Source organism: Ixodes scapularis, unplaced genomic scaffold (genome assembly GCF_016920785.2).
Source record: "Ixodes scapularis isolate PalLabHiFi unplaced genomic scaffold, ASM1692078v2 PGA_scaffold7__128_contigs__length_106722199, whole genome shotgun sequence".
NCBI lineage: Eukaryota > Metazoa > Arthropoda > Arachnida > Ixodida > Ixodidae > Ixodes > Ixodes scapularis.
The window spans coordinates 16,257,785-16,401,963 of record NW_024609882.1 but is presented as its reverse complement, the minus strand read 5'-3'; the positions used below and the strand labels follow the sequence as shown (position 1 = coordinate 16,401,963).

The 144,179-nt window shown below is 47.1% G+C and overlaps 3 protein-coding genes and 1 non-coding gene across 5 annotated transcripts; 2 read left to right on the top strand and 2 right to left on the bottom strand.

Annotated features, from left to right (window-relative positions):
• The first annotated feature begins 28,813 nt into the window (after window positions 1–28,813).
• On the top strand, window positions 28,814–89,844 carry LOC8037056 (short-chain dehydrogenase/reductase family 16C member 6). Of its 2 annotated transcripts, none has more exons than XM_029982794.3 (3): window positions 28,814–29,544; window positions 64,864–65,225; window positions 73,118–77,509. In XM_029982794.3, the coding sequence occupies exons 1-3, from the start codon at window positions 29,074–29,076 to the stop codon at window positions 73,200–73,202; spliced, it is 918 nt and encodes a 305-aa protein (XP_029838654.1). In that variant the 5' UTR covers window positions 28,814–29,073; the 3' UTR covers window positions 73,203–77,509. The 2 variants fall into 2 exon arrangements, with proteins under 2 accessions (XP_029838654.1, XP_029838653.1); XM_029982793.4 differs by lacking the exon at window positions 73,118–77,509 and adding an exon at window positions 87,693–89,844 and having other exon boundaries at window positions 29,004–29,544.
• On the bottom strand, window positions 85,591–85,671 carry Trnas-aga. The gene has a single exon. It is a non-coding gene; the product is annotated as a tRNA-Ser (tRNA).
• A 22,612-nt stretch (window positions 89,845–112,456) lies between the features above and the next one.
• LOC115320057 (protein disulfide-isomerase A6 homolog) lies at window positions 112,457–125,016 on the top strand. The gene is made up of 6 exons (XM_029980141.4): window positions 112,457–112,801; window positions 113,653–113,800; window positions 114,346–114,403; window positions 116,800–117,033; window positions 122,508–123,284; window positions 124,771–125,016. The coding sequence occupies exons 1-6, from the start codon at window positions 112,792–112,794 to the stop codon at window positions 124,849–124,851; spliced, it is 1,308 nt and encodes a 435-aa protein (XP_029836001.2). The 5' UTR covers window positions 112,457–112,791; the 3' UTR covers window positions 124,852–125,016.
• Window positions 125,017–129,984: 4,968 nt separating this feature from the next.
• On the bottom strand, window positions 129,985–143,882 carry LOC115322427 (flavin-containing monooxygenase 5). The gene is made up of 6 exons (XM_029982795.4): window positions 143,592–143,882; window positions 140,808–141,152; window positions 139,499–139,808; window positions 136,925–137,296; window positions 131,836–132,126; window positions 129,985–130,841 (listed from the first exon to the last, which is right to left on the bottom strand). Exons 1-6 carry the CDS (start codon window positions 143,735–143,737, stop codon window positions 130,506–130,508), a joined length of 1,800 nt encoding a protein of 599 aa, XP_029838655.2. The 5' UTR covers window positions 143,738–143,882; the 3' UTR covers window positions 129,985–130,505.
• Between the last annotated feature and the right edge of the window lie 297 nt (window positions 143,883–144,179).

Below are 144,179 nucleotides of genomic sequence, written 5' to 3'. Positions count from 1 at the left end.
TTAATTTATTCTACTAGCCCAAAGGCCGGCTGGTAGAAAGTAACACTGTCATTTCTGCTGTTTTACTACCTCAGACATGTACGCAGTGAGTGACTTGTAAAAACGGCAATAAAGAAAAAAAAAGGAGTGTCGGGTTGTTAGTGCCTCCGTTCGTTATTTGTGTATGTAGTTGCTTGTATGTTGATCTTGTGGTATGTGCTGTGGTGTATGTGTCGGTATGCTGCCGTCCGTGTTCGAGCGTGTCACTTCCACAAATGCCGAAATGTCCTTCATTTTTGTAGTTTTCCGCATACTCACTAGGTGGCGCAAGCAGCCGCCCAATTTTATTTTAGCTTCGTTTGTACGTAGTCCATTTATGTGTAAGGAACCACACCACATAGCTAGGCGTTCAGTTCGTCTTCGTTCGCTGGCCGTTTCGGTAGCCGATTCGTACCCGGAAAGCCGCGAAATTTGCGTACACACGAGATATGAGTGGATACGTCGAAACGTCGCGTACAACTTTGCTCGCGGTAAAGAGGTGAGCGGGACGTCGGTAACGCCGGTCGGGTAGGGTCGGGTCGGGTCGGTGTCGGAGCTATTCGTCGTCGCTCGCGGCAAACGGGCTTTTTCAATAAAGTTCATGTCTGTGGTCGCGAAAAGATAACTGCTGTGGAAATTACCCGGCGTCGGTGACAATGCAACCGGCTTGAGGCCTCGGCGCTCGGCTGAACCGCCACGCGAACGAGACCTGCTCGATGGGGAAGCACGCTGCTGGATGCAGTCGATGGTCGCTCCCACCGTCGCGTAATCGCCGTAATGGATACGGCGTCGGCGCTTGGCGGTGAATGCTTGCGGTAGTTCAGCACGTATGGACGATTACGAACGAACACGTGCAAACTACGCTTTCGCTGCGGCGAAAAGCCGTGTAAAGCGCTGGGCCTCGCTCGTAGAACCCGTCTTGCGCCAAACGGCCGCCATTGTAAAAAAACACCCCTAGACGTGTGATCGCAGAACGAAGTACACGTTCAAAGATGTTCATTTTACACGAGACCTCGGGTGCAAACGAAATACACCGAGCCTCGCGTGTAAAACGAACACCGTTTGGGGAGTCCGCCCTGGGACAACGGTTTACACGTCCAGGGGTGTACTTTTTCGCTGTGTGTGCACACCAGCTCCGCTTCTTTGGCGGCTCGGTACTGGTGGTGGTCCCCGGGCGCTCGCCCATCTGCCTCCGTTGCCGGCGCACGGGTCACATTCGGCGGGACTGTAGGGCGCCGTGGTGCTCTGAATGCCGAGGTTTCGGGCACGAAAAAAGAGACTGTGTCAGGACGTACGCTCGCGTCACTGGCAGCGACACAGTGCCGGAAACGTCCGAGTTGATAATGGACGAAGACGAGACCGAGCGGGCCGCAGCATTGGTACCACCGCCAGTGCAGCTAGCGCTGCATTGACAGGCAGCTATTGACAACGGGATTTCAAGCAAGGCGTCACCGGAAGCGCCTACTGCACAACCGTCCCCGAAGACAACTCCCGAGCAGACCCAGGACACTATTCCCAAGACAGTAAAGAGTACTTCAAGCGACCCCGAGGGAACAAATAAGCACCGAGATCCTGCTGTCTCCAAGCAAGACGAGGTCCTCACGTCCATGGAAGTCGACGCTACGGCGATAAAGCGTCGGCTGGACGACACAGACTCTCTCGGCGTGGAGCATCTGCCGAGGCGCTTCGAACGGGAATGGCACGGTGAAAGGGGGAAAATAGGACGGTACAAGCTTCAGCCTGTGTCTCCAACTCGGCAACACGAGCCGACGCAGTGAGCTTTTTTTTCATCCCGACTTTCAACGCCCCTTTGTAAGTCCAGTAGCCTTCGTCTGGCCTCACTCTAATTTCTTATGATCATTGAAAGGTCCTTACGCGTGGGCACTCTGAACGTACGAGGTTTAAGTGCAAGGCGCAAACAATGTCAGCTGAACCGCCTTTTAGTTGAAAAAGATCTCAACATTGTTGCGGTACAAGAGTCAAAAATTGAGAGCGAGGACCAGACGGAGTGCATGGTCCGCCTATTCGAGTCGAGGTACAATGTGTGTGTCAGTCACGCTGTTGGTAATTCGGGGGGCTGCCTTTTGTTTCTTCGAAAATCTATCGGAAATGTCGAAAAAGTAATTAGCTGCGAGATCGGACGATTGATAGTGTGTGATTTCTTGTTTTCAAGTTACAAGTTTCGCGTATTGTGCATTTATGCTCCGAATAAGGTAGAAGATAGATTAGTTTTTTTCGAAAACATTAGCCAGTATGTTACGACTGACCGCCTTGTCATTTTGCTAGGCGATTTCAATTGTGTTTGTGCTCCAGGCGACCGATCTAACAGCGCAAGGTACTATCGGGGAAAAATGAAATAAGAACAGAGGAGCGCGTGGCTCGCGGTACAGGCTGCGCCGCCTGGAAGTGAATCTAGGGGCGAGGGTGCGTGGCCTACTTGGATGTGTTCTCGCCCCTCGATTGGCGCTCCCCCAGCTTCGGAAGTGCGCCTCTCAGTGCGCTGAAAGCTGTCACCGCTGCTTTGCCTGCTCGGCGAGTGCGGCGAGCTTCTTTGCACCGCACGCGCTGAGCCAGCAAAGATAGCGGTGATAGCTTTCAGCGCACTAAGAGGCGCACTGCCGAAGCTGGGGGAGCGCAGAGGGAGGGGCGTGAACACGACGGAGTAGGCCACGCACCCTCGCTCCTAGGCTCACTTCCAGGCGGCGCAGCCTGTACCGCGAGCCACGCGCTCCTCTGTTCGCATTTCATTTTTTCCCGATAGTACAGAGATGCTAGCGCAGTCTTCTTGAGAGAATAGACCCTTCCCGAAATTCAGTCTGGCCACTTTGATCACTATCATCATCATCGGAAGAATGGCATATGTGCCATACGAATGGCGGCTTTCTATTTACTGATGAAGGAACATGTTGAAGATACACATAAGCTGAGGATTCGAGGCCTATACATTCTAGACGTTAGCACGTTGCGAAACCGGAATTGAATGCAAGCGCTGCGTAAGAGTTCATTTCTCTAATTCGAGCCCAGTGAACCTGTTAGTGGCACAAAATCGACTTCGAAACCCCTTGACTTATAGAACTTTATCAAGGCGTCTGTCTGGGTTGGCGCTTCGTTCTGACTGGTTGCATCGTTGTGGGAATCGAGACTGGATGAGATGATCCAGAAAAACCTGCATAGCCAAAAAGTTTATTCTCGTTTGCCGTTGACATGAAAAAGTGACGGTGCCCGATAAAATACTGCAGGCTACGGGTTCATTGCCGCCATTCGTATGGCAAAAGTTAAACCGCCATTTCAGCCACCAGATGGCGCTGAATTTCGGAAAGGGTCTATTGGTCCAGCTAGGCGAATTAGAAGACGTCGCCCACTGTGCGTCAAGAGCGAGCTCCTTACAGTTCACGCACTTTCAGGGAGCGAGTCACGCGCGCCTGGACAGAGCGTACGTCTCTCTGGAAATCATCGGCGCCTGCAAGTTTTATTCAGTAGATCATGTTTCTTTCAGTGACCACTGCCTTGTTTCTTTTAGAGCGCAGCTCTTAGGGGCCCGTTCCCGGCTTGAGCGGCGTCGCCGTCGCCGTCGCCGTCGCCGTCGGCGTCGCCGTCGGCGTAACCAAGGTCATCCCAAGGTCACGTGACCCCAAGGTCACGTGACCCCTCCCAAGGTCATCTCAAGGTCACGTGACCCCACGTCGCCCAAGGTCACGTGACCCCTCGAGGTCACGTGACCCCTCCCAAGGTCATCTCAAGGTCACGTGACCCTTTGAAGGTCACGTGACCCCCAAGTCACGTGACCCCTCTGAGGTCACGTGACCCCCGAGGTCACGTGGTCTCCTCCCCAAGGTCACGTGACCCCCAAGGTCACGTGACCCCTCCCAAGGTCATCTCAAGGTCACGTGACCCCAAGGTGACCCCCACGTGACCCCCAGGTCACGTGACCCCTCTGAGGTCACGTGACCCCCCGAGGTCACGTGACCCCCCCTCCCCGAAGTCACGTGACACCCCCCCCCCCCCCCCCCGAGGTCACGTGACCGCCCCCCCGGAGCATATTAAAGAATGAGGGGAGGAGGAGTCTACCCTCCCCTCAGTACCCTTCACTCCTACTCCTCAAGAGCTGCGCTCCAATTCGGCGTTACAGGGATTTGTAAACGGCTTTCACTTTTTATGCTCTGTTCACCTAGAGAATCTCCTAAAAAGTTCAATTGGGATTTATAAAAATTTAATACAAAGCTTTTAGAAGATGATCCTTTTGTAAAGGGGGTGCGTGAAAGTCTCGACGATTTCGCCAGCAGAAAAGTGGGAGGCTTCGGAGAAAAATGGGAATTATTTAAACAAGACTTAAAAATGAGAGCACTTGAACGGTCCAGCATATTGAAACACGAAAAAGAAAAAGAAACAAAAGAGTTAAGCCAACTGCTACAAAGGTTGCTGCAGGAAGAATGTCGTATGCCCGGCTTTTTCTCTGATGACATAGTCAGTTTGAAAAAGAAACTTGAGGCTCTCGATACGGAACGGTACAAATGGGCCATGGTGCGCGCGCGATTAAAACGGTTATCACTTGGCGAGATACCAACAAAACGAGCCCTCGGGGTAGAAAAGACGTACGCCAGTAAAAATGAGATCAGCGAAATTTTGTACCATGGAACTGTAACCAGCGATAAAGAACTAATCGAATGCGCGTTCGTAGACTGCTATAAGGGGCTTTTTAGTCTTCGTGCCCCCAATAAAGACGGGTTCCAGACACAATTTTTGCCGTTAATGCCAAAACTAGAGGACGACGTGAGGGAGAGATTAGAGCAGCCAGTAATGTTAGGGGAAATCGAAAAGGCGATCGAAAATTTAAAAATCGGAAAATCGCCCGGTCCGGATGGTTTAGGAGCGGAGGTCTACAAGGCTTTCAAAGACCAAATTGCACCTTTTTTTGTATGGAGTGTTCAGGGAAGCGTACGATTTGAATTGTTTGCCTCCATCTTTTTTGTACACGCACACCATTTTTATTCCGAAAAGTGATGATCGCGAAAAGCTACGTCTCGTTGGTTCTTATCGCCCAATTACTTTGACGAATGTTGATTATAAGATTTTCATGAAAATTCTCGCTGACAGGCTACAAAGTGTTATAGATATGATTGTCGGCCCACACCAGACGTGTGGTATCGAGGGAAGAAGTATTGTTACAAACATTCATGTTGCACGTAGTATTTTAGAATGCTGTGATAGTTTGGACCGTAAGGTGGCACTACTGCAAGTTGATCTAGAAAAAGCTTTCGATCGCGTGTCTCACCAAATTCTTTTTTCTATCTTAAAGCACGTGAATCTGGGTTCCGTTTTATGCGATGGTGTGCAGATGGCGTATAAAAACTGCGCCACCAGCCTTGTTGTCAACAAGCGTGTCAGTGAGCGTATTAGGCTTTTTTCGTCAGTGAGACAGGGTTGTCCACTTTCGCCGTTACTTTTTTGTATTTTCATTGAACCTTTTTGCTTAAGTACTATCAATGATAGTCATCTGCGTGGGTTTAGGCTGCAAGCTACCGAAGTGCGCATTCTGTCTTACGCAGATGACGTAGCTATTTTTTGTGTCGACGAAGAAAGTGTTCGAAGATCAGTTGAGGTAACCAAAAGCTTTTGTGAGCACACGTGTAGCGCGGTAAACTGGCACAAGTGTACCGGTTTTTGGCACGGTAATTGGCCCTCCGTGCCGACTGTGTTTGAGGGCATTGTATGGTCCCCCACGCCGGTACGTTATCTCGGAGTGCCTTTGGAACATTATCGCACCAGCGACCAGTACTGGCACGATGAAACTGAATCTCTTCGTGCAAAGACTCTGAAATGGGGAGGGAAGTGCTTGTCCATTTTTTCGCGTGCAACTGTGTGCAACATTTTTTTCGCTGCCAAGCTGTGGTATGTTTTGCAAGTTTTGCATTGTTCACGGATCAATATTCAGCGCATGCATCGGGTGTTTGCTGTTTTTATTTGGTGTTCGGCGTGGGAAAGATCAAGTCGATCAAATCTCTTTCGTCGAGTCAAGTCCGGCGGTCTCGGCCTTTCGCATTTGTTTATTAGACAGCTGGTCAACAGGTTCCTTTTTCTTCGAGACCAAAGAGACCCATTTTTACGCACTGTAATTCAGGTAAGGCTGCGCAATCTGCTGCCCGAGTTTATCGTAGCGACGAACGATGAAGTCTGCTTTGGTGTTCAGGGTTATTTGAAGGAAGTTATCGGGGCCTATCGGTTTTTGGCAACACGTTTTTCCTTAGAATATTTGTCTGGCGTGTCACGCAAGCGGTTGTCGAAGGACTTGATCGAGTTGCTTTTTCCCACACCTTTGTATCGATCGCTGTACAGCGCAGGCACAGGGAAGGATGTTCTAAAAAGAGTCAAGAAAATGGTAATTCCCGCGTGCACGAAAACATTTTTTTTTAAGTTACATAGCGGATCGTTTCCTGTAAAAGCTTGGTTAGTTGAAAAGGGCATACCAGTAGCATGGTCAGAAAACGGCTTATTGTGCAAGAAGCCAGAGACCATTGAACATGTGTTCCTGGACTGCTGGGACGCAGTGTTTTTTTGGGACGTCCTTCAAAGGACTATAAAAAAAGACCTCCCTTTAACGTCCCACGGCATTCGGTTCCTGTCTGTAGAAGCTGCTTCTGTGCCTTATGATATGTTCATGCTCATGGGACTGCACAGTATATGGCGATGTCGTATGGCAGTACGTCATGCGGATATCGATGTGCGGCCAGTGTATAAGTATTTTGTAGAACACATGTGTTTCCTTAAAGAGCTGTACAGGGCGCAGCAGCCTCAACCTGAGTGGCTGCTACTTCTGGAGGATTTGTCCTCCATCAAAGACTTCTAGCTGTGACAATATGCCAGGAAGGCTGATGGTTTTACCTTTTTAGTCTATCTTGATAACTATGTATGCCACCAACGTTAAACAAAAAATAAAAAAAAAAAAAAAAAAAGATGGCATAGCATAGGGGTTAAGGTGTCCGATTTGTACGCAAGTGGACGCGGGTTCGATCCGCGGTGGTCCTGCTTTTTTTTTCTCGAACATTTTGTTTTGTCGAGGCATTTGGCGATATTTATGAGTGCGTATAGCTTTACTCTTATATAAATGCTGCCCTTGTTGATGAAATTCCCTTGGCAGTGGCAGTCAGACGTCATCTGATGGACCATCAGGGCACGGGTGGTTATCATTTGAGCCCGGTCTCGTTTCGACCTTCTCACTTGGCCCTTCTCAAAACAACCATTCTCAAAACGATCTTCTCCCTTGGACTTGTCGCGTTTGGTCCTTTCCCGTTTCGTCTTTCGCATTCCAACCCTCCTCATTTGGGAGCGTTCTCGGTTCACCCTTTTCACCTGGCCCTTTTCAAAACATCCATTCTCAAAAATATCTCGCCTTGACCCGTCGCACTTGAATCGCCTTTCTAGGGTAATATTAATATATTGATATAATGTGTGTGTGTGTGCCACACTGCAGGCACACTCTCTGCTAAGGATTTTAACAGTGCATCGAGGTCGTCGTGAAAAGCTACTAGCTGGCAATAAAACAGACCAACTATTTATCGCAGCCAGATCATATTCCGAAATGTCACGTTGTTTGAGGTCTCTCGACTGGGACAACGCCACCAGTTCTATAATACAGTGATTCTCAAAAGGGGGTCTGCGAAGCCCTGTCTCATCAGTCAGGCACGGCAATATTAGTAATCTTGCTACACTTTAAAAAGAAACGTTCGAATTTTCGGGAGAGTACTCTCGTGTGTATGTCAATGAGAGAAGTCTACTTCACACTAGCAATTAGTTATATCCATTTATCAAATCATTATCATAAGCTATACCTTTCTATTCCCCTCACCCCGAACGGAGTCCTCCATCATCTCCGCCTTTCTACAAGGGGTCCGCTTAACATACACCTTATGCGAGCAGGAACATACACAATACACCTTTTGCGACCAGGGAAAAAGACACCTTTGTTTTACCTAGATGTAGAACGAACTATGGCTTTACAATGTTGCGATATATCTTGCCTAAGTTTTTGAATACTCCTCTATGTGATCACTTGAATGATACGTCTTCTCCTGTCCTTAGGAACGCTTTTCTATAATTTGTCTGCACTTCTCATTTTGTCTGTACTGTTCATTTTGTATATATATTATTTTTTACCGCGTTTCCACTGCTGACTTGTAAGGGTGGCGAGGCCCTTCAAGCAATGGACGACACTGCTTTTTTCTTGCCACCCTCAGTTTGTATTTCAAGCTGAAATAAACGCTGATTGATTGATCGATGGTTGAGATCCACTGCTATTAGGTACGCTATTTATGTTCAATCAAAGTTTCCAAAATAAATGTTACTCGTTTTTTTTTTTCTCATTTGCGTAAAGGAAGAAAAGCAGGCGTCAATATACGATTTTTAGTGCGTACCTCTACACTTAACATAAATCTGATGGTATTTTGGGGGCCCAAGCAAGGTAAGGCTCATCAACAAAGCCGCGAAGGCATAACGACGTTAGAAGCATGCCGAACTAGTGCCATTCAGTCGTAGAGCGAACGGGCAAAACGAGAATGGGTCCAGTTGCGAAAAACACGATTCGGATCTTATGAGAAGGTTCAAACGAGAAGGACCAAATGAGAATGGGCCGAAATGCGCAAGGTTCAAATGCGAATGGGACGTTTTGAGATACACCCTCAGGGCACGTTCCACCAAGGCTGCTGACTGGCAGTCAGTGTCCCAAATTACGTATCTTGATGGAATTTTCAATAGGGCAGGCTCCCAAAACATTGCATTTCTGAACGTGCAAGGTTCGAAATTTCGAAAAGCGTCTAACTTCTTAGTTTAACAAGTTATATAAAGTTCGAAAATTCGAAATCTTTCGAACCGCTTGATTAGATAATCGAAACTTCGGTTCTAACAAAGTTCACGGCATTCCTAATTATCTTTGGTGGTTGTGTCTAATTTATACAAAACGTCACGTGATCACGGAGAAGAAAGTGAGCACGACTCAAGCGGCCAGTTCTCGATCGGTGGTTTTCGGGCAGAAAGAATACGAATTTCGAGCTGCAAATTGTGTTCCAGGTAGATTAGAGTGTTAGCCGCACAAGACTTGAGGGTTTAAGACTGCATCTTATAACTTCGCATTAATACCTGTAAGATGTTTTTTTACGCTGTTCGGGCGCAAAAAAAAAAATTATATAAAAAAGACACGCATAAATACTGTAAACGAATTTATTTTCGTGGACCTAAACTTTCCGGATTTCGTGACTTAAACAATATATATATATCACGCGAATATATTTTTTTTATGGTACCGAATACGTGGATATCACTTTGATTCGCGATATTTTGTGCCCGCGAAATATTCCGAAAACTACACCTCGTCGAATTCGCGAAATATTGAACCCACTAAAATAAGTCGTTTACAGTAAGCCGATAAACGAAGTACAATGGAACTACTAACAAAGGTGTCTTCAGGTGGTGCATTTATGATTCTCAAATTTCTTGAAGCAAATTTCTAGGAAAAAGGCTGAAAAAAAGAAGAAAAAGCTATCTCTTTTCTTATGCTAAAATTTCCTAAGCATCGTACCGGCATGCGGTCTTGCATCACTACTACGTAGTGCACGTTAAAGACCCCAGGCTAGCCGTTGTGTTGCACTGGCCCAATTTCTCATCTACAGCTGAGACACCATGACGCTCATTGAGCATGATTAACTTCCGGCTCTATAAACATACACACAACATATTATTTTCAGCACACCACCGGGTTGACGCTGCTACTCGCATATGGTACCACGTGGTAAAAGAAAAAAATTTGAAAGCTTCTTAGAGATGAACATCCTAGAGCAGATTCAGCAGATTCGAGTGTGTGCGGCATTACACATCCCCTCGATTCGCTCGGCGCCGTCGCATGGAGTGAATAGAGGGGCCGTGGCGGTACCATGCGGTTTGTTTCATTTTTCTTTCGCTGCATAGGAAATAACACGTTTTTCTCCTCTTGCATTTTTTTTCCCCAAAAACCTTGCACTCACGAAGTTTGAGCATGATGAATGCACCACCTAAAGATATCTTTGTGAAAAGTGTGACTACACACCGTTCATCGACTTATTCATACGATTATTTTTACACCCGTATAGCGTTCAGACACGCCCTATCGACCGCACCCCAGACGCAGTAAGCTGCATCTTATATAAAACATGATATAGGGTGTCCTAAACGAACCATCCGCTGTAAAACGAATTGGAAAGATAGGTGCCTGCACGGTGGAATGTTCAAACTGTCACCGAATGGTCACTGAGAAGGTCAGTTTTACAGTGCGAAATTTCAAGGCGTAGTTCTCTTCCTGTAAAAAAATGAGAGCAAAAACTTGCCAAACTCAAGGCTGGGTGCGTTCGCAGGCGACCGAATGAGCGACGCTATTTACTTGTGGCGCCATCTCTCGATGGGCGCAGCGAGCAGATGACGCACTCCGTTGTCTGCTCGCTGCGCCTATCGGGAGGTGACGCCACAAGTAAATAGCGTCGCTAATTCGGTCGCCAGCGAAATTAACGCGCCCAACCTTGACATTGGCAAGTGTTTTTTTATAATTTTTTTACAGTCAGAGAACTACGGCTTGAAATTTCACACGGTAAAACTGACCTGCTCAGGGCACATTCGGTGAAAGTTCAAATTTTCTATGTACAGGCGCCGATTCGTCAGGTTCGTTTTACAAAGGAAGGTCCGCTTGGGACAGTACTAATAGTAATAGATACAACATTTGTACATTACTAGGTATAATCTCAATGCAGTGGCGTACCAACTTGTTTCAAGGGGCGCTTATGGCCTGAATGTCCAACGAGACTGAATGTCCAACGAGCCTGAATGTCCAATCGGTCACGTGACAGGCGAGACGGAGTGTACAACGAGACGAAAGATCCAATCGAGACGGAATGTCCATCGAGTCTGAATGTCCAACGAGACGAAAGGTCCAATCGAGACGGAATGTCCAACGTGCCTGAATGTCCAACGAGACGAAAGATCCAACCGAGACGGAATGTCCAACGAGCCTGAATGCCCAACGAGTCTGAATATCCAAAGGATATAGAATGAACCTTGCAAAGAATTTAGAAGACATTTCTTTGTTGAATTGTAGGATTACTGATAGTTACGGCGGTGAAAAATGCGTTTGATGAAATGGGGAACCGGACATTTCGGTGCGGAGATGTCGGTACGCGATCATTTCGGTATGTGTTCGCTTCGGCACCGGGCTTTTCAGTACCGGGATTTTTAATGCACGGCTGTTTTGGTGTGCCGGTGAGCTTGTCCCTCTGACTTTGCCTCTGTGAAGTCCCCAAAATGAAATTAAAATTAGGCTCGTGTATTTTGCGCACATTACAAACCCCCCAAAACAATGTATTTATTGATCGTTTTATATACCTAAATATAAAGGTGATTTCTAAAGTTAAAAAATGACGTTTAAAAGGTCACACATGCTACAAGATAAAAGACCGAACTCGTTGACCATTGACAATTTGTCACGCGTTTTATTTTAGAAGGGTCGTTTCTCTGGAGCGGAAACAAACGTGAGACCCACGAGAGTTTTTAGAATCGTTAATCGTGCTTATCCTCAGCCACAGTTTTTCCGTATTGTACGAGTTGCTGTATTTTTCTTATTCGTGTCCCTAGTCCCGCAAAGATGATGTCCCTCGCATGGGAGAAAAACGCCTGATTGAATTTTTAGTATTATCTATATTGTTCTGTGAAGGAGGCGTAGTATGTGTAATTACACTAAATTGTAGTTTTTGTTTTCTTTTTTGCAAAACGAACGTGAGTTTTAGACATTTCTGATTGGACTTCTCGGTCCCCAGAAACAGAAATTCGATCCTTATATTAAAATTAGAGAGAGAATACAACGTTCCTTTCATTAAGCCTTTGTGCAGGTGATGTCCTGAATTGGTGAGCTTTTGTCCGGTGATTGTCCGGAGGATTCGGCACATTGACGCTTATCGCGGCGATTAGTTTCGCATGCTTCGGCCACCAAAGCGATTGCTGTCGCAGTGAACCATGTATTAAGCAACAAGTAGGCAACATTAATAATCAATACTTTTTAGGATTGGCTTCCGTCGTTTCTGCCTTTTCTGGTCACGTGGCATGCAGCAATCGCACCGATACGCGTCCAGGTAGCACACCAAGGCTGCGATCGGAATTCAACTGGTTCTAACTTTGTCATAGAGCCGCTGCGACAGTGCGACCGTGATTTATTCATTTGCGCACAATACAAGTGCACATGTGACCACGGTATCAGTAAGTCAGCCCCTCGCTCGGTCTTCCCAAATTTCATAATGCTAGAGTTGCGAGTGAACATATTCACGAAGAACCCGACTTTTATCATTTTGAATAACCCGGGTACGATTCACTATCGGACCCTTGCCAATTCTGAGAGCTGCATTTGTCATCCTCTCTTTTTTTGAAAGAAGGTCTCATTGTTGACCCCCACTGTCACCGAAAATCTACACACCCAACCCTAATAAATTCTTTTTAGACAGTTCGACAAACGAGCACTTTCGCCCCATTCTTCATTCTGCGAATCAGCCTAGGGCGAATTGCCCTATTCGACGAATTGTCCTTTTTTCCAGTTGTCCAGAGACCAATGGAATTTCGACGAAGTGACTGGATTTGTGGTGCAGTACGCTTCTTCTGCAAGAAGCCACGTGGAACGATCTATTGTTATATTCACACATGATGTCGGCTATTAGTACATCTGGCTGTGAACCTTCTGCTGCACGCCGAGACGCATGCGTAAGCGTCCTTTATCAGCAGTCAAGCTCCTACATACCAAGACGTCATGAACTACTTCGACAGCATGGCGAACTTTGGAGTGCTTCCAGAAGCCAGTTAAATTACATGGGCTTCTGAAAACCACTATGCATGTCACATGCAAAAAAAAAAAAAGTTGAGCACTGCTTGATACTACAGGTTTTCCCGCTCATTTTAATCCAAGCGACGACCAATTTAATCCCGGGGTCACTCAATTTAATCCAAGCGCCATTCAATTTAATCCAAGCGCCACACAATTTAATCCCAGGGTCAGTCAATTTAATCCACAATATAGATATGCACTTACTGTGTTCAGTGGTCGTGTTTTGCTTACACATTTGGTAACTTAGAATAATTGTTTATACAATTTGAATTTTTGGGGGAGCAATTGATAATTTGTTCACTAATGTGATTACTTTGAGTTACTAGTGCCACTAGTGACGAGGCTTAATTGATATGTTGGTTACTCTTTTTACAGCGCAGCTCTTAGGCACCCGTTTCCGGCTTAAAAGGCGTCGGCGTCGCCGACGCCGTCGGCGTAACCACGCGGTGCATGATGGGCGAATTCCCCCGCTAAATTTAGCGGAAAATTTCCCCGCTAAATCTAGAAGAAAATTTTCCCTGCTAAGTTTAGCGGAACATTTTTACTGCTAAATCTAGCGGAATATTTTCCCCGCAAAATTTAGCGGAAACTTTTCCCCGCTAAATCTAGCGGAAAAAGTTTCCCGCTATTTTTAACGGAATTTTCCCCCGCTAAATTTAGCGGAAAATCTTTCCAGCTGGATTTAGCGGAAAATTTGTCCCGCTAAGTCTAGCGGAAAATATTCCCCGCTAAATCTAGCGGAAAATGTTCACCGCTATATTCAGCGGAAAATTTTCCCCGCTAAATCTATCGGAAAATTTTCCCAGCTAGATTTATCGGAAAATTTGAACCGCAAAGTCTAGCGGAAAAGCTTCCCCGCTAAATCTAGCGAAAAAATTTTTCCCGCTAAGTTTAGCGGAAAATTTTTCCTGCTAAATTTAGCGGAAAATTTTCCCCGATTAATTTAGTGGAAACATTTTCCCCGCTCTATCTAGCGGAAAATATTCCCCGCTATATTTAGCGGAAAATTTCCCCCGCTAAATCTGGCGGAAAATTTTCCCAGCTAGATTTATCGGAAAATTTGCGCCGCAAAGTCTAGCGGAAAAGCTTCCCCGCTAAATCTAGCGGAATGTTTTCCCTGCTAAATCTAGCAGCATTTGTCCCGGTAAATTTAGCGGAAAATTTTCTCAGCTAAAACTAGCGGAAAATCCTCCGAGCTAGATTTAGTGAAATATTTTCCCCGCTAGGCTTAGCGGAAATTTTTTTTCGCGATATCTAGCGTAAAATTTTCCCCGCTAAATTTAGCGGAAAAATTTCACGGTAGATTTAGCGGAGAAAGTTTGTAGTGCCAAAGCGGCGACACTTATTAGGGAGTTTTCGTAGACCGCGTTGCCCCCTCCGCTAAGCGTTCCGCAACGAAGAAGTCGCTACTGCGCCTGCGCGCCGATAGCCTTGACTGTGGAGTTCCCGCTATCGTAGCGGATTGCGGAGGGCCTTGCGGGACGGCGAAAACGATCTACGAAAACTCCCTATTGTGGTGGCTCACGCAACGTCTGGAGCTAATAGGGTATTTTCGTAGATATTAGGGAGTTTTCGTACACCGCGCTGCCCCCTCCGCTATGCGTTCCGTAACGAAGAAGTTGCTACTGCGCCTGCGCGCCGATAGCCTTGACTGTGGAGTTCCCGCTATTATAGCGGGTTGCGGAGTGCCTTGCGGGACGGCGAAAACGATCTACGAAAACTCCCTATTGCTGTCCCGCAACGCTCTCCGCAACCAGCTACGCTAGCCGGAACTCTACAGTCAAGGCCATCGGCGCGCCGGCGCAGTAGCGGCTTCTCCTTTGTGGAGGGCTTAGCGGAGGGGGAAACGCGGCCTACGAAAACTCCCTATTGACGTATTAAGCGTGCGGAACGAGCAGCACCGACGGGACCGAGCTGCGGGCTCGAAGAGAACAGCACAAGACTGCAGCGTTCGACGGTGCAGCAGGGCGGTCTCAGCGGACCCCCTTTTGATGATCTTTTTCAGTTTTATTGCGGTTATAAAGATCAGTTTGTTAATTTGCATCGACGGACGTCTTTCCTAAACCCCAGAACTTTTCCGCTAAATTTAGCGGAGAAAATATTCCTCTAGATTGAGTGGGGAAAATTTTAAGCTATATTTAGTTGGGAAAATTTTCCGCTAAATTTAGCGGGGATAATTTTCCAATAGATTTAGCGGGGAAACTTTTCCACTAAACTTAGCGGGGTAACTTTTCCGGTAGATTTAGCGGGGAAAAAGTTTCCGGTAAATTTAGCGAGGAAAATTTCCAGCTAGATTTAGCGGGAAAATGTTCCACTAGACTTAACGGAAAAAAATTTCCGCTAGATTTAGCAGGGAAAATATTCCGCTAAATTTAGCGGTTAAAAATTTCCACTAGATCTAGCGGGGAAACTTTTCGCTAAATCTAGCTGAAAAGATTTTCCGCTAGATTTAGGGGGGAAAATTTTCCGCTAAATATAGGTGGAAAATTTTCCACTAGATTAAGTGGGGAAACTTTTCCGCTAGACTTTGCGGGGCAAATTTTCCGCTAAATCTAGCTGGAAAAATTTTCCGCTAGATTTAGCGGGGAAAATTTTCCGCTAGATTTAGCGGGAAAATTTTCCACTAAATTTAGCGGGGAAACTTTTCCGCTAGACTTTGCGGGGCAAATTTTTCGCTAAATCTAGCTGGGAAAATTTTCCGCTGGATGTATAGCGAGGAAAATTTTCCGCTAGATTGAGCGGGGAAAGCTTTCCGCTAGATATAGCGGGAAAAAGGTTTCCGCCAAATGTAGTGGAAAAAGTTTACACTAGATTTAGCGGGGAAAATTTTCCGCTAGACTTAGCGGGGAAAATCGTCCGCTAAATCTAGTTGGGAAATATTTCCGCTAGAATTTTTCCGCTAGGCCTAGCGGGAAATATTTGCCACCAGATGTAGCGGGAAACTTTTCCGCTAGACTTTGCGGGGCAAATTTTTCGCTAAATCTAGCTGGGAAAATTTTATGCTAGATTGAGCGGGGAAAACTTTACGCTAGATTTAGCGGGCAAACATTTTCCGCTAAATTTAGTGGGAAAACTTTTACACTAGATTTAGCGGGGGAAATTTTCCGCAAGACTTAGCGGGAAATATTTTCCGCTAAATCTAGCTAGTAAATTGTTCCGCTAGATATAGCGGGGAAAATTTTCCACTAGATTTAGCGGGGAAACTTTTCCGCTAGGCTTTGCGGGGCAAATTTTTCGCTAAATCTAGATGGGAAAATATTCCGCTAGATTTAGCGGGGAAAACTTTCCGCTAGGTTTAGCGGGAAAAAATTTCCGCTAAATTTAGCGGGAAAATTTTACACTAGATTTAGCGGGGAAAATATCCCGCTAGACTTAGCGGGGAAATGTTTTCACTAGACTCTGCGGGGCAAATTTTTCGCTAAATCTAGCTGGGAAATTTTTCGCTAGATTTAGCAGGGAAAGTTTTCCGCTAGATTTAGCTGGGAAATTTTTCCGATAAATTTAGCGGGGGAATTCGCCCATCATTCACCGCGTGGTTACGTCAACGGCGACGGCGACGCCGACGCCGCTTAAGCCGGAAACGGGTGCCTAAGAGCTGCGCTCTAAAAAGAGTAACCGACATATCAACTAAGCCTCGTCAATAGTGGGACTAGTAACTCAAAGTAATCACATTAGTGATCAAATTCTCAATTGCCCCCTAAAAATTTCAAATTGTATAAACAATTGTGCTAAGTTACCAAATGTGTGAGCGAAACACGACCACTGAACACCAATACGTGCATATATATATATATATATATTGTGGATTAAAGTGACTGACCCCGGGATTAAATTGTATGGCGCTTGGATTAAATTGTATGGCGCTTGGATTAAATTGAGTGACTCCGGGATTAAATTGGTCGTCGCTTGGATTAAAATGAGCGGGAAAACCTGTAGTATTATCGCTCTACTCACTGACTATTTGCAGGGAATGCATGCGTATGTAAACTACTGACGACTGCAGTGTACAGTGAGTAGTTGTCTGTTCCAGAGATAAACGAACAAAAATAAAAAATTTGTCAAATCCACACAATTTTTCTGAATTTACTCAGGAATTGTCGGTTCACACCCCCCCCCCCCCCCCCCCATGCATTTATAGACGCGTTAGATGTAGATTGTATTTTTAAAAAAAGATATCTATACTTTTTTTATTAGTAGGAAATTACGCTTGTGCAAACTCTTGATGCCTCGCACCCACAGCTCCCAAAGCTCTTTTAAAAAAAAAAAAATACTGACTCTGCGCATAGTCAGTGGCGCTGGCGGGCGGTCATGTGTTTGCAATGCGGATCTCCGTATGTAGCTCATCTATAGATCGAAACGGGCAGGGATGAGGACTGAACAAGAAATCCCTGGGATCTAAAGCGCGGCTTTCATAGACGTCCCCCAATTGCGACGCACTAGAATACCCGGACATTGCATCCCTATTATATATTTCAAACTGGCTGACCTATGTCATCGGAACATTCGAAACATTTGAAATCTTAATATCAAAGGAGTGTTTGGCGTCGTACAATCGACACCTTTAACCGATTGGTACATAGCTGCGCATCGGCACTCAGCTAAATAACCACCAAGCCTTCCCATAGATGAAATTATAATGTTTGTGTCTGCTCTGTTTCTTTGTCGGTCCGTCCACGTCGGCTTTGTGGCACGACATTTTAGTATGATGAAACTACAGCAATGCCTGCAGGAACGCGGACTAAATATGCACACAAGTTTGTACATTTAAGAAGGAAAATTATTCTAGCACGTGACAGGCGAGACAGAATGTCCAACGTGCCTGAATGTCCAACGAGACGAAAGATCCAACCGAGACGGAATGTCCAACGAGCCTGAATGTCCATCGAGACGAAAGATCCAACCGAGACGGAATGTCCAACGAGCCTGAATGTCCATCGAGACGAAAGAACCAACCGAGCCTGAATGTCCAACGAGTCTGAATGTCCAACGTGCCTGAATATCCATTATTGGATCTTCCGTCTCGTTGGACATTCAGGCTCGTTGGACATTCCGTCTCGTAATCTTCAAGGGGGGGGGGGGGGGGGGGGCAAAGCGCTTGCGGCCTGAATATCCATCGAGACGGAAGATCCAACGAGTCGAAAGATCCAATTGGTCACGTGACAGGCGAGACGGAATATCCATCGAGACGAAATGTCCGATTGAGACGGAATATCCAACGAGTCCGAATGTCTAACGAGACGGAAGATCCAACCAAACCTCAATGTCCACCGTGACTGAATATCCATCGAGATGGAAGATCCAACCAGGCCTGAATGTCCACTGAGGCTGGATATCCAATGTGTTACGTTTAATCCATTCCTGTAGTTTATCGAGCATACTGCTCCCAAATAAATTATGATAAGCCAGGACTTTTTTTTTCATTGCACATTCTTGTATCCTATGTGAAAGGGCTTGCTGGAGTGCTCCAAATTATATTTAACAACGTAAAGATTACATAAGATACGTGATCTCCGCGTCAGGAAGGGGTGGGAAAGAGCTAATATTATCATTATTTTGTTAGACCTCCAAGGGATGGAATGCGCTGCCGAGTGAAATTGTTTGTGCCGCAAATACGGAGAGGTGTTTTTTAACGTTTGCTCGCCCTCTGCGATAATGGCTGATACAGGCGCCACAGGCTCAAAATAAATAAATAATAAATAACCTCTCTTCCGCCACGTCATCACGCTCCTGCTGATACCCACGCAGAGAGCCGGGTCAGGTGATAAGAGGGAGGCGGCTGATTGGTCCGGCGGGCACTCTCCCACTGCAATCGCAGCCGCCGTCTCAGTCAAGCATCCAGCCAAGGTGCCTCGGCAAAGGCCGAAAGGGGTTGGTAGAGGAGGCACCAGGGAACAACGACACCCGAAATCCTCCGACAACCCCAAAAAGCAGACCCCGGCAGGAGGAAGCAATTTACTCCCCGAGACACGCGTAAGCCGGCGAAGGCCACACGCATCCCTCTCCAAAACGAACCATGGCCAGCGGTTTTTTCAAATAGGATGGTCTACTAAGAATAAACAAGTTAAATTCAAGCACAATTATTTATAAGCCGTTAGGCAATTTCAAAATTGTGTCAATCTTAACAGCTAAATTTAACCAAACTGAATCCGCCTGAGCAACCAGCATTTTTTTAAAAAGAAATTTGAAGATTTACCAGCTCGAAATACGTAAACAATTCGCAACTTTCAGCGATGGTGGTACCGCGGTGTGAGAATCGCGCTCCCTAGCTCTTGGATGATTGGCCTCATAATAAATGGGCTTGCCTACACCTTCCTGGCGTGAAAAAATAACGTAAGGCTCTAACACTGCGCGTATGTAGCCAAACTAGAATTTCTTACGCGTCGTAGACCCAGCCTTGTACCGCTGTTTTACGGCGATCATCCAGATGACAGCCATTTTGGTAGAAAATAAAGTGAAAGTTGCGAATACGAAACGCATTGCTCAAATCAGGTATCCACTTGGTTACGTGGCGGGAGATACGAATATCCATCCAAAAATAATGCTAAACTGAGACGGAATGTCCAACGAGGCTGAATGTCCAACGAGACGGAAGATCCAACCAGGTCGGAATGTCCAACGTGTCTGAATATCCAACGAGCCAGAATATCCACTAGTGGAGTTTTCGTCTCGTTGGATCTTTTGACTTTTGGATATTCAGGCTCTGAATGGGGGCAAAGCAACCCCCCCCCCCCCCCTCCCAGGGCCGGGGGGTGGTTCCCTTGGTATCCGTTGCCGCCGGCCAGTGCTTACCCTGCCCAGTGGCCGCTGTTTCAGGGGGGGGGGGGGGGGGGGGGGCAAAACAGATGCATTGCCCCCCCCCCCCCTCTGAGAACTGAAGGGGGCAAGCCCCCCCCTCCCCCCCCCCCCTTGGCCCCTTCCCCCCCGGGTTGGTACACCCATGTCTCTATGGTGACTCCACCGAATTGAGGCAAGGCTTGTAAATGTGCAGAAATGCAAATGAAGCAATCGTGCAAGGATATCGTACTCCAGACATTACCTATGACTAGGGTTCGGAGTTTTTGGTTTAAAGCGATAAAAACCGATAAAAGTATGCCGAATTCATTTTCGAAAATTTGGTTTTAACCGAAAAGGGTAAGTTTGGATTCGGTGTTTTCGGTTTAAACCAATAAGAACCGATAAAAGTACGCCGAAACCATTTTCTAAAATTCTGTTTTAGCCGAAAATGGTAAGTTTTTTTATGGCCGCGTCGAGATGGGCTGGGGGAGGTTGGGGTGGGGAGAGAAGGCGTTGCAAGGTTCGACATTGTGTGACCTCTTCGTGACTGCCCTCTTCTAAGGTTCAACATGCCACGAAAGAGGTCTTGGGTTGTCCTTCGCGGGACATCTGTGTCCTTTCTATTATCGGGCTTAGCGTGTCAAATTCCTGGTGCTAAAGAAAAAAAAAAGTTTGTGTGTGGGTAAGTATAAGGTTTTTCGCTGCATGCAAGATCTGCAGCCAGAGTTCAGTGAGTACACGAAATATGTGGTGCTTCAAAACGTCGCACCGCGTCTCTTTTTGTAGTCACATTTGGTTGATTGGCCGATTTTGGCTCAGTCAGCGCTTCACCTCCTCAGCCTGCGAGTGTCCAGTGTTAAAGTTGAGAGGGCATTCTCGAAGCCCAGGGTGAATAACTGGAAAGAATGAGTGTGGTTCAACGAGGAGGACTAGCTGAGAAAGTACCTGTGTGTTTACTATAATAAGATAACGTAACCCTGATGTACAGAAGGTGAAGTTTCATGTTGGGCACTGACTTGTTTGTACTTCTGTGTTTTTTTTTTGTTGTTTCTACAGTTGCACACATTTGCCAAATAATGTGTCGATGTTTTTTTCAATGTGTCTATGCCGTTATTCTTTGAGTGATCCCAAATATCGGAGCTATATTTCGTCTCACCCTACGATGGACTAAAGGCAAAAGCTACGGACCACCAGATCCAATCACGAGCCACTTAGAAATTGCCTGGTATTTGGTTTTAATACACGTGTCGGTGCCCGCATCTAATGGGGATGGGCCAAAAGTCATAAAGTCAAATTTGGGGGTTTTACGTGCCAAACCAACGACGGGCATCTGGCACGCCCCAGCGGAGGACTGAGGATTAATTTCGACTACCTTGGGACTTTTACGTGCAACCGAAAGCTCGGTTACACGGCGTCTCTCTGCAGTAAGCCTCCGTCAGATTGCGGGCAGCTCGGCCGGGATTCGAACCCGCCACCTGGGGATCTGTAGGCCGACGCTCTCGCCTCAGAGCCACCGAGGCGGCACCTGGGGATGGGCGGACAGGGGTTCGAATTGCATAGCAATGCGTGACTCACCAATTTTACATAGCAAAGGAAGCTCTTTGCAGGCTCTTTGCAGTGTTGAAGCTACAGAAATGTTGTAGCACTTTTTGATTCGGAGCATTATTCGTCCACCCTAATCAATGTTAATCATGTCATACTTTAACGTGCGACGTGATTAGACCTGGCTTCCTGTAGCTTTGACCTTTAGTCCATCGTAGGGTGAAACAAAGTATAGAAGGATCATCTGATCGGGTGTCCGATGGTGTTTCTTTAATATTCACCGAAAAACACCGGTAAACGTTTGTGGGCATTAATATACACACACACAAAAAAAATAACAACAACGAAAATTGAATTTTAAAATGAACACCAAAGAAAGTACGCCGAATTTAGAAAAAATAAAAACCGAAAACGCGGAACCCTACCTATGACTAGCCCTTCATCCCAGACATTCCGCTCGTACTGCCTCGGCCGAAGTGGCCTCGTACGATCACGATGCAAAACTGTTATGTTTGGGCGCTGCCACGTGACGCGCGCTCTATGCGTGCCGGCCAGCTCAGGTTACCCGATCTCACTAGCTCCGGATGTAGGTGTCGTGGTATCTCGGGAACGAGGCGACGGTACGTCGGCTATTCTAGACCTACCACGAACGCCGACACTGATAGCCGAGAATCGATCGTCGAGAACCAATCGCTTTGAAGACGATATATACGAGAAGAACCACTTTCTGGACGGCGTTCGAGTGTATACACTCTAATGGCGTGTCATTTCGCGCCATATTGCTCTAGATCTGAAGGAAACTGGGGACATTTCGTAGATCGTGCATATAAGGAGTATTCACCGGCGGCCATATCTGTGTGCGTGGTTGCTCAGCGCGTGCTGACGGCGAGCTTCCACAGTTCTTTTGCACCGTGCATTCCGCACCATCAAGATTGCCGGTCTTAGCAGCCTATTGATGTGAGCTCGTTCTGAGCATGCGCTCTAAACAGCACCCACAAATATGGCGTCCAGTGAATACTCCCTATAGACACTTAAAGGATGAGAACGGCAGGGCGTCCCTTTCGGTATGGTGCCTGGATCGCGTCTTTGACTGGTGTGTTTACCGCGGCCAAAAAAGTGGTCCCTCGATTTCCGCCTGATGACGTCATAAAAGTGTCATGCTGTCGCCGGTCGCGACCCTGGTGGCGTCCCAACAATTATGGTGAATGTAGCAGATGCCTGTTCTGCTGCAGGTCGCTTTCCACTGTGACAGTTCACGGAAGCTAATGCAGCCGGAAGTTGGGACGCCTAACGGGACGCCGTGACGACAGCGACACTCGCGTTCGCTCGTGCTTTTCGCCAGCATTTCTACGGCCAACCGCCAGGATCGCGACAGGCAACAGCATGACACTCGCGTCATTTGTTCCCACATCGGGACCACTTTTGATGTATGGGCGGGATAGGACGCTAAACACACCAGTCGAAGACGCGCTCCAGGCACCATACTTTCGGATACCCAGCTCTCAGCACGCGCCCGTTGCCGTCCGTCGCGCTTTGGTTGCACGTGCATGCTCGAGGATCACGTGTGCACCATAGCGTAATCGAAAGTAGGAAGCTTGCGGTGGAGGTGGGACAACTTATACCCGTGCCAGACGGGCAACTCGAATGCCATTTACAACGAATGAGATTTGTGTGATCGGCGAATCAGCTCGCAATCTGTCACGCGTGGAATGCGCCACGCCCGGAGTGTCGCGCGCTGATTGGCCGTCCGCTCAAGTGTCATTCGTTGTAAATGACATTCGAGTTGCCCATGTGGCGCGGCTATTACACTCCCCCCTGGTTCTCACCCTGTCGGGGATTATGGCCCGCCATGTTATCAATACTCTTGTGGGCCCTGCGGGCGTGCGAGGTCATGCTTGAAGTGAGGGAACGAGCCGCCCCCTATAGCAACGCAGAAGCTCCTGCGTACGATCAACGAAAATACCCTATGGTGTAATACGATAAACAATCCGAAGACCGTCTCGTACATTCTACGCCTTTGTCGACTTCGAAGATACATTTTATTGACCGAAGGCAAATGTATATATATATATATATATATATATATATATATATATATTACGGGAAACAAAAGAGGGCTTCAGAGATTAATCGTCGTACCATGAGAATGGAACGTAAACGTAAAATCCATTACAGTCACATCTGTGATTGTGTTACACGTTTAGACCACGTGATGTAAGAAGTCTGCCTCGAGGGCCGTCAGCTGTCTCCGCCTGCTGGTAAAAGACAGGTCTTGTTGCCCTTGCGTCGTTGGCGCACAGCCCAGGAGTAGCACCAAAGAGGGGCTTGAACAAGGATTAGTCCACCCCTCCTTGCGCTAAACTAAGTTATTAACGTTAGTTTAGAGCTCCATCTTACTGTGATTACGTCAACGTGCTAGAGTACGGATTTATTCTACGAGGTGGTGCGTTATTGCCCCACAGTTCGGTGCACATTGGAGCAAAAATTCGCGGTACAGGATACAATCATCATTTCTGGTTTCCGACTCTTTCCCTTCTCAATTTGGATGAGCATCGGCTTCAGGCCTTAGCGTGAACTAGGGTGCCTCAATGTCCTTCTGTTTAGGCTGATGCCACCCTTTGTGGCACTCGATGCCGACAGCACGCGCTCACAAGGAAAATACAAAGAAATCGACGAAAACAAAATGTCGGCATAGCACAGTCAGCACCACAGACGCGTGCAGAAACACGCTCTTTCACGCGCTTCTGAACAAAAAATAAAAATAAACGTGTGGGACAAAATGGCGAGATGTCACCACCCTAAGCAAAGCGCACATGAAGGCACCCTAGCGTGAACTATTGTTAGCCGCGCATGCTAAAAACGCGAGCTATTGGGAGTATTCACTGGCGGCCATAGCTGTGTGCGCGACTGCTGAGCGCATGCTGACGGCGAGCTTCCCCAGTTCTTTCGCCACGTGCATTCCGCATTACCAGGATTGCCGGTCTTAGCAGCCTATTAACGCGAGCTCGTTCCGAGCATGCGCTCTAAACATCGCCCTCAAATATGGCGTCCAGTGAATACTCCCTATATGAAGCCTCGGCGGCTGCACGATCGCTCGTGCGGCGAGTGCTCCAGTCAAGGCAGCCAATTCTACCCGCTGGCGCTTGCACAACCTTCGCAGTTAGCCAATGCTAAGGTGCAGAACCCAGGGATTCTGGGTTCGGTCCCCACTCCTGCCCGTTTCGATCTGGATGAGCATCGTATACCGGCGTGCGGTCGTGTATCACTACTGCGTGGTGCACGCGGACCCCAGGCTAGCAGTTGTACCGCACCGGCTGAATTGCTCATCTACAGTTGAGACACGTCTCCCGTTGAGGCAGACTCTTCTGGTTTCTAAAGTCGTCTACGGTCTAAATTACCTGCGCCTGACCAATACCCAAGAAGTAGCGCCGATCGTACTCAACAGAAAGGCAATGAGAGTCATTACAGGCTTACCCAAGTTTACACCGGTTGAACAGCTTGAAGCTGCCGCACAGATCAATACTCTGCGTGACATTGCCAAGGAGATGGTCGTTGGGCAGGAAAATCGCCTTTCCAGATCTCCATCGGGCAGAATCATTCTTACCAAACTCGAGAAACATGAGCTCCTCGTAAAAACAGCAGCAATGCCAACTCCATCTCCGCCATGGGAGAACGAGCTTGTCGTCCCGATCAAACCAGTACTCAAGAATCAAGGAAAAGAACGCAAAGGAAGGCGCAAGCACGCGGCTGACAAACACCTCGAAGAGATAAATTCACTGACCGGTGCCGAAGTCATGTATGCAGATGCTGCCAGAGACGACGCGGGCCGCTCAGCGATTGCATGGCACTCTGTCTCCAGGAACACCACATGGAGTGGCATCACGCACAAAACCAGCAGCCCGAAAACGGCAGAGTTATTAGCGCTGCTTCATGCCATCCAAGAAGCGGCTCATACGCTACCCCGAACAGTCACTGAAGCACGCATCTTCACTGATTCCCGTGAAGCTCTGCAAGAATGCGGCCGGGGCAACAGCACAAATCCGGTGGCAAAACAAATCAAGAGCATCATTGTTGAATCTCGTCCGCGAGTCAACATCGTGCTTGCGTGGGCCCCCGGACACGAAGGTGTCCCGGGGAACGAGGCGGCGGACGAGGCCGCGAGGGCGCAGCTACATGCAGGTTTTATGCCCTCACCTGATCCGCCCTGCATGCACTGCGGGATTCCAGCCACGTGCATCCATCTCGTCTGGACGTGCGAGGGGGTCGCAGAGCACCGTAACGACGCCACAAACTCACTCCCTGAAGAGGCAAGACCAGCTACGTACGAGGACTGGACCCGCCTCAGGCTCGAGGACCCACACCGCAAACACATTCTCGATTCCCTGATTAGTTTCGTCCGCTCATCGGGGATCGCCTGTTACCATTTAGCCTCCTCCCCCTACCCTTCCCATAATCGCCTTCCCCCGTCACGATTGGATGACTTTATCAAGAAATCGTGATGTATCCGATTCCTTTAATAAATACGTTTTCTCACTTACTGAGTTCTAGGCTGTATAAACATACACACAACCCATTTTTTTTCCCCTATACTAAGGTGAGACGAACTATTTGGGGCCAGAAGTTTGGGTCATGCCACCCGGTGGAATTTTTTCACAACCCAGAGTGAGGATACTTCCTCTGCTGGTACAAGCACGTGTAATGTCAAGCCTATACACTGTGAAAATTAAAACATAACCGCGCGCATGCACCACCCATAGCGAAGAAAACAGCAGCGCCCCTCGCGAGCTTCTCACCGTGAATATATAGTAACCTCTACTGCGTGAGGCACTTTAAAGACCCCAAGTTGACACTGCACTAATCAAATGTTTTCATTTTTTTTTTTTTTTTTTTAGTTTGGGAACGACGCATTTTGTCCGGCCCTCTTGTACTTTTGCTACCGCGCGAGCAAACAAGGATGCAGAGCAAAGCAGCATTTTCTACTTGAATGGAAGAAGTTAGGTGCCTCACATGGAGCTGCCCAGTCAGAGCTGTCTGAACCATCGGGAGTTTCCGAGAACAACTCTCTGCTGACGAGGACCTTGAGGCTTTCTCAAGGAATGGAAGGCGGCCGCTACGCGTTCAGCAATTTTTCGCCAAAGTTTCAGGAAATACAGAATCTCCTGGACAGCTTTGAACGTGTGCCTCCAAAAAGCGAAGAGACAGATTTCCTAGAATTTGGGCAGAACAAGCGATTGCGGCGTCCCGAGCTGCATTCGCTCGCTGTCATCGATTTTGCTGTACCTAATAATAATAATAGGTTTATTTTCCAACAAGAAAGGTACAGTGTTGGTGGGGACTTTGGAAAAAAGCTGTGTGTACAGCTTGACTAGTCTTAAGCCCCCAAGTCAGCGTGGAGCGGGTTGAAGTACATTTTGTCTTGTCAACGAACCCGCTTGAACGCAGACATCCTTGACGATGTTCTTTTTCGCGAAATGAGCTGAGTGCATGAACGCTTTCGGAGGTTCCAGAAGTCTTCGTGACGTAAATATCACACGTGGTTTCGGAAAATAAATTATGTCTAATCTGCTTCAAAATCAGGTTTCGCAATTTACGAAGTTATCACAGTAGAAAACACAATTTATTATAAGAAAGGGGAGAAATCTACGAAGTGGTTGTTAGATTGGCTACACTCTGGAAAGCCTTAAACGATGGGCTGTGAATTAGTTTGTATACACCTCCTATTCCGTACCTGCCAAAAAAGAAAAAGAAAAAAGGACAGGTTTACGGCAAGATAGAGTGCTGAGGTATAAGCGCTGCTTGAAGCTCGCGAATTTCCCTCCATTTTTAAGTGACCCGCAGTTGTTCTGATAGTTGATTCATTTAATTGCGGCTGTGGCAGAGACAATTCTTGTTAAACTGTTTCTGATGTCAGTAGAAGGGGGGGGGGGGGGGGATTTCGTAACGATTTTGTATTCGACCCTATTTTTCCGGAGCACTTCAAAGATGAAAAACTTAATCTACCTTAAGCATTTGGCATCTAGCTGAACCATTATAAACTGCGGTTCAAACCGCGGTTTGATCCATTATTATTATTTTTTTCTGTACCGGAACTGACCCCGAACCGAACCTAAATGTCTGAACCGTAACCTGAACCGTAACCGAAATGAGCAGCAGTTCAACACCCTGGACTGCAGCCCGAGCAAAAACTCCCCCATCCTTCTCGGCCCGGGGAGCAAAATGAGGGATTTCTTTCCCGTGTGAATCCCCCTTTAAAGCACATCTTAAAAGTACACGAAGTGAAGTACAAAGTCAATTAGAGGTTATGTACTTCAGGTAAAGTAGTAAATACACATCGGGTGCAATGTACTTCAAGTAAAGTAGTAAGTACATTGGGAGCGATGTACTTGTAGTAAAGAACTATAACTACTACTATACTTTCAAAGTAAGGTACAAGTAATTTCAACACAATATTTCATTGCGCCCTTTCATTCCGCTATCCAGTGATTTTTTTTAAATGCTTTTAACTGGTATGCATTGTACCGGTGGATTTCGGGTGTGCATCAGTTATTTTCGGAAACGGCGAATATTGAACGAAGTCAAGTCGCCACAGAGTAGTTTTACTCCCACTGACGGACGATTTAACACAATCAACTTATAAGCCACTTATTTGTTGACAAAGCATCCTTTTGTGATACAAATTTAAGCAGATCATATTTGAAGAACGTACTTCGAAGTCGGAAGGTGTACTTTCTTTAAAAAGTCCCCCCCCAAAAAAAAAAAAAAAACTATATTTAAAATTTGCGTATATATACTCAGAAAACTTACTTCAAGTAAAGTACAAGTATTTTAAACCTACTTGAAGTAGTACACAATGTGTATTAAAAGTACCTATTTCCCAACACTGCAAAAAACCTCCCCAAATAAAATTCTGAAGATGGTGGATGGTATCGTAAATATTGCAGTTAATGACACACACGCACAACACGAATAATCATATTAAAAATTTCCAGTCAAAGACAACGAATTACGATTAAAAATTGCTTCAATGTAAGTAAATTAGGGTGATTCAAATGAGCTGCCGTAGTCATTCACAGGATGGGGACGGCAGGGATGGAGGTCCCTCAGTATACACCGCATTCAGTGCGAGCTTCCTTACTTCCATAACGCTTTGACGTCTCGTGAACCTCGAGCGTGCACGCGCAGCCAGAGCACGGCGGAAGGCAAAGAGCGCGTCCTAGAGTCCAGACATTCGAAAGAGACGACCTAGCGTTCTCATTCTCTCTGCGCTGCGACTGCAAGTAAGTGTAGTAATACGCAAGAACGGATTTAGAGGGGGTGTCCGGATGTTTTGACCCCCCTCTTGATTTCTGCATGCGTAAAATTTAGGGCGTGACACGAGGGAGAGGGGGTTCCTAAACATATGGTACGCTGACCAACACCTGACACCCCTCCCCTCAGGAAATTCCTGCATGCGCCCCTGCCACCTGGTAATACGCGTTCAACACCAGCGGAACCGCCCGCGCGCGCGATGCTTCAGGAGCGCTACGTTGGCCGCGTGAACCAATAGATGTCGCTCGTTGAAGCCTCCGCGGGTGAAACGAAGCCCAGCCGCCGAACGACTTCAGCGTCCGGTCGCCTCGTGTTGATGAACTTGAGACCCGAGAAGGCCGCCAGGAAAGAGGGCAGCTGCCGTAGCCAATGGCGCCGCAGCCTCTCTCCTCCGTCGACACGTCGCAATCGAGAGAGAAGAGCAAAGGAGAAAGTTGGCGAGCTTCTAAATTCCGCGTCACCGACTTTCTCCAGCAGTCGCGGGACTGCGAAACGACGCGCCGTGCCAGAGCTTCTAGCCTGCGGACGTACACACACACAAACAAGGTGCCACCATGGATGGTCCGACAAACGGAGTGCTCGTGTTCGTCTACAACATTGCGCTGGTGCTGTACTACATCGCAGAAGCGATCGTGCTCAAGTTCGTGCCTCGCCGGTACAGGTCCCGGAAGAGCATCGACGGCGAGACGGTGCTGGTCACGGGCGCCGGCAGCGGGTTGGGTCGTCTGCTCGCCGTGCGGTTCGCCAAGCATGGCGCCCGCCTGGTACTCTGGGACATTGACCGCAACGGCAACGAGGAGACCGCTCGGCTCATCAAGGCGGCCGGCGGCGACGCCTGGGCCTTCACCTGCAATGTCGCGGACAGCAAGACCGTCTACGAGACCGCAGCGAGGGTGAAAGATACCGTGGGTCGTGTGGACATTGTGGTCAACAACGCCGGTGTGGTGTCCGGAAAGAAGCTGATGGACATCTCGGACGAGATGGTGGTCAAGACCTTCCAGATCAACGCTTTGTCTCATTACTGGGTGAGTAGATTGTTAATTAGTATTTATTTATGAGGAATTTCGGCTCAGGTCCTGCATACGTACTCAATTCATGCTAACTTGCGGTATCAAACTGACAATAAAAGTAAGTACACTGATGACCATGAACATCTCCCGAACACTTCCGACGTCCCTGCATGGGAACTTGGTTACAAGAAGCTTGGAAGACATTTGACGGGGGAGTGCTCACTTTCACCATAGATTCGGAACCAAGAAACGTCTATTTAAAAAAGCACGAGCGCACAACACTGGCTCACTATGGTCCCAGTATAACAGCCACATAGAGCTGCGCAAATTAGAATTCAATATATATATACTTTTAATTAAAAAAAAAAAAGAAACTTGCTAATTAACAGTTTTCATGAAAAAATGGAAAATACGGAGTCCCCTTAAAAATAATATCTCTACTAATTTTTTGAATATGGGTGGCATTCAAATGTTACCTACAGTGTGTGCAAACAATTTTAATAATTTTCACCGATGAGTCATTCCCATTACCTGATCGTTGCTTTGCCCAAAAACATTCTGTTTCGGCAAAGATTAAAATAGACCCTGATGGCATTGCTAACATCATTCAGAACCTGCCCAACCAGTCTTCTCCCGGTGCCGATAGCATCAGCACCAAGCTTCTTAAACTAACCCAACCTTATGTCGGACTTCTACTCCCACAGCTTTATCGACCATCTTTAGACCAAGGCGCTATGTTGTATGACTGGAGACAGAACATCGTCAGTATTGTTAACAATTCCGGTAGTACATCCCTGATTTGTAATAGGACAATTTCTCTCACTTGTGTTCCGTGTAAAATTTTAGAACATGTTTTGAGCACTCATATAATGAACTTCTTTGTAGATGACGATTTTATTTTTATTAACCAACGTAGCTTCAGAAAGAACAGATCTTGTGAAACTCAATTATTTGAATTATTTACTGATCTCCGCACAAGCATGCATTCACGAGTTCAGACAGACATATTTTTCTCCTGATGTAGAATACCCGAGACTGTGGTAAAAGCTGGGAAACTTGGTCAAAGAAAAGAAACAGGGGAAAAGAACGTTCTTTCCCCTGTCTTTTTTCTTCGACCAAGTTTCCGAGCTTTTACCACACTTTCGGGAACTCTACATCATGAATGATCAACCAGCTCGCCTGCGCACTCACTGTTTTTTTTTTCATATTTTTCTCGACTTCAAAGCGTTAGACCATGTACCACACCAACACTTACAAAAAAAAAAAAAAACAACAACAACAACAACAACAAAAAAAACTTATGTGTTTGAATATTGGTAGCTGTCTAGTTAATTGAATACAAGAATTGCTAATAAATATAACACAAGCAGTTACTCTTCAAAACCGCATCTCAAACAGTATTCACGTGAAATCTGGAGTTCCACAGGGATCAGTTTTGGGCCCACTATTATTCCTCATTTACATTAATGACATACCTACTGACATTTCCTCTTCACTAAGATTCTTTGCAGACGATTGTGCAATTTTAAAACAATTAGGAATGTGACGGACTGCGTTTCACTACGGCATGACCTGGACATCCTTCCATTATGGTGTGACTGTTGGCAAATGAACATCAATACATAGAAATCAAAATACTTGCCCTTCACAACAAAAACGTGCACAGTAATTTTCAATTACGCAATAAGTAATCAATCACTCGATAAAGTAACACCGTACTTAGGGGTTATTTTGAGCGAAAATCTAAACTGGAAGGATCATGTTCATCATGTCACTAGCGAATGGCGAGCTGCTCATAAGGTTTCACACAACTAAATTTATATCTTCCCTTCCTGATGTTAGATATCTTGCTTACACATAGATCATATGTTAGGTCCCAATGAAACTATGCATGCGTCATATTTGGAACACTTTCCAAAATTACTTAACTAATCAAATCAGCAAAAAACAGGGCGGGGAGATTTATTTTCAAAGACTACTCTAGTCACAGAGATGTCTCAAAACTTAAAAAAAAAAAACCAAGTTACCCCTACATTCTGCAGGAAAAAAAACTTTCGCGACTAACCTTCCTCCATAACATTTACTACAAAAAACCCACACCTAAAGGCCAATGTGCTGAAACCACCACATCGAATTTCCCCAAGGCTAGATCACGATGTTAATTCAACTAATACAAAGGTGCAGCGAGCTGGACAAGAACAACGATATTTAATAATCCTCGGAGAAGGTTAACAAGGGGGACCAAGGACAAACAGAAATCTCCGAACACAGCTATGACTGGTGCGCGACTGAAAATCACCACCATAAAATATGTCCAGAGCCAATATTACTGCACGTTTTAAGGTGTTTCCAATACAATTGTCTATATCCGAATGAAACAAGCTGCCAGCCGACATTCCATCTGTGGAAAATCCTGTAGATTTCAAACGTACGTATGTGTGTCATACACCTTGACGTAAGTCTTTTGCTTTTCTGGCACATGCCTCCGTTATATGTATATATTTTGTATTAATTCATTTGTATTTGCTTTGCTTTTAGTATACTATCATTACTAGTTGTCATTATATGTATTTGTTATTATTCTTTCTAAAACTCTAAACTGCCCCCTTCCCCCCCCCCCCAGGTATGCCTTTCAGGGCGCTAATGAGGTATCAATAAATGAACTAAATAAATCAATCAATGAAAGCGATCTCTTTGTGGCACACAATGCGTGACTTGTGGCAAAAGGAAAAAAAAAAGTAGCGTTAAGCATAGCTCATACTGACTCTACGAAAACTCCCTAATAGGCCCAATCAAGTGGCGTCAAAAGTACAAGTCGCTGGGCCTTTTTCTGTTTATGATTGATTCAGCGATCACAGAACACGCACAGAAACATGACGAACACTATGATGGGGCGCTTTTGACGCTGTCTGATTGGCTCCCATCCGCTGGTTACATCGGCTGCGTCTGGAAAGGAATGGAAATTGTTTCGTTTTTCAATTTTGTCAACAGGAAGCTCTAATTGTTGCACGAAAGATGTATACGCGACGCAACTCACCGACGGTGTACTAAACGAAAGTAACATGAAAGCCAAGCACGGGGAAAAACGATGACGAGGTAACTGCATAATTCGATCATCAAGCAAACAAACACAAGATGGCCGGCAGAGTTGCGAGCGTGAGTGTTTGTTTCTAATCGTAGCGACGGGTTCCTTCCATAAAAAGCGACGGTCAAGGAAGCGGGAAGGATACAATTCCTCTATATCCTTCCTGAACAGACAGGATAACGGAACCTGGTCCTAATAATAAAATAAAATGTCGCAAAAAAAAAAAAAAAAGCTACACACAATTTTTTTTAATACACGCACTTTACTCTTTCTGACGTGGAATTTATTCTCTCTAAATTTAATACAACTATTGAGAGAAAATCAAATGAAGGTGATGGCCAAAACCAACATCCAATTTTTCTCGCCCTCTCTAGTAACACGTTGTATAGCTTGAAAGTGAGCAAGGCAGTCTGAACAACACAATATTTTGCGCATTTTTTTCCCTTTTTTGTTGGCGTGAGTTTAACCAGCATTCGTTTCACACCATCATAGGTCTTGTAACCCACCGGGAATAAGCTGTGCTGCCCCCATATTGCCCCGTATTACATCCGACGTCACGTTAGCCCCTCAGACCCTCAGACCAAATTCGAAACTTGAATAACTTCGCGAAAGTGAACTATTCCGACTCGTAATTTAGGGGGGAGGGGGGAGGAAAGAGGGGGTGGGGGGGGGGGGGGGGGGAGATCGGTGGCTGAGTGTGTTGGCCCACCGGAGCTCGGAGCACATGTAGAGCGAAAGCTCGCGCTGCAGAACCCAGGAATAGCCAAGGGAGGAAGCTTATGGCCCGGGGTTTCAGCCTCCCTCCTCCTTCCATACACAGACAAAGCAAAAATTGTCTACGTCACTGTTTCTGCCCGTTTCGATCTGGATGAGCATCGTGCCTGCCTGCGCGCGTTCGTGTACCTGCTGGCTGAACTTCTCAAATACGGCTGAGAAACCAGACGTCATTGGGGCTGACGAACTTCCGGCTGTCTAGACTTACACTACACACACACACACGAACACGCACACCACACAATTTTTTTTACTCGTAACTTGGATTATTTTTTTTAGATGTGTCTAGTAAAGGGACCATGGAATACATTTTGGGCTGGGATAGTTTGAGATTTTAATAATCTCGTAGCGTTTAGGGGGTGTGCCAAAGGGAAGCTTTAGTACCTGAGGTTAGAACGCCGAAAGGTACGAACATTTGAAACTATAGCGGACTATTTCTTTCGTTCGAAAGTTCTCTGCCTTTTCACCGCGATGCATCCGCGGTGCCCGAGCACGTCAGCCGAACCCAGCTCACGCATTGGAATCTGAAGATGTGGGGTTCTGCCGGGCACTGGTTAGTATATTAGTAGGTATAGGAAGGGAAAAGGAGGCGTTCCATAGGAAAGGAGAGGAACGATGTATGCTTTCGTCAAGAATCGATCCGTGGACGAATATTTGAATTCGCGTTCCTGCAAAGAATAAAAGTAATTGTCTCGCTTGTTACGTTTACACAACCTTGACTCGTTGGTACGCCTCAACGGGTGACCTCTCTCTCAGCTGTCGACGAGAGATTTAGCCGGTGCGGTACGACCGCTAACCTGGTGTGTTGAACGTGCACCACGCAGTAGTGATTACACGAGTGCACTGTGTCCCCAGTGCTTCTGGCTACACGTCACCGAGCACGTGACTCGGGAGACGGTGTAAGAGTTGAGCACGGTTGGGAGGCGCCCAAAACTTCAATTGTTTGACAATTTTTTATTAAATAATTAGCGCGAGCAGGGCAAGATTGGGATTTCATTTCTTTACTCCAGACGTTGCAGAGAAGTACTCCCACAATTACTTGACCGATGTTCAAAAATTTCTTGCACGTCGAGCAGCTTTCAAAATGAGATCGGTGGCTTCGACTAAACTTCGCACGTGCGGTCGACAGTGTAACAAATTACGTAGTACGGTCACGACATATGAGTTGCCAGATACCAAGGACGCTTCAGACGCTGGTCCTGGATCGCTCAAGGCCGTCAGATATAGAAGGCAATCAGCATATTGGCCTTTGAGATCAAGCTTGTGATGAAGCCTTTCAACCGCTATATGTTAAAAAAAGAACAGATTTCCAAGCGCAATTTTGTTTTCGTTTTTTTTTTTCTTTTTGTTTTGTCACTAGATGCTTTCGGTGGCGCCCTCTTACGGTTTCCGTTCATGACGTCACGACCAGAATTTTCTTTGCCGTGACGTCACGAGCTGTAATTTTTGACTACTTATCACCAGTTGCGAACTACAAGGTCGATGATGGTATGTGTAAAAAAAACAGGTGCGCCTCCCGGGGTTTGGCTGATCCCACGCCACTGTTGGCACGTGACGCGGTATCGTGCCATGCTGGTGGTCCTTCCTGCTTGGTTTTGTCTATAAAAAAAATAAAAAAAAATTGGTGGTGCAAAACGCATTTTGAGAAAGGTATACGTGCTGAGCGGCAAGACTACCACAATGGCGTCTGGTATGATGTCAGCAGCGCCAGCCATGTATTCGGTCCAATATTTTCCGCTTGTCTCCGTGACTAGTATAAAGACGGAAAGACTCGGAGTATATAGGGCGCATGAATGAGAGAAAAGAGCCGGAATATTTCCTCCCAATGAATCGTGGGACCTGGGTCGCGAACTGGACTTTAACGAAACTTTTACTCACCAAGCTCAGTTGCAACTGTGTGTGTGTGTGTGTGTGGGGGGGGGGGGGGGGGGCATTTGTTTTTTAGAAGTCTATACTTTGTTTTATTTTAAGTCCAGACGCAACTGACGCTATACGAGCTAATGGAATCAATCAGACAGCGCCAAAAGCGTATCATCTAGGCGTTCGTCACCTTTTTGTGCGTGTTCTATCATCGGTGAACTAGTCACAAACATAAAATGCCTAGTGACTTGCGCTTTTGATGCTGCTTTCCCATTACCTGGTGATGCCATCACCACCAAGAGTGATCCCGGTTAATCGGCTAGTAATAGTTGCTGGACATCTAAACGGCACTGCCGGTTTAGTTTCTTTGTCCGTTCAAGGTTGTGTCCTTGGAGCCACCTGTGTCTTCCTGCGCTCCCTGTAAATAAACAAATAAATAACAAAGCTAAGAGTGAGTCATTCGTATTTTGAGCGCAGTAGGTTGTCGGAATATCCTCAAAGTTTGCGCGGTTCTCAATTTCAGCGTTTATTTTCTAAGGTTTTTTTTTAATCATTTCACGAACGCAGCTCGGTGGTTTCATTTGAAACCGAACAGACCATCTCGGTGTGGATATATAGATTTACCTCAAGTAACTATAAATAATAGCTCCATGCCCATCAAAAGGAAAACCGCGCTTCAAATATATATATATATATATATATATATATTTTTTTTTTTTTTGGTATGAAACATTATTAAGTGCAGTGGGATTAAGTGGAGTGACCAAGGAGAAATACTACATTTCGGCTGCCTATATTTGTACTTACTTCTGTCTGTTATTATGTAAATAGTTAAAAGCGAAAACATGCATAATCCTTTTTTCGTGTGCCGTAAATGTTTCCCTTTTTTATATGTACTTTTATCTTTATACTAAAAGCTCCTTCCGATATTTCTTCTTGTTATGTCAACCATCGTAAGAATACTCGATAAAATATGCAAACGTCAGCCATTGATAAAACTGGACACGAAGAACTACGAGAAACAATAGACGGTGAACGGTCGACGTGATTTCCGGTGCGCATTTTACCGACGCGTCCCAAATAATATTCGCGGTAAATGTGGTATCGGTGGTTTTCGGTGAACCAGAAACCGCACAGATAAAGTAATGAAGTAGTATATTTGCCATTAAAAATTATTACCGGCACGAAACAACAGAAGTGCGTTTCACCCTCGAGGCTATTCAATATATATTACGGGTCGAAAAACACTTCACAATAAACCTGCTTACAATGCAAAAAAAAAAAAAAAAAACTATGGAAAAGGGATACAACCTATTTGGTATTCTAAGCGTCTTCAATTGACCCATTCCATGCATTCCAGTCTGGACACAGTCAAAAAGAAATATACTGTTTCACGCTCGCCGAGTTACGCAATTAAGAATTATTTATGCTGGCCTTGGGAACTCCGCAGATTGCCAAGGGGACGCCGTTCACTAAAGGAAAGAAGAAATCTTTCGCATCTATAGAAATTAATCTTTATTATTTTCACTCTCTCTCTGCTTTTCTTATTTTGTTTATGGGAGTTCCTCAAAGCACTTGGCAGCAAGCGAAGTACTTCGCAAGCTGGGATAATGTGTGCCAATACTCTCTTGCTTATTTTGTAAATACTTCGCACTGTCTTGGAAAATTGCAGAGTACTTTCCCACGGTCTACAGTTGGACAACTTTAATTCGGAAATGTAATTTCGTTAAAATTACAACTCCATCGCTCAAAAACGGGTGTATTACAATTATAATTACGTGTGCAAAGAGAGTAATTCCTAGCAATTATACATTTCGTTCAGAAACTGTAATGCAATTACTTCGCGATTTCTTTTTTTTATATATATATATAGAGCTATCTGACCTTAGGGATGTTGCAGATGTGATAGCATTTCCGGGATGCATTTGTTCGTCTTTCATCGTCTGACCGTTGAGCCTACATATATACTATGCGTATAGTGTCTTTTCACCAAGTTGTGTGAAATATTGGATGGAACGTATTTTAAAGGCCTGGCAGTATGTTCCCAATAAAATAAATAAAGTATAGCTGATGTTATCCCGGGGCATTTAAAGGTATGCAAGAAACTCAATAAAAATAAATTTAACGCCTCCGTTAAAACGAACGGTTTATGCATCGCTAAAGTTAAGCGCATCCCAGCAACTGCGCTCAGGGAGACGACAACCCTTGGAGTTTTTTTTTAATTTTTTTTGCCAGGCAATTTATTATGGAGTCAGAATACTACCCAATCATTATCTTGCTAAAGCGTCACGTATATTTTTAATAAAATAAAAAAAAAAAAAAAAAAAACGCGACAGCTTGAAACCGAAGCCGAAACTGGACTGGGGAGGAACTTGAACATCTACAGGAGAGAGAGAGAGAAAGAGAGAGATAGAGAGCTGGTGGAAGTCACGTGGCTGTGCAACTATTTTTGTTTCTTCAAAACATATTTGCGGCTTTTTAGAAGTCACAAAAAAAATAGTATCATGTTTAATTTTTATTTCTAATACAGAGTGTGTTCCTTCGATGACCCACGACGTTGATTATATTTGGTGGTTGTGTCTAAATAACGGCACGTGACCCCAAAGAAGAGAGTGAGCGCGACTCAAACCGGCCAGTTCTCGATCGGCGATTTTCGGGCGCAAAAAAAAAAAAACGAATTTCGAGCCGCAGATTGTGTCCTGGGTAGTTGGGCTCTCATATGTCACGTACACGTGAAAACCCTGGCAAACATTACGCGCTTCACAAAAAAAAAAAAGGCTTCTGCCTGGTTTTGTTTTCAGTGTTCGTGCGTATGGAGCGTGATTTGCTCGCTTTGCGAAGCGGCGAACATGCGCGTGCTGGGCTGAGGAAATGACACGCTGGGCTAAGGACTTGAGAATCCAATATTTACAAGTCGAATGCGAGAGCCAGACGCTTCTCCGCTCCGCGTCTCAACATTCTGGACAAGTGCAGCGGAGACAGAGCTGCTAGCTTTCGCTCTACCCACTAATCGGTCCATTCAGAGCTCGGCGTTCTGACGTCCCTCATGTTGTCTCGTCTGCTCCTCACCCTCACTTTCTTGGCGCATGGCGAAAATGTGTGTAGTTTAGGTACGGCTCAGAAAGCCGATTGCGTAGAAAGTAATCGGCTTCCCGGTCTGTTCTTTCCTGACGCGCTTACAGGAGCGGGACGCCTTGAAGTTACTTTGCACCGGCAGCGGATGGCCCCGATCCCGGTAGCGATTAGGGTATCGTCGCACCCCGATTGGCCGTGACGTCACCGAGACTTCCCGCTCTGTCGAGGGTCGGGGCGCCTGTCGCGAGAAACGAACTTTAGCCGACGTCACCGAGTGCGTCCTTCGAAGGACGCTTCTGACGACTTGTCCTGCCTTGAACAGCAACCGCGGCGCAAAAAAAAACAAAAAACAAAAAAAAAAAAAAACGTGTCCTTGGGTCTCTGAGGCATAAACGTAGCCAGTAACTGACAACACCGGAAGTGTCTTTTATGCGGTAGGGGAGGGCGCTGAATAGTTGAAATGAACGTCTACGAAGATTTCAGAATTCGAACGGTACCCCCTCTAAACGTCAGAGTCCGTTTTTTCTGCAGCACACGGAAACAGCCCATCGCGACGAACAGCACAGCAACCGTTTAGATGACCGGGGGTTTCCGCGGTGCGACTGTACCAGCGCTGATAAAGCTCGACTCTTCTTTTTTTTGTTGCGAATGATTAAGCTTAGCGACTGACCAATCTCGAAATAGATTAGAAAAGGCGATGTGTGCATGGACAGTGGGAGAGATTCAAAACGCCGAAGATCAAAATGTCGAATTATCGGAATGCCAAAATTTACAACAAAAATTTAAAAAAAAGCCGGAAATTAAAAAAAAGCAAAAATTCATGTAGCCGGACATTAAAAGGAAAGAAAAAAGTAAAATTAAAGTAGCTGGAAATTCAAAACACCGGAATATCAGAATACTGGCATTACGTTAGTATCACCTAGCAACACAAGGAGCCAAAGTTTCTTGGCAATACAATCAGAGCTAGGGGAGAGGGAGGCGGACACCACGCTTTGCATGGTGTCCGCCAACTAACATCTCCCATCGTCGGAGCCATGCCTCAACGTAGTTGTTGCTCCATAGAAACCCGTTCTGAGCAATGGCAAGCACATATTCCAAAGTCATGACGGGAATGCTGGTAGACTTCATATGATCAGACTGGAGATACCTCTGGCGACACGGCCGACACGGCGGCGTGATTTCCCAGGCAGGTACTTGTCTTCCCACCCTCGCAGCAGATCAGACGCTTCTCGTGGGAAGAGTTGTTTCAAGGACGGATAGGCATCTCGTACTTCTTTGGTGGGCAAGAACGAAAGGGCTGCGAGCTGCCTCACTTTGATAGCGAATCAATCTACATAATTTTTGTAGAGCACAGCCAGTGCTCTACAAAGCTCCACAAGCCGCTGCACTCTCATCCATACTGACTGGCACAAGTATAACAAACAGACATGCACATTCGACGACGGGAGAAATGATTGAATAACGTTGATTGCTGGCTATCCGAAGTCTGTACTCATGGTTTTTGGATTTGCAAGTCGAAGATCTGCGGCAAGGTTTAGCACTTTTTCGAAGAGTACCTCGTCCGCCATCGGGGTTCGTGAAGTCACGAGGCAGTAAACAAAAGGGAGCACATGACCATGAAGATAACCGTGAATTGTGCATAAGCAGAGATTCGTTTAATTTTCTCAACTTTTCGTCCGCGAAAAAAAAAAAAAAATGAAGAGGCGAGCTTCATCTGCTCTGGTACAGTCGCACCGTGGAAACTCCCGACCATCTAAAGTTGCCCTGAACTCGCCCTCGAGGACGAGCGCCCACAGAGCAGACGGCTCGTGTGGGCAGTCCGCTTTCCTCTTTCTTCTCAAGATCTGGCGTAAGGCTTGGAAGATGTGGCCTTGAAGACTGTGCTACATCTGCCGTGACCTGCTGCACAATCTTCACAAGTGCTTCACCCGAAGGCGCCGCCACAGAGCTTGGATTCGTCCTTGAGTGTGAAGAACTGTAACCCTGCAGATATCCGGAGCATGACTTGCGTGGGTCACTGTCTTCGTTTTGATATTGTCCATACCTTTTACAGGAAGGTCGGTAATTAGTTTAGCGTTGAATTCGTCTCGCTTCTTGCACCTCCGATAGTGATCTAGAACACGCTTTCTTGCCAAGCACGTAAACATAACCGTTTTTGCAGCTAATTTTTGTTGTACCTTTCTGGGAACACACCATAAATACGTCTTGGTCCTTTTCCCTCCGAATCGGTGAAATGATTAGTGCCGCACATTCTTGTACTCTAACTGGGCAGCGCTGCTTTTTCTGCTGACCTATAAGAGCTTTCCTGTCCGACTGATATGCGTATAGCTTTACGACAGATAGCAACATACGGAATTTTACATCAGCTTAATCTACATTGATAGTGGTGCCGTTGTAACAATCTAAAAAAGACTCGTGTCCATGGAAAGTGGTTTGGCGGAAAATGAACAAAGTGGTAGTGACAAAGCGCGTTGCTTCTTTCTCGCCTTTTGTAGTGTTCGGCGTTACGGCTTAATCTTCGGCATTTCCATTTTTCATATTTTCAATTTTTCGGCGTCCTGCTACTTGTCTAAAGTCACAAAATGAGCCCCGTGCGACCGGTGCGTGTAAAAGGCTGTCTTCGGAGACAGGCCAGCCTTTTGTTATGCACGACTTGTTTTACCGAAAGGAAGTGTCGTCATTCATCCGCTTCCAATAGCTCAAAAGGGCGATCATTAGCGTTAAGATTTTAGGAAGGTTTGCGGTTGCGCTTCAAATTGACTTGTAACGAAGTCTGGCAAACTTTAGCCGCATCACGAGCAGGGTTGCAAGGTATTCGCTGATTAACCGGCAAAATATTTGTGGCATGTATATATATATAGTGTAAAAAAATAGCGAAGTAGCCCAAAATATAAAACGTCATACAACGTGCTCTAGAGAATTCTTCGGAATACCGACGTGTATTTACAAAAATAAAAAAAAAAAAGGTCAAAAGTTTTTAGAACTGATGGCGGAGCACCTGTATATTACTGAGGTGTTGAAACTCGCCAAGAACAATTTGGACGATAGTACTTAAGATAGAAACGATTGCGTCTCCTCGACCACCACCATTGAGAATTTTCTTATTCTATTTTCACGCTCCTAATTTGGTTAGTTTGCTTTTATACTCCCTTGAATCAATAGAAGAACAAGTGCTTTGAAATCGCTTGAATCGATCGGTTGTGAAATAATCCCCAAAATAACCAAACAGCCAACCACCAGATTTTCCCGCCAGCTACAAAAATGAGGAGCCCAATTGGGCTGTTTATGGCCCAGCAAAGTACCGGAATCGGCTGAAAGGCCTCACGGCTAAAAGCCGGAAGCGCGAGAGGATCGCTGCAATTGGCGCACCGCGTGCCCTGCAAACAAATAAACGGGCAATTGTATTTTTAGATTGTTTTGTTACGGTCATCTTAAGAAACGTATAGGTGTGGCAAATACCAAGCATCTCATGATTGTTCCTCATCCAATTAGATTGTGGCGTTCGCAGACACGAGCTCTCGACAAACGAGGCAAACCACAGCTGCAACGTCAATCGTCAAACTCCCTCTAAAAAAAGAAAAAGAAAGAAAACTGTTTTGAGCATGCACGTAAAGAAAACACCACTTCGAGCATCCTGCATTATTTACCAGCACTGCATTTTGTACAAAAGCGTGCGCGTAAAAAAAAAAAAAAAAAAAAGGAACACTCTTCGAGCATCGTGCATTCTTTACCAGCACATGCGTTCCGTACAAGAGCAATGCCAGCCTTGGGTTGGTCTTGTACGATACCCCAACGACGAAGGAGGGTATCGCGAAACCGCCCACGTGATCAGACGCGGGAAGAAAAACAGTTCCGACAATTCCCCGATAAGTCGCTCGCCGACGCACCGATCTCGCGTTCAAGGTTACGCGGGCATCAGCTGTGCGGTTACTTCGTGCATACGACGACTGCCGAGGACTGCAAGCGCGTCGCTCGAGGACGATTAGGACACTTTCGGCTTCTTTTCCTCGTACTTCATGATTGGCCTCAACCCCTCTTAGGTAACATTGGCCGTATGCGAAGTTCCGGATTAATTGTGTCGCGTGTTTTGTTCAGGCGGCGGAAAGTTCGTCATCCTTCAATGGGCGGCGCCCGGTGTCTTCGCTGTATGAGAAATTTAGTTGTTGCATTACCGCTGCTTGCCTGGGTGCTCTTAACGCGCGTCACTGAGTAGCCAGACACGACAGCACGCCGGAGCGATGCTCAACCAGATCGAAACGAGCAGGGTTGGGAATCGAATAGACTATTTTTAATAAGTGCGCGCCACCTATACTCCTTTTTACCTCACGAACCGTTGTAAAAAGGAGTCCGCCTCTTCGCGGAACAATACTAAATTCCCCCCTTTATGTAGAGAATCAAGATATATGTAGCTGCATTTTAGATGAGAAGGGTGTATTTATCAAGACGTACTACACGTTTCAAACGCCAAAATCATCGCTCCACCTCCGACAACCGAAGCTCGTAAAAAGTACTTCGCGCGGCGTTATGATCAATGCGCAAAACTTCCTTTTTGCGCCAATAGACCTCTTACAGCCTCTTAGAAAGTAAGGCTCCTGCCTCTTAGAAAATCGAAGCGATCCTAGCGATAAAGTGCCCCGCAAAGCATCTTGGGTACCTTTTGGCCAGCGTTTCGGTTCCGTTTTACCAAATACAACGCGTGCATTTTTGAATAGGTGACCTTCCTTAAATTTGCGATGTTGCCTGCCAGTAAGAATAAATATGCTGAAGCACTTTTTTTTTTTTTTTTTGGGGGGGGGGGGGGGGGGGGTGGCGACGTAGAAGAGTTTGTGTGGAGGTAAACAAAGACAGAATAAGTATATCGGCCGGTCATCCTGTTCCATCGTCGCCCCATTGTCCTAGGTTTTTTTAAATGATCCGTGACTCGGGAGGTTCATGCTGCATTCTGGAGTGGTAGCACGAAAGGTGTACCCGGGACGTGGCCGGCCGTATTCCTACTCCTCCCTAAGTAGGTCCTTCGGCCGTTGGAGGTCCGTTGTTCAAAGGGAGCTCTCACGAAGATGAATGGGCGCAATTCAAGCGAGCGCCGTGTTCGTGCAGTGCTGAGTTGCGCTACTTCGTCAACGGGGACAATGAAAATAAATCGCGCCACTCCTCTCCATCACCAAAGAGGTTCCATAATGCAACGCGCGCAATGCTGCATGCAGGGAGTTTTGGAAGTAGTCTATTGTCCGCGTCCGCCATTGTTCGGGCACGCAATCTGAGCATGCATTGGCCACGCGGGCTGCGTGAGCCTTCGGCGTGAACTCGATTCAGCTTGTATGGAGAACGAGCGCTCCGTCAGCGTTCGGTGAGGACTCGGCTTCAATCACACCGCTTCGTGCCTCCGATGGATGGATGGATGTTAATGGCTATACCCTTTATAGCGGGTGGTAGCTTGCGCCACCTAGTCTAAGTCTAAGAAGACAAAAACATAGGATTCCTCGCGCCCTTCTGAGAAAAAAATTCTCCCCCCCCCCCCCCCCCCCCCCCCCCCCCTATAACCAGGCAGTGTGGGCTATCAGTCACAAGGATGACCTTCGGGGGATCGGGCAAAAAAACTAAAAGCATCACCCCACCGCCTCTTCCCCCCGGGGGAGGGAGTCGCCAATTTTCCTCTGGTCAAACCTTGTCGGCGTTACCCCAGCACCGGACCCACTTGAGACTTTGGGCCGGAGCCACGCGGGAGTGAGTCCCAATTTTCCTTCGTCCCGCCTGTCCACAGCTGTGCTAACAGCTGGTTGTCCATCATTCCGTTTTTCCTAGATAATTTCCACCAATCTTCTAATCGCCTCTTTGTGAAATCCTTTTCTCTTCCGTCCTTCCATCGTCGCCAGTAAAACCCAGGGCCGCGGCCACATCCGTTAGTCCTTCAGGGAGGGCAGGGCGAAGCCCCTTCAAAACCAAGCCATTATGGCAGGCGGCACATAATGTGTCTTGCCTCCTGAAATTTAGCTCTATACGTCCTCCAAACTCCCCCTCTCGCATCGAACAACGAAGAGCTTCCCAGTGAATTGTCAAACAGATTTTCCTTTATTACGTTCTGCTTTCGTGACCGCTGTTAGGGCTGATTTCTCCTGTATTCTTCCCTCCAACATTTTCCTCTGCCTCTTTCACCCCCTTTTCCACTGAAGTAGTCTGCTCAGCCCCATCACCATGTAGGTATTTAAATGTAAGCTTTCGGGTTCGGTTTGTCGATTTTGTGTTCAAGCTTTTCATGTATGAATACTTGACTAACTTCTGTGCCCACCGCGTATCATCGATTTTGGTCAACCTTTGCTCAGATTTCAACTTGCTAATTGCCTCTTTGCTCTCAAAAGACGACCATCCCATGTCCCCTTGTACTCCCTCATTTTGTGTTTTTCTATGTGCTCTCAGTGCCAATTTGCCTACGCTTCTTTGTCGAATTTCTGATCCCGATTGAACCTCTGATTTCATGTGCAGTACTGCATTGCCAAAAGACAGTCCTGGTACCATCACTCCCTTCCATATACCTCTGACCACTTCATATCTATTATAGTTCCATAGCGCCTTGAGCTTCATAATATATAAATTTCTTTTTCATTTTCTATACTTATATTCTCCTCATGTTCCTCTACATATTTCCTTCCCTCATTGAGCCAGACTCCCAGATATTTCGTATTTTCCTACATGGTGGGAAACGGCGACCACCATTGTTGCTTGATGGAGTTTTGCAAAAGGGCCTATTGAACCCGGAATGCCTGGGTTTCTGCAGCACGAGTTTTGTGTCCGCGAGCTGCGGTTCGCTAACTCAGAGGCAGTGTGTGGACTTTCAGAAACCGAATTTCATAATAGTTGCTCAAATATCAGTCGACATTTCTACATGCCAATGGCGGTACGAAAGTGACGGTGTTCTTTGCCGCACGGTTCTTTCTCTATTCGTTTCAGCTTCGATGGTGACAAAAACTACCCTCCTGTACGAGGCGCTTACATGAGTTACCGCTCATTCACACTGGACGCGGATCTGCGTTCGCAAAGCGGTTGCGAACGCGGTTGTATGAAGACCCAGTACAATTGCACGCGCACTTGATGTGATCGAGTGCGCTTGCAATTGTACTGGATCTTTATACAACCGCGTTCGCAACCACTTTTCGAACGCGGATCCGCTTCCAGCGTGAATGAGCGGTAAGGAAGCGTAGAGCGCACGTTCGTGTGCTTCTTGAGCAAAGGTTGCGGCGACGTCAGAACGCCTATCTCCGATTGGTTCCGGTTGGAAGGATAACGGGTAGACCTCAAGGTTCAAGGTATAAATAGCATTGAGGTCTACCCACTCTCCCTCCATCACAGCCAATCAGAGGTCGACGTTCTGCCGTCAGGGCAACCTCTGCACAAGATTATTAGCAGACAAAATTGCGCTCCGCGCAGCGGATAACGCAAACGGGCTCACTTTATCGTTCGAAACGGTTACGCCATACTGCTCCTGCGGTGTACACGTGTGGGTCCTTCTCTCGGAATCGTTATGCTGGAACACACGCCCACCAAGCTAAACCCTTCACTTACGAAACCAGTTTTTCGTGCGCTAGCGAACCCGCATACATATATAACAATTATTGGGTCACCTTCGTTTAGTAATTCCGTCCTTTATGCGCTACAGGTGCCGTGAATATCTGATTCACCGCAGAAGGCTAGCAAGCGAACCTGCCGCCACAGCTTTCTGTTCTGTCCGATAGGTGCCTTCGATTTCGCTTGAGACGCCAGTAGGTATTTGTAGGTGTTTATTGTGACTGAGGGCTGGTTCATACACTGGCGTTTGACTGATTGACTGAGTTGCAGCTGCTTGTGACCACTCAGAGAACAGCCTGGCGCCATCTATCGGATGGCCCTGCAGCACATTCGATCTGAGTACATTTCACGCATAATTCTGTCACCGTGTGCTTAAAATAATTTTGTAAATGCTTTAACTTGTGAGCGACTATTAAAAAAAAATGTGTGTGGGTTTTGTATCGCAAATGCTGCGTCTAGTTATACAGATCGGAATTGTTCCGGGACTACCTGCCGATAGATGGCGCCAGTGCGCTAGCGTGTTCTCTCGTTGTGAGCGGGTAGAAACCGTTGTAACGGAGTCGATCTCAATCAAACGCAAATGTGCGAACCAGCCTCAAAGGGGCGATGCAACGATTCTTTTTACTGTGCGCAAAAACCGCATGGAACGCATCCCCGCCATTAATGATTTCTGAAACACGCGTTTGTTACTCGACACACGCAATAGAAGTCGCAGAAGAAAAAGTTATAAAGGAAAACGAGCAGCGTTCACCCCGTCAACTCGCAGCCAAAACAAGCGGCCACGTGATCTGGAACCGATTATATGCTGCCAATGTTGATCACTGCAGCCACGCGCTAGGGTTAACAAAGCACAGGACACGCGCTGAGTTCCCGCCATTTGGGGGACATCGGTGGTCGAGTGGCCACCGATCCCCCAAATAGCGTTGATATGATTTTTATCAGATCTACGTAATTTAAATCTTCAGCTAGAAAAAGAAGTAACTTTTTGTCACTAGATGTGTTTTTAAATATGGCTGCCTGATATAAATATTTCTTGTTTGATCCTTCTTTTCTTTAAATACAAAACAATCGTCCACGGAAAGCATAAAATGATAGACAAACGGTAGATGGAACATATCTTAGGTATTGTTTTTTGGGGGAAATGTTTTATTTAAATCAGCATAGTCTAATCGGTGCGATTTAAATCATCTTGATTTCTATTCTCCACCCTACCGTCCACCGCCGCCCCCTCCCCCTCGAGAGCACGCCCACCTGTCAGAATCCTCATCGAAGGTCATCTGGCTCTTGAAGTGGAAGTTGACGACCTCACGAGGGAAGGGGGCGAAAAGAGGCCTTGAGACGCAGTGCGACTCGATAAAGACATCAGGAGCCTTCGCTTGCGTTCGTCGCGGTCTCCTTGAGGACCTCAATCACGGTTCTCACGGCGGACGTACGACTTTTGGTCTTCATTTTTCTTTCTCTAAAGTAACACGTAAAGCCGTAGAGGTTATTCTACAGAGGAACTTTTTCGCATAAGGACGACACCAAAGCGGCAAGAGAGGCGCCAACCGTATAGTTCGAGTTTTCGCCGCTGCTTTAGGAGTGCGCACGCCGCAGAACTTTTGTTGGAAACGGTGCTCTGCGTTTGTCATCTTTCAGTGCGCCTGTTAATCAATCAAACGCCGCTAATGCGCCGCGACCATGCGCTTTTAGGACTAGTGTCTGTCTGTCTGTCTGTATGTCTTTGAGCCTTTGACTGCGTTATGACTTACGGTGAGTCGAAGTTTCATATAGCGTGAGCTTGAGCTTTGATTGGTCTGCGGTCGTGTTCCGCTGGTCGGTCTGATCCCCCCCGAAGAGACAGGAGTTGCCACCATTGAAGTTTTCAATATCTAGTCTATTTTCTTTTCTCTGCTTACAAAGCAAAGACAGAAAAAAAGAAAAAAAGAGCATATACCCGTGTAAGTCTACGGCAGTCCCAGTGATGGGGGCTGCGACATTGTGTATCTTGTATCTTGCACCTTGCACCTCCCCCCCCCCCCCCCCTCCCCCGCCCTCTTTTACGACACCACTACGCTTGACATAATGCGCAAAACTGAGGTATGTGTTCTCCCCATTACACCTGCCGCGGGCGTGACTGGAGACCTTCCGCCGTCTGGCTCCGTGCCACGCGCCTCGTCAGCCATTGACGTGAGCGCCCATTAACGGGCGGGACAATCAGCCCGCCAGCCGATATACGACCGTGGCGTCTGTCGTCAGCGTTTCTCGGTAAACCGCACTTCGACCTCCGGTGACGCGTGCAATTCATTGGCCAATATATATGTGGAGACGCCCGCTCACGTGTGACGAGCCACGGCTGTGTTTTCCTCCCTGCTTCACGCAACGCTGGCCGAGCGTGCATAAGAGACGTGTGGCGCACGGTAGTAGGACGCTGTGCACACTAACTCCTTTCGCTCTATGCGCTGACAGTGTTGCGGAAGCTACGCGGTCGCCGGACCAATCAGCCGCCTCCGTTTCATCACCTGACTCCGCTTTCTGCGCGTGGGGCGGGAGCGTAATCACGTGGCGAAAGATATATATATGTACGAGAGGTCCAACGGGCACGTAGCTTCCACTGGACTGTCAGCTTGCGATAAGTCACTGCGAAGAGTCCATGTACCCGAAATTTTCTTTTCTTTTGCGTTCCTTTATTTTGTAGCGGGCTGCATAAGACGTCTGGAATACAATTTTGATCGGTGCGTCTGTACAGCGTCTTAATTTTGTACTCTCGCTTCGCGACAACTGCTAGCCTTATCCGGCGGGTCCTGTGACGTATTAGGGAGCTTCCGTAGGCCTTTTTCCCACCTCCGCTATGCTCACCTGAACGAAGATGCCACCACTGCGCGTGCGCGTTGCTATAGCCTTGCCTGCAGAGTCCCGGATCTCCGTAGTGGGTTGCGGAGAACGTTGCGAGACAGCGGGAACCGTCTAGACCCCCCCCCCCCATTCAGTCTAGCCATTTTGGGGAGTCCCTCCGACGGAACGGTCGGACATTAGTTTCAGGTACCTGGTGAGGTACGCGTATGATCATTGCCGCTTGAAAGGCCTGCGCTTTTCCTCATTTAACGCCTTATATCTTGCGTCGGCGTCGCCGCTAGTGCGTCTTGTAGCGCCTCGCAACGAACGTAATGCTAACGCGCGGCGACGCCAAGATGAACGCATCTGCCGCTTTTCGGTGTCCGTCGCTTGGGTCGGGTCGAGGATGTGCTGAAGATGACTGGGATTGTCCCAGTATTGGTCTGGTCAAAGTGTAGGCATTGGTGACGCTCGTCGAGTGAAACAAGACCGTTCGTTTGATGAAGAACATACGTGCATAAGCAGCACATGCACATGTGTCTGACGGATGAAGCTACTGCATGACGAGGGCGCGTGCCATAGTGAAGAGATAACGCCGGTAGAGACCTGCGTCAACTGGCACACGATTTTTGCGATCATACAGGCCGGGGTTGTGTGATTCAAACTCATCCCCCATCGTGCGTCTTGAGTTCCGGTATCCTCCGAGCCACTCGTTGAATTAGCTACTCCAAAATGGTCGCCAATGAAGAAAAGCGAGAGAGTGTGGCCGCAGACGGCTTCTGAAAAAAAAAAAAAATCAAGAAACGCTTTTGATTGTGCGCTGGACGACGCCAATCCTCGAAGCACGTGCATATATCGTCCACCCTTCGCCGGCAATAAAACTTCTAATTTTTTCGAAGTCGACAGCCAGTTCACGAGCATAGCCTCGCATATACTGACAAAACCTGGCAGGTCGCCACGAGAAGCGGCCGCTGAAATGGTAAAGGTAGAGCGGAAGACAACGGATGAGAGCCACGTGACTGGCGCCCCGCAGCGGCGAGACGCCGAAACATACTTCTCCCGAGCAAACAAGCGTGTTTCGGGTCCTCGCCGCTGCAAAAAGCTGTGCGCTGACGTCCAGGTTCCCCGAGAAATGGCTCTTCGATGCTCTGTGCTACCAGATCATCGTGCTCCAAATCTGCGACCGGACAGATTTGGAGCTCTATGGCTCCGTCGTTGTGAGTATAGAGCAGGCTATGGTCAAACGCATTCGAATGCGATATCCAAACATCGGACGCCGGCGTTCCGCGTTCTAACGCTTTCGATGAGGGCAGTGCAGACAAAGTTACCCACTTATCATTCGAGCCAGGGCCCTAACCTGGACACTTGGCGAAAAAGTGAGCGAGAAATTCGGCGGCTATGATTGGCCGTCGCCAAGGTCAAGTGCGGCGTTAGCCAATCACAGCCGACAGATTTCTCGCCGACTTTTTCGCCAATTGTGTCCAGATTAGGACGCCAGAGCTCGGCGTTTTGACGTTCCCATTCGCTCTCCTCCTCTCCCTCAGTTTCTCGGCACATTGCTTCGTGGAATGGTCCTTGGAAAGCACGTTGTGACTGTTTTGTTTTGTTCTGTTCCGTGATTTGTTCGTTTGTTTCTGTAAGTATAAGCTGGGGGGGGGGGGGGGGGGGGGAGGGGGGGGAACTTTCACGAATATGTACCAACTAGCTCAACCAACTAACTAGCTGTAACCAATTTCGTCTACAGATTTTTACTATACTCGGCGACAACTTTTCTTGGCAATGCAGTGGAAGGTACGTCCCGCGTCCCCTCTCCCATTTTGAGTGTACGCAGGCTCTCCTCCTCTCCCCGGAAATGGGGGAGGAAGAAAGCCTGCGTACACTCAAAATGGGAGAGGGGATGCGGGACGTACCTTCTACTGCATTGCCAAGAAAAGTTGTCGCCGAGTATAGTCTCGTCGTTGTAGCGTATGGGCTGGAGAAAACAACTCGAACTTTCGCTCTGCGACAAAATACGCTAATATTCATTTGAAACCACTTCCTCATTATGCGACCGCACACTCTGCATTCGGCTCCCGGGGAGGAAAAGTTGCAGAGGACGTTTTTCTGACGACACCAGTCCGAATGCGATATTTAAATCATACGTCTAAAAACAGGAAAAAAAAAATAAAAACGGAGAGAGTCATGCGGAATCTTGATCGCGCGCTTTCATCTGACGCACCGCGCCGTCGATATGAAACTGGCAGCATTCCTATACCTAATGGACGATTTCTTCGAGAATGCCAAAGGTTGCCTGCGGCTTCGTCGCTTAAACGAGAGAAATAATAAAAAGAAAAAAATAAGTCACATTAATTTTGCTTAAGGTTTAAGCGGTGAACACCATCTCGTTGTGAAGGTCGACAACCACATTCTGTAAACGCACTCGCGACGCTTTGCAGACAATCGCAGACTGTTCTTTGGAAGCTCATCACAGGAACCATTTCCTGACCACTCTTGGACCACGACTGTCCTGTCTTCTGCTAATTCCCATGCAGCGATGGCTGCACGTCTTGCGAGTGGTTTATACTTGGGGACAACTTTCTGTGGCAATAAAACCAAAGGTATGGGTGCACGCGCTCGCTTGCGCACGTTCGGCGCCTATCAATTATGCAGGCGCACTCTTCTTGAACACCACAAAAGGTTATCCCCTAGTATATCATCGTATAGTACTCTCATCGGCCGTTACGAAGAGCTTTTGACAGGTGCCATCTTCAGAGTTCGTGCGTTCGGTGCGTGCTTGGCTCACTGAAGAGGCAGATACGCGTATGTAGGGCTGTGGGAACCGCACTCCGGGCTGAGTACGTTCCTCTTCATCTCAAAACATCGATAATATTTTTTTCTTAAATCTTGTTTTTACGAAGTGCACACAGGGGCGGATCCAAGGGGGGGGGGGGGGGGGGGGGCGAAAAAAAGACAAAAAAAACTAACTAACTTCTACGACCCTGAAAGGAGATGAACGATCGTACATCGTTTTTTCGAAGATAAATTACTTGCCCTCTTTTAGTAGCAAGCGCATTTTGCTTTCCCGCGTCTCAAAACCAAAATTCAAACGTGAACATCTGCAATTCTTATAGTTCACGACTCGCGAAATGCTTAAGTCATCGTGTCACTCCTGCTTGTCTCAGGGATGGTTCACACGCTTGAGACTGCTTATCATCGTGGATGGACGGATAAATGAATGGATGGATGGATGGTGGCGAATCACCGCCCTTTAAATCGGGCGGCGATTTGACCCGCCTATCGGATAGTCGTGGAACACTCGCGGTTTCCTTATATTCCTAATTTTTCTCGCGCATCGTTCTTTCTCCTTTTTGGCACGGAAAACTTTTGACAATGTAGTAAATGACAATGTCTTAGATAGTGCGTACATTCGATCTTGCAAATAGCGCAAAAAACTCCGCTCTAGTGAAATGCAGTTACAGGGTCGTCTAATAGATGGCCCTACCGTGCCATTGTGTTCTTCCGTTTTAAGAGGTTACAAAACCTTGGTCGTAAGCAGTCGCAAAGTGCGTGAACAGGCTTCGTCCTCTTTTAGTGGTTGGCATTTTGCTTTCTCACGTATCTAAACCAAAATTCAAATGTAAGCTGAAAAAGAATGGTCCGATGAAATTTTGTGTTCCAGAAAAAAACTAAATTATTGCTTTTAAGAATATCTTCCGCACAATGTGCGAATTTTTAATCCTCCGCCGCACAAGTTATTAAACTTTTAAGCAGAGCTCAGCTGCTCAGATTGCACCCGCAAAACACACGGCGTTTTCGTTGGCAACAGTGGGATCTCTGACGAAACGTCATGCAAAGAAGGGCACGACAGCCCTTGACTGCTGTCTCACTAAAATGACTTCGTTCTAAGAAATACGAGAGTTACGGGATTGAGAGAAGCTCGATTCTTCGACGATGATCTTAGTTTGTACGCACCATCGACCATGTTGATAAAAACCGGGAATAAGTCAACGCCCGCGACTCTGACGTATACCATGCCTGATGTGATGTCACGGAACGACCAGCCATGCATACTTTCGAAATTTGGCTTGCAGTTTCGTATTGATGTTCATAATTGACTTAACAAATATACTGGGGCGCCTTTTTAATGAAATAAATATCGTATCAGACTATATTTCGGCCCATTATACGTGACCAGCGCAAAAAAAAAAAAACAACAAAGCCGTTTACAACTCCCTGTAACACCGAATTGGAGCGCAGCTTTTGAGGAGGAAGAGGGAAAGGTACTAGGGTCACCTGTTCTGGGGGGGGGGGGGGGGGGGGGGGGGTCATGTGACCTTGGGGGCTCACTTGACCCCCCAGAAAAAGTTTTCCGCTAGATTTAGCGGGGATTTTTTTCCGCTAGATTTAGCGGGGAAATTTTCCCGCTAGGTTTAACGGGAAAAAGTTTTCCGCTAGACTTAGCGGGGAATTTTTTCCGCTAAATCTAGCGGGGAAATTTTTCCGCTAGATTTAGTGAGGAAATTTTTCCGCTAGATTTAGCGGGGAATATTTTCGGCTAGATTTAGCGGAGAAATTTTTCCGCTAGATTTAGCGGGGAAATTTACCCATAATGCACCGCGTGGTTACGCCGACGCCGACGGCGACGCCGATGCCGCTCAAGCCGGAAACGGGCCCCTAAGAGCTGCGCTCTAAAACTTAGTTACTTCCGGATATCACAGGACAATACCTTTAATTTTTGTCGTTCACGACGAGCGAAATGTTTAGATTTCCCGCGTCAGTCCTGCTTGTATAAGTGTATGAACGTTTTCAAGCAGACGCTGTGGCACCTTAATGTGACACTAAAATAAAAATTTAAAATCAAAAACACATACACGCACTTTTCAAAGGCCTAGATGGGACACATATTTCTTGTATGATATTTCACAAAAAAGAGCGGGATCGGTGTCCGAGCGGGCTAGCGCACACCAGCTCGGAGCAAGTGAAGCGAAAGCGTTTCACCTTGTGTTGTACCGCAGGAAAGGCTACGCGCGAGCTCCTTGCTCTAGTGCACATCTCGGCGGCACAAGCTCTCGTGCACCAAGGGCAGCTGGCAACGCTATGAGTTCATGCTTCTAACCTTCGCTGCGGTACAACATAAGGTGGAACAGTGTATAGGGATCCTGGTTTCAAACCCCACCCCTGCCCGTTTCGATCTGGATGAGCATCGGACCGGCGTGCGGTCGTGTATCACTACTGCGTGGTGCACGCTAAAGACCCCAGGCTAGCGGTTCTACTCCACTAGCAAAATTGCTCATCTACAACTGACTCTGAGACACCAGACAACAATTAAGGCTGACTAACTTCCGGCTGTATAAACATACACACAGCCGAGAGTTCCTCGAAAAGATACATTTTTGGAGCAATATTTACGCCGTTAGACGGAATTTAGGAGGGGTTAGCCCTGCCCCAGGCCCCGCCCATAACGTGGAAGCTCCTCCCACCTCCCTCAGCATTAGCAGAGCGAATAACGCTCTGCTAAAGAGTGAAAGGGGTGGGAGGAGTCTCAGCTCTCATTGGTTGGAGAGATGATTGACGTGTGAAATGCCCGTTATCCAAGTGTTTCTCTGTGTCGTAATAGTATTCTTATCGACAATATTTTTATGTTTGAGAAACCTATAATCTAGATAGAGTCATTATTGTTTCCAAAGATATCCTGGATTGCCTTTTCCGCTTCGGTTTTCAACGATAACAAACATGACTGCAGACGTTTGCAGAGCGCTCAACGTGAGTAACTCATTGAGCTCGTTTATTTTTATGAGTGAGAGTCGTTCTGCGTTCTCCGAGGTGTTTATAGAGGAATATCTCAACCGACCTAGTCTGCACCAAACAACTGTCGCAAATCACAACTTCGGAAGCGCTGTGAGGGTGCTTGTTTTTGTAGCGGGACTATACTCCGCGACAACTTTTCTTGGCAATGCAGTGGAAGGTACAGACCCACGTCCTTTCTCCCATTTTGAGTGTGCGCGGGCTCTCCTCGTCTCCCCGGAAAAGGGGGAGGAGGAGAGCTTGCGTACACTCAAAATGGGAGAGGGGACGCGGGCCTGTACCTTCCACCGCATTGCCAAGAAAAGTTGTCGCGGAGTATAGATAAATAGCGTTGCACATCAACTATGTTGCTCGATCTGGCCTGATTAGTTTGTTTGCGAATATTCATGCTGAGGAAAGATGGTCTCGGTAAAAGTGGCCCCGCTGCTTTGTTAACTGTGCAACCGGTGTGATTGCAACCATGGTTTCAATACCGCGAAGACACTTATACACAGGTAAGAATTTACGAGCCATTTGTCTGGAGGCAATCGGGCGCTCGGCTCGCATCAAGTTTGTCCAGTTGTGCTCCCGTCATTTCGCTTCGAATGGCAAGTATAAATAGCTCTCAAGTTTTGCAGTGCACCTAGCCTGCCAAAGCAAATATTTTTAGCTCACTTTTTCTTTGTGCGTGATGACGCTCACCCACCCTGCTCGCAAACGCAATGCAAAAATAAATAAATAAATAAAGAACAAGAAAGCCGTAAGGATTGCATGTTTGTTTATTTTCTAGACCTCTCGGTCGCTTTTTTCCGCCCATTGACAGACGCTGATTTACGCCTGTATTGGACCGTGGCTCACGCATGATGGAACGCTAGAACGCCGCTTTCATGGTAGCGTTTTGCGAGCGTTGTGGAATTATTTGAGACGGGGGCCGGAAAAGCAGACGGAAGAAGGCGAAAGCAGACGCCGACGCGCAGCTTCAATGCCCGCGTCTGCATTTGCAGACGATAGACGGTGGTGAAATACCAGACGATGCCGTAAGCTGCCGCGCGTCTGCTCGCACGACTAGCAGGCGGTGCCAGACGCCAGAGTATACGGTGCCTGAAACACGTCTCCAAGCGGTCTCTTTAGCGTCCTATTTCACCCATGCATTGGAAGTGAACCTGAAGTGGTAACAAATGACGTCACAAAAGTCGTAGTGTTATGAAGTCTGTATTGCAGAACTCCCAACTCTTCGATCGGAGTCACGTGGTTTGTGGCCCATATTGCATTGCACGAGCTGCGATTAGGTGACGAAGGCGTTGGTCGTCTGCAAATGCCTCCGCCTTTCCTCCTGCTTTCCTCCTCGCCACGCGAAAACGCAGCTCACGCGCACTTGAAACCGATCGCTGAAGGATGTATCCGCTCCACTAAATTGGAAATGCTCCTCGAGATGGACCTTCTCTTTAATTTAGGTGCTCTGCGTCATGCTGTCAGATGTCGCGACCCGAATGGTTGGTCGTGAAAGTTCCGGCAAAAAGCACGAGCGAACGCGAGTGTTGCTGTCGTCGCAGCGCCCCAAACTGCTGGTTGCCAAAGCTTCCGTAGACTGTCAAGCTGGAGAGCGAGCTGGAGAAGAAGAGGCGTCCGCCACATCCACCACTGGTGCTGTGACACCGCCAGGATCGCGGACGTCGACAGCATGACACATCTATGACGTCATCAGGCGGAAATCGAGGGAGGACTTTTTTGGACGCGGTAAACACACCAGTCGGAGACGCGTTGCAGGCACCATGTCGTGAAAGGTGGGTGAAAGGGCATTGAGGTAGGAAGCTTCTAGAGGCGAAATGACGCTGTGACTGTTTCGGTCATTCTCGGGAGGGTCCTCGGAGGGTAACCAAAGCCAGCTGATGGTACCAAGTCAGCTCTCGTTTTCGTCCAATAGCGTCTCTTGGCTTTGGTCACCGTTGCGGACGTGTCCCTCCACAGCGTCATGTCGCCTTCAGAAGCTTCTTACTTCCACGCGTAAGGGAGACACTAGACTTGCGAGCGTGTTCCGCCGAGTGACCAAGCCGAGTGACCAAGGTTGGGGCTGGAGGCACTGAATGAGCGTAGCTTATTTTGTGGCACAAGGTGGGGCCAATGATCTGTGGGTGGGTTTAAAGCGGGCCGTGACCTCCGCCTAAATTGCGTCTAACGGCGTAAATAAAACGCAAAAAATAGAGAAACAAAAATATACAAAATTAATACAAACACAATATTTACCCTTTTATAAAACATTGGTGTCTCTGACTATGGTTTGGAACTCAAGCCCCTTAATAAAGGCGTTTTTTTTTACAAGTATTGCCAACTATAGGGAGTATTCACTGGACGCCATATTTGTGGGTGCTGTTTAGAGCGCATGCTCAGAACGAGCTGACATCAATAGGCTGCCACTCTTGATGGTGCGGAATGCACGTTGCAAAAGAACTGTGGAAGCTCGCCATCAGCACGCGCTCAGTATTCGCGCACACAGCTATGGCCGCCAGTGAATACTCCCTATTGTGCAAACGCGCAAGACACGTGTGCCACGAGCGGATGCTTCGCTGCCATTCGCTTCCAAGGGCCGCCCGAGACACGGGCCTTGTGCACTCGCGCATTTGACTCTACTTGAAGGACAAAAGCAAGCACATCGAGTGGCTTTATTTGGAATTGGTTGCGTAAACCACATTTACAAATAGATGCAACCGAGGCACCACCAATAACCCGCACCTAGTTCTCGCCTCTCTTGCTCATCCACCCAGTCATTACAGTTGGGAAATCTCGATTCGATCCGCTACCGTCGCATACACGTAAACCTATAGCCATATATAGTCAGGGCGACCACTAAGCAGCCGTCGAGGCGTTAATAACAACAGCGCGTTTCCTTACTATTAAAATAAACGAATCCAACGAACACATTTGGGTTCTTGCCAACGAATGAGGAACGATAAAAAAACTGCAGGTGCTATCGATATAGTAACAGAACGAAAGACCTTGCGCTTTTGCATGTTGTACGATATGTATCCTCGTCGGAAATAAATTATCTTTCGCAGAAAAGGCTCTCAAATAAATGGCGTAGCAGCCAGGTAGAATTAAAAGCGCGAGCAAGCAAATGCGCATCGGAATAACACGTAGGTGTCGCAGCTGAAGTGCGTACTATATCTATGGTACTATATATAGAGTCATATATATATAGACAATGGAAAACGTTGCACGTGCTTGCTTCCTAGCGGACGCATTAGGCTGGCGTTTGCTTCTACGGCTTCGTGTTTTGGCCGCCACGTGCCGTGACTTTATATATATATATATATATATATATATATATATATATATATATATATATATATATATATATATATATATATATATAGATATATAGATATATAGATATATGCTGTGTCGTATGGCTGTGTGTGCAAAGTGTGCGCGGCTGTTGCTGAGCGCGTGCTGACGGCGACGTTCTGCAGTTCTTTTGCAACGTGCATTCCGCGCCATCAAGATTGCCGGTCATAGCAGCCTATTGATGTGAGCTCGTTCTGAGCATGCGCTCTAAACATCGCCCTCAACCATGGCGTCCAGTGAATATCCCCTATAGACCTTTTTCACAAGGGCGGCGCCATCTTAAAATATCGTCACTTCAGTATGGATGAAAACATTGCTTTGCCGTCGTTACGCCCATAGTAATACGCGTAACTATCACCAATTCTCGTTTCGTCTCCCCTCTAGTTTTTTACTATTTGCAGGTTGAAATGTATTATTATTTTTTGTCGCCCGTACAGGATATGCTATACTTAGAGCCACTAAATGAGCTGCGCTATAGAGTATCGGCAGTCTGTTCCCCGACATTGTTGTGGGCGCCGCAACTGCCCATCGTCGTGATTCAGAGGCGCGACTTCCTCAGCATTAGATTGGGTGTTAGGAAGCTCATGTAATATTGATTCGATCTGTAGCGAACTGTTTAATCATTTGTGTGTGTGTGTGGGGAGGAGAGGAGAAAAAAAAACGTTTCCTGTGATTTCAGATAAAGCTTCAGAAAACTGGCAACCATGATTTTAAGGCACAATATGACAAAATGTCGTTACTCTGAAGCGTAGCTTATTTAGTGGCACTATGCCTAATTGGGCTGGGACGAGAGTACTCTCGTCCCCAGCCACCTATAGGCGGATCTGGTATGGGCTACGAACCAATAAGAAAGCGTTTCAACCTGTAAATGGCACAAAACAAATAGAGGGGAAGCAAAACGAGAATGTCTGACGGTTATGCTTACATCCTAAATGTCTTCTATAAGCGTGGCGACGGCAGAACAATGGCTTCGTTTGTTCGATTTATTGGCACCTCCTGCACCGGTGCAAAAAAGTGTAGGGTGGTGTATGTACTTCCGGTCATGTTCAATACACGTACCGGAAGTACACAGCCCTACATTTTTCTGCACCAGTGCAGGAGGTGCGGGGAAATCGAACGAAGCAAATGTTTTCGCCCATACCGGAAGTGACGACCATTCAAGATGGGTGCGCCAACTAAACTCTCTGATGTCACGCCAATGCCATGGCGCTGCTGTCGGCACTGCGCGCGCTCAGATACGTCGTGTCATGGTGACGTCATAGTTTCGTGTTGTAGTGACGTCACACCTTTGCGCCGTAGTGACGCCATAGCTCCGTGACATAGTCTTTATAGCTTTCTGTCGTAGTGATGTCATAGCTTTGTACCGTAGTGATGGCATAGCTTCGTGCCATAGTAATGTACTAGCTTTGTGCAATAATGATATCACAGCTTTCTGTCGTAGTGATGTCACAGCTTAGTGCTAAAGCACGTAAGCGTAAGGATTAGCTTGTCTCCAAAAAGTCTGAGGACCAACGACAGAGGTTTTCTCCCTTTTTTGTTGACAAAAGGAAATAAAGAAAGGGAGAGGATTTTTAGCCGCACTGGAAAATTTGAAGGACGAGGTTGAAGAGTGCGGACAATTGTTTTGTTTATTTGTTTGCTTCAAATACCCTCAGGGCCATGAGGCATTGCAGAGGGGAGGTGGTTTTAGTAAGGTGCTTTGCTGAAACGCTCCGAAACAAGGTGTCGTCGCTGATGCTGACAACATTCTCCAGGAGGTCGTTCATCGGTGTAGCTTGATGTTAAAATGTTATTCTTGCGTTTCCACTTCCAGCACTTAAAGGCCTTTTCGCGCATACACTACAGCGCTGCCTCCGCGCTATTATTCGGCGCTGGAAGTAGTGCCGACCTTGATGATGCAGCGCTATGACTTCGCGCGATACTATCACCGAGGCAGCACTGCACCAGCGTTGTTCCTAGTGTTGATTTAGAGCTGCGATGTGTTGAACTGCTGCCATGCAGTTCAAATTTCAATACCTTCAATACATCCAAGTAAACAATGAAAAAATTAAAAACCGCAAATTATTTTCAACTTTGAACTGCTCGGAACTTTGAATCTCCGGGATCGTCATCGGGTATGCTCTGGCACACACACCGTGTACTTGTCAAAAAGAATGAAGAAACCACGCCTTTTGCAATATGGCAACTGCGTGTCGTAACTGCAAAGAACGGGAATATTTCCAGATTTGCAGCAGCGAGTGGCTGCCATAGGAACTACGGCGTGACGCCAACCAGGGTGCAGTGTAATAAGTTGGCAAGATGCGCCATTGTGTGCTCAATCTAAGGCTATCTTTTATAAATATTCTCGTTTCAAGATGAGTAAATGCGTCAAAAGCCTCATATCATCGGGAAAATTGTATTATATTCAGTTTTAGTGGTGCCATCTGCCCGAGCTGAAGAATACCGTTCCTCTCTTGTTCTCACCCCGTCGCTATTACATCAGTTCCACCTCTTTACAACAAGACAAGCATTTGGCCCCTTCCTCCTCTCCACATTGCTCACACCAATCTTCAAAATCGCCATGTGTGTCTGTTGTTTTTTTTTGCGCCCCAGGCAGGGCGCAAAAATAAAAAAGGAAGTGCGTTGCTTCTGTTTAAACATACAAGCAACTTGCTTGTATGTTTAGACAGAAGTTGGTACGCCTCAACAGGTGACCGACCCCTCTCTCAGCTGTAGATGAGAAATTTAGCCAGTGCAGTACAACCGCTAACGTGGGGTCTTTAACGCGTACCCCGCAGTAGTGACTGCACGGGTGCAATGTGTCTCCAGTGATTTTGGCTACACGTCACTGTGCACGTGACTCGAAAGATGGTGTAAGAGTTGAGAGCGGTTGGGAGGCGCCGAAAACGTCAATTGTTTGACCATTTTTATCAAAATGACTGACGCGCTCAGGCAAAATTGGTTTTCAATTATTTACTCCAGACGTGCCAGGGAAGTACTCCAACAATTATTTTATCGAAGTCCAAAAATTGCTGCTCGTCGAGCAGCCTTTAAAATGAGATCGATAGCTTCGACTAGACTTGATGTCGTCGACAGTGTGCAATAAATTACGTAGCACGGTCTCGACACGTGAGTTGCCAGACACCAAGGGCGCTTCAGACGCTGTGTCCTGGATCGCTCAAGGCCGTCAGATATAAAAGGCAATAAGCATATTGACCTTGAGATCATGCTCGCGACAAAACCTTTCAATCGGTATATGTAAAAAAAAAAAAGAAACAGGTTTCCAAGCCCAATTTTTTTTTGTCATTGTGTTTTGTCGTTTATGCGCCGAGATGCTTTCGCTTCTATTGAATATATTCCGTCCGTTCGTCCGTGCATTTCCCGCTAAATTTAGAGGGCTCATCGCCACGTGACCTACACTCCAATTCAGTTTCCCCACTAAATTTAGCGGGAAAATTGGCGTCACGTGAACTGACGTCACGATGAGTCCAGACCAATCCAGTTTCCACGCTTAATTCAGGGGGAAAATTGACGCCCGTGGCCTATACGCAAATTCAGTTTCCACGCTTAATTCGGCGGTGAAAGTTACGTCACGTGACCTGACGTCATGAACCCTGTGCACCAATTCTGCTTCTTCTTTCCCGCTAAATTTCGCGAAAAAATTGACATCACGTGACATTGTACCAAGCAAAGGGCGGCATTTTTGATTGAGGCTCACTCACAGCTAGCTCAAAATAAAAATAAAAAAAACTCACCCTCAAGTATCTCCCCCTTACGGCCGCACTCACCTTCAAACCCTCACTAACGAACGCATGAACTCACGAACTCACGCCCCTCACCGAACTCACAAACTCACGGCCCTCACCGGACTCATGAACTCACTCTCTCACTCACCGAACTCACTCACTGAGAAGTAGCTCTCGCCCTCACCGTAGTCGCGGCGCATCATCTCGAGTTTTGTAAAAAAAGTATTCGTTTCGGTGTGCATTGTTTGTGTTAGAGCCTTCGTGACAACTTCGTGCAAGTATACGGAGCGAGCGTCTGTATTGCTGTTAATTCAGATGTGAATTATTATTATTCCAACACGCACCACCGTGGGTTTTTATTTTGCATCTGCTTGGTAGGATGGTTTGCAGGGCAATTCGTTGTCGAGTAGAACTATTTCGGAGGGGTCTGACTTTATATTTATCCTCGTTCACGCAAATTATTTCACATAAAATAACTGCCTAGTCGATATTCTTTTTTTCTGGGAGAAGGGGCGACTTAGGAACTTTGTGCGTACCATATTATCGTTGTTTTATCCCGTCTCTCGTTTGTTTTTGTTTGCATTGTTTATATTAAATAAAACTGGAACTTTCTGATTTACAGAATTTGAGCCTCGTAAAATGTTATGCTATATAGATCCTGACATAAAATCGTGATTGATGTCAGATATGCCTTCGGTATTCGTGTTGCTCAGACAATGTGTGCTTGTGATCGAACCTTTCAATATGTTGAATACAAATATTTACAAATTACGTGCACAAACTTATATTTTCTATTAAAATAATTTATTAGGATGATAATTTTTCATTTGCCTTCGCTAATTTTAATGAACAAACGGCCCACTGGTGTGAGCGCAAGTTCTTTTACCTTCGGTATTTAAATTACTTCACTCGCAACTACTGATAGCCTAGTTCGAATATCCACGCTATATTTGAGGAGGGGGAATGGCAACCTAATTAATTCAGCAGTCTACAATTCTTTATGATTTAGGCGCTTAATTTCTTCGGGCAGGGAAGGTTGCTTGTGTAAACGCACGCGCATGCACACATATCAAATATTATTATTATTTTTTTTTAAATTACTCAGGTTCGGATTTTACCCCCCCCCCCCCCCCCCAACCTGGTATTTACTGGTATAAATATAAATCACGTTGCTAAAAAGGCAAATAGTGTTCCTCGTAAACGACTGAGACGTCCACCGGTGCGAGCTGTGCCGATTTATACGTAATAATATATACGAATCATAACTAATATCTAAGTACTATTGAAGCTACTAAGATAACCCTTTCTCCCGCACTCGAAACGTTTTCGGGTGCAGCCAGCATTTGAACTATGTTCAGTGGTCCCCTTTTGAGCGACTAACGGTGTGTAACAACAGTTAGGAACGTTGATTTGTTATCACAAATATTAAGTGAAAAGGTAGAAGATCGATTCATACCTCTTGGAGTGTTGCCTTCAAACTTATTGTCTGTATTTGTTCCATGATTATCCATAATCGAATTGACTTCTATATGCTTCCAAATAAATGTAGCAGCCTTTAAACCAAATTGCGAGCAAATCCGGCGTTTCGGGCGTACTCGAGCATGAAGACGTGTGTACGTACTTTTTAATGAACTTCAGGCTACATACAACTTGAGCAAACAAAGTATACAGGCGAATCGCGACAGTTCCAAGTCGGCTTTCATTTTATTACAGCGGCGCTGTGAAGGGCTAGTTTCCCCAGCAGTGTGTCCCCCGCAAAGAAATGAAGACACCGAACTCTAGACACCTACCGCCATCTATGAATGACGGCGGCAAGCCAGGTATCTGGTTGCCGCCGTCGCTCATAGATGGCGGCAGCCTTTCCACTCTGGCTTGCCAACTTGCAGCCGGCCATTACTTTCCATTGTACAGCTCCACTCATCTTCCTTCTTCGCCAGTGTGGAAAGGCTGAAAGTTTTAACATTGGCTTCAGGATTAGCGACCGTGCATAAAACGAGCACAATTGCTTCAGGCGTACCGGCGTATTTATCGCCCGTTTGCCTCCTTCGCGAAACAACAAAATTCCGCGCGTTATATCGGTGCCTCTCAGTTTACACGAGAGCGGCCGAGGCGAGCAGGAGAGAGCCTTGCCTTCTCTCTCGTCACCCCACCACGAAGCAGCGACCAGCGGTAAAGGCCACGCCAAGGCGCCGCGAAGCGAGCCGGAGTTGAAGACAGCAGATAAATCATAGGCACCTTTCCTCCTTTCTCATAACGCGCAGGGCACCAGCCGTAGGAGCAAACAGCGCCATTGCGAAGCGAACATCGACTCAACTTTCCCGGAAACGTACGGAGAAGTCCCATGACCCGCGCCCTTCCTCGACGTCACCCCGCAAACCCTCGTCAAACCCATGGCCCCTCATGGACCTCATGCCTGGTCAAACTCATGAACTCAGAGACCTCATCAACTCACTGAACTCATGAGCTCATGAACTCATCGAACTCACTCCTTCACTCAACCTCAAACTCACGAGCTTGGTGTTACAAAAGAAAGAAAGAAAAAATTAATATTTTCTTCGTTTGGTTGCAATGTCGCAAACTTACAGGACGGTCTCATAACTGCGACCCAGAACTGAATATGATGAAATGAATATGAGAAAATAAATATGATAAATATGATAAAATGACTTTCACCTATAGTCTGACACAAAAAGTTCTTCGTACGAAGAAAAAAAAAAAACCATCTTACAAAGTTCCATTTAGACAATTTTTTTTTTATTCACGCTTGAATTTATGGTGGAACATGAATGCGCGAATTGCGAGTGGCATGCGGATACAAAGCATGCAGATGCGGATCAGATGTGAATGCAATAATTTAAGAACATTGCGGATGCGGTTCGGGTGCGTATACAAAGTCTGCGGATGCGAATCGGAGGCGAACCAAACTGTTATCGTGCACATGGGCCTAGCAGGTCTCTGCTCATCACCATGCCCTTCCTTCTTCCTCCCCTTCTCGCCAGTACAGATATGTCAAAGTCCCGATTTTCCTCGCGTGCTTTCGAACCTGTTTTCAAGGCTTCGTCTTTAGACCGCCAGGCGCCGTGTATACCTGATTCGCTCCAGAATGCTGGCGAGCGAACCTGCCGCCACAGCTTTCCGTTCTAACCGCTAGGTGCCGTCGATTTCGCTAGAGTCGGCAATAGTCTGGAGTACGGAGAAGAATTCGTGGAGCTATGGTTGCAACTCATCTCGTCCAAGATAGTGCACACTTGTCGGTGTTTGTGAGGTGAAGACCGCAAAAAGCCTCTCAGGAAAGCGTCCGGCATCCGCGTAACCGGCTACGTCGTCTGTACACAGGTGGTCAAGGCCTTCCTCCCGGAGATGCAGGCGGCCAACCACGGCCACATCGTGTCCATCGCTTCCCTGGCCGGACTCGGTGGCGTGTGCCGGCTCACCGACTACTGCGGCTCCAAGTTTGCCGCCGTGGGCTTCCAGGAGGCCCTGTCCATGGAACTGGCCACGGATGGCTACACGGGCATCCGCACCACGACCGTGTGCCCGTTCTTCATCAACACTGGCATGTTCGCCGGCGCAGACCCCGGGGTCTTCGGTTTCCTCGAACCGGAGTTTGTGGCCGACGAGGCCGTGGCTGCCGTGCTCGAGGACAAGGAGCTCCTCATCCTTCCCAGGATATTCTACCTCCTGGTCGCGCTCAAGGCGTAAGTGTACTGTCTGTTGTCTGCCCTCGAGAACAGTCCGATTTAGAAGTAGATGCTTGCAGAAACGTCAGTCTGGACGCTTGTTTCAGAGGGTCACTCTGTAATGGAGGAAAATGGACTGAGTGTAATGATTATGATCACGAGTAGAAGTCTTTTGCAGTGGGAGCATCAGAGTGGTAGCCGACATATCACTAAGAAACTTCGCTTCTTCAAGGAGTTGCCCGGAAAATCTAAACGTCGACTGTTTATTAGTCTGGACGTTTGTTCCAGATCAACTTGGTGTTGGAGCATGATGATCTGATTATGATGATTGTGGTGACGTTGAAGAGGAGTCTTCTGGAAGCTTCAAAGTGGTGGCATATCGCTAAGAGACAGGACTGTTTACCGTTACGCTTCCAGGTGACTCCTCTTCAAGTCCTTCCAAGCAGCTTGGACCACAGTCGTGTTTTGTACTAATTATGATGGGGCAGTTTATGGTGGTTCTTTCTTTAGGTATCTGTGTGGGTAGACTCAATTGTGCACTGCCTGTGACAGCTCTGTGTACCGGAACGTACTTGCATCTATAGGCTGAGTCGTGCGCAGACCCAGAGGACTGGTGTGAGCTAGGAGCCATTCATTTGTTGTATGCACGACGACTTTCTCGAAGATCACGAGTTCCGAAATATCGTTTTTCCCTTTCTTCTTCTATCTGAAACAAGAAGGCGTGCTTGCAGTCCGCTCGAAGCCAGGACAGCTTTGGCAACACCCTTCGGTCAGCTATAGACCGGCGCCTTTAGCGCAATCTCGTAACGTCCTTTTACAGCGTCACGCCCAGAAAAAACATCGTCTCTCTCTTTCTCTCTAGCTGCGAAACTACAACCGCTGTAATTTTATCCCAAGAAGCGACGAGCGCGCGCAGACGGCAAGGACATTGTCCAAGTCACGCGCGAGGTATAGTATGCCACGCGCGGCCGCGATTGATGGTGGAACGAGGACAACCAGAGAAAGAGAGACAGGAAAAAGCCGGGGAGGAAAGCACGTGTCCAAACAGTTTCGGTCAGCGTCGACCGGATGATTTTCTGGAAGCGTGCCCGGCGGCCCGGCGCATGGCGCTGTCCAGTTGACCTTGTTCAGGCCGCGCGCGCAGACCCGCATTTGTACAGTTGCATCGGCTGGATGCTTTCACGTTTTCGATGACTGTACGTCAAGGTTTCGCCTGCGCGAAGCTGCCCTTAATTGAGGTGAGACAGGAAAGCCTACGATTGCACAATGGTGGTCAGACCTTTTTTTGGTTTCGTCATTTAGCAGGAAACGAGCTCTGGCCGTTTCTGGTATAAAGCACACCATTCATTTTTTTTAATTGTCCAATATCATAAGGAGTTACGCGACGCCACCGCTACCGCGGTGCATTTTGGTACCTGTAGTTTTCCCCAGCTTTCCGGCTGCGTCAGTGTATGCGTTGTATGCCCGGCGTTTGGAAATTTTCGGGTTAGCACATGTCTTTTAATCGGGTGTTTCCTCGCGGTTTCCAATGTGTGGCTTCACCTGCTGTGTGCCAGGGTGCTACAATAACAGCACCAGGGGAAAAGGCATTCGATTTTATGTCCTCCCGAAAGAAACTTCCTCCGGAAAGAGCGATCTATCTCAATCGAGACGGCCACGCTGCTTTGCGGCGGCCGTTTTTAATACATTCTTGCTAGATGTAGTTTTGCGGTTATAACTGTTTTTGCGACGATATGTTTCAAGCACAGCTGTGCTTCAAATGATTATGACAATCACTAAAAATGTAGTGATTCCCGGTATGCATCACTTAAATTGAAAAAACAACAACAACAGCAACAACATTGTTTTCGAAAGCAACATTTATTTTTTTTTTTTCATACAAAACGTTAAAACACCGCATAATGCAAATTATAAGTGCAACACTTACCACCAAAAAGGCAGCAAAGGAACCTCACCCACCTTGTGGTGGTCTCTTTAGTCGCAACTTGATTTTGGCTCGCTTTACTGATTCGTTCTGTACTAACACCAAACGTGACTGCAGAAAAAAAAGCTTCCATCGTTGGGCGACTGTTAGCGCTCAGAGCCTGCGCAAACAAAGTAAAATTGAATAGAAATTGTACACGAAAACTCAACTCCACCTAACGTTTTTGTAGCTATCTGGCATGGTCGTTGCTTTCTGACAGACCCGAGTTGTTACGGCGCGTCAGGCGTAGCCTTCCTGTAGATCGTTTCTCATTTGTTTGCAGACTTCTCCCCGAAGTTCATCTGTACCCTGTCACAGAGGCTGTCAGCAAAAATAAAACGACGTTGAGAAAATTATCGCTCCTCAAGAAAGTCTATTTAGCTCTTACTCCATTGCTGATTCAACGTTATGCACAAGCCTCAGCACTATACCAAACTCCGTTTCCCACCAAAACACTCGAAGCTGTTCCGCGGTGCTACACCGAGCCGACGGTCCCTCGAATGTTCGTGTTCTTTGCCATTGAACTAGATGTTCACTTGTTCTCAAGTTCATTGACACGTCCGAGCAGCCAACAGTGCTTGAGTAATGGCTTCGTTCTTTTCCCCGCGGCCGTCTCGAAAGTGGCAGCAGACGACGAAGCGACTCTAAAGCGATAAGACAACTGGAACTGTTTGTCTGCGCTTGTTGACAAACTAAGCCATCGCAGACAACACGACCTTACGAACTACACACATGACAGGCGAATCCGAGCGGATACAGGGGCATCCCAAACGATGATGTACGGGCACCGCAGCCCTATGCAGACAGGAAGCCGGAAGGCGATGACTACAAGTAGCATGGCGGCGGCACCACTTCCGGAACGCGCCGCACGCCTGCGCATTTCGCTTGGTGAGATTGGTGTATTGAGTAGAAGAAAGATGATGGCACCTGTGTGGAAATGTCTCGGAAGCTCTTCGTACGTTCGTCAAGAGACAGTCACTGGTAACTCTCTTCGCAGGATGTATATTTTTATAACAACCGGGGAACCCGGGAATTGTCAGGGAATTCGACAAGTCTGAGAAAGTCGGGGAGTTTACACCTCGATCAGCGTTGCTCAGGAAAATTGAACTGCAACACAAGACGCGTGCATAGTATAATATTTACAAAAAACAAAAAAAAAAAAAGAAAAAAGAAAAGGTCAAAGCATTTTACAACTCCCTGTAACGCCGAATTAGGGCGCAGCTCTTGAGGAGGAGGAGGGAAGGGTACTGGGGGGGGGGGGGGGGGGGGTCACGTGACCTCGGGAGAGGGGGCGGGGTCACGTGACCTCGGGGAAGGAGGGGGGAAGGTCGCGGTTACGCCGACAGCGACGCCGACGCCGACGCCGCCCAAGCCGGAAACGGGCGCCTAAGAGCTGCGCTCTAAAAACAATAATAAAAAAAACAAATCCCGGAGATTTTTAATGAGGCCAAGTCATAAGCCTCTTCAAAATGAGATGTAAATTGTTTGAAGCAGTGAAACAAAAACGACAACGCTTGAGTCACACTCCGGGAAGCTCAGTTGCTTCCCGGAGTGGGAACACAAGTTTCTCCAGAGGCTTATTTACAACAAAACATTGAATCAGCAAAAAACAAAAAAAAAAGAGGAAAAAAAGAGGAATAGACTGACAAGGCAGGGCGATCTAGTGATTTATCATCGCGCTGTCGGCCGTCAGACATACCAGCGTTTTTACTTAAAAACGAAACTTCAAACACGTTCTGTCCCCTTGGTAAAATTTTGGTAAAATTTTGTTAAAATTATCAAGAAAAACTTGGAAATACCAGGGAATTAAAAACAATACATTCAGGTAGTCACTAAATATTTCAAAACAATCATGCTTTCACTGCAGTAAGGGGCATCTTGAGAAAGGTTTCAAGGAGATGCATGAAAAACAAATAATTTTTTCTTGCTCTTGCATTTTTTTTTTTTTTTTTTGCGAATTGGTTTGAGCCTGGCAACTGAGGTTCATTTAAGTTGCTTCGGGCCTGACGATGTGCTCGAGAACGTATACTCATCCCAGTTTCTCGCTGATCGCTCACTTCAAAACCGGAGGCTAGGCTACATTATATCCCTCATAAATAAACGTATAACGTTGCCCCATCGTAACTCGCATCACGTTTACCTGTTTATGAAGAGCGGTCTATAGCCGGGAAAGCCCCCGAAGAAGTGTAAGGGAATTCGAAAGGGTAATTACGACGAGGCGCACCCCGAGCCAGAAAACAGAGTTTCGTCGAGTCCAAGTTGTGGCAAGACAACACAACCTGGCGCAAGGGAGACTTTCCTCATCTCTATGCTTTCCTCGTATCTCCCTGGTCCTCGCGTCGCCCTGGAGCAGTTCGCGGAATCTTTCCTGACTAGGAATAGGCGACCCCCAACACTCGCTGCTGATAGGAAACACCGGCGTCGTCCGATATATAACGCCCTCGACAAACAGACGAGATAGAACAGAGATACGCGTGCAGTTAATTCGAGACACTCGAGTGCAGACCGTCTACGTGCTCGCTCGTGTTCACGAGAGAGAGAGAGAGAGTGAAAGTGGACATTTCAAAGCGAGATATTGAATAAGCTGACACGCTCGGCTCCAAGTTGGTTTCAGATTCCTTTTCAGTGGGTGCACTGTCCGCGTTCCTTTACTCCTACTCCGACGCTCCGAGTTCCATATACTCCGAGCGCAGCAACGAAACGGAGCATTGCGCACAGGAGTGCGACACAACCGAAACTATGTACGAGCCGCGTGAGCCCCTCACTTCCTATCTCGCGGTAATAGAGAGTTTTAGTATATCGTTTTTTTTCGCCCCGATAACGATACCCGTTAACGATACGACGCATGCCCAAGGCCGCCGGAGGGGAGAGGAGGTGTCGTTATCGAGGGCGAAAATACGATCTGCTAAAACTCTCTAATGTCGAAGCCGGCGTCTCGTGGATACGGGTGGCAGAAGCCGACATTATCTCGAAGATAAATGAAATGAGGCCCGTGTGAAACGGCAAAATGCAAAGAAAAAAAAATGATGACGTTATGAGGTTTTTGCTAATTTTTCAATAGGTTTGTAGACTCTTTTCGATCACATATGCGGAAAGTGACCTTAACGCGCCTTCACGATGTTCGTCATGTTTCTGTACGTGGCCTATCCTCGCTGAACTAATCATGAACGGAAAGGTGGCCTTATAGTGACGCGCTTTTGACGTTGATCGGTCCCGTTACCGTCGTAAGCGTCTGGCTGCGTCTCGCGTGTGGATAGCGTGTGCTTCCGCTTGTGTGCGCCGTATTCACCTGCTTTGAAACACCCTCGCCCTGCGTGCTGTGTCGACACGGCGCGTCGCAACAGTGGCCCGCTTCCTTTTGCGGCTGCACCGTCGCCACCTCCCTGCTTCTCGCTGTTGCTGACGTATACCCTGCGTAAGTCACGTGGCTTTCCCTCGCTTCTGCATGCCTCACTGTCTCTTTCTTTGTAAAAAAAAAAAAAAAAAAAAAAACTAGCGAAAAGTAGGCGAGCGTTCTTTGTTTGTTTGTGTTTTCTCATCGTGTACGTGTTCTCTTGTGTGGCAAGATGGGACACGACTTCACTACACCACACGCACACACACCGCCGTAAAAGAAGCTCAATGAGAAGCGTTCATACTGGACACAGTGGTCTCCCTGTGAAAAAGAAAAATAACAACACACACAAATATTCACTTGGTCATCGTCGTAGAAACGCAGTCGCGCCGCCCGTATACATCGTATACAAGAGATACGGCGTTCGCTGCGGACATGTATGAATCATGTTTTGAAGCATGTTTATTTCGCACATGTACACTTGGACGAGAAAGTTGTTCCGTTACGACCAACGTCACGGGGCTGTCGTGCAGGGAAGAAACACGCCTCAGAGAGCGCCTAGTCTTTTGTGTGATGGACTGGCAGTGGCGCGAACCTTGGGCTTAAAATGGGCTGCCCAAACCAACCCGGATTGTGGGTTCACGAAACCGCAAACCCTTGTCGAGCGTTCAAGTACCGTCCAACGGCACTCCACTCGCGCCTTCAAGTGCCGTCCGAAAGTGTTCAGCACAAGTCACGCTTATTCTGACACGTATTCCATCAGCCGTTCGCCGACATTTTGTTTTAAAGGGGCCACGAAATTATTGTTCGACTTCTTTTCCTGAGCTTTAATCAACTCAAAAGCGAATTGAGAGATCACGTCGTCGTGACATGCTTAAGACTCCAAGTTTCCATCGTGTTTTTAAGCATACCATAGAACTTGTCACTCGCAAGTGATGATACGTTCCGTCAGGGCACTCATTGGCCACGAACGCGAATCCAAATATTCGTCGACGGATTGATTGTTGACGAGCGCATACGTCCGAGTGACGCAGTTCTCGTGTCCAATGCGTGAGCTGGGCTCTGCTGACGTGTTTTGGGTACCGCGGATGAATATTAGTGAAAAAGCGGAGAACTTTCGAAGGATAGGAGGCGCGAAATTGTCCGCTATATTTTCAAATGCTCTTACCGAAAAGCTGGCTTTTTGACTTTCTACCCTCCTCCACTGAACGATATGCGATTAGTTAAGTCCCAATCGAAAATCCTTTATCCTAGCCCAAAATTAATTTCATGGCTCCTTTAACATAAAGCGCGAGCGAGACAGACGCTTCAGGAGTGAACAGAATGCTTGTTTATGTATGTTTATGCCTGCGCGATGCAGATGCGCAATCTTAAGTTTATCGAAGTGGCACTTTCTCGAATGTTGCTATTTGTGACATAAAATAAAACTTAGGTAAAATCTCACGTTCTCCAGTGGCGAGAACAACCTCTACAAAATACCCCCCCCCCCCTCAAAAAAAAAATATATATATATATATATTTATATATTACTTTTTTTTTTCTTTTAGGGCGCTCGAATTGAATTTAAATATTTGTGAGACCATAGAGTACTAGCCAGGCATGCTAACCATTACGCTATTAAAACGAGTCAGCGATTTCATTGTTTTGGTTTTCAGATATTATTTGTTATCAAGAAAGTTTTATGGAGTCTGAGTATACACATAATTAGCACATTTAACAACAACAAAAAAAAGAAAAGCGCAGCGAAAGTAGGTTTATTAATTTTTCCCACTAAGTGCCAAAAGCATGACATCCTTCACAAAGGGATGGCATTTTTTTTCTATAGGACAGCTCTCGAATGCGGGCATAAAGTGCCGTTGGACGGCACTCTGTAGTCCGTTACAACTCAAGAAGGTATGGCGAGGGGAAGGAAGGCCTAAGTATCATATGACGTGGCGACGACAAACTAATGTTTTCGCCCATACTGGAAGTGACGATAATTCAAGATGGCCACGCCCCTGTGAAAAAGGTCTAGAGACAAGATGTAAAAGGAAATAGCTGAACCTAGGGAGATATGGGAGGAAACATGTTGGGTTCGGAGCATATACATTTGGGGACACGTTAGTCTCGTAACAGGGACGTTTGAGGACATGCTGGGCTCGGAATAGGGACATTTGGGGCACGTCGTTCACGCAGCGGGGAGATTTGGAGACGTCTTGGGCTCAGAGCGGGAACATTTAGGGACATGTTGGGCTCGGAACTGGGTCACAGCACGGTCATGGATGTTGGGAGAACTGGTCCCTGTGGCTCTTCGCGAAATGTAATTTGTTTGGTGAATGCATTTAGACAGCTGTAAAGTGAGACCTCGGCTTTCTGAGGTGTCGGAGCCATTCGGGAAATTGAGGGGCGAGATTTTCCTCCCCGATCCCGTGTTGTTTACTTGAATAATTTTTTAGAAGTTTGAGGGCGGAGAGGGGGGGGGGGGGGGGGGGGGGACGACCAGGGTCCAGAAACCCCTCCCCTCCCTGTCTGGACACCACTGTCCGCTGTAGACGAGTTCGTGGCGAAACCAACTCGAGAGCGAATGACTTGCCGCCCACTGTCCTCATTCCCCTTTTTTCGTTCTCGTTTCAGGCTGTGCCCTTCCAAAGCCTTCCTCACGATGGCGAATGCCTTCAACGTCAACGGAGCCATGAAAAGCTACTACGGAAGACATTAACAGACGTCACGCCATCACTCAGCGTCCCGGAAGCTCGGTGCCTGAACGCGACTCCGACTGGTGTTCGGAGTTTTCTCGGTGCACGGATACAAAATTGTCAAAGTAGCCGCCGTGTAATGAGATGGCAGTTGTCGCGATCATGGCCGTTTGTTCTGCTATAGTCGCTGGCGACTTGAGAAACCCTGGGCGCGGTCTGTACCGACCATCTCATTATAGCTTGGCAGCCAATTAGATTACGGCATTGGACAATACGAATCGAAGCGTCGACGAAGGAAACGAGCGAATGCTGCGAGCGAACGCTGCCCGTGGCTGCGTAAATTTATGTCGACTGATGGCAAGCGGCAGAGGGGGCTACACTGCAACGGGCGCGGTTGCCGTCACCACCTCTGTTGTTGTGCCACGGGCAGGATCGTGGTGATTCGCACCCTTACGCAGTTATGACGTCACCTTCTGAAGATTCAGACACAAAATAATGACGCTGTAGACAAACCCGTCGGAAACGCGTTCCAGGCATCGTACAGCAGTATGTGAAGGCAGACGCCGTCAGTTACTGAAGCCAGCTTGAGCCCTTCGTACTGGAAGGGTTTGGCGTTCTCTTGATGGTTCTGCGGGTCTAGCAACCATGGCAATCAAACGGCCTGTTCGGGCTAAGGAACGCTGGCGTTTTTCGGTAAGATAACACAAATCCGGGGACGCTGGTTGCTATGCTGAAGTTGGCTAAAGTTAGCGGGGCACAAGCCTAGCCCAATGGCCAATCTTCCATGTAAAATGGCTCCGATTGAATGGAAAGGCAGAGTAGGCAGAGGTAGAGACCGACCTATTCGACAGCGATCTTTATAGCCAATCGTGCATCATGCTCGGATTCAGTTCGAGATCAACCTAAAGGTGGCGTCCTTTATCGGCGTAGAGTAAATAAACTTTTCGGAAAATCCTCGAAAGGCGGCGCGCTCTGCGCGCGTCTGCGTGCTGCCGCAATAACTATTACGTGACACCGAAGAGAGCGAGAGAGACACAGCGCAGTTTCTTGCCTGCGCTCGCCCACTGGCCAGCGTTTCCTCCGTCGCCTAAGGTCACTTCCGTCGTCTCCGACAGCCGGTTCTTTATACAGGATATTCCCAGCAATCTTTTCGGTGTCGCGGAAGGCGCTGTGCGTTTTTCAAAAGGTGTATTGAACATTGGTCCCGGCCTAAACGCCGACATTCCCATGTCCAACCTGTGTCCCGCTCTAGACCGCAGTATATAGGGAACGTAGAAAATCTAGGTGTCGCCTCCGTCGTTCTGTATGTAGTGCGTCCAGGTGAAGAGTTGTGGGCTTTTTAGCACCCACCCTTTTTTAGTACATCCCACACAAGTGCAAACTTACGCTCTAGTGAGTAGGAGGGGGCGCTCGATGTGCGCGCATTCGGGCATCTTGTGGTTTGCAGCGCGACCACCAGGGGTCTCGCTGACCGCAAATCGTTATACTACGAAGCGACACGACTTCACTGGCCAGCCATTTTCGGCACCCAAATGCCCTTCGTCTCCTCGAACTTCGAATGTGTGCGTCTATCCGAAAGTGCGCTTCCAATAGCTATGCCGTAGCTTTATTCACGAGCTTTTTGATGCTCGTCCCGTAGCTTCCACCAGGAGCTTTCTGATGCTGGTCCTTTTGCTTCCCGGTTTATCCGCCAGGTCGCGTCAGTTTTCGCCGCACGTTTCGATAGGCCCAACCTCCCCGTTTCATCGCTTCACATATTGACCGCTAGGCGGCGTCGCCTAAGTTTGGAGATGCATACCAGTGACGAACTAAATCGAATTAATATCTTATGTAAGGCCCACTATAAACAGTCTGCTATGAGCTTGAAATTCCCACAGTCGCTCTCTCAGTTTGCGTAATGGTCATCGGGGACGTGTTTGCAATACACCGGGGTGAAATTGTATGGTCCCCACCGAGGTCTGTCTAACGATGTTTTGCAATGTTTGCGAAAACGCGGACTAGTCTTCGACTCTTCGTTTTCTATCTAGTCCGAAAAAAAAATGATGCGTTAAGGTTTAGAGAGAGATGGTGGTATCTGTACTGTATTTATTGCCGCAATATATTTTGTACGCCGATACAATCGTGAATATGCTAATTCAGATTCTAGGAATCGTCACATAGTTATTTTTCATAGTCGCAAAGTGGGCTCCGATTCTGGTGGTTGAAGAATCATGTTTTTTTTTTTTGTTTTGTAGTTTATAAATAACGCATTAACATGCGAGAACATTAAATTATATTTAATGTTCTCGCATATATATATATATATATCAGTGCGTCGAACCGAAAAAAATACGGGTTCGGTTACGGTTCAGGTTCAAGTAAATTTATTTTGTTACGGTTCAGTTCCGGTTCGATTAATTCGATCCGCGAACCGGCTCGCGAACCGGTTCGGGGCGCTGAACCGGTTCGCGAACCGGTTCGGAAATTATAAATGACAAATTGCAACATCAAAATAACAAAATCAAAACAACATCAAAATAACATCAAAATAAAAAAAAAGAAGAAAATTGCAACGTCACGTTCTAGAAACGTGTTATGAAATGAGCTGCACACAGCAGCATCTAGGATTTACGAGATTGTAGAAAAATGAAATCCCGTGACGCGATTTTTTTTTTTTTGCACAGTTTTTTTTTAATTTTTTTCTTCCGTGCAAGCCGCGACCAGCGCAATACTGGTTCCTATGTCAAGATTCATGGATGCAGCGTTTGTCAAGATTCATGGATGCAGCGTTTATATTCCTAAGACTGAGTGGAGAAGAAAAATACGTAAGCGAGGTGTGTGTCAGTTGACGGCACTTAAAAAACAAATGGCATTGATAGCAGATTCATTGTCAACAGCACGTGGCCGAACCGTTCTGACATGAGCCGGTAACCGTTATTTTTTTTTCGGTTCAGTTCCGGTTCGGGTTCATCGCGATAACAATATAACGGTTCGGGTTCGGGTTCAGTTCCGGAAAAAATACCGGTTCGGTTCCGGTTTTCGGTTCGGTTCGGTTCCGGTTCGACACCCTGATATATATATATATATATAGCGTCTCGAAGTCACATCGAAAGAATGGCTCCTTACGAATACTTGAATGGATAAAACATTCGTATATTCACCAATACGCTCGTTTTCACTTATTAAAGGCTCGTTACCTTCTAAAACTTCAAATAGCAAGAGAATGACTGGTATATTTGTGACACAGCGTCAGACGCAGGGCTTCTGGTCTGTGGCCGTATTGTCAGTCGGTGGAACTCATTAGCAGCAGGGCGGTCTTTCACATAAGTGTTGGAAGTGTCCAAAGGTCACGGTCCGGTGTGTGAGGGTGCTGTATACACGTGTCTTTCGCAAAACAGTGAACTCGGGGAAGAAAACGCATTACGTGGTAGATAGTACTCCTGTAGTCAATAGAGAGTTTAGTCGATCGTTCCGACGACTTGGATAGCAATACCCGATACTCCGCCAATGCCTTTGCGCATGCATCGTTATCGTCATCGGATATCGTTATGGGAAATATCGGAATGATATAATAGAGAGTTTTAGTAGATCGTTCTCATGACTCCGATAAAGATACCCGATACTCCGCCACCGCCTCCCTTGCGCATGCATAGTATCGTTATCGGGGCTATCGGAGGTATCGGAACGATCTACTAAAACTCCCTTTCTTTGAGAGACCCTGGCCATGATGGAATCTTTGGTTATACACTTCGCTCATATAAGAAAAAAGAACAAAAAAGGTCCCTACTGGAGGGGGGCAACCGACGGATATATATATATATATATATATATAGAGAGAGAGAGAGAGAGCTGAGGAAGCCAAGTCTTTTAGCGAAACGTTGGCATTCCGAATGTTTCCTCTCATCTTTGACTATATATTTTCATGTTCTGGATGGACGTTGCACCGTTTTGTCACCCGGTGTCGTCTTCGATTACGATCTCGCTGGCTGGGTCGTCCACAAATTGCGGCGTCGCTTTAAGCCGACTATTTTTTACACTGACGTTCACTGCAAGTAGACGTTCGCGCAACCAACATAGTGAAAAAAAAAGAAAAAGCGAACTATTTTTTTGGGCATTCACTCCACGCGCTGTTAGACCGTGATGTCAGGGGGTCAGCCGAGTTTCTTCCCCGTTCGCTTTCTTGTTGATGTTGTTATTGAAGTCGAAAATGTTACGTGAATTGACCGTAACGCTATCGATAAATTGCATCGCGAAATAGCACTAATCGTTTCGTTCGCACCGGTAAGTGTGTACCTTTTTGTTTGTTTGTTTTGCGTTGTTGAAGATTAATAAAGGTTGTTGAGAATCTGTTTCTACGGTTGTAGTGTCGTGAGTTCATCTTTACATTTTTTTCTTTTCCTTTTGCTGAATAAACTTGGCTTGGCTCATTGAAAAGTTGGAGGTAAGCTGACAATTCAATTTTGCCCGTTTACAGTCTCGACGTGGTTCATATATCTGGAGTAGATCGGTGTCTTCGTGAGATCATTTCAAATTGTGATCTATCTGGTTTTCGCTATAATACAATATTAAATTCGAAAAAAAAAATTAAGAACATTTATAAAAATACGCCTGCACCACAAGAATAAATGCCTCGGCGAGGTGTATATGTTGCTAATAAAAGATAACGATTAGGATTTGAATTAAAGTTTCTGTGTGCAGAAAGAAAAAAGTGAAAGCCGTTTACAACTCCCTGTAACGCCGAATTGGAGCGCAGCTCTTGAGGAGGAGGAGGGAAAGGTACTGAGGGGAGGGTATATTCCTCCTCCTCCCTCGTGATCATGCCTGCTAATCCTCCTCCCCTCCTCCTCCACCCCCTCCCTCTCCTTCACCGCCTAAAACAACAAATTAAGCATTACGTGACTACCCCCTCCCCTCCCCCCAGATCACGTGACCCCGGGGGGTGACTCCCCTCCCCCCGCCGAAGTCACGTGACGCCCCGCCCAAGGTCATGTTATCCCCTCCCCCCGAGGTCACGTGACCCCCCGGACCTCTGCCCTCCCCCTCCTCCTCCTCGCCCCCCCAGTCATGTGACCCCTCCCCCCGAGGTCACGTGACCCCCCCGCACCATACTAGACAATGAGGGGAGGAGGAGGAGAAGGAGGCGGGAGGAGGAGGAGGGGGAAGAGGAGGAGGGGAGGAGGAGGGGAGGGGCGCGGTTACGCCGACGGCGACGCCGACGCCAACGGCGACGCCGACGCCGACGCCGACGCCGCTCAGGCTGGAAACGGGCCCCTAAGAGCTGCGCTCTAAAATATTCAACTTCTCCACATACCTTTCTCCTCTCCCAGCTCCTCTCTCCCTCGTCTGCACGCCGCCATCTTTGTCAAGTGCTCTCACGTGACGCTGTGGTTGACGGGACGCCCTTTTTGCAGGTCGTCACGGCGCCGTCACGTGACAACGGAGATCACGTGACCACCTCCCCCTCCCTCGCCTTTCAATCCCCCCCCCTCCCCCGGCCCTGCTTCTATTTTGATCGTGTTCGTCCTCTTCTCCGGCGTTTTGCAGGCGGCGTGGCGTGCGTTGCAATTCAACAAACACTTTCCATTTACAAAAAAAGAAGAGTGTTATTGATTGTAGTTTGTATGACCTTTTAAATGGCAACTCGACTTCATTTTTGACATTGAGAAAACTACGCAGGCCTCTTCAGTATCATCTAGGAAGACCACATGTGAAATATTGTAATTCTCTCCAAGGCAACGAAAATCTCGCGATTTCTGTTGCTTTGGACAGCTGTGGACTTTGTTTCAAGTTTGGACGCAGCCGACGCTGCTGATGGGACGAATCCTATAGCGTCCAAAGTGCACCCACATGGCGTTAATTGTATTTTTGTACGTTCTATCATCGCTGAACCAATCGTCTACAGAGAAGGCCCAATGACTTTCGCTCTTGACACTGATTGCTCCCATCAGCTCGTAGCGTCGGCTGCTTCCGGACTTAAGCTGGTTATTTCGTGACAATGAATCATCGGGCCAAAAGGAAGAAAACAAGGCATTCGTCAGAGAACAAAAGCTTGTAGGGATTAGGGGATAAGGGCAGAGATCCATGGATCAATGTAAGTCGCGTTTTTGTAATTAAAAAGAAGAACACTAACGGATTTTCAATAAACGCAAGATTACGAGTACCCCGAATCTAACGTACAAAAGGCTCGAGGTACAGCCAAGCACTTCTTATGAGTTGTGAATGCCAAAGCATGCGTGCTGTTCTTTTGCTCCCGTGTGTCGTTTTCGGCGTATTTGCGTCGGCCGTGCGAGCGCTTTCTCAGCTTTCCTCGCTTGCGCTTTTTAACCTTTTAAATCAGTATGAACCAACTCGCCCAAACACAAGTTTTAATTCTCCTCGCAGCTCTGACCTTGGACGCTTCGTGTTACAGGCGCGCTCGCGGTACGGACACGCAGCGCCATGGGGCGGCGGCTGTTGAAACTAACGCGCGCAGCAGCCAATGGGAGCCTCGTCGACGCGCGCCAGCCAATGGGACTGAAGGCGAAATCCATCAGCTTTATTCCGCTCCTTCGGGATCGGGGAAACTAGGTGCCGTTGTCTAGGCTTTTTGCGTGGTTTTGTAGCTGGGAGCTGGCTTCACTTGGAGAAAGGATTTAAGGTGCCGTTTAGCGCGCTTCAAACGGATGACGTCGACTCGCTCCATGGTACAGTGAGTGCTTTCGCATGAATAAATAGTAGTTGATCACCGTAATTTGGGATGTAGCCTGGTACAGGCCATGTCATTTTCGTGTTTTAAAGATAGTTTGTCAGCGACGCACTCGAGGAGACTACGTAGAAACTGCATTTACAACGCCGCTCTCATCAGTTTCGTAATCGCACACACGGTGATTCACTGTAATGGTGCGGCGAATATAGTGAATCACATAAATTAGCTACTCCACAAAAATGCGTTCTGCTGTTTCTTTTCCCTCATGAAGGGAGATACAATGGAGTTTTGGGGGATTTTCAATTTCAGGGTATACGCGATGCTCGGATGAGGCATTGCCAATGTTTGTAGGTTTTCCGCCAACGTGGGGTGGGCAGAAAACAAATCTTCTTGTCAAAAAAACAAAAAAAAAACAATCTTTGTTGGTTGCTGTGATGGCGTTTAGTCGGAGAAAGCCAAAATATGTGCACAAAAGGTGGTGCGATTTATTTTTTGTTCTCGCATTTGCATGGTTTTGCCACGATAAACGCTTCAGCGTCACAATATTAGCATTTCATTCGAGTTATAAATTTTGTATAATCCATAGAAGTGAATCCTTTATATAACCCCAGTGCACTGTTTAATGGCGTCTCCATAAAGCCACGGTCACACCGCTCATACGTAGTACAAAAAGACACGGAGTTTCTCTGCAGACAGTGTGAGAGAATTATCTGCGTACACGGCTCGGGAGTATCAGAAAACATGTCTGCTTCATATATACGTATGACTAGAACATGTGTGCAAACAGTTTTCTTATGACCCATGTTATAGGACCGTCCAACAAGGAAAAACGTACCTCAATGTTTGCAGACCGTCTTTCGTATGACGCTGTGCGACAGCGGTCTTAAAGTGACAACACGCAGAGCTCCTACACTCAATGATGAGCTTCCCACGGCACAATGAGATCGATTAATGCGCTCGCAGACGGCTGCTCGTGTTCGTGATTCGATTACTTGTTCTATAGCAGGTGGGGCCAAACTGCGGCCCGCGAGCCGCATGCGGTTCTTTGCGTGGGTCCAAGTGCGGTTCGCGGCTTCCTGGTAAGCGTGGCCCCCTTCCCCTTGTAGTAGGGTGGATCGCGGATAGGGAGCCCGCCGGTGGCACCACCGGCGGCCATAACGCTTGACGCCAGGCAATACAGCCAGGTCTATATGGGAGAAACACACAAAGGTAGGAATATTCGAGCTTGTAAACGCTGTGCTCGAATGTTTTATGATGCGCTGCGATCATTACATCGGGAGTGTGGAGATCGAATCGATATTTGTCTAGCGTTCGAACGCCGATTAAAAAAAAAAAAAAAAAAAAGAAATCAAACGCGCAGGAGCACGCACGGCTGAGCTGGCAAGCTCGCTCTCGTAGTTGAGTCTTGTTTGCGACGTTTCGCAAACAAGATCGTTTCGTCGACACGGAAACGTATATTCGACAAATCGTATCGCCGAAACGAACCCCGCGTTCGTTTGTTTCACTACGGCCGGGGCACAGAGCGGTTTTTCACTCAAGCTCGGCCGTGGTTTTCACTCACACATCTTGCACCGTTTCGTCGAGAGTTTCTGTTTCGCGACGGTTCGTCACGCATGGACGTGCAGCGCGTTCTCGTTTCTGTGATATAGCGTTAGGATACGAAAATGATGGTAACCTTCGCAAGCACGTTGCGCGAGGTTCCGGTAAGACGTCCGGTAAACTTCCAGGGAGCGAAGTAATTCAATCTGTGCGTCAACTATTTTGTGCTGCGAGTTTCTACGTTGTTGCGTAGCTTTCGCAATGGTGCATGCAGCCCCGCGCTGCTGGGAGAGCACGTGTCTTCGTCATGCGTCTCATTCTACTCACGCCCTCTCGTGCGAAGGAGACTCCGAACAAATCGTTTACGCACTCGCGCAGGTAGCTCTGGCAGTGCACTGCACAACTCACATTATGATGCCAAGCAAAAATCGCCTGGCAAAAAAAAAAAAAAAATAGCCACGCCAAAACATTTTGTGGAAAACACGTCGCAAGAGCGTGCGGTTCACGAAGGCAACTAACTTTCCTTGAAACATCACAGTGTCCACGATACGTGTGTTGATGAAGCTTGCGTAGGTAAAATGTTGTCAATCAACGATTGACGAAACGATGCGGGCCATGATGATGATCTGTAATTTTTATCATTTAGGATTAGGATTCGGTAGTACACCGATAACTCAAAAAAAAAGTATCCCCAAAACCAATTTTAGAAAAACAAGAAAAGGTTATGAGAGCCGTTGTTTCCGAACGAGAAAAACCCCAAGTTCCCCGGGAAAAAAAAAAAGTTTTTATCTAGCGCTTTATATTTGTTGACCCAAAACACACTCTTGCGTTTCCGAGCTATCCGGGTCAAGCGTATGTGTGCGATGTGTGGAGGTCGGGGAACCCCACCGCTGCCGTGTCCGGTTCATCATGGTACTCGATAAAGGCTGATTTCTCGCCGACGCCGGAAAAAAAAAAAAAAAACCTTACCCAATATGTAAAAAAAAAAACCCTTGGCCTTTCTTTCATCACCAGCAAAGCACCCCCGAACTATAAGAAAAATAAACCCCGGAATAACAGTTTCCTTTGGGTTTGCGGAAGATTTCCAAACCATCGATAATTAAGCCCCAGTCGCACTGCTCATATACGACATACCAAAAAAAATAAAAAGAAAAACCCGCCGAAGACATTTAAGGTTGCTTACGTGTAGGAATGCGAAACCATTATAGTCCGGCGGTGACGTCACGCCCCCCACTGCGCACACGCGGCGGCCCCGCCGGCTCCACGGCTTCCGTGACGAAGCATCTGCGTTGCTGCGCTTTTCTTCGTGTTTTAGGGGCGAAGCTCCTTAGGGTCTAGCCTTGTCCATCCGGCGTCCGTGCTCACATCGATTGCCATCCCATCTGAAAAAAAAAATGTTTGCGCAGTCGACCGGATTGGAACCTGTGCGGGGAGACCCCAATGGATTTCTAGTCCATCGCCTTAACCACTCGGCCATGACTGCGGGACGAGTAGGGGCTTTAAGATGTGGTAGTAACTCAAGAGTTGGGGTTTCTATCATGGATGAAACGTTGCATGTAGCCGCTCAACGTCTATACAGGAGAGGGCGCTGCGGTCAAATGCTCAAATGCGTATATAACCACGTTCCATACCACATATTCTCTTTCTGACATGGACCGAGATGGTGAACCGAAATTTGGATTTCAGAAAAAACAATGCAGGAGATGTAGGCGGGACGCTACAATCCCTCCAGCACTACTCGTAAGGCGATATCTCAAATGGACGGCCGTATTTTCGGAAAAAGAGGTCGAGATTGAACCAGGCCGACGAGGCGCGTGACCGTCAAGATACCTAGTTTCCTCCTTTCTTCGCTTCGCTCCCTCAAGGCCGCGAGGCGGAGAAGACGCGAGGCCGTTCCCTCTCCTCGGAGAAACATGACGTGAACATTTCTGTCAAATCCGCCTCCTTTTCTTGAAAAATACGGTCATCCCTTCGAGATATTGCTCTATGAGTGATGTTTTGGTGTTTGTAGCACCCCGTTCCACGCTTTTGTCGCGTGTTTTGTGGAATCCAGATTTCGGTTCAGCATCCCTTTAAGCGGTGGAAATGCGTTCCCACGGCTTCTAGCGGATCCAAGCCGATCCGCTAGAAGAGCCACTGGCTCTGCATTTCACCGACCATAAAGCAGTAATAATGAAGTCGAAACGCAACCCGGAACTCAGCACTACCTATGAGCAATAAAAAAAAAATCAACACCATCAGCACTGCCTATGAACAAAATCAGTATCATCAGCACCACCAGAGCTTCGCCTTAATCAACATCATTCACCACGTGGAGATGCGGTCATTTTATTTGTGAGGCGCGTCCGCTTTGACCTTGAGCGGCGCGTGCTTGATGACGTATTTTTATAGCATCCTTCAAGGACAGCGCCGGCGCCTTTCCGCGTAATGAAACATGTAAAGCTTTCACCTTACAAAAAAAAAAAAAAGACAAAAAAAGACACGGTGTTTCTTGCAGACGTTTTGGCCATGCTTGAGTCATGTTCGCTTCATACCCATATGCTTCAAACTTATCTGCAGAAAGTCTTTTTTGTTTTTCCTTATGACCAGTGTGTGACAGGGTCTGTCACGCAAGAAAGAAGCACGACTGAGACATTGTCTGCGGATTGTATTTTGCATGATGTAGGAATAGTCTGACTGCGGGATTTTTTTAGACATTCCCTGAAAAGCATAAAATGCTTTTACTTGCCTCCTCCATCCGTCCGTCCGTGCAGTTCCCCGCTAAATTTAGCGGGGGAACTGACCGCGTCGCTTGACTTCAGGCCGCGTCAGGTCCCGCAACCCTTTAATACCCTTGTTACACGGGCGCACTTAACTGCAGTTACGCTAAGTCACAGTTAGCGCACAATACTTGCGGACAACATTCTGCGGCTATGCAGTCAAAGCTATGGGCGAACGTGCGCTTGAGCATCTTGAGCATCTATCGAAGCAGTGCGCGCGCGCTCTTCACTTTTTCTAAAATAGCTGTCAGAGAGTACAGTGCGGTATCTGTGGTGCCGCGCAACAGTAGTTAAGCTGTGTTAACCGCGGTTAAGTGCGCCCGTGTATCAGGGGTATAACAGGGGAACTGTCATAAGACAGTCTTATACCCGTGCCACACGGGCAACTCGGATGCATTTACAACGAATGACATTTGTGTGATCGACGAATCGGCTCGCGATCTGTCGCGCGTGGAACACCCCACGCTCGGAGTGTCGCGCGCTGATTGGCCGATTGTTCAAATGTCATTCGTTGTAAGTGGCATTCGAGTTGCCCGTGTGGCACGGGTATAAGTACAGCGTTGCTGGCTCTTACGTACGCTATACGCAATTGTACAGCGTACGCTAAAACAACCTGCTCGGGCCGATTTTAGTTGTGCTAGTACTGCAGATTCGGCGAGTTGGTAAGGCATCATTACGAACCAGCGCAAGTAGACAGTTTTTTTGTGTGTTTGGATTTTGAATAACTGTGTAGTTGTGCGTTACATTTCCGAGTGAACGCCTCGCATGATCTTGGTTAAATTCGCTAGAGCCGTAGAATTACGCGTCATTGTAGCGCCAGTATGCTCCCCAAAAGAAATATTGAAAATGAAAACGTTTCCAATAATTTTATTTAAAATTTAACCAAGCCGCAGCTGCCTGGTCAAGCGCGCTTTTCTGTGGGTACGGAGGCTACGATCACGAATGCGTCGCCACATTCGATTACGGAGCCTCCGCCGGCCTTCTTGTGAAAACGACAGCTTTTATCAATGCTATCGCGAGAAGAAGTCGCTGTGCACTGGACATCATCTACTGATGTCCAACGCACAAAGACAACTTCGTTTTTTTTTCTTTTTACAGCGGAGCTGTTAAGGGCTAGTTTCCCCAGGATCGTGTCTCCCGCAAATAAATGAAAACACTGAACTCTGGACACCTACCGCCATCTATGAGCGACGGCGGCAAGCCATGTATCTGGTTGCCACCGTTGCTCATAGATGGCGGCAGCCTTTCCCCTCTGGCTTGCCGACTTGCGGCCGGCCATTACTTTCCACTGTACAGCTTCGCTGGTCTTCCTTCTTCACCAGAGTGGAAAGGCCCAAAAGTGTTTTTTTTCTTAGGGGCGAAGCTCCTTAGGGCCTAGCCTTGTCCGTCCGTCCGTCCGTCCGTCCGGCTGGCCGGCGTCCGTGCTCACATAAAAAGAAAAAATGCTGGCGCAGTCGACAGGATTCGAACCTGTGCGGGGAGACCCCAATGGATTTCTAGTCCATCGCCTTACCACTCGGCCACGACTGCGGGACGAGTAGGGGGCTCTGAGATGTGGTAGTAACTCGAGAGCTGGGGATGTCATGGAGGAAACGTTGCATGTAGCCGCTCAACGTCTATACAGGAGAGGGCGCTGCGGTCAAATGCGTATATAATCGCGTTAAACTTTGCATGCAATGGCTCAACGTTTATAGACGAGAGGGCGCTGCGGTCAAATGCTCAAATGCGTATATAACCACGTTCCATACCACACATTCTCTTTCTGACATGCACCGTTAACTTAAGCGGTGGAGATGCGTTCCCGCGGCTTCTAGCGGATCCAAGCTGATCCGCTAAAAGAACCACTGGCTCTGCATTTCACCGACCATAAAGCAGTACTAATGAAGTCGAAACGGAACCCAAAACTCAGCACTACCTATGAGCAATAAAAAAAAAATCAGCACCATCAGCACTACCTATGAACAATAAAATCAGTACCATCAGCACCACTAGAGCTTCGCCCCAATCAACATGATTCACCACGTGGAGATGCGGTCATTTTTTTGTTTTTTAAGATTTGTTTGTTGGCGATGAACTGCGCAAAGAGGCTTAGCATTGAGCAGATCGCAGCGTTCAAGCACATTGCAAGCGGTGAACATTTTCACTGTGCACTCCTTAGGTGCACGGCGAAATGACTCAGCCGTGGTTCCTCCCGAAAAAAAAAAAAAAACACCAACAAAAAAACTTGCCGAGCTGAAGAACACGTAATTTCACGTAACACAGAACTTCGCAAACGCCACTTCGCCCTTGCTGCGGCAGTCGAGGGTAACCGCCATCTTGATACTGGTGCTCTTGCTGGGCCCGAGATCTCTCAACAGCTTCCCGCAAAGACCGCTAGCCCGCAAGGCAAAATCCCCAGCGTTGTGTTTTTACGCAATACGCTAACCGTCCTATTAGGGAGTTTTCGTAGATCGTTTTCGCCGTCCCGCAAGGCCCTCCGCAATCCGCTACGATAGCGGGAACTCCACAGTCAAGGCTATCGGCGCGCAGGCGCAGTAGCAACTTCTTAGTTGCGGAACGCTTAGCGGAGGGGGCAACGCGGTCTACGAAAACTCCCTATTAGGTTCTGCGCATACGCACTACCGACCCGCAATTTCTTTGCGTACGCAAATGTTTAGCGTACGGTCCCGCAACGCTCTCCGCAACCCCCGTACGATACCTGAAACTCTACAGTCAAGGCCATGGGCGCGCAGGCCCAATAGCGGCTCCTTCGTTGCGGAGGGCTTAGCGGCGGGGGAAACGCGGTCTACGAAAACTGCCTGAAGTGGTCTTCACTCGCCAAAACGACGTGTTTCGTGTTTTCTAAGCATGAAGTATGGGACTTTAGTAATAAAAGTCGTTGCCTATATATTATTTTTCATTGTAAGTTTGTCAAGAATTTATCTTTTTTGAAATAGGTGCTGCCACCTGGGTGCACGACTGGGTTCCAGACTTAGTGGCTAGAAAACAAGGCGCTCGCAAGCTTTTCTGATCCGTTCGACCACCATTCGTAGCCAAAAGAGCGTCGTCTAGATACAGCTCCCCCATATATCGCTTCTGTCTCAACAGACTTATTTTTTTGTTTTTTTAAAGAGCAACATTCTATCGAACTGAGCTTTATGAAAGTATATTTAGGCCGGTTCACACACGACTTGCAACGAGAGGACACACTAGCGCCATCTATCGTGTAGACGGGGAACACTTGTCATTTCTGTATATTATATTTTTCGCGCATCATTCCTTCTTTTTTGAGCTGCCAAACTTCCGACAGCGTTAAAAGCGACAATTTTCATAGATAGTACGTACATCTCATCTCGCAAATAGCGCAAAACCTTCGCTCTAGTCAAATGCAGTTCCGGGGCCACCTCATAGATAGCGCCACCGTGTTTGCTCTCGTCGCACCAGATGAGAAGAGCTCGGTCGTAAGCATGCGCAAGTGTTTAAACATGTTTTTTTTGTGTTTTTTTTTTTTTAGAAGAGAAAAATTTCGAGTAACTAAAACAGGGTCCTCTACGATTTTTGTTTCTTTTCAGGGTGATTCCCACCACCGCCCTGTACGCCCTGTCGCGAGCTCTGGGTGGATCGAAAACCATGGACAGATTTGTCGGCAGAGGAGCCGCACCCAAGGCGTGATCGACTTCGCTCACGATGACTCGCAGTTCGATTGCCCGCCGGCCGCTACAGGATGGCTGGACCCATCATCGCCGTCGCGAATATCCGCCGAAAACCACCGTGAATTGTTCATGGCACCTGAAAAGGATTAGCCCCGTGTGTCTGTGTTCAGAACGAACGTAGTGATAATGCATTTGCCCGGTGAATTGGTGTGCTACTTGCGCCATCTAGCTTATGTGGTTTCACACGAAAGCCAGAATAGGAACAAAGTAATATTTTGAAGTAAATTATAGTGCATACTTATAAAACACGGAGAGAAGGGGGGAAAACAAAGAAAAAGAGACAACATAACGACGTTTCTATTTCTTTGCTCTTTTTTTTGACCTTTTTCTTTTTCTTTGCAGTTTTTGTTTCCTTGTCTCGGAGTTTCATAAGTATGACCGTTCACCACGTAGCCTGCGCTATTACCCTTATTTCATTTATAGCGATCTTCTTGGTGAAAAACTTACCCTTTTGCTAGTTGACACTAACCTGTATAATTTAAACTACAAGTGCCTTTGTTTTACGGTGCAAGTGTTTCTTGCATTGTGCTTTGTCGTTATGTAAATATTTTCTTCTTATTGAATTTACGCGAGATGGCCTAACTTACCGTGTGAATAAATTAACAAGAAAAGCACCGATCAATCTTGGTGCTGTGCAGACGACGACAATCCACTGCCGCCCTTCGTATAAATTTTTAATTGTTTTATTTTTTACTTTTTTTTGTCGAGTAACGTAACCGCTATGTATTCTTCCCCCTATTGAGAAATCTCATTTGTATGAGAAATATATGTGTCCAATAAACATGTATGAATCATACAAGTTATATCAGAACACATAACAACTATATAAGAAGCATATAAGAACTATATAAGATATATAGTTGTTATATAGTTCCTAAATGGTTCTTATATATCTTGTATGGTTCGTATGTATTTATTGGATACAAGAAACTTCTCATACAAATGTTTTTTTCGCTAGGGAGGCCTGAGCTCCACAGAAACATAATTGTACGGGTTTTTCTTGTGCCAATGTTATTGTCCGTTTTACTTGTACTGCCAGCCGTTTTCAGTTCAAAAACCTAATGTTCTACGGAAAATCATTTCTCACTTTGCCATATATACAATAACGTCGTGACAGGCATTTTCTGCGACCAAGTGCTCGGGGTTGCTGTAAGCTGTACGTTCCTTATTCCTAAGCGTAAACCCTATCCAAAGTTATGCTCGCAGTCGCACCTGAGGCCGCGTTCCTCAACCGGGACAAGAGCCAGTTTTAGTAGATCCTTCCAAAACCTTTGATAACGATACCAGATACTACGTATACACCTACATAACGTTATTCGGTGTACCGTTGTCGGAGCCAACGGAACGATGTACTGAAACTTTTTTTTAAATCGTCTATACTTTAGGATAGCGATACTTCAGCCGTCTTACTGCCCAAAATCATTGTTGCCAGTACTCTCAAGCACAATCTAAAATCGCGAGAACCGTTTTCTTTTGTCTCCGGGAACGAAGCAATAACGATATCGCCTGAGCCAATTGGCAGGGTTTCTAAAGCGGAGGAAGTGGTATTTTTGAATTGCAAACGATCGCCATTTGCGCCCGCTCAGCACAAAGCATAAAAATGGCGGCGCCCACGAGCGAATCAGGGAATAGACTGCCCATACTCCGTCCGTGGCCTACTTGGTGGCTCTGGGAGAAACGTTGCAAGCTCAGGGACTCTTGAATTCCCGATTCCCTCCAACAGGAAATTAGGGAAGATTTTCTAATTACCGGATTTTTGTTGTATGAGCAACCCTGCACGAACGTCAGCAATCTAAATCAATTTACATAAAAAAACACCGACCAGATGTACAAAAACTTGCGGATTCAACTTTCACTCCAAAAGCTTTTTCCGTACGGCGAATTCAAGAAGTGGCGCAGTTTTGAAAGAGTTTACAAAGCGGCCCAACCAGCAACCCAACTGCGATTTCAACGAACTACACTGTCGAAGCGTATATATGTTATATGCAATAAAAAAATAAACGGTGTATTTAAAAAAAAATCGGCCTGCTTTTACATGGTACCGTAAAATCCCGAATGAACGCCCACCCACGGTAGAAAAACTAAATAAAAAAAATTAGGTGTGCGCAGTGGCGTAGCTATTGCCACCGGCTACCCGGAAAGCTTACACCTTTTGTCGACCCCTCCCCCCCCCCCCCCCCCTCCGCCCTCCCTCGTACTACTCCACTGGGTGTACGAGCTTTAGGGGTGTGCGTTAATTCTGGATTTTCCGGCACATAGTCGAACTTATTTATCCGGCGTTTAGCATGTTCCCAACCCTGTTCTTTTTGTTGGTGACCGCCGTCTGTGAGTGGCGCGATTGCCAGCTGTGTCTGTTCTTTGCTCACTCCGAGAAATAAGCCTGGACAGATGAAACAGAGGTAGGTAAGTTTATTTTTGCATAATGTTACGTTCGCATTCGGGAATGACCTGTGTCAACACGGGTAACGTTCCTCGAAACGTATCAATACACTCCGTGCGGGAACTCCGTGCGGGATAAAATTCCGAGGAAACATATGCACTTATAAGTTGGGAATGCGTCAGCATTAACGTCCAATTGAACGGCCGCCGACGATATAGATGCTTCAGGCTTCCGCCATGTTCCTCGGCACCAAGAGGAGCAGAATAAAATATATGGGGGCCTTAGGGCAGAAGCGGCCGCAGCGCCGGCAGGGAGTGCGGCTGTGTGCCGCGCAGACCGCCATGGCTCGCTGGTGACTGTTGCACCGCTGGGTGAGGCATCGGCGGGAGAGCTAAGCTCGGCGCGGCGCGTGCTGAAATCACGTGTCCTCTCACCATCCTCATCGCCCTAGCTGCGGGTACCGATTGGCGACGTTAAACCTCAAAGTGTAACGTTAGGCCTAACGTTAGGCCAGCGCATACCCGCGTCCCCTCTCGCGTCAAACAGCTGCGCTACCGGTTGACGACGTTTGACCTCAAAGCATAACGTTAGGCCTAACGTCAGGCCACCGCATACCCCCCCCCCCCCCCCCCCCCCCCTTTTCCCGCGGTGCCGCCAGCAGTTCGGCTAGCACTTAGCAACGATGACGCCGTTGGGCCACATGACGCTTCGCAGCCAATGGGAATTTAGGTGCCGTTTCGTTCAGCCAATGGAAATTAAGGTGCCGTTTCGCTGAGCCGAATTGATTTAGGTGCCGTTTTTCGCTACTATAAAAGCAACGTCTACAGACAACGCCGGCTTCGCTCCATGGGCAGTTAAATATTTCGCACTAAAAAGGCGCGTAGAGCCACCAGTGGAGGAGCTGGCGTTCGGCAGTGAGACGCGTTCAGCAGCCTGCGGTGCCTGCGCGCGTGCCAAGATGTGACGGACAGAACTTAGGCTCTTTGAGCTGATTCGTTCAGGGTGACGTTACATAACTCACCTATAGTTTCTTACATATACCACGATATATATGAAGCTTCTCTCCCCGCGTTCCCACCCGGCGACATGAAGCTTGCGTATGCCCGGGGCCAGGGAAAAACTCTGCGACTTCAGCAGGAGTGTGTCACGTGCTCTATGTGCTCAACAAGTTTTGTTTAACCCGGCTACTTCTCCCTCCATTTCAGTTCATTGTATAGTCACCATCATTTCATTTGTTAACACATAGCCGAGGAGGCAGCCAGCACTTCGGGCGTCTGCCTTTTAATGCGAAGGCATTGACTGTCCCATGGAGCGAATTGGCGTCGTCAGCTTTTGAAGCCGCAACAAACGGCACCCTCCCCTGTCCTAATGGAGAGAAGCCTGTCGTCTGTATAGCAGAAATCTGATGGATAGGCTCCCGTTCGCTGGCGCGCGTCATGCCTCTCCGTGGCGACACAGCGCACGCAGCGACCCGCTGCTGGTAAGGGGGGGCAGTTGGCCCTCAGTCAACCTCCGGACACAAAGCGAGTTGCGCGGCTCGAACACGGATGGCGCCACCATAGAGGTGTACAGCAGCGCTCGCGTGGTCGGAGGCGCTCATTACTAAAAACTAAACAAAACAATAATAAATCAAACCTCAATCAACTTCAGTTGTGACTGCATATTATTTTACTAAATACAAATTACGTATTCCTAAAAATATATTTTTTTAAAAGTTCATGTCAACATCACACTCTCAAAATTTTGCTTTTTTTCTGTTTTTTGCGTTTCTAAAACGAAACCGCTGCCTATGCGCATGCGCGCTTGCGCTCTGCGCGTTCTGAAACCGGTGGACCGTTGTGGAGGCGTCCGTAGGTCTGCTGGGTGCTTTCGCTCGCCTTCAGAGCGTCAAGCTTCGGCGCCTCGATCATCGCATTGCGCGAGCCTCGCACTTTCGGGCAAGTGGAAAGCTTTTCGTGTCTTTGAGCCACCTTATTTGTGCGGTTACGCAAAGTCGTGCCCAAGCAGCGTCGGGGACAAGAAGCACCCGTTCGTTCGGATCCCAACTGACGATGGTGAGTTTGAAAGTTTTCACCCCAATTGAAACTTTTCCTAAGCTGATATTCCAGCCACAAATTGCACCATTTGAGGGTTTTGTACTCTTTTAGGTAATTGAATATATCTTATCATTTTTGAAATTTACAAAATGTCACCGTGATTTCATTGCGATGTACCCATTTCGGCGAGCATTCTTAGCACGGTTTTGTGGATGAAGACCGTCCTGCAAATATTTTATCTGTAGACTGTTGGCGAAATATCACCTCCTCTACGTCTCGTCGATCTCGTTCACAGCAGTGTCGATACCCCGTCGAGTAAATTGAAGTCTCTATATAAATATTCTTCTCCCAGTTTTATAATATTTCGGAGTTCACATCTTATAATATCTGCCCGTTTTTATTAATGTACCTCGTGTAGATTCTTTTACAGCCCTGCGACTCGTTTTTTCACGTTTTATTTCTTTCAGAAATAAATAGAAAGCTGGATAGTAAAATAATTTTTTAAAGACACTTTCAAAATCTTGAAAGCTTTACGCATAGAAAGGGCGGAATGCAGACAGCAGAGCTTGATCGCGAGATGTGCTATCCGTCCTTCCATGTGCAAATTTTTCGAAAGTTTTTACACCTCCCAACGCACTCCCCTCAAAACAATTAAAACTCGCGTTAGGCTTTTTTTTTTTTAGTTTGTTGCACATAAAATAGCATCATTTGCATTTTTTTTTTTTTTTTTTTTTATTCATACAGATTCTCAAGGCATGAAAATCACTCCAACAAGCCTCAGGGACAGGGAACCCCAATAGATAAAAGGTATGTCCGTGGTAACTTTTTTGTGAAGTGCACTTGATTGTTGGCCAACCTATCAAGCTTCCTGAATATGTAACCATTAGCATGCTAGGTTCCGCCGTAGTGATCTATGCCGTCTAATCTACGATCAACTGTAATGTAAAACGAGAGTGGCTGGGGCAAAGAGAATTACAACAAAAACAAAAGGATAGTAGGAGCAGCCCTCTGCAATATTTCATAGCCCTGTTTCTCTTCTGCAAGTGTATGTGTTGTGACGAGACAGACTAATGTGTTCTTACATTGTCCTGTGCAGATCGTGGGAGGATAGAGAACACACATACAGCAAAAATTAGAAAGAGAAATGAAGTGGCTGGCCCATCCCATGGGCATCATAGGATCTCGGTGGCCACACCAAGAAAACCTGGTTCAACTCGTGGTTCAACTTGACGGTGCAAGCGACAGGTATCCGAAGCTCATCAAGAGGCCAAGAGAAATGAGAAATACCAAAGTGGTCTACAGAGAGTTAGGTCTACACATTATTAAGTCTCTAAAGATTTTGGTTCAAGTCTGTAAGTAAGCAACGAATAAGTTTGCCCGAATTACAATTCATTGTGTTAACTGTTTATTTGCATGGACCAGTCAGAATGACACGAGCTTTCAACTAGGCATGAAATATTTTGGCTGTGCTTCTTGAGACCCTCGAGAGACAATGTTGTCCACTGCGTCAGCAGGTTGCTCTTTGCACGATTTTTATGGACCAAGATCATAGACTAACAGAAGCCTCTGAGCATCCACTTTGTTTAGGCATGTTAGCCTGCTGGTGGCCAACAACCTCTAGGCAGTTTTCTTTTTAGGGTGGGAGGGCGAGGGGGGAAATATCTGTTGCTTCGAACCAAATGATTCCAGGACCTTTGGCAGCTAGAATTCAAACTACGTATTTGGAGAGTTTCACTTTTTAAGATCCCAAGTTTTGGTGGACAATATCTGACCCACTAAAATTTTGCATTATTGTCTTATTACACAGGTTGAAGAATTGATGTTTTATCGTAATATACGTTTAAGTTGGTATTTGAGATTCCACAACCTATAACCATTTAAATATCTTCTTAGACATACCTCACCGCAGGCACGTAGTTAGGATTTTGTTTCTGGGGAGGGGGCCGCTTGTGACAAAATGCTGTATGGGGGGAGGGGGGAGGAGTCCTAGCAAAATGGAAGATTTCGGGGGGGGGGGGGGGGGGGAGGAGGGGGGGGGGGGAAGGGGGGGGGGGCAGGCCCCAAGGGCCTTCCCCCTGGCTGCGTGCATGCCTCACCAATAGGGCTGTTTGCATACAATTCTCCGGCAAGGCTGCATATTTACTTCGCACTGGGTTTGCTTCTATGTAACACATATCAGAAATTATGATTGTGTTTTCATGTCACGGAAACAGACATTTCAGTTTGCTGTTACAATATTTTCTCTTTAATATGGACATCTCCAGTTTCCAAAACAATTCTCCATAATGTTGGTCATCCATAATCTTGATCACAAAGAATAAACAATGAAGGTGGTATGTTGTTTCTTTTTGTCATCTGCAACTGGAAAAGGGAAAGAACTGCAAGTGATTGAGGCTGGAAACCCCTGAAAATTTTAAGCATTGAGTCACCATTGTCATATCTAACAATTTTGCAGCTCTGGGTAAATTCTGTAACCGAAGAGCTTTACTAAAAAGCGCGACAGGACAACGGACACAGAAGGAGACACAGACACAGTGCTGTGTCTCCTTCTGTGTCCATTCACCTGTCGCGCTTTTCAATCATTATGAATCACCAACTCGCCCAACTTTCTACCCTCGTCATTCTTTTTTGCCTCACTAATATATTTCCCCCATTTTTTTTTTTTTTTTTGCGTTTGTCTTTACAGAGGCCACGATAAAAATATTTAAAAAAAACATGTATTTATCCGTTTCGCTCCCAAGCTAGCTGTCCATAGTACGTACTTCGGGTTTCTTTATTTAACGTGACGAGTTTGAATTGTATGGGGACACATATCAGTCCCCGAAAATATGAAATTTATAGCGGCGTGACCGAAACGATCGACCACGTTAGCCAGACGCGTTAGCGAGAACTAAGGCAGTAATAGTTGGTGCGCGCCGATAGCCTTTCAAAGTGAAAAAGCTATGTCATGTTCGCGCTAACAGTGTCGCACATTGTATCTTCACTTAGCACCTCTTACTAACGTAGATACTGCGCTCATTATTAATTTTTTTTTCCGCATAGCAACGCTTGTATAAAGTGACAGTGTAAATTGTTTTTCCTTGTCATGCAAATGACTGAATAAATGCGTCAAGGAGTCCGAAAAGTGCTGCATCTAATTCGATTCCCTGGAAGACGCTGACGACAAGTAACGGACTGTCAACTGCTGGACACAAGGTAGGCAAGCAGTACTTACAATTCTTTGCCATAATACGTGGTATGGCACGCGCGGACCGTAAATTTCAAAACAAAACCTACCGCGTTACCGGCGGTACCGGCGGTACCACGGTAGGGAGCAGCGAAAGGGCACGGCGGAAGGGCTGCGCCATGTTGGATATTAAGCGGCTTCGTCTTCGCAAACGGCTAGGAAGCCGCTCCAGCTAGCTCGACGGCGTCAAAAGTAATTATTAAAACGTTAGCGCTTCAATTTATGAACATAATTATCGTTGCTTATTTTAGTTTCGCAATCTATTAATAGAGCAATGAGGCTTCGATTCGTTGCAGTAATGAGCGCCTCCGACCACGGAAGCGCTGCTGAGCGCCCAGTTTTCCCAAAAATCGACTCCATTGGGTATATGGAAGTGTCCGGGTACTGCCTCAGTGCCCGCACGGGCAAACTCCGAAGGGGCTGCACGGCCGAGCTCAGCGCGGCGTAGCCACTTCATGAGAGCGCGCGCGCGGCCGTCGGCCGTCACCGCGGCAATAGTGAAGTGAGGCGGCCCACACCACCGCAGACGAATTAAGGGAGCGGAAAAATGACATTCATGCTTTCGCATTCACAACTCCTCGAAATTTTTTTTTTTGCTGCCTCAGGCATTTGACTGTGTGGAAGTTGTGCCATTAAACATATTTATCGTTTTTATTACCTTACATCACAGGAAATAAAGTTTACATCTTCTGTGAATCACACTGCATGCTGGCTTCCACGAGAAACCTTCCCGGCTTCTAGAAGGTGCAACCACTGCACTTTTTCTAAAAAAATATCGACGCGGCATTGATACCCTGAAATTAATTAACCACAAATTCATTGAATTCAGAATGGATAAAAAAATAAAGATTATTTGAATTGACTGACACCCCCCCAAAAATTTTTTTTTTATTTTTTGCCAGGCGCTTTATTATGGTGTCGGAGGACTGCCCAATTAATATTTTACAACAGAGTAGCGTATTTTTTTAATAAAGCCAAAAGACGCAACTGCTCGAAACCGAAACCGAAACCCGACAGAGGTCGGAGAAGTGGAGAGAAGACAGCGAGTGGCGGAAGTCACGTGGCTACACCCGACCGTGCGTTTTTTTTTTTTTTCTCCTTTCCGTAGCAGACGACCAGAGGTCGGCATTTTAGGTCGCCCTCACTTACCCTCACCCTCAACAGCCACACTAACCTAAGCCCCTCACTCACCCTCACCCTCACAGCTACACTCACCTTCAGCCTCTCACTCACCCTCACCCTCACAGTCACACTCACCTTCAGCTCTTCACTCACCCTCACTGAACCTCACGGCCCTCACGCCCTCACGGCCCTCACGCCCCTCACTCACTCATGGCCCTCACGCCACTCACCGCCCTCACGCCACTCACCGCCCTCACGGCCCTCGCCGCCCTCACGGCCCTCACCGCCCTCACCTCCCTCACGGCCCTCACGCACTCATAGCCCTCACGCCACTCACCGCCCTCACCGCCCTCACGGCCCTCACGCCATGCACTCACCGCCCTCACGCGCCTCACCGCCCTTGCGGCCTTCACACCCCTCACGCCCCTCACGCACTGATGGCCCTCACGCCACTCAGGCCAGCTTCAGAAGGGGCAAATCCGCCCAGAAACCTTACGTCGCAACACCTGCAACACGGGCCGCCCGCGACCACACGCAGCAACCAGTTGCTGCAATTGGCCATCGTCATCATAAAATTTTATTTTTCTTGCACTATTTAGACACAATTACGCGTTATAAACGTGTTTTTATGCATTTAAATCTCGTAAAAAATACTAATGCACCTTTCTGAAACAGTTTATTTCCAAAAAAAAACGATCGATTTCAAACCAGAACCAAGTCTTTCGGTGTCATCATCACCGGCACGAAATATCACGTGAAAATTTTGCGTCCCTGATTGGATGCAGCCGCTTCAAACGCATTCGAATTGCTCCGAGTTGCTTGCTTATTCCGAGCCGCACCCGATTTCAGCAATTCGTGTCGATCTAGGGAAAACTAGAGAACAACCCGCCATTAACACCAAAATTGCTGAGAAAGATGCTCGATCTGAAGGGGGCCTCACGCACTCACGCACTCATGGCCCTCACACACCTCATGCGCTCACCGCCCTCACGGCCCTCACGGCCCTCACGCCTCTCATGCCACTCACTGCCCTCACGCACTCATGGCCCTCACACCCCTCACGCACTCACCGCCCTCACACCACTCACGCACTCACGGCCCTCACGCCACTCACCGCCCTCACGCCCCTCACGCACTCATGGCCCTCATACCCCTCACCGCCCTCATGGCCCTCACGGCCCTCACGGCCCTCACCGCCCTCACGGCCCTCACGGCCCTCACTCACCTTCACACTCATGAATTTTCCTGGTTCAGAAACTCACTCACCCTCACCTCACCTGTGAAGATGAGGGTGAGTGAGGGTGAGTGAGGGCCCTCATGAGTGAGGTTTGCCGAGGTATGCAGACGACACAACATGCGGCGTGCGATGCGGCGTGCGGGAACTGCTCGCCGTGCGATTACTTGCAGTTATGTTTGTTCCGCTCGTTGTTCTGTACTCCAAGATGAGTTATTTTGTACATTGAGGAGTTGGAGATGAGTAGTGAGTGCCCTTGGTGAATTTCCATGATCGGCTCCGAAAAGAATACGCCCAAGATGTTGCGTGAAGAGCTGGCTCATATGTCCTGCATCCGAAAAAAAGTGGCATTGTGCGACAGAGTTTCCGAAAGATCAACGGGATCGGGACCAATGGCTGGCTGCAATTCCAGCAAAACAGTTACGGGCACCTCGGAAAGCGGCCGCTACCCGATTTATATGCTCCTTGCATTTTGTGGAAAGTGATTACATGGAGTTCGGAGGTGTCAAAACGGAAATCCCATACCATTTATTTCAGCGAAGTATCGCCCACAACATTTGTTTGTTATTTTTTTGTTTGTTTCTTCAGTGATGACTGTAAAAAAAAAAAAAAAAAAAAAAAAAAAAAAAGATACGTAAACATCGGAAAATGTTTGAAAAAAAAAAAAAAAGTTCCACGGGGGATCGAACCCGGCGCGTGTGAACCGGACGTCTTTCCCACTGAGCTACTGCAGCATTTCTTCAATGGTGGATCTCTTTCCTTAGTAATAATTCAGCCGGTAACTGTAAGTTGAAAAGCTTGCTGTCAATTTTTCTCTAGAAAAAGCACTCCCGGGTCGAAGTCGGGAAGTACCACGCATTGGGGACCTTCGCACCTAGTGAAGAAATCGTACGCGTGCATATTCAACTCGAAGTAGACACGTCGTGCTTGACGTTTGCGCGAGCGATGTCTTCAGCCACGAGAAGGGAACGACGGCTCGGCGACGTCTTCGTGCAAATCGGCTTGGTGGCCGGCCGTGTCGTACGGGATGAATACCAATTCTTTTGATCAGTCCCAAATTTCTCTATTAACGGTCGACAGAATTCACCGGTACCGCGAACGACAGTTCTGAAATAGAGGTCCCACGCCCGTCGTCCGCTGCCATCGCCATCTCCGCGAGTCCCACGATACGCGAAACGACGAACTCACAGAATGCTTCCGGTTGTCTGTGGAACTTTTTTTTTCAATCAACGTATTTACAGCTTTTTAGAAGCCACAAAAAATGGGGTTAATATTTTTTTCTATTTTTAATATTGAGTGTGTGCCTTCAGTGACCCACGACTTTGATTAAATTTGGTAATCGCATCGATACCTTAGAAAACGGCCCGTTACCGCGAAAAAGAGAGTGAGCGAGACTCGAACCGGCCAGTTCTTGATCGGCGGTTTTCGTGTGGAAAGAAACCGAATTTGGAGCCGCAAATTCTGTTCTGGGTAGTTGAGCTCTCATATGTCACGTACAGTCGGGGACAAAAGTCTCCAGGACACGCGAGCTGCGACTTAAACGCATTGCTCTGCCATCTGCCGGCAGGTCGCCTGGTTTCGAGATCACAGAAAAGCGCATGCGCATCCTACTGTGCCTGCCAACATGTGCGCTTTCCCGCTCTTCTGCGGCGCGTGGTACCGCCTCGGAGATAGCCCTTACTGACATGGCACCTATCAAGCAAGAAGTCACGGCATCTCAACTGAGCGATATGCTCAACTGGTTATAAAGCAAGGTGCGCTGACACGGCGAAATGCGGCGCAATACCCCAGGCGGTATCTCGAGTTTCGGAATGTGTAGCAGACGCTCGTCAGCCGACAGCGCTATCTCCGAGGCGGTACCACACGCCCGATTCCTAGTTAGGCACTGTGCCGCAGAAGAGCGGGAAAGCGCACATGTTTGCAGACAGAGTAGGACGCGCATGCGCTTTTGTGTGATCTCGAAACTAGGCGACCCGCCGGCAGATGTCAGAGCGATGCGTTTCAGCCGCAGCTCGCACGTCCTGGAGACTTTTGTCCCCGTATGTACAACTAAAAACCTCGGCGAGCATAAATACCCTGTCAGTGTCCCTTTAAACCACAGCAATAGTATCACTATGATCATTTTCCAAAAGAACACCTTTTCTCAAAATTCATTTCCCTCAAAACTGATACCATAAATGCGCCTTTATTATCGTCTGTCTGTAATTTGATGCCGACCATGTAAATTTATTGTTTTTGATTAAAAAAACACCAGGCAAATAAAATTGTATAGCATATGAACACGAGAAAAATGCGGTGCTCTTGCGCGCTAATCGGAAAGGTGAGTTTTGTTTCTATCTCTTTTTTTTTTCTTTAATTACGTGGCTTCTGATGCAAGCATAACAAAATGCGAAGGAAACAAACAAAAACTTGGATTGCGTGCGCTCACACGCACACAGACTGACAAAGAGTGCGACTGAGAGAGATGGGCACAGACATCTAATTGTACGTGTAGGGTTGATCATGGTTAGTATTCGCAACTCCAACACCCTATGGATGGTGGGGCGGTAGCTCCAAGATGGCGGAAGAGACGGGGGTAGATTCTCCAGGATTTCCCGTGCGCCTGCTCGCTGACGCTGGTCAGTGGGCTAAAAATTATTTGTCTGTATGCAAATGCGAAACGGTCACAGCACCCAGGCAGCACAAAATGTCGTGGAAACGTCGAGAAAAAGTCCCGGACGTCCGTGACGTCCCGCATGACTTCGATCACGTTTTTTCGAAGTTGAGGTGACGTCCTAATATAACGTTCTATTAGAGTCCAATCGGTGACGTTGTGAAGACGTTGTATTTCAACTCAAACGTCGTCAACGTTCCCACGACGTCGATGCACGACGTTCTCACAACGTCCAACGCTCACGTTTCTTTGACGTTGAACTGAAGTTCATAAATGACGTCCCATTATCGTCCTGTCCGTGACGTGCTGGCGACGTCGCGTTTCAACTTTAACGTCGTCATCGTCGCCACGACGTCAAGACAAGACGTTTTAGCAACGTCGAACACTCACGTGTCTTCAAAGTTAAAATAAAGTTCATGGTGACGTTACATTATTGCCCCGTCAGTGACGTTTCTGCGACGTCGCGTTCCCACCTAAATGTCGTAAACGTCATACAAGACGTGCTGGCAACGTCGACCACTCACGTTTTGTTCGTCGTTTTTAGATTTTCCAGCTCAATCTCCAGCCGCAGAATCACTGTGGTCAAGGTGACAGTGCTCAAGAGCCGCAAACAAAACTTAATTTTTGAGAGGTTGAGAAGTTTAATCATTTATACATTAATTAGCGTATTTCAAAAAGCTATTAATTGCACATCGATGACGCTAAAGAGGGTGTTTACAAAACTCAATGTACACGGAAGGAAAAAAATAATATGAAAGCATGCTGGGAATATCATTCCTTTTAGATGTGCTTGTTATAATTTTGGTTTGTTTAAAATATTGTTACGGGTTTAATTTGCGAAGCCCATGGCGTCTAGAACGGATCGAATTTTACCATTCTTGCATTTTGCACGCGCGTTGTCGTCTTCCATGGGTCCTGGGCCCTGGCACGCGCCTCAGGGGCGCCGCTACACTATCCCCTCCACAGGTGATTTCAGGCCTGCATCCTTTCCTAGGAGCATCCATACTGCTCCGCGACCACCCGAGATTGTTTTAAGGTTCGTCAATTTCTCTTCGTATTTTGTAACCCATGCTCACCTGCGCACAACCAAAAAATTCGCATCAACATCACAGTTCACCCATAACACCACCTTCCAGCGCCTTAGCGCTTTCGGTAGATCGGAGTGCAAAGTCTTGTCACGTGACTGTCAGTACAGATCTGGCTTTCGTGGCCACTGGTGACGTACCCAGACAAAAATCGCATGTCAGCACACACTATATCAGAGCACAACTTCACTGCACACTTGCGCATTTTTGGAGTTGACTCAAAAAAAAAAAATAAATAGAATGCCCGGCAATGACGAAATCCGGTAGATACTGTCAACGGTTTGTGGAAATTGACATTCATGATGCCAACCCCTGAATGGCCCAGATGACGGTTCAAAAAGCGTTCAAGCCCAGTCCGCACTTACGTGCCGAAAAAAAAAAAAAACACGAAAAAAAAAAAGAAAGAAAAAAAAAAACAGCCGGCATGGCGCGAGAGAGAGGGGGAAAGGTAGGCAGAGGAGATGGCATCTCCATAGAGCCCCGTGCGATGCGTCGGGAAACTCGGCAAGAAGAGGGCGAGAGAGAAAAGTGGGGGAAGATGCGACGACGAACAATTGACAAGCCTAAGTTCCGGGGGCACGTATTATTTCCCAGTCGTTCCCAAAATATTTCACTGAATGTTCTGTTCTTCGAATTGGCCCAGAGAGAACAGCTCTGGGACCCGGTCCAGCTTTTTCCTAAAGCCAGTCACTAGCACCGGCCGTCACGTCTACGGGTCTACGAGGCAAGCTGCTATGTCGCCGTGATTTTTTTTGTTCGAGTCTGCATACAGTATAAGTGCTGCGATTGGATGAGTCGTTCAAGTCGCCCCCATGAAGAAGTCGGTGATCGCCAAAAACGCTGTCGTATTCAGTCACGGCTCGAGGACCTTTTTCAAGGCCATAACGCTTCACACGTTGAATCGTACTACTGCTCGGATCAAGGTGCCTGTGAGGATATCAATGACGCCCCCAAGAAAACAAGTTTCAGTGCGCATAACGGCGCGTCAAGTCCAGTCTCCGATCAAGACCCTTCAGACGCCTCCGACGATCCCAATCATGAACGCCCAGCGGACGGGATCCCCCTTCTGAAACCATTCCCGTGCACGCAGCGAGAGTACCAGTTACGCGCTAAATCACGCGCGTCAGCGCATTAATCAGAAGCAGAACGAGGTAAGCGGCGGAACATTCCGCGCCGCGTGACATCGTCTCTTGTTCATTTATTTACGTGAATTTGTTTGTTCTTTTATATCTTTGAGGCTGGCACATCCAGGGACGTTTTTTGGAGGCGCTCCGTATTGCATCTCGTGTCTGAACATGCTCAAATAAACAGTTCGTACCAAACCTGTGTTTTAGTTACTTCCTTCGAACTTGCATGATAGCAACTTGCCTTCGCAATAATACTAAAAAAATACTTTTTTTTTAGAGGGGGGGGGGGGGGGGGGGGCACAACGTTTTCTTACGACGGCTAGGGAACGTAATTTGAAAAGGTTTCTCGACGTTCTGTGAACGTCGTTGGTAGCCCGGATGTCGTAAACACACGTATCATAAACGTCGAGGTAGGACGCAACGGCCCACTGAGACGTGCATGTGACGTTCAACAAACGTCATTTGGAACGTCCCCTCGACCTTCTGTGCACCTTTTCTCGCGGACATTTAAAGGTGTCATAGACGTCGAAAGAAGGTAACGTTCGGACCTTCGACGTTTTACGACGTCACGTAACAGACGTCTTCGACGTTCTTTCGACGTTTTCTTCACGTTTATGTGCTGCTTGGGCAGGAGCATTTGCCCCTTACAAAAATTATCAGTGAGTTTCAATTGAGTTTTTAATGTCTTCTTACAGGATACATAAACTCAAATGAGACTCATTGATCATTTTTGTAAGGGACAGGTGACGGAGATGTTAATGTGCGTTAGGAAAACAAGCATGTTGATATTTAAAAGTTTGGTAAACCTCAACTAGCGTAGCTTTGTAGAGGGCGAGTGCGTTTTGGGCACTGGCCACGTCAAATATTGTGGCAAAATATGTTTGAGGGTGATGAACAAATAGTGATTGCACTTTGCATGGCTATTAGGGCTCTAAAAGTCTGCCGCGCACGGTGACCGTCAGGCTCCGGAAGAGCAGTGTTAACACTATTGATGTCTTGGTGTCACAGGCTCACAACTCGCTGCTCACCGTCGCGTTCCTTGCCTGTTGCAGCACGTGATCTTAGGGAGTTTTCGTAGATTGTTTCCGGTGTCGTGCAACGTCCTCCGCAACCCCCTGCAAGATCCGGGACACTGCAGGCAAGGCTATCGCAGCGCATGCACAGTTGTGGCGTCCTTCCGGAGAGCGTAGCGGAGGTAGGATTGTTTTTGCCTTCTCGCAACGCTCTCAGCAACCCGCTACGATACCCCGAACTCTACAGTCAAGGCCATCGGCGCGCAGGCGCAGTAGCGGCTTCTTCGTTGTGTAGGCCTTAGCGGAGGGGAAACGCTGTCTGCGAAAACTCCCCATTTTCAGCGCGCGCCAGGAGCGTCCCCCTGCTCATCGTAGTCTGCGGTAACGCTATGCTAAAACTGCCCATGAACATCATCGTAGTGTTTACAAGTTTTATTTATTGCTCTTTCAAAAAAAAATATTTCAATATACCGTACATTTGTGTAGCCTGTTATACGCAACGTTGTGACACGCCTCGCCAAAACTGCCCGTTCTAAGCTCTCGCCACGAACGGCTGGCTAACATATATTTGCTTTTGTAATTACCTGAAAGTAAGTACGCGTATTCTCTCCTTTCAAAGTGCTTAAATCAAATGGTCGTGTTTGTTCCTTGTAACGGCCTTAAAGGGGCCCTGCAATGACTTTTTGACTGGTTTTTAATTTGCCCTGAACCAGAGCGTACTGAACGTAGTAACTTAATCCAACTTTTCTTTTCTCAAATTTCGCTTTATTTTAAAAGTTATAGGCAAATTAGAATTACAAAAACAAGCAAAAAATAACCTCCTTCATGACGTCGTAGGTCCTGCCTTGAGTGGCCTTGAACTAGAGGAGGAGTAGTGAGCTCATCGAGCGTACACGGCTGCCGCACTCCGTGTCGACGGCTCGAGAGGGCGCCACTAAAGTACGTGTTGGATAGGCTGTATGAAGCGGGCGGCCAGGGCAGCTCGTATTGCATTTTCAGCGTGACTAAACACTAATTCGGCATAACATTTCATTGGCCACAAACGACAGCAAACACGAGGTAAAGATCAGTTCAGAACGGGAGCCACTTCCTGCAGACGCACCGCCAAATGGCCAAATCGCCAGCAGGGCCCGCGCCGAAGGCCTTCGGAACGCTCGGAACCGGTTGGATTCTTGAGCCGGTATACGACCACAGCGCCGCCGCGTACATCCGGGACCTTTCTACGCTCCTCGTTTGTCGTAGCCTCATCCCACTAGCCTTTTCTAGTATGCGCCGTTTTTTTTTCGCCGCTTGGTGGCGGGTATGTCGACGGGTCATTTCTCGTTTCCGTACTTTCTAACCTGCATTTGTTTCTTTTCTGACCTAAAATAGTGAACAAAAACTACTTTCATACATAATTGAAACGGTTCGCGACACTTATATTTTGTATCTCGATTAAAAAAAAAAAGCTCTTAGCGGCTTTGACCAGTGACAAGCCCAGGACCAAAGACGTCACATTTTGCGCGCTTTCGGTACCGCGGGTCGCCCTCGTCGGTGGAGGAGGTTTCCGCGTCGTCCGGTTAAAATATGACGCAATGATATTTAGTTACTCTTTCCGTGCCCGCTAGCTTGCCCCAACCCCAAGAGACGTGGAAACCGCAAAAAAGGTAGACGCTTAAATATGATTGCAGGGCCCCTTTAAGTCGCAAACCCATTCCCGGTGTATATTGCTCGACATACCGTTGCGCGACCAGTTTTCCTACTTAGAGCAAAGAATAAACTTTTCGTAGACCGTGCGCTAGAGCTCTACATTACTAGCGGAGGCATTTGCCGTGACGTTAAGCCCAAACTGAGCTGGCCAACACAAGATCATTAATCCGCAGCCTATGCGATATACGAAGAGCTCATAATGAAATTAGACACACCGGTCCCTTCGTGCAACACAGTTAATTGTGAGGCGGAACCTAAGGATTCCTATTTAATGCGCTCACTTTTTTCGTTAAACTGCTTCACGCACGAAGACGCCGACCAAAACCATCCGATAATAGCAGCGCCAAGGCACCAAGACCGACGGTCCCTGCCACCGTATCCGCTCTGCCGCCGTCGCTGCTGTCCCGGCTCCTCTGGTTCTCCGTTCCCCCGCGAGAGGGCGAGCGGCGGGCAGTTGCGAATAGTGTATACGTTTTGTCCTACACAAATTTGCCTGCTTTTTCATAAAATTATGCCACCACCTTGAGCACTTTAAGACCAAAGGAAAAAAGTCACTGCATTTCGTTAAACAACTTGCGAACTGTGCTCGGGTTCAAAGGCTATAATTTTAAGTTGATGAACATAAATAAATAAATAAATAAATAAATAAATAAATAAATAAATAAATAAATAAATAAATTTCGTTTCATTTTTGGTGCGGCGGAGAAACTTTTAACAATTGATTCGGTGAGGATGATGATTGGGGGCTTTATGGCGCAAAATGCTACTGAGGCCAAAGTGCGCCAAACTAGGTAGTTCATTCACATTCTAGATAAAATGGGACATTGTTCGTCATTATCATGGGTATTAGAGCTGGTGTAAAAAGCCAGCGCTAGAAATAAAACTGAGCACTCGTTCAAATGGGATAAGAGGGTGATTTCCTAATAACAGAACAGGGTGAAAAGGTATACAATATCTAAAAAATTCAGGAAAATGATGCCGTCGTTTTTCATCAAGACCGGAACAGAGCCATAGAATGTGTAGGATGGAAACATCATCCCCGCAGTGTATACATCGGGGTGGTTCTTCTCCACAGAGGAGATATTTGTGGGTTATATAGGAATGGCCTATGCGAAGGCGACATAACAATACCTCATGAAATCGATTTTTTAAAGAGGCACTCTCCCACAGTCCAAGAATGGGCTTGGTGAAGTGAAGCTTATTGTTGGATTCTTCGTCCCATTCTGTCTGCCATCTCTGGAAAATTGATGCCCTCACGACCGGTTTGATATCCTGGTAAGGTAACGAGGCTGCTAACTGCCGAAGATTCCTGGAGGAAGAAACCATCTTATCAGCTTTTTGATTACCCCATATACCTACATGACTTGGCACCCAGCACAAGTATAATACGATGTCCGTTCTGCAATGCACGATTAATTTTGGTACGCACAAGCTGTACAAGCATATTTTTGGTGTCTTTGAGGGAACTAATTGCAGTGACCATACTTTGAGAGTCTACATATATAATCGATCTTACTTTTCTCTTCAGTCTAATATGGTCAATTGCTAACATCACTGCATACAGTTCTGCTGTAAAGATACTGGCGATCGAATTAAGGCGCTTCGTTCGAGAAAAGTTCTCAGAATATACGGCACATCCAGTGAAGGATTGAGCCTTAGCACCGTCAGTATAAAACTGACAATAATCAGCATACTTTGTCTGCAACTCTTGAAAATCTTGCAGTATAACCACTGAAGTAACACAGTGCTTATTATATTTCGTAAGTGACCAATCGCAACAAACCGGCAGTCTCTCCCAGGGAGCAATACAGTCAACTTGTGAGAGTAGGGACATTCCATCGGGAGAAATCTGAAGAGAGGTATGATAGTCAGCAAGGCGGAGGCTTAATGGGCGTACAATGCTGGGCTTGTTTTCGAAAAGGCGAGAGAACCTTGAACGTTTTATGGAATCATACGTTGGATGGCGAGGGTTAGCTAATATTTTGTAGGCATATGTCATACTTAGATATTGGCGTCTTTTATCCAACGACAACTCGTTGGACTCGGCGTATAAACTCAGAATGGGGGATGTACGGAAAGCGCCCGTGGCGAGTCGTAATCCAAGATGGTGCACTGGATCTAACATTTTCAGAGCCGATAGTCGCGCTGATCCATACACTATTGCACCATAATCAAGACGGGATCGCACAAGGGAATTGTATAGGCGCAGCAGACATCTTCTATCTGATCCCCAAGTCTTCTTAGCCAATACTTTTAAGAGGTTCATACTTTTAAGGCATTTTTCCTTCAGACACTTCAAGTGGGAAATGAAATTAAGCTTCCTGTCGAAGATCACCCCCAGAAACCTGTGCTCATTTTTAACAGGCAACCGCATGGCTTTCAGTTCGAGGTCTGGATTCAAAGGCAGCCCACGGCGCAAGGAGAATGGCACACAAACCGTTTTTTCTGGAGAAAACCTAAATCCATTTTCATCTGCCCAAGTACCAAGTTTTTTTAGAGCCAACTGAAGCTGGCGTTCACAGGTAAAACTGTTACAGGAGGAACACGAGATTTGAAGATCGTCTACGTAAAGTGAGTATGAGATGGAAGACGGGAGAATTGTGGCAACGGAATTTATCTTGACTGCAAACAAGGTAACACTGAGGATGCCCCCTTGAGGAACTCCGTTTTCTTGAACAAATGGATCAAACAAAGTAGAGCCCAATCGAACCTGGAATGTCCTATTCATTAAAACGTCTCCTATACACTTCAGCATCCGGCCCCGAATACCATAGTTGTAAAGGTCTTTAAGTATTCCATACCTCCATGTGGTGTCGTATGCTGTTTCTAGGTCAAAGAAAACCGAGACAGAGTGTTGTTTATGCACGAAAGCTTCACGGATCATTGTTTCCAGGCGGACTAAGTGATCCACTGCAGATCGTCCGCGACGAAAGCCACACTGGTTATTTGCAAAAAGATTCTCTTTTTCTAAAAGGTACATTAACCGTCTGTTAATCAGTCTCTCATATGTTTTCCCCAGGCAGCTAGTGAGTGCAATGGGTCGGTAATTGGAAGGGAGCGTAGCGTCTTTGCCATGTTTCAGGAGTGGTATGATGTGAGCCCGCTTCCATGCCTGGGGAAAGCATGCCTTCTCCCACAGAGAGTTGAAAAAAAGAAGGAGTGTTCTGAGCGAGTCACGTGACAACTTTCGAAGCATAGCATAGTGCAATGTGTCTGGCCCTGGAGCAGACATCTTTTTTTACATCGAGAGCTTGTTCTAGCTCGCACATTGTAAAGGGCCCATTATATGGCTGCGAGTTAGACCCCCCCATAAAAATAGAGCAACTCTCTGCACGAGATTTAAACTGTTTAAATTCAGCACTATAATTATGAGAGCTAGATACACTATGAAAATGCTTCGCAAGAACATTAGCAACGTCTTTGACTGACCCCAAAGGCAGATTAAATACTGGAATGGTAAAAGCCCGGTAGTCACCTTTGATTTTGCGTACACGATCCCAAACCTCTTTAGCCGTAACAAAACTACTTATAGAAGAGAGATATTTCATCCAAGATTTCTTTTTTGCCTGCTTTCTTGTCCAGCGAGCTTGCGCTTTTCGTCTCTTAAATTTAATTTTGTTGTCCACGGTGGGGTACCTACGAAAAACATCCCAGGCTCTATTTTGTCTTGTAAGTGTGGTTGAACAGTCTTTGTTCCACCATGGCTTGCACTTTTTTGGCAAATTACCGGAGGTACGTGGGATAGAGTGCTCAGCTGCATTGACTATCTGTTGAGTAACATATGTTGTAGCCTCATCAGGGGACAGAGTGGCCAATAGTGAAGCATCAAGTGTAGCAGCTAGGCTGAAACGTTCCCAGTCCGCCTTGTCAAGTTTCCACCTAGGCATACGGTTTTGTAGTGTGGGGAGATCGACCACACTCTCTAAAACGACTGGAAAATGGTCGCTGCCAAATGGATTATGTAAAACCTTCCAAGAAAAGCAAGGAAGCAATGATGGTGATAAAATAGATAAATCAATGCAGGTGAAAGAGTTGTGTGCAGCACTAAAAAAGGTTGGGGCTTTGTTATTTAAAAGACATAAATTTGAAGACAATAAAAACCGTTCAATCACTTTTCCGCGGGAATCAACTCGTGCACTGCCCCACATGGTGTGATGAGCATTAAAATCACCTAAGATTAAAAAAGGCTGTGGAAGTTGAGTTAAAAGCTTCTGGAGGTCATGAATATGTACGGGGGTGTGTGGTGGAAGGTACAGTGAGACAACAGTAATGAGGCGGTCCGTAAGAACTCGTGCTGCCACAGCCTCAAGGGGCGTGTCAAGGGGGACCTGGGCACATGCCACTCCACTCTGCACAACAATGGCAACACCACCGGATGAATGAGAAGATGGGCGGTCTTTCCGGAAGAGGCGATAGTATCGTAAAACTTGGGTATGTGTGGACGTCAAATAGGTCTCCTGTAATGCTAAAGCTATGGGGCGTAGCTCATTAAGTAAAAAGTGAACATCATCTATATTATGAAGGAGACCCCGACAGTTCCACTGCATGAAACTAAAATGACTCATCACAGATTAATTAAATTATAGTTAAAATTGTGAGGTTCACAGCTGTGAGTGGACACAAGTTATGGTACACTCGGGGCAGTGACTCGAGGAGGTTTTTTCTTCTGGTCCCCCTTTTCGGGGGTATGCTTTGTACCTCCCTTGGCGGGTGGAGGTGGTTCTGTTGGATCAACAGATACCTCCATGGCCTCCTCCTCCCGCTGTGAAGTGGAAGGAGTGGGCCCCTCGCTGCTCTGAGAGGGAGTGGTGTCAAGCACCACTCGGGGCTTAGGGCCAGGACGATGGGGAACCGTCCTGGCACGTGGGGCTCTGGGCAGGGCCGCTGGGGTCTGAGAACCCACAGAGGCCTCGCTGGTGGTTGGGGGGCTGGGTGAGCACTCCAAGTCGCGAAGACTGTACTGAGTGCCCACCGTTGCCTTTAGTGGCGGCGCTGCCCCCCTGGCAGCCGCCTCGGCATAGGTGCCTCCTTGGAGGAAGAAAAATCGCTTTCTTGCTTCAGGGTACGTGAGGTTTTCTTTGATTTTTAGTGTTAGGATTTTCTTTTCCTCCTGAAACTTTGGGCAGGCTCGAGAGTAAGTGGGGTGGGCACCAGAGCAGTTGACACACTTGAGAAGTGTACCCTCGCATGTGTCAGCTGGATGGTCCGTAGCTCCGCACTTTGCACATGTCGTTTTCCCACGACAGGTAACAGAGCTGTGACCAAATCGTTGGCATTTGAAACATCGTCTCGGGTTTGGTATTTAGGGGCGCACCTTGCAGTGAAGATAGCCTGCCTTGATGTTCTCGGGCAGCACAGTGGAAGCAAAAGTGAGGACTAAGTGCTTCGATGGTCTCTCCTGTCCGTCTCTGCGTATGAAGATGCGTCGCACGGCGACCACACCCTGCCCGGAAAGGCCCTCCAAGATCTCCTCTTCGCTAGACTCCAGCAGGTCGTCCTCTGAGATGACGCCCTAGCAGCTGTTCAAGGTGCGATGTGGGGTGACAGATACTTTGTAGTCCGAGATCTTGTTTAAGTCTAAAAGAACAACACTTTGCACTCCGTTTTCCACCTCAACGAGCAAGTCGCCAGATGCTAGTTTCTTTGCTTTGAAGTTTTTACCAATTAGGTTTTCTAAAGTCTTTGAAATAAGAAACGGTGAAAGTTTGGCAAGTGGTTTTCCATTTTCTGAGTGCATTACCAGAAAGCGGCTGAAGCTATTCTGGGCAGCAACTAATGTCTCTTTGCTAAATACTTCGGTTCGGACCCTTTTCAGGGTTCGATCGAGGGAGGTTTTTTGCTTGGAACCCATATGAAGGGCAGAAACTTCGGCATCCGTAGCGCACGACCCACCGCGGAGTCCAACAAGGGGATAGGTAACATCTCATAACAGGTCTGGCTTGTCTGAGTATGTTACTCTACCAGTGCTACTAGGAAGCTATAACCAAGTGTGGATCAAGAGAGTGTTCTGTCGCCACCCAAGGTTAGCCCTTGCCGCCAAAGAAGGTGAAAACGAAGAATAGGAGAAAGGAGGAAAGAGAAAGAAAAGAGGGGATAGTAGAAGAAATGGCGACTGACTGAATCATCCTGGTCGGGCCAAGCCAGGACACCCGTCTACAGGAAGCAGGGGCCAAAGTGGTGTGTTGCCTCGCCCGGGGGGCCCCGAAGGGTCCAAACCTACCCCGGGCTCAGCTCAACCACCAGGATGCCCTTTTCCCTGGACACGGGCTCGCCACGCACAGCCAGTCGTGGGTGGGTTTTAGCCACTTTTACTCAGGGTCTGTGGTGTCGCCAAAGTGGCTAGGGTCCGTGGTGACGCTACTCACCAAGCACCTAGCACCTAAGGTGCAGGCGCCCCCTGCGGAGCTCGGGGTCCGTGGAGACGCCACTCTCCAAACACCTGCTTTCACAGGTGCCCCCTGCGGGGAATTGATTCGGTGAAAATAGGGCCACCGAATGAGCTTCGCTTTAGAGTGTACACCTCAGCCATCTTGTTGCTCAGAGAAGTTGTTCCACGGTTACCTGAAGCTTTATCTAAAATCGCACGTCAACGCTTTTCCGTTTTCCAGAATGCTGGGACAGTTAACGACAGAGCAAATCGATTATAATGATATAAAGAGACGGACGGACGGCGGACGCATCTCCTCGGATCCGCCCCTGGCTGAGAATGAAAGCTGGCGCCGCCCATTCTATGTTTGCACGATTTCCTCAGCGAGGCCGCCAAGCAGTTGGAGGTTGGTGGGTGAAGTAGGGATGGAGATCGAACCCAGGATCCCTGGGTTCTGCAGTGCGAGCTTTCCCTCCACACGCTCCGAGCTAATGCGCACTAACCCACTCGACCACCGATCCCCTGGATCCCCCATTACTGTCCTTGTCGAAGACGCTACGAACTTACATCACTTACATCTTCAAATCGACTCAAAACGCCGCCAAACCAGCCAAAGAGCGCGTTGGTGCTGCCATCTCCCCGAAAATAAATGAACCAACGCCCATGACATTTTGAAAATTTAGACATACCAAAAAAGTAAAAGGAATCGTGAATTTTATGCGCGTAGATTCGTTTTTTTGTGTTTTATTTTTTGCATTTTACTGTTCTTGCGATATTGTGATTAATCAGAAAGTTTTTACTTTCTGATTAACAGTTCTTTTGTTGCTTTACGCTTTTTTTTCCAATCACCAGCATCGCCAACGTGGGCCGCTGACCAATCGTTGTCAGCCACGAAAACTTCTGTGTTTTTAAACCACGCCGCATTCAATGCTCGACTCGTCATCTCTTCATGTCGCCCGTCTAGTCGAAGCGTAATATCGCGTTTTTAAATCTACCTTCAAGTTTAATTTATTCTACACACCCATCATGGCACTGGGTAAGACGAAGCTTTTCTGTGGAATCGTCGCGTTTTTTTTTCGTCTATAACGCGAGCCAACAGCACCGATAGTGTAGGCGTAGCCCTAACAAAGTTTTGTACCACATGATGCTACAGCAAGTTTTTTTGTTTTTTCTTTTAAGTTCTTGTACGCAATTTTGAATCTATTTTCGATATATTTCTGTAAATAGTAAGCAAACGGCTCATAAAGTCATCCTTCAGCCGTATATCTTTGAACGTGCTGATGTTTCACTCCAATCCGATGGCACTTAAATTTCTTCATCGCCATCAGTGTTGGAACAAACTGGAGGTTGCAGAATCAAGTAACACCCTTTACGAGTGAAAACAACAAACATTGTCAGCTGTTATAACTACCATAAATGGTGTTCTATGGACGACTTACCGATGCACGTAAATTGCCGTAGGCGATTTTCGTTAAACGGTATGGGTTTAGTTGGTTTAGTATCAGTGGCTAGTAAAATCCTCTCGAAGTGAGAACAACATACGAAGTTAAATTTTGAACCGATTTTGCTCTCCGCTAGTTGGAACTATAACGGGCATGGTTTCTAACACGTCATGCAAGTTCATTCCCCGGCACTTAACCCATGTATCTTGCGAATAAAGACAGCGTACCATGTTGATAACTTTGTCTCGAAAGTTCTGAATCGTGATTGCTGGCCGCTAGTTGGAACTACGATGGTCGTGGTGTTTGACACGTCATGCTAGTTCGTTCACCGGAAGCAGAGGAGCATTTCTGCGGCTCCGCGACTCTCTCGGACCATTACTGATCATTAGTGTCAGTAGTCATCTACATTATAATGGTGTACTTTTTTTTTTTTTTTTTTTTTCAGGATTTATTACAGTGCTGGCCACTTTTGCCGCCACGGCCACGGCACTGTACGGCCCTCACACTGAAGTCGTAGACCTTTCCTCCGCCAACTTTAGAAACAGGGTTGTGGACAGCGACGAAGTGTGGATCGTCGAGTTCTTTGCTCCCTGGTAAGACGACTCCGTTGTGACATGCAGGGTTTGACACCCTTGGTTTGTGTGACCAGTTCTAATACATGACTTGCATGTGATGTCATCACACCGCACTAAAAGTCGTTCCGGCTTGTTTTTGCCGAGAAAAACAAATCGGTGGTGCGATGTATGCAGAGCAGAAGGTATGTGCACAGCAGCAAGGTCCTTTACAGCAGTCGCTGATGTGGCATCAGTGCAAGCCATGTATTCTCTGCATACAAATATGAGGTTTGACGAAGTGCCCAAAAGCAGCTGGAAAGGAGAAACCCGAACCATTTGTATTCAAATGTGCCTTTTGTGCCCATAGTGTCGTCTCGTTATCCGAAACCATAACAAAGGTGATTGTTCCCTCTTCCACTCACTTGTGAAAAGAGAGAAAGGGAAAGGATTTATGGCCTGCTGAATATTTTGTGGGATCTGCATCTAAGGCACATAAGTTTCTCTAGTGTCTGTGTGGCTTTGTTCTCTCAATATGTGGTGTCTGGAAAACAAGTGTTGACATTACTGATATCATTTATTCGCAGGTGTGGACACTGTCAGTCATTTGCTCCAGAATACATCAAAGCAGCTGCTGCACTAAAGGTATGACATTGCTTGAGCATAGCTGCTGTGTTCGGGGACATCTGCCCCTCCCTTCGCTAATGCCACAGGGAAGCAAACGACCTCACTTCTTTTAAAGTATTGCAGGATGAATGAACTCTGTCGCTGAAATGTAATGCCTTAAAGGGCAACTCTGTTTAATTCCGGGATGATGAACAATTTTACGTTAAAAAACACTTACAAAAGGCACTGCGTCATTAGCTTCACAGGAAAGGGTATATATTTTGTGGTATCTTTAAACAGGAACCGAAACTTAAGCTCAGACGGCCAGCATTTGTCTCGGGCTGCCAAAAACATGGCTGCTACGTGGTACGGGCGGTCGCGTGATTCTCTTTGTGACGATGGGCAGGATTGGGGCAGGCCACCATTGGGGCGGGCATGTGCAAGGCGCAAGTTTCGTCTGTACCACAATCTGCACCACATTCTGGTGTCTGTGACATTAGACGGCGTCTGCAGAACTTGGACATCAGTCTGCACATGTAGTGTGAACGAAACTTTGGGACACAATAATTGCAAATGGCAAGACTGCAACGGCGGTTGTGACGTGGGAGATGGCGGTAATGGCAGGACGGCCGGACGAAAGCTGAAAAGCGTACTGCGTAGGCGTGTTAGGCCAGTCATCTGAACGCTGCTGAGCGCTGGGAGGAGACTCTGCTGGCGTCGCCTGTTACGCTCGCCCGGAGAAGTAAGAACAAACCAAAAGTAGCAATGTTGACGACGTTTAGCTCAATGTTGGCTATGCCAACATTGTAGCCTTGACTGCACCGTTGATTGTGCCTCCATTTGCCCTCTATGGTAGGCCGATTTTGGCAACTTGGCACGTTCTAAAGTTCAGACCGTTTAAGAAACATTTAGATAGACGTAAGTCATAATATTTGATGTCTGGACTTGGACGAGACTGAAGAGGACTGCATTGTTTTTCAAAAACAAAAATGAAGTGGAGTTGCTCTTTGAGAAACATGGCTTTAGGCAACATGCCTCTCCAACTGCTGCTTTGGTTTTGTCACTCACGCAGTCTCGTGGGCTCGTACAGGTCGTGAGAACCTTTTCTGAAGATTGCAGACGGAGTGATGAGACTCCTAATCCATTCTAGGAAGGGTTGCGCCGACAGTAGCGCCTGCCTCGGGGTTCTCCAAGGCATGGCTGCTCAGTCTGCGACCTGCGTGATTGAGTTGTGGCTCTGACAGTCTGTGAGCTTTGTTCATTGAAACAAGTGGGGAGGAGGAGTTACGACTAATGGCCGTGTTCTAATGACCATGTCAAGGTGGCCGACGGTTAGTATGGCAGAATGGCGGAAGATGGACAAGTAGTTTGCTGGTACCTTTTTTTACAGGCAATGATCTAGAGCAGGGGTTCTCAAACTTTTTGGGCTCACGGAACCCCAGGAAGCTTCAAACACTGCCGTGGAACGCCCCCCCTCCATATTTGCCGACTGAGAAGCATCAGATGCACAATTGTAGGCAATTTTGCTTGTGTTGCTTCCCATATATCCCCCCATATCAATCGCAATGTCAGTACAAAGTGAGATGAAGGTGCTTTGCATGGTCCTGCCGGGCAGCCTGTGGCATGGGGGGGGGTTGCAATTTGGGTGTTCGCGGAACCCATGAGACCAGCTCGTGGAACTTCTGTGTTCCCCGGAACCCAGTTTGAGAACCCCTGATCTAGAGGAAACCTTGAACCCATGCATCTTTCTTCCTTTATAACAAGGTGTCGAGGGGGAAAAAAAGCAACTTGTTGTTGCTCTAGCTTTCATATTTTCTCTGGTGGGGTGGGATGTGGGCCTGGTGAGCATATGGATTTAGAAAGTGCCCTTGTTGCGCAGTGGCTCGTGCAAGAGACATACCTTTTGAAATTGCACCTTAAAACTCGTTATCTAGTCGGCACTGCACGCTATTTGTGAGGTGGACAAGGTATGTGGGCACTTGTTCTTTTTTTTAGTTAATCTTTCACTTGTCTATACTTTGTTGCAAGGTAAGAAACGTGGGAGAAGACCCTACTTGGGTGGAACAGCGCGGATGAACAGTCACACTCACAAACACACAGGAAGGAAACAGACTTGCAGTGCTGTGAGTCTGTTTCCTTCTTGTGTGCCTGTGAGTGTGACTGTTCATCTGTGCTGTTCCAATCAAGCATGAATTAACAACTAGCCCAAGCATCCACATTAACAAAACACACAGCTCTCTGCTTGCTTTGGTTGGTTTTTTCCCCTCCAGTGTTCGCTCTGCTAAAGTGGGAAAGGCAGCTTTTGGGGAGAGCTAATCCTGCGTTTCCTGTGCTGTAACAGACTGTAGTTGCATACCAGCCGAGTAATTCCCTGCCAACAAGGAACTATATTTAGCACGGCTAAAACGGTTTCTTTTCCTGCACACTATCTGCAGGGAGTCGTGAAGGTTGGTGCCGTGGACGCAGACAAGGACAAGTCCTTGGCAGGACAGTACGGCGTTCGAGGCTTCCCGACGGTCAAGATCTTCGGTGTCAACAAGAACAGTCCGACGGACTTCAACGGTGCGCGCACTGCCGAAGGCGTGGCCAGTGCCGGGCTCCAGGAGCTCAAGAAGGTCGTCGACCAGCGTCTTGGCAAGAAAACTAGCAGCGGAGGCAGCAAGGGCAAGGTATGCATGGGCGTCGCTGTGCAGATATTATAATTCTGAACGGTGTAATGTCGCCAGGGGTCGAAAAAAAAAAAAGGCTGTAGCTTCGATGGAGTGTTCATCTTTTCGTCAAGTTAAATGCCATCTCCAATTTTGGTGACCTGAGGTGCATAGTCTCCCTCACAGTTGGCTGCACCAGTTCCTCGTGTCCGGGCACATTTCGGGGGCTTTTTCCTTACAACATCGGGTTGTCTCTCTTGAAAAAGTAAACTTAATTTCACGGTAAAGCATCCGATTAGAGGACATAATAGGGCACGCTTATTTTATCGTGTGGTTCAGCAAGTCGCTGCTTCTCCCAGCTGACTGTTAAAGTCGGAAAACGTGTTAGGTAATAGTTATGCAACTCTAAACCTCGACATATTAGCGACATGTGCGACCAAAAGCGTCGAAATGGTCGGCTTTCCACGATTGGCCAACCACTCGTCACGACGTCTTCGGAGAGATTAATTCGTGTTTCATCGACAGAAATTGTAATGTCAGTCTGTCAACATTGACGGTGTTGTTGTAAGAATGCTATGGCTCCCAACTTCTGCTGTACTCTTCGGACACACCATCAAACTCGCCAATCGCAACTGATAGGTAGCCGGGATGAAAACTCTCGACATCATGGCAAGGCAAATCCGGGTGGCGACGCGACGAGGGCCCGACCTACCTTTGGCTAGGTTGTGCAAGGTGTATCCATCCATCCAACACCAATACAGTGTAGACCGCATATAACGTATGTCACGGGGATCGCGAAAATCCGCACTATAAGCGGCACTGCGTTGTAACCAAAACATCAATTTTTCACGTCAACTACATGTCATGAGACAACTTACCTTTGTAAAATATTTATTTTGTGTTCGTAGATGAAATATAAAGCTCAGTCTGAGGAAAGCTCTTATTTCACTAAACTAGTACACTTATCTCCCAAGTGTGTCACGCATTATAAAAGAAATGGCGATTTTTGCCTGGTGCTGCTTTTTAATGACGTTGCGGATGACCTGGTCTTCGGTAACGCTAAAACATTTTAAAACCTCATCACCGAAGGAGTTCTGCGCACAGTGAACCTTCAGTTTCTGTAAAAGTTCCAGTGCGTCTTTACTTGAAACTTCCGGCATGCTCAGTTTGTCATCGTCTGACTCACCTTTGGGTGGACTCGTCCCAGAACCTTGCACTGCTGCAACAATAGCTTCATCGGTGGTTGCATCCTCAAAGATAACAGCCATCGTCATCCTCATCTAGATAGTCTTGAAACGTGTCATATGCAGGAACAAAGTGGTTTTCCACAAGGTCCGACCACACATCTTCCGTGCCGATCGCCTCGTCAGTCGCATCACTGCGTCTATCGGCGTCCTCCGAATGCCCGGCATCGCACACACACCCTGTGTTGCGAAAACACTTTTGGATGGTTGTGGCTTTTTTACTTTCCACCACGACACAGTGATCATGTCGATGGCATTCCTCAAGTCCACCTTGATGGGTTTCTCCCGTTGCAATTTCAAGACGACTCTTTCGCATATCTGCTTCTTGTAGAGCTCTTTGACTGTAGCGATGACGCCCTGATCGAGAGGCCGGCTTTTAGCTGTGGTGTTTGCCGGCAGGAACTTCAGACTGCCTGGGCCTAATTGTGGCTGCACATTGTGAATGTTGCACCTGTCCGGGATAAGCATGATGCGCCGTTTTTCCGCAACCATGGCCTCGTAGAAACTTTTCATCCAACTACCGAAAAACACTTGGGTCATCCAGGCCTTTTCATTTGCTTTGTACACCACAGGCAGACATTCTGACTTCTTGAAGCAACTGGGTAGTTTTGATTTCCCCAATAAGAAACAAGTGCCGCTTGTCGAATGTTTGCACAAAACAAAACTGTGACACGTCCCTTTGAGCTTTGACTCCGAAACGAGGTTCACCTCTCGTCGCGAGATTGTGATCGGGAAGCACGTTGTAGCACAGACCAGCTTCATCGGCATTATAGATGTCTTTGTCTGTGTACACGGAAAGCATCGTCTCATAATGAATGCAAAACCCCGCCTGAATGCTGGCGTCGTCGACACCTTCATGTTCGAACAAATGTCTGAGGACCTAGCCTTCGCTTGTAGCATCGGGCCACTCACTGGTACATTCTTGGCTCGCACCTCGCGAAACCACCTAAACAAGGCTTCGTCGACGTCCTCGCACTTTGGGGCACGAACCCTCTTTCTTGGGAGCGATGCAGAATCTTGCTGTAGCTGTCTCTCGTTTCTTCCAAACGGTGGAAACCGATTTGGCAGTGACGTTGTTTGTACTTGGCCACGATGGAAGCTTTTTTCATGCCACTTTCGACATCTTTGACAACGCCCTGTTTAGTTTCGAGAGACGGGGCTTGTCGTTTCTTGGCCATCTTGTGCTTGGGAGACAAGGACAGATCGGCGATGGACAGCCGATTTCCAAACGATATGCTTGATGCGGTCCAAGCATCAGACGTGAGAACAAGCCAGCAAGCTGCAAGAAGGGAAACTAGAAGCTGTACAGCTATCCAGCCTTCGTTTTGCGCGTGGTGCAAGCAAGGAGGTTGGTTTTGAGTTGCTCTACCGAGAGGGTAAAATCAAAAGGCTTGGATGGCTCATTAAAGCTTTCGGAGTTGAGCGCGCGCGTGCATGTGTTGCACCTTGCTGCGTTACACCTCGCTGCGTTGTCATTAGTTTCTTGCCTCTCTTTGCTTCTCCTCACTTCCACGCAACTTCCCTGCCATCCTTGCCTTGTGAGTGCAGCTTGCGCCATTATCTGGTGTCGCACAGAGAAGCGTGCTTAGTTTGCCAATCGGTTGGCGGGCTGTTCTAGAAACCACACTATAACCAGTATTTCCTTTTGCGCACCTGCATTTTAAGCGGTATGTAATTACATGGAGTTGTATGGGAGGTGGAACGGTGGTTGAAAAAAGCCGCATTATATCCTCTCCCGCACTATAAGTGGTTACGTTATAAGTGGTCTCTACACAAACTCAACTCTCCTACGTCACGCCGCGGTGGTGGCGCGTCGGTCGCACTTCCGGTCTGGGGTGGTGGGCAGAAGTCGCCGTGCCAGACATGCATTCTTGTGTTCTTTTCGGAAAAACCAGACAAAAAACCTGCATTCTCGTCAAAATACTGCTACGGAGGCTGTACAAAAAGAGTCTGGAAAGGTTTGAAGATCAGTTTTCATGTGTTTCTGCCCGCTCCGTTCGTCCGAGTACTTGGATAGTAGCCGTGAAAAGAGTAAACCAGACGCTTTCGAACTAAGATTGCTTGTGCGAGCAACACTTTCTGGTCGCCAGATGTATTTGTTTTGTTCCAACATGAACGAGAGAAAACCGCCAGGTTGTCCGGGCCACCTGCGGGTTCAGTGCGTCTTCAAATTCACACGGCCGCATGATCGTTTGAACTTTCGTCTGCTCTTCCGAGCCTGCTTTTTGTCGTCTGCTCGTTCAAACAAAAGCGCCACGTAGACCAAACTTTGACCCAGTGATTGCAATAAGAAGTAATTGCAGGCCTCAAGAGACTTTTGTAGGCTCGGTGTAAAGAGTAGATACAAGATGTCGATCATTGGTACCAGTGGCCATCACCGACTTGTTACGCTTGGTCTGTTCCTGTTTCCGAATTTCGGTATCGACGTCGATCATTGCCGCCTTCTACACTTTTGCGGCACGAGCGACGTCGCGACCGAAAATATCTAGAAGAATCTCATCATGGTTTTGGTGTCCCTTCTGCGGCGTTCACGCGAATGAATCGCCGCACGTCAAATTATTTACGCAGAGTTTAGCGGTTTAACAAGCCTTGATAATTTCGCTCGGGCGATTAAAGTGGTAAGACATTGCTATGAGGACGTAGAATAGACAATTCCAACGCGAAAAGCAGTATGCAGACTCGCACAGACGCCGACAACGTGACATTCCAATGGTTTGTTCAAGCGTTCGAACTGTCGTCTGCTCTTTCAAACTTGTCTGATTTTCGTCGTCAGCTCGTTCAAACGACAGCGGCCCGTAAACCACACGTTGACCCGGTAATTGCGATAAGAACTAAGTGCAGGCCTAAAAACACTCTTGAAGGTTGGGTGGGGTAAGTAGGCTAAGTGTAAACAGTAGATACAAGAAGATGTTGATCACGGTTACCAGTGGCCATCACCGATTTCTAATGCCCGATTCTACTTTCAGTTTTCAGTATCGACGTCTGTCATCTCAGGTACGGTCCACGCTTTTGCAGCCCGAGCGACGTTGCGACTGAAAATAGCGAGCGGAATCTCATCGTGCGAGTCAGGCTTTAGCGCCCATTCTGCGGCGTCAAAGTGAAATGAATCGCCGCACTTCACATTATTCACGCAAAGTTTTGCCTCGTTAATTTTGCTGAAGCCGCTCTAGTAGTCAGACATTGTTAGGGGGATGTAGAATCAACAATTCCAACGCAAAAAAGAGCAGGGGGGCTCCCACCGACGCCGAAAACAACGCAGTTCTATGGTTTGTTTATGGGCGACGGCGGGCTTCTTGCCCACCGTCCACCGCGCATGCGCGGCGCCTGTGGCGTCCGCTAGGGGCGCTCCGGTTTGTTTATAAACATGAGTTGGTGTATACACGTTTGCAAGTCCGGTCTCAGGGTGCTGCTATCTTGCTCAGTGGGGTGTGCTCTTGGGCGCGGCCATAATCCGATTATGACCTATTATCACATGTCCTATAATCGCGTGTCTACTTCGGAAATGCTTAAAAAGCCATAAGCGAACATACTGCTCTGGTGTTGACAACTGAAGAACATGCGCTCGCACGGGCGAAGGTCGATCGGTAGACAGCAGTATTTGGGTTTTGATTTTTATGCTACTGCTTCGGTTGTTCGTTACGACAGCCTTTGCGCCACTTTCGCGAGCAGTAGCACTTCACAAGAGGAAAATGAATGACGGCATCAGATGGACGCACTGTTGTTACAAGCGGTTAGTACGCCGGTGAAGAGTGCCCAGGTTCTTGCTCAAGCCATCAGAGTTGCATTCGAGATGTGTAAAGTACGTACTTGGAATCCGTTTTTATTATTCCATGGAAAAGATTCTTTGACTTATTGAATGAGCTAAGACAGTAAACCCGTGCTGTGTATTCTGTAATCCCAACCAAAATGCCCTTGTGCACCCGGACGGCTCTCAGTAGTTGTGGAGAACAATAGACGCAGTGGTGGCATTATCAGCGGGCAGACTGCTCTGCACTCGCGCGCCATGTCGTATGTCTTTGGGGACTGCTGCTCGGCGCTTGTTTGTAGAGATTATATGTTTGGAGCTCCGAATATGCGAGTGCAATGTTGATTGCCAAGAAGCTTATAGTCCGGCCAACATTTGGCAGAAAGCTGAGCATACTTTCTGGGAAATTGTGTTATCTGGGAACGTACAAACTGGAAAATTTAATGAACCAGGAGCGTATCAGCGAGTTACTACTTTACTGCAGCGATATCACGACTCTGTTGCAGAGCGACGTCGTCGAACTGGATGAGAGCAACTTTGAGGAGCTTGTGCTGGACAGCGAGGACCTCTGGCTGGTGGAGTTCTTTGCACCCTGGTGCGGCCACTGCAAGAACCTCGCCCCGCATTGGGAGAAAGCGGCCACCGAGCTCAAGGGCAAGGTTAAGCTGGGCGCCGTCGACGCCACCGTCCATCAGGGGCTCGCCTCCAAGTACGGCATCAAGGGCTTCCCCACCATCAAGTTCTTCCCGGGCGGAAAGAAAGACTCGTCCTCGGCTGAAGAGTACAATGGCGGCCGCACGGCCGACGACATTGTCCACTGGGCGCTCGAGAAGGCCGCGGACGCCGCCCCGCCACCTGAACTCCACCAGGTGACAAACGCCAAGGTGCTCCAGGATGCGTGCGAGAACAATCAGCTGTGCGTGGTGAGCGTGCTGCCGCACATCTACGACTGTCAGTCGGAGTGCCGCAACGGCTACCTGGACGTGCTGCGGCGGCTAGGGGACAAGTTCCGACGGAACCGCTGGGGCTGGGTCTGGGCCGAGGCCTTGGCACAGCCCAAGCTGGAGGAGGCCCTGGAGATCGGCGGGTTCGGCTACCCGGCGCTGGCGGTGCTGAACAGCCGGAAGATGAAGTACTCGCTGCTGAGGGGCTCGTACAGCTACGAGGGCATCAACGAGTTCCTGCGGGAGCTCTCGTTCGGGAGGGGCTCGAGTGTGTCTGTGAAGGGGGCCAAGCTTCCAGACGTGGTGGATACGGAGGCGTGGGACGGCAAGGATGCCAAGGTGAGAAGCTCTTGTCCATGACAAGCGGCGGTCCAACTTATTTGCCTAGGGTGCAATTTCCCAAATTGGGATTTTAGGAGCTGTGGGGTTCCCTGGAGCACCCTTGTTGGTTCCCCAGAACTGGGTTCCCCCAGAACAGCCTCATTGGTTCACCTAGCTCTCGAATTTCCTTGACCGCCCCCTAAGTAAACTGTCGAACGAAAAGACAAAGGACAAGACAGCACTGTGTGTTGTTTTGTCCTTCGTCTTTTCCCCAGTCTCGGGGGTTTGTCTTAAATTATGTAAATTGTTATTTCACTTTAAGGTCTATTTCATCTGAGCTGCTTATTGGCACCTAGCTAAAAGCCGTACACTCCCCAGCATGTGCATTATTGTTTACAAGGTCTACAGTCTCTTGTACTCTTTTATTGCACAGATGTTGGAACTGGGAGGGGTTGTTCTGCTGCCGTTTAGTGCTGATAAGGGTTCCTTGAGATCAAAGAGCTTGAGAACCCCTGATCTAGTTTAAACCTTGCTGCTGAGCTAGCCGCTGGAAGAAGAAAAATGGTGAGAGAGTTTTGACTCGGAGTCATGCATTGGAGCTTTGCTTGGTTGCGCTCGGACTACAAAAGTGCTCTGCCGAAAATGGACAGAATCATTCGAGGAAAGTTAGAGACTCGAAGAATCCCTGGGGGCAGTCCGAAAACGTTTAAAAGCTTGCGGACAGAGTGATGAGACCCTTAATCCATTCTAGGAAGGGTTGCGCCGACGGTAGTGCCTGCCTCGGGTTCTCCGAGGCCACGGCTGCTCCGTCTGCGACCCGCGTGATTGAGTTCTGGCTCTGACTGTCTGCACGCTTTGTCTGTTCGAACAAGCATGGAAGAGTAGCTAAGACTTGTGGCCACGTTTTAATTACCACGGCGAGCTGGTCAATGAGTAGTAGGCAGATGGTGAATACGACGTGTGGCTAAACTCTGAAATTGAATAATTTAATCCTTTTTCTAGGCCGTTATCTGGAGGTAAATTTGAACATACTCATCAGGCACGTAGCAAGGGGAAAGGCCCATAAGGCCCGCCCCCCCCCCCCCCCCCCCTCCCCCCGAAATCTTCCATTTTACTGGGTCCTCCTCTCCCCCCTCCCCCTCATACAGACGGTAACAAAGCGTTCTGCCCACTTTGCTTGCAGTAGGAAGCTCGTGCCCCTAACCTGAGCTTCCTGCCTTCGATAGTGCTTCGGCACCTCCTGAGTTTAGAGCTTGCACGTGCAGCTAAAGCACAACAGAAAGTAACGTGCACTCGCCGAGGGCCGGGCCTTGTCTGTCTTGTCAGCTACGCTATGCTACAATAGCTACGGTCCTGTCTGTGACCGTAGCTGTTGTGGTAATTTTTAAGTATCGCTTTCCTGCTTCAGGATGAAAGCAACTCTTCTGTGCCATTATTGGCGCTAGTGAAACCGGTTTATGGCAGCTGCTGGAGTTGACATGTTTGGCGGTCTCTTTCTCGTCAGATGGAGGAACCGGAAGACATCGACCTGAGCGACGTGGAGCTGGAGCCGGAGGAGACCGACAAGAAGCGGGTGGAGCTCTAGCTCCGGCGACGTCTGTCCGACCTGCCCATTGTTCTTCCCAACTTTGTACATACCATTTGCGAAGGTGTAAATTATTCCCGTTTCCTTCTGGACTCTCTCTCTCTCTCTATTGTGCTTGTAACTCTGCCACTGTTGTTGGCAATAAAACGTGGGCATTCTTTTTCACTTTTTGTGCGTCCCACTTGCATTTCGTCGGTAACTCAAGGAAGACGAGTGGCTTCGTTATGGGTGCAGGAGGAAGCCGTCAGTCTTTCTGATGAGCGTCGGTGCTCAGCCCCCCCCCCTTCCAGATATTTCAGACTGCTAAATAAAACAATACGGGGAAGAGGGCGTGGTCGAGCTTATTCTAATCTGATATTATTTATACATATGTATAGCTGCTCTTCAATGCATAAAAATCGCATAGATGGTCATTGTCAGAAACTTGTTAGAAGGCACTACTTGTGCCTTCTAACAACTGACAAAAAAAGTTTTTTTTTTTTTTTAATGTCGTGCTTTACTTGAACATTATTAGAAATCTTCCTCCATAAGTTAATTTATTCCTCAACGTGAAAAAAAACAAAAAAACATTATTTTGTATTCTACAGATGGCAATAATATGTACTGTCTATTTTAGACGAAAAAAAAAATTGCCAAGTTGAGGGCATAATTGCCCATAGGTACATGTTTGGACATTTCTTCGAAACTTGTCTTGAATGACAATTCGCAACTTTCACGACATATAGGGGGCGCACTGGTACCTATCAAAATGGCTGTCATCTGGATGATCGTCGTAGAACAGCAGTACGAGGTTGGGTAGGCGACGCGTAAGTAATTCTAGTTTTGCTATATATGAGCAGTATTAGAGCCTTACTTAATTTTTTCACGTCAGTAAAGTGTAGGCAAGCACCTTTATTCTGAAGCCTATCATCCAGGAGCTAGGGAGTACAACTCTCACACCGCGGTACCACCATCGCTGAAAGTTGCGAATAATCATATCTTAAGACGACACTTACCTAGGCTATGCAGAGATCATTCTTAAAAAGTTTACCATCTCTACCATAAATAGCTTTGGCTATAGCGTGCTTCAAATATGGCACAAACGATAATCGTCAGAAACCCGTCGTCCTTCCTCGCTCCTTCGGGAATTTACTTTTTTAAAACTAAGCATGCCAGAACATTGAAATAAACAGCATTGTCTTTCGCAAGGAACGTGGCACCGCATGTAAAAATTCGAGAAAAAAATTACGAATTTACCTCACTGCTTGAATTCAAATGAAACCGTCCGCCGGTCTTCCAAAGTTCGACGCACTTCAAACTTTTTTAGCTTAAAAGGTGGAAGTTCGTCAAACTTTGGACTTTCAGATATCGCGAAACTTTTTGATTTCTCTAGATAAATAAGGTCAAAATTATTGAATTCCTTAGCGTAGGAAGGTCGGAAGTTAGAAAAACTTAGAACTTTTTTTCAGTGCAAGAAAATCGAAAGTTTGAAAATCATCGAATTTCTTGGTCTATCAAGTTCGAAAGTTCGACAAGCATAGAATTTTTTAGCGTAATAAGTTCGAAAGACCGAAAAGGATTGAACTTTTTTGCGTAATAAGTCGAAGGTTCGAAAAACATCCCATTTCTGAACGTGCAAAGTTTGAAATCTCGGAAAATTCTCGAACTTATTAGTTTAACAAAGTCGAAAATTCGACTCCTGTCGAATTTTACGTTTAGAAAGTTTGAAAATTCTAAATCTTTCTAACCTTTCGAACCGCTTGATTCAATCATCGAAACTTCGGTTCAAAAAAAGTTCGCGGCATCCCTAGTCGTAATACCAAATTAAGAGATACTGACCAAAGTTGCCCTTTAAGACGTCCCAATTTTTTTTCTCTCAATGTACTTAATATATAGCTTGATATTGCTCACGACTCCAATTATGAACAGCATTCTCCATTCTGTGACCACATCTTTCAAATGGGCACAGTAAAGCTCAACTTTCGCAGAGAATTACTGAGGCCTTTGAAAGGATTGCTTAAAAACTGCTCAACACTTTTTTTAGCTAATTTCCAATGCCGCAGGCCACACAGATTATAACATGCAAGCAAAAAAAAAAAATATATATATATATACAGGGTGTCACAAAAAAAAATGTACACGGTCTTTTTTACCGCAAAAATAAACTAGGCATCGCCGAACGCTCATTCTCTGCCCAAAGGTGGAGCTAGAGGTCACAACCAGATGCCAAAGTTTCAGCCCGATCCGATAACTTAATCAAAAGTTATAAGTGATTTTCTGAAAATTTCAATGGGAAACTGGCGACCGACAAAGTTTTCAAACACATGGGGCTCTATGGCACCAGAAACCGAAAACAGGCAAAAAGGGGCTCCATTTTCCCATTGAACTTTTCAGAAAATCACTTATAACTTTTGATTAAGTTATCGGATCGGGCTGAAACTTTGGCATCTGGTTGTGATCTCTAGCTCTACCTTTGGGCAGAGAATGAGCGTTCGTCGATGCCTAGTTTATTTTTGCGGTAAAAAAGACCGTGTAAATTTTCTTTTGTGACACCCTGTATATATATTTTTTTGAGGGTTTAGTTGATTTCTTTATGAAGTTAGACGTTGTACGAGAGACACAAACCGTGTCAATATGCTTTGAAGTAAGGCTTTTAATTGTGCAGCGGTTGCACAACAAGGTTAGCTGCACCTTACTTGGTGGACGTCCCTCATTCACCGCTATAATAGCTGGTGTAAATTTGTGCGCATTGTGCAAATTTTGACACTAAACCTCTAATGTTTGTTCTTCCGAAAAACAAAAGAAAAGATTTTTGAAGGCAGAAGTATGCAGTAGAAACATAGTAGGATGTAAGTAGAAACATAGTAGGAAGTACCCAGTAGAAACATAGTAGGCAGCACTAAAACACAGACAAAGTTAAGACCCACGAGCTGCTGTAAGTTGTAGCTCACCTTTTGCCTTTTATTTTGTTTCAGCGTGCTACTGGAACCTAACCAATACCAGCTGGTAGTTCTGAAATGGCTTCATTTGCATTCATCTGGTGGTACCAACTGATAATCTGTTTTACCTTGAGTACATTATGCCCGTCCTTGCCTCAAAAACCGCAGTAAAAAAAAAAAAAAAAAATGTTTGGGTCCTTGCAAGGCGTTATTAAGTTACCCCTTTATGTGGTCAATGAAGACACTAGTGTGTGTGCTTTTAGAATTCGCTTCTTTTATTTTAACAAAACACGTTTCGAAGGCTCTTAATTTTTTTTTTCTTTCTGACAGCTCAATTTGTAAGAAGTATTACTATGTACAGTGTGAACTGTGCTCAAAACTTGCTTTTATTTTTTTTAATGTTTCCTTGATGTGACGAGTATAGTGGAACCGAGGATACAGATTTGCACTTGCGGCTCTGGCGGGTCCTTCGTAGCGCACATTTGCATCTTTCTGAGGACTGCTAAAGAAGTAATTGCTGCACACAACCCATCTTTATCAGTTGAAAGGTAAAACCCTCGAGACTTCAATCGAGCCATTTCAGTGTTGTCTATACCGTTTTAGGGGCGAAGCTCCTCAGGGTCTAGCCTTGTCCGGCGTCCGTGCTCACATCGATTGCCATCCCATCTGTCTTCTTAAAAAAAGAAGACATGTTTGCGCAGTTGACAGGATTCGAACCTGTGCGGGGATACCCAAATGGATTTCTAGTCCATCTCCTTAACCACTCGGCAACGACTGCGGGACGAGTAGGGGGCTCTGAAATGTGGGAGTAACTCTAGAGCTGGAGTTTCTGTCACGGATGAAACGTTGCATGTAGCTGCTCAACGCCTACACAGGAGAGGGCGCTGCGGTCAAATGCTCAAATGCGTAAGCACCACCAGCACTACCTATGAACAAAATCAGTACCATCAGCACCACCAGAGCTTCGCCCCAATCAACATAATTCACCACGTGGAGATGTGGTCATTTTTTTTTTTGTTGTTTTCAGCACCAAACCGTCATCAAAATCAGCTCATCTCTACTCTCACTCCGGTCTTAAAGCAATTAAAGCAAAGGGTGTTCTCCCACACTATTTGGGAATAAAAAAATGTGTATAAATAAGCGAGTAAACAGGGTGCCACGGAACTTTTGACGAAGGAGTTTCTAGGTGGTGCATTGGACATACTCAAATTTCGGAAATAAAAATTTCGGAAAAAAAGAAATTTATGTGTATTTGTGTGTGTGCGTCCGCGCATTGAGGAAAACAGAAGCAAACTGCCTGATTGACGCTGCTACTCGCATATTATACCAAACGCGCTCAGACCCACTGCATCTGCTAGGGTGTTTATATCTAAGAAGCTTTCAAGTTTTTGTACAATGAGGTGAGCTGCCATATGCGAGTAGCAGCGCCATTCTGACGGCTTGCTTCTGTTTTTCTACCGCTCATAAGAAAAAAAAAACAAAAAAAAAACAAGTTTTTATTTTCTTGCATTTTTTTTTCCCGAAGAACCTACACTCAGGAAATTTGAGTATGAGTATCATTAATGCACCAGCTCAAAACATCTCCGAGAAAAGTTCCATGGCACTCTGTTCACTTGCTTATCTATCCATATCTTTTACGACTGAATTGTGCACGAGAACATCTTGTAAGTCCACGAGATCTTAATAAATGCTCCGTTGTCCTCCACAAGAAGGCAATCCTACTTGTGGGGGGGGGGGGGGGGGGGGGGGGGGGTAGGGGGGGGGGGGGGGTTTCAAATAGCTCGAATGTGGCATCGCTTTCAGTTTGTGCAACGGTGCTGAAGTCCTCTGGCCTATATCTGTGACAAATATCCTATGGTTTCGTTGTAAGTACTATGGACTTTTAGTTTACTGTTAATTTTCCAAGATGTGGCCGTGAATTTAGAACCCTTCAGATGAGATCCAATATGGCAATCTATGCTTTCTGCATAGGGGCTTGAACAAGGGCGAGCAAACTCCGTGCTCTTGTAACAGAGCTATCTACACTAATGGCATGTCATGTTTTATGTGATGCAGCATGATTGGTAAGTCGCTAAGCTATTGTCAGCGTGTGCAAGCACAAAAATAAATGTCTATCTATAGGGTCAGCAGCAAAGAACCCTCCGAGGTCACCAAAATACCACATTTTTATAGTCATCCTAGCTAAGTTCAAGAGCTGTCTTTCATAAAAACTAACTTTTTTCCTCTTACAAATTTTTAATGACACTTTTCAAGTTTAATATTTTTTCTAGAGAAACAAGACTTGCCTTTATTTGGATGTTTTACTCTTTTAAGCACTGCTGATAATTTTTGTTACTCTTTGAAATCATGTTCTTTGCCAAAGAGATTGAGGTTTGAACAACATTATATTACTGCCCTTGTCCGGTCAGGAGGATCGCCGTGCATAGGCAATTCAGCTTTTCTTTGTTTTACAGACACATGTATGTCTCTTGGCAGTGAACCAAAGTTCACACTTCACCCTTAATGGAGACATTGGGAACATCATCATAGAAGATGAAAGAGACTTCCAAAGCCTAAGGAGGACTACACGTGGTGAGCCACAAACTTCTCAAGCCTAGGGACTACATGGATTGTTGCCCACAGGACAACAACAGATCACAAAAGCTGGAATGCCGATTGACTGCAAACCACAGGGAGTACGGACAACAGAACATCAAGCGACGGAGGGCCAGGTATACCATAGATAGGTGCCACAACTCAGAAGAGAAGTGAGACAAGGTAGATCAACAGGGCTGCAGCTCCAAACGCCCAGAGGAAGGTGGGAATTCCCTTTCTGAGCTTGCTGTTCTTGCAAGAAGAAGAGGGCGGCATCTTTCTAGTGTCCAGGGGACCCTTGAGCCTGCTGCGCATGCTCATCATGGCATCCCTAGCCCCCGACCAAGCGTGCGGTCCCTGCAGCCTGTACTGGTACGGTAAGCACGGCTCCCAGAAGCATTTCCAGAACAGGCTGTTGTCCCTCCAGAACATGCGCCACAGGTCGGGCTTGGCGCCGTACAGGGATGTTATCTCGTCCATGTAGTCGACCCAATCGGCCTGTGTGAGTGCACGCATAGTTAAAATCCGTAGGAAAAGACGAAAAAAAAATTACAGATACCTTTATCTCTAAAGTTCTATATTGCAGGATCTTTGAAAGAGGGAAACCTATTAGGTGCATACGTCACATGACATGAATTTCCCCGCCAAATTTAGCAAAAAAGCTAAGTTGGTGTATAGGTTACGTGGCATCTTCTCGCGCGACATCAATTTTCCCGCTAAATCAGGGAAACTGAGTTGGTGTAGAGGGCTTGTGACGTGAAGTCACGTGACATCATTTGCCCTGCCAAATTTAGCGGGGAAATCGATTTACTGTATAGGGCTCGTGAAGGGTCACGTGAATTTAATTATTCGGCTAAATTAAGCGGGGGAACTGAATTGGTGCTTATGGTCATGGGAAGCCAGATTCCCCCGCTAAATTTAGCGGGAAATGCACGAACGGACGGAACGACAAAATTTTGTGATTGAGGGTTGGGGGGGGGGGGGGGGGGGGGGTTGTTATTATTTTTAAAGCATTTCCTGCTTTAGAAACGAAAATACTTATCCTCAACAAGCCATTGTCTTAGTCACTCATAAAGGAGAGGCCAAGAAGGCCTCGTAATGCTGGGTCTTTATTTCGGTTTGGCTGGACGTTGCAGGAGGCCATATATTTACTATGCTGCACTTTTAATTAGTGCCATTTCTTTTGATCTCATAAAATAAGCCAAGCAATAGCCTTAGCTGCCTTTTCACCTCTAGATACCAAGTATCAACTAATCAACGAACCAGGCACACCCTTTTAGAGGAACATAATGTGCTCACATACACTGGTTTGGTTTAACATCGGATTAAAAAAAGGCATCTCCAACGTCATATTTAGCGGGATGCAACATAGTCTGTTAAATGGCAGGGGTGTCATGGCTTTATGGGTGGCTTTTTGCGGCAGTGGTGCCATCAGATCGCACCTCCTTTGGCTAGCGAACCCCTCAAACAGATTCTGCGTTATTACACTTGCCTGGAACGTGTGCCTGAGACTCTCGACATATCTGCTCTCCAGCTTGGCTCTCCATTTGGCATAGGCAGCCTGCATCTCCTTGGGCGGCGGCAACGAGAGCTTGCCTTTCATGAGGAGCGCATACCAGCGGCTCTGGGCCTCTTGCGCCGGGAAGACCCCTCCCAGCAGCTGGAGAAGGCCGATGAAGCCCAGGGTCGGGTGGGGCAGGTGCGGCGGGAACACATACTTGTACAGGCACACTTTGTTCTTTTCAGTCTTGTGGATGTCTTGGTCCAAGAAAGGAAATGTCGCCTGTAAATTGTCGCAAATGTGAAAAAAAGAGGGGGATCGGAGGTTGAGTTTACCATGGAGTGCCAGCTACTTTTTGTGCAAGAAACCAGAGACAACAGAACACTTTTGTTGGGTTGTGCTGGAACGCACACCGAAGGAAGAGTTTCCATTGTGTCTGCATGGCATTGGGTATTTGGCTTTGATGACGGTATGTCGAATGATCTTGTTATGCTTGTAGGTATGCACGGCGTTTGGAAACATCGCAAGGCTGAAAGTCTTGCCGATACTGATGCTAGACAGATTCGCGAATATTTTAAGTAACCTGTGACAAGTTGTGGAGGTATGGTAGTCTCTGCCCAATGTTCCAGAGTGAATGTTCGTTAAAGGGATACTACAACGAAATTTCGGCGCTCATTTTTTGGTCTATACGTGTTCAAAGGAGCAGTATCACATCGAACATGCCAATATCTTGTTTAAAAAATCTCGAAAAGGAATTTTAAAACAAATTAAACGATTAGCAAAGAGCACCTGGTGGATGTCGCCAACTCCTCGCTTGTAATGCCAGTTTAGGAACCTTGACAGCTAGTGTCGGTGAATGTCTCGCCTCCGGCCGCGACGAGAGAAGAGGAGAAGGAGGAACTCCCCTCTTCCCAAGAATGCCTTTTGTGTGTCGCAGAAGTCGCTACTGTCCCCCTACAAGATTATAGAAGATTAACCCGTCACTCAAAATTCGTACAAAAGCAGCCGCTTCGGTGGCTGGAACGACTAGGCCATCCTCTCGACGTCAGCTTCGCCGTAGCTTGCGTTGGATGTCACATGGTCTCCGCTGGGCCTTCTTTGAGCGCTTGCCAGAGTGGGCCGTTTATAACAAAAAATACAGCCACCAGGCTCAAAATACAAACATGCAATTGTCATTTACGGATATTGTGGATCATATTCAACCTATTTTTGAACACGACGGGAATATTTCAAATTTCGTTGAAGTACCCTTTAAAGGTATACTTCAACGAAATTTGAAATATTCCCGTCGTGTTCAAAAATAGGTTGAATATGATCCACAATATCCGTAAATGACAATCGCGCGTTTGTATTTTGAGCCTGGTGGCTGTATTTTTCGTTATAAACGGCCCACTCTGGCAAGCGCTCGGAGAAGGCCCAGCGGAGACCACGTGACATCCAACGCAATCGTGACGTAGGTCGTCTCAACACGAGCAAAGCTACGGCGAGGCTGACGTCGAGAGGATGGCCTGGTCGTTCCAGCCACCGAAGCGGCTGCTTTTGTACAAATTTTGAGTGACGGCTTAATCTTCTATAATCTTGTAGGGGGACAATAGCGACTTCTGCGACACACAAAAGGCATTCTCGGGAAGAAGGGAGTTCCTCCTGCCCCTCTTCTCTCGTCGTGGCCGGAGGCGAGACAACCTCCGTCACTAGCTGCCAAGGTTCCTAGACGGGCATTACAAGCGAGGCGTTAGCGACATCCACTAGGTGCTCTTTTCTAATCGTTTAATTCGTTTTAAAATTTCTTTTTGTGACTTTTTTAACAAGATATTGGTATGTTCGATTTGATGGTGCTTTTTTGAACACATATAGACCAAAAAATTAGCGCCGAAATTTTGTTGTAGTATCCCTTTAAGGAAGCACTTACAGAGTTGACGCCCTTTTAAACGTGCTCCGTGGGCCATTGATCGGCGGATGTGCTCTATTTCATTATTACTATATTCTTGTATGTTCATTTCAAAAACCGGCAATTAAAAAAAAATGTGGTGGCTTAGCTCGGCTATGCCAGGATATACGTAGCGTGAGCTTATGCGCACAAAATGAGAGGCGCTATCAAACGGCTCGGGTGCAGCGTCAGACTTGGCTACTGCGCAACGGAGGCGCACAGCTGGGCACGCGGCGGCGCCAGTGCGTCTGCCGCGGCTGTGATGTCACTCCTCTGGAATGTGCAGACCGGCAAGGCGCGCGCGGTGGCGGCGGAGCGCGCGGCGGCGTGTCTCCGGCGCGCACGCTGTGCGCCGTGTGACGTCACCACTCCTCGCGCTTGTGCAGCACGGCTCTTTGGGTGCCACGCGAAACTGCTTAACCTCGGCCAATGTAGCTAATGCTACAAAAAAAAAAAATCGTTGGCTGAGTGTGTTAGCGCACCGCAGCACAAGGCACGCAGAGCAAAAGCTTGTGCTGCAGATCCCAGGTATCCTGGCTTCAATCACCTCCTGTGCCCGTTTTGATTGTGGTGAGCGTCGTACCGGTGCGCAATCATGTATCACTAGTGCAATAAATAAAGAAAAGCTTTGCCACACACAAAAACAAAAAAAACAAAAACAACCTATAACTTAGTTTACATAAACTTTCATACAGCACCAAAATAACCTTGCTAATCGTTGAATAATAATAATAATAAAAAAAAAAAACAATCGTCAAGAACACTATAGTCAGTGGCAGGCCAAGAGTTCAGGGGAAACTCGTCCCACGTCTTTCCACTTTAGCTGACCGAACTTTGGAGATCTCCTCTCCAGTCTTTGCAACGCCAAAGTGGAAAGAGGTGGGGGAGCTTCCTCTGAACTCTCAGCCTGTCATCGCCATGGTATTACTTAAACATTTTTACTGCCTCGTAGAGTTGCTTAAGCAGCACTTACCAAGCTACTTTTTTAAATCTTTTTTTACTCATATTTTACTCTGCGTGAGAAAGGTCTCACTCTGGAAGAATGCTTTCCTCTTAGCACGCGGGTGCCCTGTGGCGAAGCAATATGCGCAGAAACGGGACGCCTACTTCACCGGAGTACACCAACGCGCGGTGAGGAGCACACTCAACGAAACTAACTGAGCCGGCAGATCCACATACTGTCAATGTTTCATACAGAGATCAAATTGAATAGTATGTTATTCGATGCAATAATCGAACGCTCTGAATAACAAGCCTTGCAGCGGAGCCTGGGCTATACGAGGGTGACTAAAAATCCTCCGTACTCCGGTTATCTTAAAACTTCGTTTGACTGTTTTGTCTTAAACAGCGATTTTAACGCGAGGTCGATGTCTCTTCACTCGCTGCTGTGCGGGTTTGATTGCGTTACGTCGGCTAGTTGTGATTGCGGTGCGAAAAACAATGCCTCTTATAACGGTGTACGAAATGCGATGTGTACGAAAGAAGAGCAGCGTACCCATGGGCGTACCAACAGGGGGGGGCAAGGGTTTGCCCCCCCCCCCCCCCCCTGAAACAGCCGCCGCTGGGCAGGGCAAACACTGGCCCAAGGAATATCAAGAGAACTGCCCCCCGGCCCTGGGGGGGGGGGGGGGGGGGGGCAGGGGGGGGAGAGGGGGTCTTGTTTGCCCTCCCCCCCCTCACTCAAAAGCAAGTTGGTACGCCACTGAGCGTACCATGATTAATATTTTGTGGTCTGGGGCTTTGTCTGGTGTCGCGATATTTCGTGCACATTATGGAGAAATCGTTTTTTCGCGAAGAGATATGTGTGCTTGAGAGAGTGCAGAAGTTCAAGAAAAGGCACACAATTGTGTCAGTCTTGAAAAAGGAGCCCAAAGCCCGTCCGCGTCCACGGCTGTTGAGAACATTGAGCGTGTACATGAACTGATTCTGTCGGATAGACGAGTTATAGTGCAAATTTGGATAGTGGATGATGTGGCAGATCATCTTCAAATCAGCCAAGGATTTGCCTACGCAATAATTCACGACGGACTCGTATATCGAGAAGTTTCTGCGGCATGGGTACTGAAATGTTCAAACGAATAATTTCTTAATCACCCTCGTGGTTTTCGGTATTAATAAAGTGAAAGTAAGTTTTGGCGCAATGTTGGCACAAATTCCACACTGTTGGGTGAAATGCAGCAGCGTGTAGCAGGGTAAGCACATTGGCGCTGCTTGACGTAAATTTCACACATTTTGATGAAACGTAGCAGCGTGTAGCAGGGTAAGCACATTGGCGCTGGTTGGCACAAACTGTGCTAGAATTACATTCGTACTAGCACAAACCCAGGGGCGCGCGATGTGGCGCCCGGTATATGTAATACTGAGTATAATAGTCATACTAGTTCATTATTTATTAAATTGAATATTGTACAGATTCCTAATCAGTATTATTATAAACTTTTTCTTGCATTGAAAAGATCTTTTTGCCAAAAAGAAAATATATTCTTATCTGTTTCCAACCTTAGGATGAGGGAGGTTACTTATGAAACTAGGTGTGCAGACGCATGGTTAGTGCCGCACTCCAGAACCAACTACGGAAATCAGACATTGAAATATATAGTACCTCGTTTTCTAAATCGCCTGAGTGAGTTGAATGTAAAAATTTTGAATGAAGCCATAAAAAAATGTACGTTCCATGTTTGTGAGAGAGTGCCCCTGGAATTTGTAGACTTGGCTAAATCGATTACTTTTCCCCCTTCCCCCCTTCCCCATCTAATGCTGTTTATTTTTGTGCTATAAGTGTGATGGTGAAAAAAACATTTGTATGTACATGCTGTCCTCTTTCGCTGCTGTGGGGAGGCAAAGGCTCGTCAAGCAACAACTGAGTTGCTTTTTTCTCTGTCTCCCCTCTCCAAACGGAGAGAAATAAAGAGTTTGAGTTTGAGTTGGAGTACCTGGTCACAAGAGCACGAGTTACGTCCGGCACAGACGTAACTCGGCCGGCTTGTGGAATTTGCCACATACTTTGTTACAAGAGGGAGATGTGGGACCCCAAGTTATTTGTCCATAAAAAAGCGCTGAAACATGTCCCAAAGAGCCCAAATTCACAAATTTAAACGTTACTTCTCAGATCGCATTGAACGCCGAGATTCAAAAGAATGCCTGAAAACTCACCAAGTACCCCGTCGCCAGGATGACAACGTCTAGCTTGACCTCTTGACCTTCCTCGTCCTTGAAGACAACCCCCGTCTCGGTGAACTCCTCGACGTCTCCCTTGACGATGATCCTCCCGCTGAGGATCCCGTTGGGCAGGGCGTCGTTGATGGTGGGATGCTGGTTCCGCCAGCGGTGCTTGGGCTTGAGCCGGTACAATCGATGGTCGAAGGCCTCGTTGGAGTACGTCTCGTAGACAAAATTCACCAGCCACTCGGGCGCCCACTTGTTGAAGAGGTTCGTGGTGCGCCGGTTGAGGAACGAGTCCGCCGGGATTCCCCAGAAGCCGACGCGGCGGATGACCCAGCACCCGCGACGGGTGCTTAGATACACCTGGACGCGAAAGGGGGTGTTCTGTAGACCCTTTTGCGAGTATGTGTCCTCTGGGCGCCGCCACCTCGCTGATGGTGTGGGCAGATCGTCTGATAGTCAAGCACCGCTGAGGTAGTGAGTACGCCTCGGCAATGCTCTACTATCAGACTATCACCCGCACCAGCAGCAAGATGGCGGCGCCCAGGGGACATAAACTTGCAAACGTCTACAAGACGCGGTCATACCGCGAATACATCATACAAAAGACAGTCTGCAGACATACGTTCAAAGTATACATATGTATCATGAAGATCTGCTTTCTAATATGCTTGGGGCGTGTCCACAGATATTTCTGTCATCGTGTCTGCGGAGGAACTCCGTGTCTTATGTACGATGACCGAGCAGTACGACAGCGGCTTTTCAGAGAGAATGTCACTAAGCCTTCGCTTCCCCGTGTGGCTGTCTATGATGCAGCGAAGGTCCGACGTTGGAGCTTTTACTGCGTTAGAACGACTAGGATGAAGCACTGCCCGGCCTCCAGCACGTGCTCGTCGCCTTCCGCCGTGCTTTGGCCGCGCGTAGACGCCCGGGGCTCGTTTTCTCAGTTACATTGCCGATCTACAACGTCAAGGCTGCTCAGCGTTCTCCGACTTTGGGGGATTTGTATAAGACACAGCTCCTGAAACTAGGACAGGTATCTCTTCAGGTGTATCGCTACAACGACAGTGTTGAATACAACATTATTTTTAGTGTCATGCGGATATTATAAATATCGAATAGTAGTTTAGAATAATACGCTATTCGATATTGCCTTCGAGATGAACTGCGATATTCGTATTTTTCTAAGTGTTGATCGCGGCGGTTTAGCTCCTTTGAGCGCCTTAAAGAGATGCTGAACCGAAATTTGGATTCCCCGAAACACGCGGCAAAAGCGTACAACGGGATGCTACAAACACAAAAACATCTCTCAGCGATATCTCGAACGGATGACAGTATTTTTCAAAAAAGGAGGCGCATTTGGCAGAAATGTTGACGTCATGTTTCTCCGAGAACGAGAGGGAACGACCTCGCGTCTTCTCCGCCTCGCTGCCTTGAGGGAGCGAAGCGAGGACAGGAGGAAACAAGGTAACTTGACATCACGCGCCTCGTCGGCCTGGTTCAATCTCGACCTCTTTTTCCAAAAATACGGCCGTCCATTTGAGATATCGCCTTAAGAGTAGTGTTGTAGGGATTGTAGCGTCCCGCCTACATCTCCTGCATTGTTTTTTTTTTTGAAATCCAAATTTCGATTCACCATCCCTTTGAGCGCGCTTCTTATCGAGCACCGGTGCACTGCGGAGAAGCGACACCCGTAAAAGCGAGCTCCGCGGGTGTTGCTTCTCTGCAGTGGACCGGTGCTCGGAGAGAAGCGCACTGAACGGGGTAATTCGCCGCGATCGAACGCCTGTAAAAGCATGAATATCGTATTTGCACGAAAGCACACTTTCAAAGCGTGATTTTGCACGCGGGCGCCTGGTGTGTCTAAAAAGAAATAGAGACTTTGTGAACGTTGATATCTACATTGCAGTGAAATTTTATATTTAACTGTGGCTGTTATGCAAGAGTATTTGTTGGGCAGAGATGCTCCGACAACCTGTGTTAATCATTCCTAATTCTTTTTTTTTTTTCAAATTCGAGATTGCATGAAGAACAAGTATTTTCGTTTAGCAAAGTTTGCAAATCCGCTCAATTAGGTATGGCTAAACATCTTCATAGGTTTACTTCTATGTCAAATCCGTCCTTTACTCGCCATCCCAAGGCATCGGACTTTCTGAGGTCACAGTCCATGAATAAGGTTAGATTAAAATTATTCAATAAATGAACGGCACGGAATTTCTGAGGTTAAGGTCCATGAATATAGTTAGATTCAAAATAAATTATAAATCGACAAGTGGAAGCTTGGGAAAAACCTTCATGAGTTTATCTCAGTTTTCATTTAAGCGTGTTGTAACAGTAGTGCAAGGTTTGAAGAAACTATTCGATATTCAATTCGAAAATATTCGGCAGTAAAACACGATTTGCTTTGAATTCAAAATCAATCATTCGCACACGACTAATCATTGTTGAATAGAACAGCATTGTATTCAATAGAGGTGCGTACCCAAACCTGTTTGCCTATCCTGCTTGGGCTTTTAGGCCTGCAGTAGGTTTATTTAATTAAATAAATTTCAGGTGCGGCATCACCTTGTCAGCTCCTGGACACAGGTCGACAGCCACATCCGCCCCAGAGTTGCCAACCCCAATGATGAGGATCCTCTTGTCCCGATAAGCGTCGGGCAGCTTGTAGTCGTGCGTGTGGAACACTGTGCCCTTGAACTTGTCCAGTCCCTTGAAGGTGGGCACGTGCGGGTAGACATGGTGGCCCGAGCAGACCAGGACGCCGTCAAAGGTCTCCGTCACGGGGTCTTGGCCCGTCGTCTTCACGGTGACAACCCAACGACCCGTCTCGTCGTAGTCGGAGCTTTTGGCCACCTTCACGACGTCCGTGTTGAAACTGTTGAAAGAGAGCACTCGGTTATATGAAGTCTCCTAAAAATGTGGTCCGGTCCGAACCAGATGCCAAAGTTTCAGAACTAATTGTTATCTTATTGACAAGTTATAAGTGATTTTCCGAAAATTTAAACGGGAAAATGGTGGCCGACAGAGCCCTCAAATACATAGAGCCCAAATGGCGCCAGTTACCAAAAACGGACTACGCTTTGCTATTAAAATTTGCAGAAAATCACTCATAACTTTTGAATGAGCTAACGATTAGTTCTGAAACGTTTGCACCTTTTTCGGACCAGCGCTACATTTGAGCTGAGAATGAGCGTTTTGCGATGGATTATTTATTTTTGCGTACTATTTTTTTTCTTAGGGGATCTTTTTGGGATTTTTGCACAGCAAGAATACATTTCATTGTACACAGCTCGTATGCATCGAAAATCAATTTCGATAAACATGGATTCAAGCTATGCCGAATTTACTACAATCGGATTTGTTTTCTACGTATCACGCAGCAATACGCCCATATGCCATGATCTTTCTCAGAAACAAGAAGGTGCTAACTTGAACTACAAATACCGTCACAGACATGTTTAGACCCCAGTTAATGGCGTCAGCACACGAGACAAGCGACGTGTCAGACCGATGATGCGGATGCGAACGGTCAAGAGACAGTCCCACGGAGCTCTCGCTTTGCACTCTGTTTCATCCTACAATGAGCCGCAACGGACGCCACGAGCCCTCAGATCCAATCCGATGCCATGTGAGTGTCTCACGTGACCTTCGGCAGTGGCGTGGCGACGCGCGGGACGCACAGGCAGGTGTACCTCGACAACGCGAGATTGGTTACATGGCTTCGTAGTGTCACTGGGGTCCATCGTAAGGTGAAAGTATAAATAATCCTGCTCATCCCCACCTTTCATCCTGATTCAACCAATCATAAAACCACCGGAACTGACTAATAACTGGGATCGTGAGCGACCGCACCCGACGGGTTCGTCCGCCTCACCGGATGTGCTTGGTGACGCCGAAGTGATCGGCGTACAGCTCGAAGTACCGGACGAGCATGGTGTGGTGCATGTAGTTGGCGAACTCCTTGGGCGGCGGGAAGTCACTGAAGGAGCTCATCTCCTTGCAGGTGTTGATGATGGTGGCCTTCATGAGGTTGGGCACTCCTTCCTCGGCCTTCTCCCGGTAGCGCCACAGGCCGCCCAGGGCGTCGGTCCGCTCGAAGACCACGGGCTCCAGGTCCTCCTCCAGGCAGGACTTAGCAGACGCAATGCCCGCAGAGCCGCCGCCCACGATGGCGATGCGCTTGCGCCCGCCCTTGCCGAGTCCCATGGCGCCGGGAAGCCTGGGCGGTGGGGACGGGAAGGGTGAATCAATCAATCGATCGGTCAGTCAATCGGACAAATATAAATTAAATGATCAACAAATCAATCGAACAATCATTCGACCATTTAACTGCTTAATTAATAAATAAGTCATTCAACCAAACAATGATTTAAAATCATTCAATCAACCAAAGACTTTATCACAGTTGATCAATCAATATATCAGTCCCTAAGTATTCCGACAATCAAGTGTTCCATAAGCGTGATTTTCACACGCTACCTCCTTCCACCCCCACCCCTAAAAAAAAAAAAAGAAAAGACAATAACGAGATACAAATTACTAGTTGGAACATATGTTTGACGATAAGAAACTTATTATGTGTTATCTGGAGTCACATGACGAACGTCGCCGTAAAGCTCTACATTTACGTTTATTCCATAAATAGAATTTCAGAATGCCATCTTACGTGTTAAAATGATAACTCTCCCCTTTTACATCTCATCCTGCGTTGAGGATCGACAAAGTTGAGGTCCCAAAGATCATTAACGACATTTCACACATCCTTTCTTCTTCGCAGAGCACACGAAGAGAACGACCTCCCCGATTTGAGCGCCTTACTGACCGTTCCGAAATGATGTCACAAACGACCTGTCTGACCGTTTATTTGTTGCTAAATTCTTAGTGTAATCGTTTACTGTTACTGTAGTTTCTGTAGTTACTGCAGTTTTACTGTAATCGTTTACTGTTACTGTAGTTTCTGTAGTTACTGCAGTTTTACTGTAATCGTTGCAATTTTACTACCCTTTTTCTTTTTTTGGATTTGCTTTCTATTTTTATGATGCATTTAAATTTTGAGGGCATATTCAGTAAATAAATAACTAAATATTTAAATTCGCCTCCCCCTACCCCCTCCTTTTTTTTTTCATCAAAGAAAACTGATGAGCAGAAGAAAGGGGGAAAATTCCCGAGCTAATAAATCGCCAATTACTCATTCCTCAGTCCCAGGTTCCCCTCGGGGGGCGTTCAACCCGGCGGCTACTTCCAGTCAATCACCGCGGAACAAGTTTTCCGCAGTGCCGCGGAAAGCGAAAGCAAAATCGGAACGGCGTTTTGCGAAGGCGAGGAGGGGGTGTCCCGTCCCAGATTCAGCTTCCCCGCCGGCTGCTGCTGGGTCAGTGTACCGCGCGCATTCACTGCCGCCATTGCCTCGCCATCTCCGAGGACGCCGGCAGCGCGCCTGCTCTTGACACGATTGGCCAAGAGGCCGCGCGGTATAAACTCGTTCTAGGCGGTGGCTCACTGCGGAACACCGGGTCACTGTCAATCTAGACGGAGGAACGCGAATGGGGGACAGTAACAGCAAACACACTCGACTCGAGCGTCCCTTTTTTGTTCCAAACTCGTGCCGTACTGCTCTCCCCCCTCCCCCTCCCCCCCCCCCCCCCCCCTTCCTTCAGTAAAACACCGCCAGACTTCCGACATTGGCCCCGAATTTCCTACACAGGCTACACATGCGGACCTAAAACACCTTCCCCCCCCCCCCCCCCTTTCTCACACACACACATAGATTGCCAATCCTGGGGAAGAATCTCCGGACGCGTGTATCAGCCTACGGACGTTTGCGTAAACACGCCTCGGCGGATTCATAATCCGCCAGAACAAAGCATACAGCGTTTAGGTGTTTAGGCTGTGCACATATTAAATGTCCGCAATCAAATTCTCATCTCCGACAACGAAAATGCAGTGAAGCATATTTGCGACCACCTATGCGAGACTGCCAGACGTTCTATAATCACTGATATCTGAGCGGGCTATAGGTGGTATTCACTAAAACACATCCATGTGCGCCATTTTATTCCGAAAGCTTATTTATATTTTTTTTTCTTCCGAAGCGCGCAAAAGAGCGTGTCCCTGCACGCGCTCGTGGAGCTGACTATGCTATGGCAACATTTTGTTCTCGACGATTTCTTTGTACTTTCCCTGTGAGCGCGTGCTGTCGGCATCGGGTACTACAAAGAGTGTTATCACCTTTCAAAAGTACACAGGACATTGAGGCACCCTATAAATAAAGTATAGGGTGCTTCAATGTATTCACGGGCGCCACAGTTGAGCCCGCTGTCGCAGAGAGCGAGCTCACGATGAGCTTCTACGACGCTTCCGCAACGTGCAAATCACACCACCATGCATGTTGGTGAGTCCTCTCGGAACATAAGCGGGGTATCCTTCTGAGCATGCGCTGTGAACGCTGTGCTCAAGTAAGGCGCCCAGTGAATGCCATCTATACGCACGCATCTTTGTAATGCCACCCTTTTTACTCAGTCCATCCGCACGCTGTACAGGTTCGCGTTCATAAAACGTGTTAATTTAAGCGGCACAACGAAAATGCTGCTACGGCACGCTACATCATCTGTATACGAAAGCTTCCGCGCACTGTAAAGACCCGAAACAATAAACTTACGGAGTAACACAGCGAAGCGCACCGTCCTCGTCATCCTCGTCGCCCAGCCCGCCGGTCGCGGCGGCCATCTTGGAAGAAGCGACTATCGGCGGGATTTGAAAGTGAAACTGAACGAACGGGAAGCGACTGAGCCTGTGACGCTTCATCGGAACCAGTCGGCGGCTCCTTCGCGGCGGGGAACCACCCTGGGACGACGAGTGCGGCTGTTTGCGGCCGGGACCGCTCGACGACAACAAAGGCGGCCTCGAGATTTGGCGGGAAGTGAACGCACGCGCGGAAAAGGGCCGCCACGGAGCTGCATTTGACTCCCTTTCTCTCTCACTCTCTCTCTCTCCTTGCACGGAATGGCAATGAAACAGCTGCAGACTTAATACTCCCAAAATTAGTGTTCTTTGTTTGTGAACACCACAATTGGTGTTTTTTTACTCCTTTTTTTTTACTGTGATACAGAAAACATTAGGTAAAAAACATAACTGGTGTTTTTTTACTCTTTCTTGGGCGTAAAACAGAACACGCTCTTTAAAATCCGCAAATAGCGTTGCTTTACTTCCTTTCTGGGCTATAAAACAGAACGCTCTGTAAAAACCA

What these genes read in the sequence shown, in the direction of transcription:
- LOC8037056 (XM_029982793.4), top strand. Translation starts at nt 29,074, where the DNA reads ATGGATGGTCCGACAAACGGAGTGCTCGTGTTCGTCTACAACATTGCG. An exon ending in ACGCTTTGTCTCATTACTGG is followed by an intron (nt 29,545 to 64,863) that starts GTGAGTAGATTG and finishes GTCTGTACACAG; the next exon opens with GTGGTCAAGGCCTTCCTCCC. An exon ending in CTCCTGGTCGCGCTCAAGGC is followed by an intron (nt 65,226 to 87,692) that starts GTAAGTGTACTG and finishes GTTTCTTTTCAG; the next exon opens with GGTGATTCCCACCACCGCCC.
- LOC115320057 (XM_029980141.4), top strand. An exon ending in AAGCAGCTGCTGCACTAAAG is followed by an intron (nt 114,404 to 116,799) that starts GTATGACATTGC and finishes CACTATCTGCAG; the next exon opens with GGAGTCGTGAAGGTTGGTGC. An exon ending in GCGGAGGCAGCAAGGGCAAG is followed by an intron (nt 117,034 to 122,507) that starts GTATGCATGGGC and finishes ACTCTGTTGCAG; the next exon opens with AGCGACGTCGTCGAACTGGA.
- LOC115322427 (XM_029982795.4), bottom strand. Translation starts at nt 143,737, where the DNA reads ATGAAGCGTCACAGGCTCAGTCGCTTCCCGTTCGTTCAGTTTCACTTT. An exon ending in GCGCTTCGCTGTGTTACTCC is followed by an intron (nt 141,153 to 143,591) that starts GTAAGTTTATTG and finishes CCCACCGCCCAG; the next exon opens with GCTTCCCGGCGCCATGGGAC. An exon ending in TCCTGGCGACGGGGTACTTG is followed by an intron (nt 132,127 to 136,924) that starts GTGAGTTTTCAG and finishes GACAATTTACAG; the next exon opens with GCGACATTTCCTTTCTTGGA.